Source organism: Lytechinus variegatus, chromosome 1 (genome assembly GCF_018143015.1).
Source record: "Lytechinus variegatus isolate NC3 chromosome 1, Lvar_3.0, whole genome shotgun sequence".
NCBI lineage: Eukaryota > Metazoa > Echinodermata > Echinoidea > Temnopleuroida > Toxopneustidae > Lytechinus > Lytechinus variegatus.
The window spans coordinates 37,785,916-37,912,707 of NC_054740.1; the positions used below are offsets into that span (position 1 = coordinate 37,785,916).

The window sequence follows — 126,792 nt, forward strand, 5'->3', positions numbered from 1 at the left end:
ATCCAGAGTCAAAGGTCAAAAGTTAATAAATATTTATACATCCATGCATGATTCCCCCCCCCCCAAAAAAAAAGATAGTAATTCATAATTATTATATTCACATTTTATTTGTGAATTATAGAAAGAAAGATACCTATTTGTAATGAAAACTTGGATGTTTAATAATTTCACTCTGAAATAAGGATAAATAATGGCGGCCATGGAAAATATATTTAAGGGTTAGAAGTCAATCAACTATATCAATAATATCAGGGAACTAGGTCGGTAACTTGCTAACTTCATTGTATATAGTGATTCTGATGGGAAAAAGACTGACCTGCATGGAAAATGAACATAAATTTAATAGTTGATTCCTTGACCAATGATGACGTCAAAATACAAGTTCGAGGTGAAATCGATATCAAATAGCACTTTTTAATATATATTGTAGTAATGCATTGCCAAAGGTGTAAAAAAAATCATGTATGATATAATCTAAAATGGTGAAGTTGTCTAAAGTAGCAGCATTTACATATGCATTTTATAAATCTAAATCAAGGTACTAATTTTTCTGTAGCAATAGGTCACTAACCTCAATTGCTACAATCAATACTATAAACTATAACTTAATCTGTAAATGGAAAGCATAGGCCTAACCCTAATGGCATGCATCATCTAAGAACATTTTCATATAGCCAGGGGCAATTATGAAGAATTAAAATAAGGCAATCATTAGAGCTGCAGCTTTTGTCATAGTAAATGAAGTTAAGTGTCTCAACTTCAGCAAAGAGTAATTAAACTTTTGAAAAACTTCTGACATTTTCAGGACTTTGATCTGGCCCATTCAATGAAAGCCTAATAACGTTCTGTCAAGGGATATCAGACCAGGGTCTATATTATTGCTGATATGTTGCATAGCTTGATTCTCAAGAACTGGACGTGGTGCTGTAGGAGTTTTGTTAGGTCAATGGATGTGTACTTTTCAGCTATTATCTCCTTTTGAATTTCATTATCATATCATATGCCTAATTTGTGCATGATAACACTCAGTTATTCTGGACCAAATAATGATCCTTGTACAAACTGATACCTAGTAGGGTTACCTAGCATCATGGGTGACGTACGGCAGAGAGCAGATATGAAGTTTTGTCCTGCAACATTAGCATCTCAAGAGATTCTGGCAGTTCGCAATGAGAGGTAATTAATAATAATACCGGAATTCATCTTTGTTGAAGCTGATATACATGTCATTTACTACATGTATGACAGAAGCTGCAGCTCTAATGATGACCTTCACTTCATCATCATCATCCCTCTGCTGTTTGGAAATGCTCTCAGATGATGCTAGCTGTGACATGAGAGTTAGACCTATCCTACCCATTTTCAGAAGATTCTTGTACAAATCTTAGCATTTAGGCACCAAGATCACTAACCTGCGGTTATCTCAGAGATACCATCATTATTATTTAATGTCAAAAAGGACATTGACCTATGTCTTTGCATTTTAAGGGTGAATGTGCATTGTCGATACTTCATTTCATTTTATTTGATCTTCCTGTAAGAATCTGTGTATTCTGACACCAAGAACACCAACCTGCGCCGTTTTATCTTCAAGATACCAGTATATAATATGGTATATAATGTATAAAAGGTCATTGACCTTTGGCCTTATTTTAATGGGTGAATATGCATTCTATGTCCTTAATTTTATTTTATTTGATCTTCTGATCAGAATCTGTGCATTTTGACACCATGATCACCAACCTGTGCCTTTTCAGCTCAGAGATATCATTTTACAGTATGATATATACAATGTAAAAAGGTCAGTGACCTTTTGAAAGCTTTGACCTTAAATTTTATTGGTGAATGTCCATTCTAGGTACTCACATTCATTCTATTTTACCTTCTTGTAAGAATCTGTACATTTTGACACCATGATCACCAGCCTATACCTTATCATCTCAGACATACCATTATACAGTATGGTATATCATGTAAAAAAGGTCATTGACCTTTGAAAGGCTTTGACCTTGAATTTCATCGGTGAATGTGCATGCTAGGTACTTAATTTTATTTCATTTTATATTCTGGTAAAAATTTGTGCATTTTGACACCATTATCACCAACCTGCGCCTTTCCATCTCAGAGATATCATTATACGGTATATATGAAAAGGTCATTGACCTTTGACCTTGAAAAAACCGCTTTCCCCAACCCGTATTCCTCCCAACTTTTTTTGGGTAAATGTTGACAGCCATACCTACTCAAATCAGTTGAAAAACCATTTCCAATAATTTTATTCCAGATTGGCTATTTTGAGGTCTAATTTAGGGATACTAAAAAGACTTGTTTTGTTTTTTTTTAATATGAGCTAGAAGGTCACACTTGTCACCTGTGTCTGTGATATCTTACAAAAATGAAGCCCAGAAAAAATTGCGTTCGAAAGTCATTATTTAGTGTGCGTGTGTGTGTGTATGAGTTTTGTCAGACGTGTATCAATCAGATATGATTATTTACGTCTGGGACCGACTTTTAACGTCACCATCCGAAAGACGTGACCAGGGCTCGAACCTCTGCATCAATTTGTAACTTCCCCACAGCTTGGATTACAGGCGCACGCCACAACGCCCAGTTATTTAGTGCTTCAAAAATTGAAATATAAAGTGACCGGAAACACCATCTATTTCATCCCATACACTTATGTGTACTATTTAGGTGTCTATAAGACGCCTATTTACAAAATCGGGGTTTGCCTTGTAGTTTTAGCTTTTCATTCTCAATAATGGTTGTTTTCAGGGTTTATTAGTTCTAATACATGCACTTGTACACATGTTTCATCTTGGTTTGAGAATTTTTTAAATCGGCTGCTCACAAAGTTAAACAATACCTTTAAATGAATTTCACCTAGGATTTCATGTAGATTCTTCTTTTTCTTTCACAAATCAGACCATGACGTAAAGAAATTCTGCCATAATTACGTGGTAACTGCGGACAACAACCTCTACAAACATACGATAACTTGATATATGAATAACGAGAATGAATAGCTGCCTGAAAAAGCGCTTAACACGAAAGTGTGGGGGGCATTAAAGAAATATGCCTGATGATAAGTATGGTAAGTTCACTTTTAAAACATGATTTTCAAGAAATGAATAAATGATTAAAGTAAGAATTATCCCGGTATTCTAAAATATCAGCGTATTATCGCTTTCGATAACTCGATTGAACCGATTAAAAAAGGATGCTTATAAATAATGCTTCTTTATTCTCCCGCCGTTTCATAGGCTTATTTAGGTGCAAAATAATATCATTTGAGGGCATCAGACATTTTAAAAAAAAGACACCAAGGCAAATCAGTATTTAGAGTCCCTGTCTACAGGCATCTTTTTTTTAATATGTTGAAATGCGACATTCATGATACTGTGTTTTAATGTATCCTCATTTTTTTTCCATTTCGTGTGAAAGTTATTTCGTAACCAATGTAAGGCCCTGGGCATTTTTTACCACAGCGAGAAAAGCATAAACGACGGTAACCGCATTATGGTCTAATTGTGTCGCGTTTCATCATTATTTATTAACACAGGCTTTCGATACGAATGAGCATGGAGTGTAGATGCTATGAATATGTTCATGTTTCATAGAGAGAGCGAGCGAGCTGAGATTTTTCGGGGAAAAATCATCATCAAATACAAACTAAACTAGTGCAGTTAATATTGATCATTATGATGACGATGGTATTAATGATACTATGACGATGATTATAATATATGTAATAATGATTATAGTTAATAGCTAACGAAGAGACGTAAATTGTAAAGTGACGGTGATGATGATAGTAGTTACGTTATACATGAATATACCGCAGCATTGCAAACTGTCTTTGAACGGTCAAAAGATAATAAATGTAAACTGAACAGAAAGCGTATAGCCCTACGATTTACATAAATGGGGAAAAACATCACAAACTACCACCGACATACGTAATCATCACCAAATCGTGAAAATAAAGAAAATAATGAAAATGACCGAGTTCTAGTTTAGATAACGTATGAAAAGCGAAGTGTTTTTTTAATTCAATATTCAAGCTTATTTCTAGGCATTAATTGCTTTTAACAATTACACTTAACTAAGACTCGTAATGCCTAAGAGTCAGCGACCTAATGAGGATTTTTTTTTTTAGAAGTATTTTGCCCATGTTGGTGCATCATCTGCTGCATCCGGCTACCCTGATGATTAAAATATTGTTGGAAATGTTCCTGAACTATAAATGATAATTTCGAGACGGTTGCGACCCCCGCGGCTCCCCGAGTGCATCTCGCATCAGGCGACCTTATTTTCTTTCAGAACGAGGGGATTTCTCGTTTCAGGTGTGTTACCCGCAGGAAGGTCATGATAATCATCCATAATGAAAAGATATCCCTCGCATTACTTCTCCATGCATGACACCCTCAAGCCCTGCGCTAATGAATCAAAAATTCATAAGACAAACATGGCAAATGTAACAAACTGGATCCTTTGGATCAATACTATTTCGCGACGAATCATACTAGATTCGAGAAGGTAAATACTATTTGGAAATAAATATCGAATCAGAGGTACGAGATTAGGGAATCTTTCAGAGACCTTAAGCACTGTTTTACAAGATAAAACGGTATTGATTTCCTAGTAGCTTCAATGATTGATTCTTGAGAAAAGCTATATGAATCGGTTAGCGAGGGCCCATCTGTCGCTAACTTCCTGGAGGAGGCACCCCATAATCAGTTCTCTCTTGTCGTCGTCGTCGTTGCAAAAGAGAAAAATGTGACCAGCCACCCCAAAACCAACAATAAATCTCAAGGAAACAATCATTTGGTCCACATGAGGTAAACATTAAAAGGTGACTTATCAGAAACAAGAGTTTCTTGGACACACAAGTTTTTACTGGTTGCTTGAATTGGAGTTTTACTGAGATTACACACCGTGCGCATTTATGCTTGAGTGAACCATAAACTTCATTATTTTTATTTTTAAAGCTTATCATGTATTCAGTACTGTGTCGGTAATTGTTGATCAATTTTGACATGTCATATGATTTAAAATTTTATTATGTTCTTTTCCTTAAAAACCTCATACACGTAATTCTTTTTTGTTGTCTGGTATACCAACGTTCTTGGTTAGATGGTAGGGCTGGTGGTATCGATAAAGAAATGACGCTACCAGACCTAAATCTACCTCCGTCAAATTACGTTTTGTCTACTTCTTGTCTCAATATTGAGTCAGCCATCATCTTTAAAAATGCGGAAAAATGACGAATCAAATTAAAATAAGGAAAAATACCCACTATTGTGCTCGGGGAAACAAAAGTTTCACTCGAGTATTATATAATGTTTGTATGTGTGAACGTGTACGCTCGCTCTCATAGTTCTTTTGGATGCAGGCCTTAATTTGTTTCTACACTGTTAAAAAAAAACTGATTTTACAGAAAAGGGAAAGAAGATTTTGCAAAAAGCAATAACAGAATCATTCTGTAAATTCATAAAATAGGAATTTATCAGATTAAGTATGTTTAAAAAGGGGAAAATGGTGTTTTATTAAACTGTTAAAGGAAATCTGTAAAGGTTTCATACACCAAATACCAATATCCTGTAAGATTACGCAATCTGGTGAGATTATAGGTGTTCTCGAGACTCTGCAGCAGGAACTTCTTTTATTTTAAGGATAAATTTTCTAACAGTGTAGGCCTCCCCTCCCCCTATTCTTTTCGTGCAGGAGCTCAAATTTTGATGTGCGAATGCTGATTTAAAAAAAATATCCCTGAGGAAATGCAATGCCCTTACCTTAACTTTTTGTCCAAGTCAACTGCGTCGTTTCCTTACCTGCCCAACCCCCCAGTGTAAACGATATGAGACGTAGTCTTACCATCAGTGGGGGGGGGGGAGGTGTAGCTTGCAACATGTTGAAAATATTGAAACGATAGATCTGAAGAATTATAGGCTCTGGGAAATTTGTCCTTTGACATCGCCATGCAATCTATTAGCTTGATTCATTTTCAACTGAAGTTGATGTCTTTAAGGCAGGTCTGCCATAAAAACGTCGGGAAAGAAAAGAATAAAGTACGCACTTCGAAAATAATTAGATAAGTATAACTGCGGTTACTCATGTTGGGAAATATCATGCCATGATATTTTGACGGATTTATCATATTGAAGCTAAAGAGTTTCCTTCATAAACCCTTAGATCATAAATAGTCGAAATAGGGTGGGGTGTTAAGCAAACGGGTTTTTTTAACAGTCAAGAAGGAAAAATACGTACAAAATAATACGAAATGAGACAGATTCTACTGAAAGAGGAATGACAAAAAAAATCATCAAAATATGGGTGATAGGTACGTTAACTCCATGAGACCTAATATGCAATGGATTTTATTTGGATGACACAAGATCACGTTTCAATTCAATCATACTCTGTGCGTAAAACGAAGAAAGCTTCATAATGATATGGCAAGTGTCTATTTGATATACCCTTCCACTTCTTTCGCTACTCTCTTTTCCCTTTCTTCCTCATCTTCCTGTCCATATATCAAATTTCTACTTTCAATTATTACTGTTGTTGAAATGTTGTTTAATATGGCTACAGTTTGCTCATCATATTTGCCACAATCGCACATTAAATAGGTTATGTTTATATTTTTTACCTTCTTTGATTCATATTAATATCATGACGGTGTAATCAATTCGCTACATTGAATTCCCTTTCATATTCTTTCATATATTTCATTATTGGTTTTAGTAATTTTATTCAGACCACGCTTTTTGTTGTATCAACAGGTTTTAACTTATCAATTGAATTAAAGAGAGCAAAATGTGGACATTAATATTTTTTATTATAGCAATATACCGCTTGTCAGATTGCAATGTATGTATTTCTCCCCTCTGTAGGGATCTTTCCATCAATATTTCCTTAACCCGATTGCTGAGCATACCACATAAAATTCGCATTCTGCATTGCATCCTTTTGGGGAAAGTTATTTTCATTTTTTTTAACCGATACCTCAAGTTTAAATTTTTCAGTATATAGGCAAAAATACTTGATTCAGACCATTTGATCGAAAGGTGCTCAAAAATGAAATGTCGCGGATGGTATTTCAATTGGATATAAAATAATGTAATTTTCTGGAAGTTCAAATTTACCTATAATTTATGAGGGTCTCTTTGGTCTATTAGGCCCATATTCTGAAGTCGGGTTTAAGTTAAACTCAGGTTTAAAGTTGTGGTTTAAGTATGGGAAGCCAAACGTATCAATTTTTTTATTAAGTTGTATGTTTCTTATGTTTACTGTGCTCTTTCCTGATTCATCGATGGTGAAGCCAATAATTTTTTTTATACTTCCTAGAGAATTATGAATGATTTAAGAGCCAAATGAGCTGAAGTATGATGTCTCTACTGTTAGTGATTTATGTGACAATTGGCTCGCCATACTTAAACCACAACTTTAAACCCGAGTCTAAGTTAAACCCGACTTCAGAATACGGGCCTTAGTCTCTAGTGTCCAATACAAAAATACCAACTATTCTATCTTATTAAATATACCTTGCAAAGATTAATTGAGGCATTCTGGAATATTCATATTATGCAATGAACTGCCAGCCCCCCTCTCTCTCTCTCTCTCTCTCTCTCTATATATATATATATATATATATATATATATATCCACTATTCTGGACGCTTTTGTATTGTCCTTTTAAAATGAAAATTTTCCTTATTTCTAGAATCGCCCACTTCTAGAAGACTTTTGAATAACAATGTAAACAACATAGCTAATCCTATTGTCCCGTTCCACTGCAAATGTCTCTATTGTCTAGCAGTCTCTATTGTCCAATACAAAAAAAAACACATACCAACAATTGCTCTATTTCATTAAATATGTGTACCTTGCAAAGATTAATTGAGGCATTCTGTAATATTCGCATTATGCAATGAACTTCCTTAGAGTAAAGATAACTAAATGACTGGGTATACATGTAATTTCTCTTACGATTCTTCTTATATATATAAAACAATATAAATGTTTTAGCAGTCTGACATTCATCCAGGCCAAGCTAAAAACTGTCATTGGATATAAATTATGTAGTCCTTACATCATGTACATGAAAGCACAAGATTATGGCAAATTCTTTGTGTCAACAAATCCCCAAATGCAGTCAGAAATGATAAATGGGTATCAGGATTTCAAGAAGCCCCATTACTGTCTAGACCGTCCATGTTATTGAATATTCAATGTATTCTATAAATATTTTGTTTTACTATCACAATTCGCCATGTCACATAATATGATTCCACAAAACTCGTAGATTATTTTCATTTGTTTATTCCTTCAAACTATCAACATTTGTCGTACGCATGTCCGCGATGAAATGACCAGGCACAATTTTGAGGGGGAGTGTAGATGATGTTACTTTGTGGGAGGTTAGGATAGGCTGCCAAAGAAAAGCAAAATAAAAAAAGAGAAAGACGAATAATGAGAGACAATATCGCCGCAGAGTACCGAATGAAAATACCTCTATCCCGAAACTCTTTGTAGATATGTAGATAACATATCAGAGGATAGATGATGTATTCAAATTTACATTCATGCTAAAAGGAAAACCCGAAAACTCCAACTGAATAGTTTTAGATACAATGATCATGATGATTAAGTAAAGCATGCCTATTAAAGGGGTGGTCCAGGCTGAAAGTATTTATAGCTCAATAAATAGAGTAGAATTCACTGAGCAAAATGCCCAAAATTTCATCAAAATCGGATAACAAATAGCAAAGTTATTGAATTTAAAGTTTAGTAATATTTTGTAAAAACAGTCGTCCTGAATATTCATTAGGTGGGCTGATGATGTCACATCTCCACTTGTTCTTTTGTATTTCAATATGTGAAATTGGGTTTATTAATTTTTTTTCTCCAAGAACTAGAAAAATTGGGTTGACAACTGATTTAGTGCATTAGATATTTATTGCTGCAACTTATTTCATTATAAGGGAGACATATTATTCACACAAGTATGAAATAAAGAAAAAAATATGATTTAAAGTAATAACATAAGAAAACGGAAAGTGGAGATGTGACATCGTCAGCTCGCCTAATGAATATTCATGACGACTGTTTTCACAAAATATTGCTCAACTTTAAACTTCAATAACTTTATTATTTGTTATCCGATTTTGATGAAATTTTCACCGATTTGCTCAATGAATTCTACTCTGTGTATTAAGATATAAATATTTTCAGCCTGGACCACCCCTTTAATGATACACTCTGTGTTCTTATATATGTAAGAAGTAAAAGAGATAATGAATGGAAGCCAATATCGCCTTGGTGCACTAAATGAAAATAACTGAATCTCAAGTCTTTCCAGTTATAGATAACTTGCTAGAAGATAGATACCGACATGTCATTTTACATTCATGCTAGAAGGAAAAACAAAACCCTGAAAATCTCCAATTGCATAGGTTGAGATACAATGAGAAAGTAAAGCCTGTCTATATTAATGATACACTCTTATATCAGGTAACAAAAAAGATGAGAGATAATATCTCTGCGGTAGCGCACTGAAAGGAAAATAACTGAATCTCGAAACTATTTTCAGAGTAGAATGGCCAACAGTGATATGACTGATAAATGAGGTATTACATTTTGAGCAGAATACTTGAAAAAAAATACTGGCGAGTTGTATTTTTTCATCCAGGCACAAACACAAATGGGCTATACACACCAGAGTGTTTTAGCCAGCTTACACTTTGAGATTTATTTTTGTAACAGATTCCAAAAGTTGGTTCAAATGTCGGTAAAAAAAAAGTATCCATGCAGTTATTTTAACCAACATTACTTGTTGTAGGTCCATACCTGAACCACCTTAAATGTTGGTTATACAAAAACTCATTACCACCACCACCAGTACCACAACCATGGTCATTGCAACCACCACCGCCATCACCGTAAGCTTTCAATGTCACCACAAACTCTATCCCTGTTATTTTCTCGAACTTTAGGTTTGATTATTTATATTATTATATGGAAGATAACAACTATTTATCATATTTTTTACATTCCATAGCTATAGACGATGGTTGGCTGGCTGACTTTGACACCCGCAATCCCGTGTATACGGGAGTTGATGGCACGAGGCGTCAGCAAACAAACGAATGTGGTAAGTTATTTGTCAGTAGCGTCGCCCTAAAGGATGTTCAAACAATGCATACTAGTCAAAGGTTTACGTCAACAAAAAAAGTTGAAGACGCCCATGGCGCTAGCTCAGCAACTATTCTTTTGGATATAAACAAACTGCAAATATACATAAGTTTAATCAACCTAAAATCCTACAAGACAATTTTGGTATAATCTAATCCAAATAGGAAAAAATATATGTAAACAAACATCGAGGAGAAAGACTGATCAGCATTGGACAAAAATAAAGTTTTGAATTTTGAAAAGTTGTTAAAATGTGTAATTGGGACTTCACATTCGTCACATTGATGGTGTCATTGGGATGTAGGGCAATGGCCCTTATCTCTGATTCAGATGACTTCCAAATTCTTGTATTTTTTTCTTTTCAAAACCTTTGCTCTTATTTCTTATTTGGGACACACAAAGGGCTTGGAGTGCAGTCTACATCTAAGATATGGTTCTATATATCTATTAATATGTCAAATGTTAGTCTGTGCTTGCAGATAATCGTGAACTCACATTTGCCACCTGTGTCTGTAATATGTTGTGAAAATTGAAGACCTGAAAAATTGCAACCGTAAATCACCTAAGGCTTAAAGTAAAAAAATGAAAAAACAAAACATAAAGTGACCGGAAACACCACCGCATTTCATTCCTTATACTGCACGTGATACAACTAAAACCCTCAGGAGAGATATTAAAAGATTTGCAGTCACATCTATCTTTGAAGCATCTGCATATATATGCATAACCGACGCAGGACCTTCATTTTCATTCATATAAATATATATATATATATATATATATATATATATATATATATATATATATATATATATATATATATATATATATATATATATATATATATATATATATGGTGTTCTCTTTCCATATTACGAACAACATCATTCAACATTCAATTCCATAGACTTCATGGTTGTATGTCCTTGATACAACACACATAAAAATTCGACATTTTTTTTTATTTCAGAAATATAAGGCCTTTGTAATGTGAACCTAAATCATGATTACCCTTCTCCCTTTGTTTTGTTTATCAGCTCTGCCATGGTACCCGCATGGTTGCAGATGTAAAGAGCTCACCCAGTTGGATTGTTCAAGGCTTAATCTGACACAAGTTCCCTCCAACTTACCGTCCAATGTAACCAAACTGTAAGTAATACATGATTACTTATTAACGTGTTTATTCAATTTTATACATGTGTATAGCACATTAAGCAGCAATTTCGCCAGTAGCTCTGCAACATATGTTTGTTTTTAATCTTAGTGAGGAGAGGGCGTTACGATCTGCAATGTCCTGATTATGCCCCCAGAAAAATGACATTACAATAAATAAATGAATAAATAAATAAATAAAATGAATAGATAAATAAAAAAAATAAGAATATTATAATATCAATTATTAATTAACACATTTTTGAAAATAAGTAATCATTATTCATGTGCAATAACTGAGATTAAATTCATTAATAAAACAATATCGTTGATGGAGCAATATAATCATTTCTTGAAATTATTTTTTTATCGTTGATGAACAATTCAATTGACGATTAAACGATGGCATTTAGTAGCATAAAAGGGAGGTACGTTCCCTGAATACGCCGTAAGGTTTTCGTCCCTGGTCATTTTTGGACATATGATCAACATGATCAAGCCGGTATCCATCGGGTTAGAAGAATGAGGAGAAGAAAACGAAGAAGAAGAAGGGAAGAGGAAGGGGAACGAGAAGGGAAGAGGAAGGGGAACGAGAAGGAGGGAAAGGAGGAGAAGAAGAAGAAGAAGGAAGAGGGGAGAGAAACGAGAAGGAGGAGAAGTAGGAGGAGAAGGAAGAGGGGAGAAGGGGGAGAGAAGAAGAATAAAAAGAAGAACAAAGAGAAGGAGGAGGAGTAGAAGGAAGAAGGAAGAGACGGAGAAGAAGATAAAGGAGAGGGAGGAAGAGAAGAAGTACATGTTCAATTCCCAATATCGACCTTCCCTGGAGTCCTGTCAGATTAATTTACTCTAACATTTTTAACTCGGTTGTTGACTTGAATTGCTAAAATATTCCGATCGCCGAGGATTTTCAGATAAACATCCAATTTAAATTTCAATCAGACTGTTCAAGTACAAATATAAAAAAAGGCTGATCCGATTTCGTATATCATCAATTCAGAAAGGGGAAAATATTTGAGGAATATCTATTATTATGCATAAACTGAAAATAGATTTCATTATAAATTTATTGTAAGAAAAATACTCTTTTTATTTTTCACAGATTTTTCAAGGACAACAAGATTGAAAGTATTGATACAGAGACATTTGCCAATTTATCGTCGCTTGTATATCTGTAAGTAAATGCACCTTAAGTCTGCCGTTTAGCTAATGTGATTGTTTTCCTTTTTTGATTTCATACTTGCATTTGATTGATAATTTTATTGTGTAAATCAATCCAAATTTAGATGGAAAGCGGGCCATTTCATAATTCGGCGTAGAGAAAAAAAAGCCCCTTTGTCATGTTTGTACACTGTAAAAACTGCGGTGTTAAAACTAACACCAATTGGTGTTAATAGAGGACCACACCCTGAGGTGTTAAAATTACAACCTAGAGATTAAACATAACACCAAAGAGTGTAAATGTAACAACAAAATATGTTGTAATAACACCTATAGGTGTAAAACTAACACCACCAATATAACACCGGTGTAAAATAACTGGTGTGGTCCTCTATGTACACCGGTTAACACCACAGTTTTTGCTATGTAAAATAGAAAGCGATGTGGTGAAATGAAAAGCAGTGAGAATTATTTATAATTCACTTTTTTGGCTCATAGTTTATGAAATCCTTTTATAATTCTGGGAGAAATTATGGAGTATTTGACAGTTTCCCAACTTGTGTTTGATCCGTTTCCGGATTCATTGTCTGGATTCTTACTTTTTCAGGCGCGGGACTATTGACCTATTGTGACGTATTTTTTTAATATTAGATTAGCCAAGACAGATAGCCAAGCGCGATTGGTCAATTGCGCGTCACGTGATATGATCGAAATCCGTGTATTTCCCCAGCCGGTCCACCTTCGATGAATATATTGACCAACCGGTCCGTGAATATATTTTTCTACTTGTATGGCGCCCTCTTGTGGATTAGATGTTACCAACTACACGGAAATAAAATATGTGGGACTAAAGTATCTGGACTGGACTCTAACTTAGATCTAGGGCTAGGCCTAAAACAAACTTGATTTGATTAGAAAAGGGCCATTCACTGCATTATAGTAGTAGACTAAAGCTACATCTAGATTTATACCAGTTCCATCAATCACTGTGACTATCGTAAACAACAGGCTGCATGCATAGTTAGGCCATTTTTATCTTCATCATTAAAGGCTATCTAATATAACAGATATTGACTGATGGGATGTGTAAAAAAACATTCTTTGGACCGCCTAAAGGATTAATATTTTCCCTCGTGATCATATTTTCCCTCAGCGCTGCGCGCTTCGGGAAAATATAAATCCGGCGGTCCAAAGAATGTTTATATTACACACCCCATTAGTCAATATCTGTATAGTATTAATCGAGCGTCATGATGGGCATTGTAGAAGACGATTTATGGCGCTAGTTCATGGTCTGTTACAATGTTTACAAAGTTTACACAATTGGGTTAAAAATGCACGCGTTCTTTGGGTAAAGTAATATACATGTATAGCACTATATCCTGCATAGATCTGCTTAAATTTACCAATGAAACATGATTACGTTGACCCAAAACACATTCATGTTTTCTTTTAAACCAATATTGGTCATTTTCTTACTTAACCTTTTGTTCAGTGTCCATGCGTATATATGTACATCTCGTAGTTATAAATGTGTCAATATTTAAAACTTAAAACCAGGCGGTTAAGGCTCTTTTGATGCCAAATGGAGCAGTGTCTCGAGTCTTATGCGTTATTTCATGTACACTGTATCTGCCTCAGGTTACTTGATTAATTACTTCTGATTGAATAACAACAGATACAAATCTTATACGGTTTCATGAAGAAAAAATGAAAATAATCAGCAATGTTATTTATCATTGTTGAGCCTACAATCTCATTATCCCGATCATGTTCCTTTTCATATTCTATATAATTGCAAAATGAAAAATAACGATAATTCGAAATCATGAATTGTTACTAGTTTTCCTCGCTTGCATGTAAGTTTCCAAGAAAATGTACGCTGTCCAAAACTTAACAACCCCTAAAAATTCCTTCACAACAACACTGATAATCTTTTTTGTTTCAGCAATCTGATGGGAAATGAACTTACAGAGATCAGATCAGGTTGTTTTCGAAATCTACATCGACTGTCAAAATTGTGAGTAGTGATGATGATGGCAAAGTATTAATTCACAAGATTTTCAAGTTCTTCCATTTCATTTAATCGTCTTTACACTTTATGATCATAAATAATGAGGAGAATGCAATACTACTTTTTTGTGTGTACTAATTACGATGCATGAAACTAATCCTATTTTACTTTAAATAATGATTTCATGTTACATTTCCTAATATCGGAACTTAAAGTTGGCATGATTTGTCTTTCTCGTTATGTGTTACCTTTTCATAATCCCACGTGGTCCCCCTGAAGTTTCACGACCAAGAAGAAATATTCTTATTTTCTGAATATCATATCGTATTTTTGTATTTGTATTACCGTATTTACATAATAAAGCATGCATGCAAAATGCAACCATCCTTTTTTCTTTGTTCATTCTCATCCTACATCTAAGCAATGGTCCCAGTATTTCTTGTCTACTCTATATGTAATCTTATCAACTCAATTTTGTGATTCAAACTGTTTCATATTGGCCTTGCGCAGACGTGATGGGATCCTAGTCGTGGTACAATTCTGATGTGCATGAATAAGAATTCCAAAGATATTTTTCTTATCACGACCACGGAAAAATAAGGCTCATTTGGTCGAAGAAAGGAACGGAGGAAACCCAGTCGGAGTAAGTGCCCGTAAGAACAGTGTTCCTCCGACCAAGATACTCCTGAAAACCAGTAGGATTATTTTTGCCCAGACGGAACTACCCCAACGTCTCCTCCAACTGCATGGGGATCCTTCGTCCGACCGCCCCCCCCCCTTCCAAAAAAGAGCCTTTGTCTTGGTAAGAGAAAAATATCTTTGTAATTTTAATTCATGCATAATATAATTTTACTCCAACCCGGATCCCCCGCGGTTGAACGAAACTAGTGCGAGTATTTGTATTATTATATAACTACAAAATCTGTGTTTAATAAGGTTGAAGCACTCAAAACAGAAAAAAAAAGTTTACAAATAAATGCATTTATACATGACGTGCCCTTTCCGTTGCCATTTTACTTTCAGATATTTGTCTGAGAACAAAATTTCAAATATCCACCGGGAGCTTTTCTTGGATTAAGTCATCTCCATTGGCTGTAAGTATGTGGAATCTACTTAAGGATTGCCTTATAAAGCTGTATGGTTGTACATAAACCTACCCACAGCACATATAATTGTTTTTTTAAAAAATGTAAGTTCAAACACAAGATTTCGGGGGAATTGGTTACTATTCCAAAAACAATGGCGTACAGATGGGGGAGGGGGCTTGTGACGCTTGCCAACCGCAACCCCCTCCCAAAAAAAATGCAAACGGCTTTATGAAGCGCCTAAGATTTATTCACATCTCCATCATCATTGTATGATTTTTACAATCCGTAAAAGTTATGTTACAAAGTACGTCTGTGAATAGTTAATAAAGACTCTATAGATTTAGTTCGTTGGTAATTTCAAGACGCATTTACAAAGCAAGGAATTGAATAATCGCATACATTTTTTTCTAAAATGGTGTCGTAGATTGGTAGATGTTATGAAAATTGAAATTTTCATTCCATTTTTATTTATCTGACACAGATTTCTGAACCGAAATGAATTACGCTCCGTTGAACCAGGCACGTTCCGAGGTCTTGAAAGGTTGTATTGGCTGTGAGTATATTATTACTATTGCCATTCGTCTTGTTATATATACCGCGATAATGCATGTGTATTATTTATTTTGTAGAGAGTTGATACGCGTTACACGCTGGATACATTTTGAAGATGTAAAGTAAACATAAGACTACCGCTCCCCGCTCTCCTTCTCCCCACTCTCTCCCTCTCTTTATCTATCTCTCCCTTTCTCTCTTCTTCCTCTCCCTTTTCTGCATTTTTTTTTATCTCTCTCTTCTTTGAGTTCCTCCTCTGCTTCCCAATTACTAACCATAAAAAAATATTTCATATTTTATTAATATTGTATAAACTATTGAATGTTTGCTTTAAAATGGAGATTTGAGCTCTTAATACTTTGACTTTCAGTATTTGATACCTCAGGGTTGAATATCTTCAACGGATTTTTCATAGTAACTAACAGTGTTTTTTGTAGTAGATTCGATCCAGAAATACTACAAATGTCGTCGCTTTCAAAAGAATTAGATTAGGAAAACTCATTCTTTTTTTCAGTTGCATGTTGATGTATATCCATATGGTTTATACGTCACTAACAATAAATTCTAAGATATGAAATAAATTGCATAACACACTTTACAAAATCATATAAAGTATTTTTTATTGTTTGTATACTTCATTCATACATTTTCAGCAAAGCTTTAAAAAAGAATGTATTAAATGATAAATCATTCGATCCTCACAACACCTGAGCAATCATCATTCATCGAGTATATTTTTTAAAGTTAATATTGCTGGTTAAATCCCTTTAACTTATTGCATTTATAGTGATATTTTCCTCTAACTGTCAGAGAACTGCAAAGTTTGGACTTCCATAATAATGTCGAAGCCACACTGAATAGATAGGAACCACTTTCAAAAGGGGTTAAAATTTTGAAGGAGATGATACTAAAGAACTTATGCTATATTAATTCACAGTAATTGGGAAATCTCTCTTTCGTCCAAAATATACCAAAGATATTTCAATACCATAAATTATAGTTTTTATTTCAGATTATATATGATAATGTAAATGAACACATGAATGTTTCATTATGCCGCATTGTGTTATACTCCCATTATGTTATTATACTTGACTATGTTTCACTTAGTATTTTTCAATTTATTGAAAATCCATGAAAACAGTATGTGATAAAAATTATCAGATATCCTAGCTGTATAATCATGATGATATTGTGATGTATTTAATGCTGTCATTGTATATCTTATACAACGAAACATTCATTTCAAGTGAATGAAGTTTATCAATAAATTCGGATTCTATAATTGAATACTTGCACTAATCTTTTCCTGGTAGGTGCTTCATTAAGCTGTTCGTAAGTTAAGAGCGACTATATGAACGACTGGTGATCCTTTCTTTTCGTAAATGGTATATACATTGGCGATAGTTAGCGCGCAAGAACATGAAGGATCACCAGTCGCTTTGTTAAAGTCGCTCTTAACTTACGAACAGCTTTATGAAACGGCCCCTGGACTCCCAAAGCCAGCCATAGCTAATGCAATATATATTGTGTATTTATGTAATATTAATACACAGCTGGATACCATTTTGCCTCTACGCTCATGCTTCATTTTATTTATGGCAATATAACATGAAAACGAACGTAAACCCGAAGAAATCTGTTAGATATAATGCGAATTTCGACTAGTGGAGGACTCTCGTCTGTCTGTTTATTATGTCTATTAGGCTATTGTCAGCAGTAATAATGAACAAAGTCTGACATTATTTACAGATGGTCATTTTCCCGACATAAGAGAATTATAAACGGTTGGTCTAATCTAGTATAGGCCTGGGTCTATAGACTAAGTGTTAAACAGGAACAAACAGTTTAATATCTAAGCTAGATTTAGGCCTTATATAGAACTAAAACAGGACCTAATGTGTGTGTTCGACATAATCAACAAACATTGTAAAGAACAATTACAGGGAAAGGAAGTCAGTTAGTTATTCAACTAGGCCTATACTTTGTATATAACACAAATGTCTTCCTTTCCACTACACGTGTCTAGATCTATATGAAGAATTTACTGACTAATGGAAGTAAAATGTCAGAGTATACGGTTTGTTTTGCCATATTTCGCAAACCATACCTGCATTTCTACGAGTGGGATTAATTTGCAAGAATTTGAGACAGATATTTGCGTATATATCTATCACACATGTGGATTTTTTCTACAAATAGCTCATTCTTGCCATGAGAATGTATTAAGGCTATTGTATTCAGAACATGTTAAGCTTACTTTTGAAGCCTTGGGTTCATGATCTTGGTTCTTAATTTTAAGGGAGAGCGCAGCAAACGAAAAAAAAATAATCTTGTTTTCTGCGTGCCACCAGAATTGCGAGAATCTCACAGTCGCGGCATTGCCAATTTGAGATCTAAATAATCACAATAATTTCATTTCCAAGCACCCATAGCTTTTGACTTCCTTGTTAGACAGGTTCTAACTTTTAAACTTAAGAGATTCTTTTTTATTCTTCTTAGACTTTGATACACATCAATTTAAATCCAGGGATTTGGAACCCCTTTGAAAATAATCGAAGCATCCGGGATAATGAATTACTAAAAAAAATACTGTTACCCTAACCCTACGGTCACACCAAAGAAACCGACTCCAAACCGACCGATGACATCTCATTGAGAATACCGCCACAACGTCGATCGTTCTGGGATCGGGTTAGAAGATATGACTGCGGCATTAAGAATTTTAAATCATGGTTTCATAGAGGGGTCAGCTTAGCCACTGGGGCGATCCTCTTACATGTAGAGGATTTGTTTTGTTCCATTATTCTCTTCTTCGCAATCATCTTCCAGCCAAATCTCACCGGGACTGTTGAATGATGACTTGTCGGTGCGTTTCCGCATTTTTTTTTAAAGAACGTTGTAGTTTTATACTCTGTCGTGATTACCATCCCTATATACTTCCGGATGTTTCAAACAACCTTACAAATAAAATGATTGCTTTTTACCCTGTGTTAGGTTGCTCGGTTTTATTGAGTAGTTTGGTTCAGGATGATTGTAAGGACTGTAATCAGTTGCATGTAGAAAAACGATGATATTTGTTAAACTATTTGCTTTAACATATTACAAATCCCGAAATCAAGTTCTTTTATCAGTAGATCAAAATCTAAGCATGCATACAAATATCAGATGAAAAAACAAGCATATTCATTGCATTTCCAAAGTTGGATTGCACATATATACTGTATGCAAACATAAAAGAAGTGTCTAAATATATTGATCTATCTTCGATAATCATTTGTCTGATTGACTATTCAAAACAGAGCTGGCATAACCATATTAACTGCCCCGCCTCACCCTTTTCCTTTTAGCCATCAATGTGTAGGGGCCGCGGAACGGTTTTCAAAGTAGGGGGAGGCTGACCATGCAAAAAATCACAATCCTATGGTCATTTTTACGTTCTTGTACACGGTTTTGGAAAACAGTGGGGGGCTGAAGCCCCCAGCACCCCCCCCCCCCCGCTTCCGCGGCCCCTGATGTGAATGTGTGCCCACCAATTTTTTGTATATCTTCCGCAATCTCCACGAATTTTCAAATAAGATAATAATACTGTAAAGCTTATAGTCACAAACTTAATAGCATCGAGCAGGAGCAATCGAATCAATATCAAGGTCATTTCGGTCCAGAGAAATTTTACATGAAAAAAGGGGTGTTCACTCGTCCAGCAAAAAAATGAAAAAAGTCACTTCTACATGAAGGTCATTGTGGTTATATTTCTACATTTTGCCACACCTACCAGAACTCCAGGGGGTGCTTTGTATGGAGAATAACAAACGCAGCACCCCCTGGAAAATTCTGGGGGTACTTCAGTGCTTCGGCGCTTCACCCTAAGCACCCGTGTCAATCACTTACAAATAAACAGCCAAGAAATATAAAACCAATATTTTTTGTTACAGAGACACTTAAAATGCGCTAGAGGGCTTAAGAGATTGATAAAAACAACTTTCCAAGGACAAATAAAATTTCAAAATAACGTTTCAATTTCGTTTTCTGTACGATAGGATGTTTACACAGTATATTCGACGTCGTATTGACGTTTATTCATCATGCACTCAGATTTATTTAAACAATAGAGCCAGTGTGTGTGCGTGGTAAAGAGAAAGCAAAAGAGTGAAATATCGATTTAATATCATGGGGAAATAGCAAAAAGAAAACATGAAGGACCCGTAAACGGTAAACAAGGTCAGGGGAGCCGTAAGTCGGGGAATACGCCCCTTCGTCTTCGCTCGGGTCCCGGTGGAGAGTCATCGCGGTAAAATGAGATGAGATAAGGAAGTAGGATTCAGAGAATAGGATTGCAGACATTCACATATTCAAATAAAGAAAGAAAATCCATATTAACTTTTTTCCCTTGGGAAGTTAAGAAGCACTAGAATACGTAACGCGATAGCAGACATTTACTCTCAATTTAAGGAGATTTAGGGGAAAATGCACTTTTGTGGAAAGTGATAGTGTAGAAATGATGTGGTTTATTTCGTCGTCTAGAGAAATGCTATAAAGCTTCTTTCTTAGAATAGATTGTTTTGAAAAGGTTTTTCCCTTCGGCTACTCATCCCAAAATAGTCGCGATACCTCATGGAAAAAGTCTCATTGATAGGCAGAATGTATTGTGTGAAGCCCCAAACACACCCACACACACACACCATTACTGGCAATATAAACTAGTACTTAGCCATGCGTTTATCTCTCTTCTATCCTGTTTTTGTTTCCGTTAAAAACCTGAGAAACTGTTATAAAATTTGTATTCTCTTTTACGCCAAAACATGTCAATATGCTTCGGGATGTCGGGATGTAATTAGAGGTATCGAGATTTGTTGGTTTTGTTAAATCAAAGGTTTTATTTTCCAAACCATTTCATTTTTCATAAGATAATGATTTCTGTTTCTCATTTTAATCACTATCGTTCGTATTATTTAAATCTCCCTACTTAATGCAATTTTATATTAGCCAAAGTCACAGTCGTATATAACTGCATATCTTTCAATCTTTAATTTCCTTTTCATTCAAGATTATAACATTTTCTATAGCATTCCAAAGTAAGATACAGAATGCTGTTAGAAAAAAATGGACTATCCACAGACATCAAGCTCCCTTTTCCAGTGATCGGTAACACATTGCAATTTCAGGAGATTTCCAAGTATGCATTCAGTATTAGGGTCTCTGAGTCTTTTCCCAGAAACCAAGATGATACAAGAGAACTGAGGATTTGCAGTCTTCGACGAGCTTCACCATTCGCAAACCTGGAAAAAAGCATGCAACTGGTCTAAGAGTTTCTCTTATATTCGAGCATAGAAGGGGGAATAAAAAAAGTAGTAATGAGTATAAAAATATAATTGTATATGAAACTAAAATAGCGCGTAACACAAAGTTGTTCTGATAAGCGCTGGATATTATTACACCGGCTAAAAGCATGGCTACGGTAATTACACCCTCGGGCATTCAAAGGATTCCTCCTTTCAGTTACTCATTTACTATACCAGGATTGAGAATGGGTGATCTAGAAACAGGCCTTGTGGGTGATGCGTGTGCTGAGATGAGACTCGAACCCCAGATTTCGCGGTTCATAGTCCCGAGACTTATCCAATGATCATGTGTATATTTACACCGTTCATATCTTTTAAATGATAATGTCAAGCCCAACCCCGAGCTAAATCCTTTCCCCTCCGACAAACACTTGACCCAGCACCCCTTGGGCAGCACCTGATGGGGGGGGGGGGTAAACGGGTCGTCTGGTTGTATACAAGTCATCAATTTGCAGTGATATTAAAATGTCTCTTTGGGCACTCTAAATTTCAAAACAAACATAAAAGAGAAAGGATTTTTTTATTGAAAAAATACATCAATTTTGAGAACTTAAACTACAACCAGCACACTGCAAAAAACTCCGGTGTTGATTTAACACCAGCCCGGAATCTATATATGCCCACACCAGAGAAGTATTGAAACAACACCAGTTTTGAATCAAACCGATGTTGTTTTGATACTAATTGGTGTTGTATAAATATCTAGCTGGTGTTAGACTCAAACGGAACTGGTTTTGTTTAACACTTCTCTGGTGTGGACACAAATAGATTCCAGGCTGGTGTTAAATCAACACTGGAGTTTTTGCAGTGCATACACGTGTAAAAACTAATTTCCGCTAAATTTACCTTTATCAAATGGTGTTTGCTCCCAAAAGCAGCATACCCCTATCCCTCCTCTCATGTATTTCGATGATTAATGCGAGCTGTATGGGGAAATGATCTTCTGCCGCAACTCTTTCAAACTGATTCTGTGGTTAATTATGAAAGGAGAGAAAATTATATATTTCTACGCCGACGGCGACGCTATTTTTGGCCAGTCTAAGTGGTACAGCCATCTCAACATTGTATGATACCAATATTGACTGCAGATTCTTGCTAAGAGAATAATGGATTTTATCACTAAACTAATCGTTTGTAAAGATAATATACTGTATTATAGCGCGTCACTGTTACGAGTCTTATCACTCGTAAGAGTGATGCTCTATATACAGTATATATATATAGAGAGAGAATTTTTGTAACCGCGACGCTTTCGAGAACATTGGAAACGTAATGCCAAACGCCCTTCGTAAACAATGGGCGACCAATAAGTCTTTGTTGAAAAGTGGTGAATCAAGACAGCAGTTTCGTCCTGGACTCTGGAAATACGATATATTTGCAAGTTTCCGTCAGCTCCGAAACTTAGGACGTAACTGCTGTTCCGGTTCACACATTTTCGATAAAGACCTTCCAGATGTTCTTTGTTATTTGACGGCCATCGTCCATATAAAATGCATTTACCCTGTTCTCGAATCCGTCCCCGTGGCGAAAACTTCCAATTATTTTTTTTTCGAGGTAATGATCCCCTGCCAAAACTTCTTCAAACTGATGTTTGTGTTATGAAAGAAGTGATGTCTATTTCTATGCCGACAGCGACGGTATTCTATGTTCTTGAAAGCCTTCTTTCTGCGTTGCAGTTCCAAAAAAAAACTTCCTCCTGCACGTCACCGGCATGACCAAGGAACGATGCGATGGCAGCATCTAAGAGTGAGAGAAAATAATATTGGCTCGTACTCTCAAAGAAGCGGATGTTTCACGTTTTGAGGAAGGTGGGCGACACAGGGGCGGATCCAGGATTTTCCAAGAGGGGGGACCTACTTGAGTAAAAACGGCATATTTACACACTTTGATTATATAATGGCTCTCAAGGGGGGCACGGGCCAACTGTGCCCCCCCCCCCGATCCGCCACTGGGGCGACATGTACCCCTGCCACCCCCACCCCCTTCCTCTCTCTCTCTGAATCAGCACATGGGCACCAACGTGTAAGTTACTTGCATGCAATGTGATCTCCACCTCTACTTCCCCGAGTGAGAAGTACAATTAACTCTGTCGGCAGACATGGCAGAACTGCTAGGCCTATGCCGTGTCTCGGCACTGAATAATCACATTCGTCATACTCTTGGAATCAGTTGTATAGTCACACACGATAGTCCCAATCATGGATATACAGTGCGTATCAAAAAAAAAGTTTACACTTTGAAAAAGCCATGGGAATTAACAAATATACAACATGTGGGTAATTTTTTTCACATATAATTATGGGTTTGGGTCTCATCTATCCAATGAGAGTAAAAATTTTGACAGAATGTTACACTTGAGTGAGCACTGTCCATTTTTGTAAAGCTGGCAGAAATCTGTTTGCGCAGAAATGCTTGTTTTCACGCTGTGTCAAGGGGAAAGGGCGAATTCAAACTTACCCTGCGAAGCATTTCTCATAACTTTCCCTAGCACTTTTAGCCAATTGACATAAAACGGATTCATTCAAGCATTTTGTAACAATTTTGCCGCCCAAATTTGAAATTTCAACACTTAGTAAGCACAACCTTTACCCTTTTTGTGCCAGCTGGATCTGAGGACATAAATGAATCTGAACAAAAGTTTATATCAGACATCTCCAGCATTTTTCACTAAGTTTTTATCATTTAAAGTTGGTTTACATTTGATTTTTCATTTAATACTGGTTTCTCCACACTTTTCCCAAGCTTGGCAATAATTAACAAAATGAAAATCAAGCCTAAGCCATTTCATGTAAATCACAGCTCAGTGTAAAGCAAATATCGTCACGATGGACTCGGTGTGTGGGGGAGTGGGGTGGGGCGCAATGCACTCTTCGAAGTGTTTGGGCAAGGAAACAAGTTTAAAAAGGTAAAAGATATCTTCAAATCAATTTTACTAACTAATTTCCACGTGTTCTTCATGATTAAGGTCTACTTTTATTCGCATAACTATTTCAAAGTTCTGCGCAAATCATTTTTCACCATCTTTTCAAAAGTAAGTGGTGCTCACTCAAGCGGAAATATTTTTCGACAGTTATATCGTAATTTGCTTAAATGGATCTGTACCAATGCTAAAATGTGGAAAAATCGTCAGAATATTACAAATATATAATTTTACAGGATTTTTTCTCAGTGTAAACTTTTTTTTGATACGCTCTGTATAACATCTTTATAGCACAATAAGTTGTGAGCATTATATTACATGACTATGACTAATTTGACGCACCTACATGTATCTTAAAGGAGTATGAAACCCTTGGAATACGAGATTTATTAAAAGAATATGATCAATTAAACCTTTAGAAAAAAATTGTCAAAATTTCACGGATATGAGCATTTGAATGAAGAAATCACTAATGAGATGGACATTCTCCTTTGGCAACGTTAACAAGACATATGATGTCACAGGTGTATGATTCACCCATTACTTATTTACTTACATTCTCACTTTTAGTACGTCTATCCATAGATTATGTGCTCTTTCCTTGGGAGGGCATGCAATATACGCTTCAGAGAATAGAGTTTGAACCCATCAATAAAAAGAGCAAAATATTTTTGGTGTATACTTTCAGCATTGATATGTCATGTATGTGCTATTTGGCGCATTTGGCCATATTCGTTTCGATTTGGGTCGGTTCTGGCCACCTTTGGCTCGATTTTTGCCACCATTCGGGTGGCATTTGGCTTTATTCTGGATGGCAAAAATTGATTCGGGACAATTATTGGCGATTCTGCACTGAATCGGAACCTTTTCCGGACCCATTCGTCTCTATTCGGAGAGCTCCCCGAATCAGAGACGAATGAGTTCCGAATCCACCAAAACCATCCCGATCACTGCCGTATTCGGGCAGAATCAGTCCAAATTTATTCGGGAGAAATCGGTTCTGGTGCATCCCTGGCCTTTACATAGAAGAGCGACCAAAAAACTTTGACGAGGATTCTAGTCATTTCATATCAGAATGACCAGAAAACTTTTTAAGGAATTTGGTCCAATTTCCATACATCTGCATGTCGCCAATTTTGCCTCGAATCGTAATGCGCTCAGGCCCGACAGGGGGGGGGGCTGTCTGAAACATTTTACATGTCCTTCTTTTTTCCTTTGCGACCTATTTTAAGATTTCCGTCGCCACTTCCTCTTCGTAATGCAAACGTTTTCTTAATGCTTTGTATTATCCAGGGATTTGCGAGAGAATGGAATACGAGACCTGGACGATGGGAATGCATTTCAGGATCTTCTTTCCTTGGCCTGGTTGTAAGTTCCTTTTATGATTATTGTAATCATTTGTAGCCTTGAATAAAGGATGTACAGCAAATGTATCGTTTAAAGTTCAAATCCAAGACCACTACATCATGACACCGGGACACAAATGCTTGCGGTGCATTGCAAAATTTCTTATTGATTGTTGGTCAGTGTGTTGAGCAAAACTGCGTATGCAACCGAGAATGGCCATTACAATTTAATGATTGATTGCAAATGTATGTTAAATATAATCGTACGAATACATATATATATATAAAAACATATAGATATACGAATACATATATATATATAAAAACATTGAGACAAAATATGAAACAGACATAGCAGGGGAAATTAATCTGACTTTAAAAAGAAAATTGATTTCACACATATATTACTGGGAGAATAGTAGTATTTGGCAGTTCTTAGCAGTTGTGCTAAAAATGAGGAAACATGTTCTACAGCTACCACATTACTAGAGTGTATGTATTTAAATACATGTAAAGAATAAAATGTTAGGTTAATACCAGGGACAATGCTAATTTTATGTATCATTGCACTCAATTCAACACTTTCACTGAGAAAATGTAGACAAATAAATGCTCACTTTTGGCATATAGGGCACTAAATGTATGGTTGCTGGCATCATAATGTCCTTTGCTAAGATCATACATACATTTGTTTATACATTAATTACTCAATCTTTCTCAGCATACTGGCTGAATGAAGCACAATCGTATACAAAGAGTCTGAACAGACCTTGGTTGAAAACCATTCTCACGAAAGTCTCTGATGAAATTCAGCTTTATAAATTAATTTTTTACATATTTTTTTCTTAATTACTATTGCTATGGATACATATGAACAAATTATTGGTATTGGAGAGCAATATGTAGTAGTTCATGTGATAGATCAGAACTGCCAATAACCGTTTACTTTCATATTTTCTTATAATCTGTCCTATAAATACATTTTTTTGTTTTTGTTTACTATCAACAAAGAAAACATTTACAGTGAAAATTTTGTCTACTTAAAAAAAGTGGAGTAGGGGCCTAAGTATTAACCGCTTATAGGGTACATGCACGTCTTTGGTTTCGCAAGATTAACCTGATTTTATTGACTTGGTTTCAATATTACTCTGAGTAGATATAAAAGATCTATTTATGTTGTGATGATATAAAGTTAAAAGAATATTTTCCTTTTGAGTAAAAAATAAATAAAACTGCCACAACAAAAAGAAATATTGTCAATTATTTGTACATGTTTCAATGGAAGTGATTTAAACCAATGATTAAAAAAATCATAGTGATTTAAATCGCGATTTAAATCAAGATTTAAATCAACGTAATTCATATCCGTCAACACTGGGTATTCAACCTCTTTATATTGTGGGATGCACGTAGGCCTCATGTACATGATTGGTCTACGACAAACAATGATATGTGAAGAGAAGAATCGAGTTACAGGCTGTCATATTTTTCACTAAACTAGATAGTGGCACGAGGCGAAAAAAAAATGCCATGAAAAATTATTCCCAGGGTTTTCTTTTTTCCCTGCGCCGGACTTATATGTCGTAAAGCCGATTGAAATCAGATAATACAATTCTATTCCTGTGCGAAACACTTAAATGGTATTGACAAGAAAAAATCGTCTCCGAAGTAATAATGGAAAAAGAAGTACATCGTTTCTACCGCAAACAAATATAGACATGATCGATGGATCAACACAATCTTCATTAGACGTGACAAGGATTTATTCCTCACATTTGTTTCCCCTTTTTACATTTTTTTGTAAATTTTAATCAGAAGAAGTAAAACGAAGAGTTAAACACGTGATTGTCTCCGATGAAGGCTTATGATCCTAAAATGGAAATTCTGGTAGGCTTATACAAGCTTTCAGGATTTTAGGAAATATCTAAAAGAGTGCTTGCCATTTGAAAACTTAAGTAGGCAGGGCCGATTCAATGAAGAGGTTTTTAGAAGATTAGTCTTTCGTGTCGCCGAAGACATGTGATATGTGAGATGAGGAACCTTTTGAAAACTGATTCACTTTCAAATCCTCCTTTGTCTCGCCCACCGACGGGGAATGCGAAACCTGAAGATCCGAAATGGCAACCGATCGTTGTCCGTCCGTCACAAATGCAAATTTTTTCCTTCAAGACTCTCTTTTGACGCATATTAGCAACTGCAGGGCCAGTGGCAACCAAACTTGCTAGTAGTTGCGGTGATGTCGAAGGTCACATGGTGTGGTCAAAGGTCTTTTAAGGTCGCATTATGTCGAGTACCTGGAATTTTTCTTTCTTTTTTTATTTCACATCTATTAAAATTCACCTTGCCATTCCCTCTTCCGACGCATATTAGCAACTGCGGGTTCAATAGCAGCCAAACCTGGGTAGAAGATGAACTAGGGTTCCATCAGGCTGAATAGGTCACATGGTGAGGTCAAAGGTCTTTTGAGGTCACAGTTTTTCTTACATGCAGGAGTTTTTAATTCATGCATACGTTAAATTATACATTATACCTGCACCTGCAAGACTCTTATGACACCCAACTTGATAACTGTAGGTCCAAATGCAACCAAACATGTGTGATAGATGAAGTACAGGAGGGGTAACATCGTGCAATGGTGCTGTCAGGATTGGTCAGGGGAGGTCAAAGGTCTATTGGGGTCAAATGGTAAGAGGTTACCGAAAAGACTAACACATAATTCGCAACCGTTAATCCCTTTTCATCTAAATTTGAGTCATGGATGCACACAATATGGGGAACCTTCATGTTTTAGTGCCATCGAATGTCACAAGGTAAGTTCAAAGGTCATCTTATCTCAAAACATTAAATGTACCCACCAGACTCCCTAATGATACATAATGTGACAACTGTTATCCCAAACAACACACTTGGGTGCCTTGGTGATTATGCAATAGGTGTAGATCATATTGTGGTGTTGACGGAGGTCAAATGATAAGGTTTAAGGTCATGTAAAGTCGAACATTTGAAAATAGGGGTCTAAACCGCGGCTCATACGTATCTTACATTTTTACTATTTTGTACCCCCCCCCCCCCCCCCCCACCGCGCTTAAGATCTTTATTTACAGCAAATTTGTTTACCTTAATGGATGAATCAAATAGGACTGCAAAGTATTTGTAGAATACGCGTCTCCTGCGGCGCGTCATAACAAATCGGATACAAAAAGCGACCTTAGGATAGACGTTTTCAAGCCATTGCCATTGGGAAGCGTTCATGTGGTCCATGGTTTCTTGAAAGGACTTTGGCATTTTATCGAACTCATTTTAACCCGATAGCTATATACAATAGTAACATTGCTCCTGAGCCAATCAAAAGTCGAGAAAAGTTGTCGGATATGACAACGTGTCTTACAAAACGTTTACAAAACACTCCCCACATGCCTTAGGTATATACCCAATGTATCTTGGTCGGAAATCATATCGTTCTAATGACAACTTTCTCTGATTTATTCCCATGCAGAGACTTCGAAGGGAATGACATCAGGAGAATCACCGCCGATACCTTCGCCACAAATTCATCTCTATTCGTAATGTAAGTATTCATCAGATCTGATTCGCAGTGACTCTTTCAACACTAATACTGTATTGCAATTGTACTTGCCTATCGTGTACCCTCAGCAATACACCCACAACTATTTTTATTTTGGAATGATATGCCCCGTAAAAAAATAAGGAATTACTCGATTATAGTAACCTACCGCCTCAAATATAGATGTTGTTCACAAACTTAACACAAAATAAAGGCAAATATAGTTCGTGACCGTGCATGCTGTAAAAGCATGCGAGGTACATTAATCGAAGCCATGTTCGCTGTTTCCGCATGCGGAATCTCCCTGTCGTTTTTCCTCATGGGACCATTGTCGACCAAGACGTCGAATCTGCAGTTCGTTAGCAAGAGCCATGGACAAGTGGAGGCGGGCGCTCAGGGATGGGAAATGGGTTCTTGCCCCCCCCCCCGAAAAAAAATCTACGACTAGGAAAAAGAGAAATAGAAATGGAAGGAAAGAAAAGGAAAGGTAACGACCGAAAATAACAATAATTAGATTTTCATGATAATGAAAATCTAATTTTGCTCGCAACTTTTTTTAAAATGTTCTCATATACACGATTTTTGTTTGCTCCCTCAAGACCTTGGAGCCATTGCGACATTGCAGAAACAACCTTTAAAGCTTGTGTATAGTTTTGGTAAATCCACCAAAATGCACCTATCACTATTCCAATTCATTGCTAGCTAATATGAATGGATATGCCCTATAACAGTTATGATGTGGAGGATATGAAATGAAATGTGTTTTACAGGATAAATTTTGCGATTTTACATGGAAATTTAACTTGATCGGGTCACCCGATCAAATTAAAATATCTGTGTGTTTTTGTCTTTCAATTAAATCCTATTCCAAATCATGGAATGGGCTGAAACTTTCAAGATATGTTCTTTGTCTGTAACTTTTGGATATCTAATCACTAAATTTATAAGATAAGTGCTTGAATGCCCATTTTTTAAATTTAAAACAAGCATCGCCTAGAGAGGGCGCTATATATCCAAAATTTGAATATTTGAAATTTTCTCAGAGAAGTGCAGTTGGAAAAATATCTAACGGTCTCTACGCTTCAGTAAGACTGTCATATTAGATGATATTCGATTATCAATCACATTATTGACCCTTTACCAAAGCTATACACAGGCTTTAAGAGTAGGACTATTCATAAAATTTGAAGGTCTCAGTTTCGTATAATGTCACAAAGTCCTGTTCGGCCACGTTGGGGCTGCGAGAACGGTTTGTACTAACAAGAGTTATTCGAGCATGGACGCAGACGTGACTCCTTGGCTACATCTTCGTCGCTGTCTGTCCCTACATCGTTATTATCAATACCTTGGCTCATTGGGAGAGAAAAAGATTGGTGAGTGTTTCGCTCAACTACGTACTAAGAATTCCAGAACAGAGAAATTGTGAATTTCAAAGAAGTCTTTGTCGGAAATTGGTGAATCACGACAGCGTCTTAGTCTTTGATTCAGAACAAACGACAAAGGACAAAACTGCTGTTCCGCTACACCAATTTTCGACAATGACCTTTCAGATTTTCATTGTCAATTGACAAATATTCTCAATACATTTACTCTTTTGAATCTTCCGAACGTCGAAGAGCGAAAACTGTTGATGCTGAGCGAGATTTATAGTGTTAAAGATAAATTCCAGTATTGGTAACGATCTCAAAATGACTTTATACAGAATCTAATATAATGACCACCCAAGTGTCTGTTTATATGACTAAAAAATATGTGCCAAAGGATTCTTGAAGAAATTGTGCAATTGCTGAGAAATAAGCAAAACAATCGAGGACTCGGTCACTTCCGTCGGGTCTTTATTCCAGCAATAATAATACACTGTCCCACGTGTTCCTATCTGTGTTGGTGATTTTCAGTGTGAACATTTTTCAGCGTAATTTTCAAGATTTCACAAAGTTCATTTTATGTAACTGTACCAGATCTAGATCCTCGATATACTGACAATTAAGCCTTTTTTACAGACTTTCTCATGAAATCAGTGTTTACTGCAACTACTGGAATTTCTCTTTAAAACCAGTGGCTGTGTGACCCAGACTCTTCCCAAGGGTTTATTTCCAATTGGAGTTATTCCTATTCGCCCATTTACCAACTCGTCTACTTTCATTTGGTCTACCATCAGTTCGTCCACTATCCAACGGCCCGGGTCTAATTGACATTTCGTCCACTCGCTATTTCCTCTAATAACCAGCTGTTCAAATAGCCATTCAGGCCATACACCATTTGATTTAAATGGACCAAGTGTTGATCGGGCGAGAGGAATGCAGTAAAGAAAATTGCTATTAGACCAACTGGTTATGAGACGAAATTGTCATTTACGAACTGGTGATTGTACTAAGTGTTTATTGGACCAAATCGTTATTAGAAGAAATGCTAATAGACGGAATGGCATTTGTAAATGAAGGTATGTTATGTGATGAGAGGACGACTTTACAATAAATAAATTGGCAGTTTAGTTTCTTAAGTTGCCCTATACTGTATAACATAAGACCTTTAATGTATTATGAAGCCTTCCCTTTCAAAAGATATCACCTACGTATTGAGACCAAAATAATATAATGTGTGTGGGGGGGTGTTATCTTATACAAGCAAAGTGCTAAACAAACTGATTCCACATGGAGTTTTGGACACGATTTAGGCCTATTCATAGAATAGAAACTCACGTTCCTTTTACCACTTACAGAAAATAAAATCAAATTACAAAAAGGTTCCACTCAACCCTTGGATTACTAAATCTTTTTTGAGATCAATCAACCGAAAAAACAACCTTTACTTTGAATACATAACTAATCAAAGTAACGAATCTCGCTTTAAATATACTGCATACAAAAACACACTACTTTATTACGCATTGCAAAAAGAGAATATTAGACCTCCCAACTCAATTTGTTCAAAAAACGATATGAGAAACCCATGGAAAATCATTCATGGAGCATTAAATAATGCATGAATAACAGTTTGACAAATCATGAGGTCAAGGCTCCACAAAGTTACCTACACGATTCGCATTTGGTTGTTTATTCTCCTTATCCATGGATTTACGTGAGCAAAATATTAAGAAATGAATGGGTATCAAAGTACTTTACAAGCAAAAGTATATAGCGTACCACTTCGAGTTATGACAAAGGCTTAAATCTAATGATATTCAAGTTGGCACGATCCATTTCGATCGATCGTTGGTAAAAATAGAAACAAGAATTGAAAATGGTTTAATTTGCACCGAGCTGTGCGTTAACAAAAGTACACGTAAATCAAATTATCGTTGAAGTAACATGAAATAAGTGACAAGATAACACACGGTGTCTCCGTAGCTATGTTTTCAACAAGCACTGAGCTGATGGTGAATTATTTAGTTCCGAACTCGTTAAAAAAATGATGCGTGGTATTTCAAAATGTGTTTGTTAACGTGGATATCGGCAACTATTCACACATGAAAAATAAAATGAGTCTCGGATACTAAAGATTTCGTCAAGATAAATGTAAAATAGCAAAATCAAGGATACCACCAAATTGCAGTTTCCATGAACCTCCCAGCATTTTGCATCATATTGCACGAGAAAAATTGAAATCGAACTCTGTTGAATAATGATATTTAAAAAAACATTTAAGTTTTTAGGCCTTAAAGAAAGAAAGAAAAGTTGTAATAATGCCGCAACCTGAACATCAAAACTTACTAAATTGGTAGACCTAATGGTGTGGAAGAATGTTCCCCCTAATCGCAGCTGCTGTGTAGCAAGGCCATGGAAAATAACGAAAAATTCCGAAATCTATATTCATATTCACATCTAAAAGGAAAAACGAGCCCCGCAGAGGAATAGAAATTCGACTAGTACGTCTTATGCAGTATCGCCGAAGGAGAGGTTGGTTGATATCCATATGGAATAGCTGTTAATGAATATTATGCGCAAAGTGTGGGGGAATTTCGAGGCGGAAAGTTCTCAAAGAGGCCATTTTGCCCAAGGGCATTGCCTATTGATAATGTACAGGGTCAAAGCATTGGGCGTGAGTCCACGCTGGTGTGGGCGTATACTTAACAGGGTTCAAGGTATCTTGGCGTATATAAGGGTTGGTGTTTTGATCCGCACTCGTGGGTAGCTTTTATATCGTATCACTATAATCCAGTGCATTATCTTTATTACGAATACTATATCATAGAGAAAAAAACAATCCACATTAACACCCCCATTACCGCCATGCCTAGATGTGTTTGGTGGTACGCTGTGGTAATTGCAATTACAAAAAGAAATATGGAAAGGAGTGGGAGTCTTACTTCATGTAAGCCGTAGATTAAGCCCTAAGATTTTCTGGATGAAATATTTCAATAATCATGATAATCTGGAAGAAAATAAAATGGGGAAAGGGATTTAAATTGATATACAAAGAAGAAAATGAAGGTGGGAAAATAAATATTAATAGAGTACCTATATTCAGGAAAATAGAAACAGAGATGTTAGGAACCATTTTTTATGTTATACTGCCCATTTTCATTTTCCGTAAGCAAATCATTTCAATGGGTAAAGAAATTGTTTTGGATGAATAGAATATTGTTTTACGTTTAATACGACCAGTCAGAACGACCATTGAAAATGAAAAGTCCGATCTTAATTTGAAAGATCAAAAGGAAGCCCTAAAGTGTTTTGATCCGCACTCGTGGGTAGCTTTTATATCGTATCACTATAATCCAGTGCATTATCTTTATTACGAATACTATATCATAAAGAAAACAAACAATCCACACACTCTAAATTACATGGATTTAAAATATGTCCACATGGACTGTAGTTAGGGACCAATCGAATTCCGGATTTAGTTTGAATCCTTATGATTCATTTTTAAATCTCGAAAGATTTGAATTTAAATCATTTGAGATTTAAATTTAAGTCTTTAGGATTAAAACTGAATCCAGAAATCGATTGGTCCCTAACTACAGTTCATCTGGACTTATTTTAAATCCCTGTAATTTAGAGTGCATCAACACCCCCATTACCGCAATGCCTAGATGTGTTTGGTGGTACGCTGTGGTAATTGCAATTGCAAAAGAAATATGGAAAGGAGTTGGAGTCTCACTTCATGTAAGCCGTAGATTAAGCCCTAAGATTTTCTGGATGAAATATTTCAATAATCATGATAATCTGGAAGAAAAAAATTGGGACAGGGATTTAAATTGATATACAAAGAAGAAAATGAAGGTGGGAAAATAAATATTAATAGAGTACCTATATTCAGGAAAATAGAAACAGAGATGTTAGGAACCATTTTTTATGTTATAATGCACATTTTCATTTTCCGTAAGCAAAGCATTTCAATCGTAAAGAAATTGTTTTGGATGAATAGAATATTGTTTTACGTTTAATACGACCAGTCAGAACGACCATTGAAAATGGAAAGTCCGATCTTAATTTGAAAGATCAAAATATCAACAAAGAAAAACATGATGAAGGAAGCCCTAAAGTGCCGTTAACTTGATTTTGGGGCGAAATATTTTTCAATACCTTTTCATGTCGACATAATAGCGTTATTAGGGCAACATGACGAGATATATTGCCAAGTGTTCTTCTAAAAATTCATACAATGGCACGGCCAGATATAAGTCCGCCACGCATCTCACCATGGTGGCAAACAATTCTTTAATAGTCGACTTGGCATGATTACGTACCTTGCCATGGCGAAATCGTTTGATAAGTCGACACAGCGAGACATTTTATCCCACGACGACAAACTGCTGTTTTGGAGTCGATTGGTAAGATATAGTATCTCACCATGTCGACAAAAACTTGGTCAGACGGCGTATCTTGCAATGTCGACAGGGAACTTTTTATAAGGCAACTTGGTTAGATAACGTATCTCGCCATGTCAAATTGAAACGTGGCAAGCTATAATAATTCGCCATCTTGTCAAGGTGATGGCTATTTAACATCTTCCGTATTATGCATGATAATGCATGAATCAAAATTTTAGGTTCATATTTTCATAGCGATTGTCAGACATCGGGTCGCCCAATATTAAACGAAAAATACACCCTGGTATTAGCTAAAACAGGAAATGAGAGAAACATGAAGGTGTGACAGATAAAGTAGTTTTTTTTATTTCAAATAACCAATTTTCCCCTTCCATTTCACAAATGTCTACATTTTTGTAAAAAAAATGAATTAATACGAAAATCCATTTGTCATACAAAATATAAATGTGTACAAGCTATGTTTATAGAAGAAGGGGTTAGAACCTAATAACAAAGGCTAGTGGTGGGATTTTGTGATGTTCCATCCGCACAGCTGGCTCACCTTTCATGGTAATAAAAAAAATCAAATTTTCTCATGCTTCAAGATGATATAATTTGCGTAGAAGCTTGTGAGATATAACCTGCCTGGTGATGTGTTAATCAGGGGCCGCAGAAACGGGGGTGGGGAGGGGGGCTGCGGGGGCCTCTTTCCCTACACTTCTTTCCAAAACCATGTGCATGGGCAGCCCCCTCCCCTTTCAAAACCATTTCGCGGCCCCTGTTAATACGTATAGTCAGTTTCGCTATGTAATTATGCTGGATTTTTTTGGAGAAATAGAAATTATACATTGCCGAGATATTGTCCAAAAAAACTGTTTTTGGCGGCCATTTTGAAAAAATGAACATAGTAAACCTGACTAGTAGAAAGTATAATCTGTAAACTTCTGAGAAAATACGAAACATTTTATTCACTTTATGTAATTATCGCAGTATATTATTTGTTTTACGTTCAATAAACTCAAGTTGACGTAAGAACGAACTTGCCTTTTTCTTTGTTAATTCTGTGTGATGTTATTTTTCACAAAACTTAATCCTTTTTTTTTAGTCATGAATATTATATATCCAATCCACCGGACTGTATCAATCAAAGGGAAAGAATATCCTAGGCGTTCATTTGGTTTTAGTAATTGAAAAAAAAGTTTTCATTTATCCATTTTTCCTGCTTTTACGGAAATCATAAAGTAATGATTTATTTTAGTGAAAACGTTACTTTTCATTTCCTTTACCCCCTTTTTTTCATTTGAACAGTGTGCTGAAAAATAACAGCATTTCAACGCTTGAACGGGACTCCTTTTCTTCACATCAAACCTTGATTGAAATGTGAGTTCGATTCCACGTTGCATACATGTATTTCATTTTATTCTATTTCCAAGATGATTGTTAGAATTTAAGATAAATCAAAGAGATTTTTGTAAATGAAAAATTGAGACAAGTTCATGAAGTAAAGTTTGTAGATTGTAAATGCTCGACAACGATTGGTTTTCAACCCCGCAGAGTTTGTTATCAGCTACAGATGATAACAATTTTGTTTAATGAATTTATTTTATCATTTTATTTACATCTTTTAACAGGTTTATGTATATCTATTTATTCGTTCCTTGTACACAGTAGCCCTTTCAATATCAAGTATTGTTCTACCACGGGCCCTGTAGCTAAGGGTCACGTGGGGCATACTATGCATGCATATCGTCTCTTGTTGAAGGGAGTGTCATGGTAACGATTTTATAACAGAGAGTGATGGTGTAATTTTACAAGATATAAAGGTTTTACTGCAATAAAGAAATCATTTTAGTCCCGAGAAATTTTACGGCAAAAAAAAGGGTTTCACTGCAAAATGAAGGTCATTTAATATCTTAAAACAAATTAGTCAAATTGACTAGACCAGTAGTCAGCTGGGAGCAACTGATATGGCAATCACTGATATTCACATTTCTGACATAATTATATTCTAGTCAGAAATAACTCTTTTCTAATACAATATGACTAGAAAATAGTCAAATATGACTAGAATAACAGTTGCACCCAGCTGACCCAATTAACTAGTCATTTTTGACTGATTTTTTTTAGAGTATAGGTCCTGAAAATTTTGACAAGCCCCCCCCCCCCCCTCCTCCAAAAAAAAGGGTTTCACTACAGAATGAAGGTCATTTTGGTCCCGAAAAATTTGACAAGCAAAGAAAAACAAGGGGGGAGGTCCATTTTGTCACACCTGCCAAATTCCAGGGGTGCTGTTTATAAAGAATAATACACGCAGCACCCCAGCAGGCGAATCTTGAAGTTGCTACAGCACCCCCAGCTTCCCCGATTCTCAGGGCCCTGGAGAGGGAAACGTTCCAATCCACATCACATAACGTTCCGAAACCATACACGCTGGGGAAATTGAAATCTAAGGTAGATGTTAACGTATCTAGGCTAGAACGCAGCTGAAATTATATCCTATCCCAAAGGAGAGTTTTACAAACAACATGCAATGAATATTCTCTAGATCGTAAAATTTAGGATGACATTGGTGGTGACTTTGAATTGAACTCTTTTTTTCTGCTTCTCCTCTTATTCTTACTTTTCTTTCCATTCCCTCCCCCTTGTTTTCTTATCCTTCTTTTCTCCTCCTCCTTCTTTTTATTTCTTCTTCTCCTAATTCCTTCATCTTCTTCTTCGTCCTCTTCTCCGTAACTCACACTTCCTCTAGCACAGCCGAATGATACTTGTACCATAACAATACTGTTTGCTTTATTGTCATTTCCACCCATGTAGTGACCTTTCCGACAATCAGATTCGGCACCTACCAAATGGAATCTTCGATAATCTCCATATTCTTGAAATACTGTAAGTAATGGCAGAAGGCAGTGATTGCAATCTGACTTGTTAAGCATATTGATTGCATCATTTAATGGGTCATTCTCAATTAATCAAATATTCTCTTTCAATTTTGACATTCTTTGGAATGTGTCATCTCAGAGATAAAAAGTATCATATGAAGAACCGACAAAGGCCTTTACATGGCATTATCAATTCTGTCACTGAATCCTGCAATCCCTGAAACGACAATCTGGGGCGGTTTTACAACACTATATTGTTAAACTGTTTTATAAAACGGGTTCAAGGATGTAGCCAATGGTGAGTGCGTATTCAAGTCACGTGTTCATGCTTTAATTATGCGCAACCTTCCAGTCGTGCATTTTTCGTGCAGCACTGTGCATTTTTTGTGCAACACCGTGCAATTTTTGTGCAGCATTAGTTCCAGTAGCGCGTAAAAACTGATACGCGTTCAGTAAAAGAGGCTGGCTATGGCTAGGATTTTGATGCGCTTACTTAGGCGCGCATAGTAGATACGCCTGTGATGTCATAATTGACAGTCTTGTGATCTCTTCGTCTGTGCGATCGTACACAAGTTGGAGGGATTTGAACAAGATTTCCATGAAAAAAATCATTTTGCCGACCCGTTTTATAAAACAATTAATGCACATTTTAAGATTCGTGATGTTAGTGACGATGCGAGCAACTCTCGGGCATTCACAATATTATGCAAAAGCACTCGGCGCAAGCGCCTCTTGCTTTCGCATAATTGTAAATACCCTCGAGTGTGCTGCATCGTCATAACACACTCATAAATGTGCATTAATTGTATAATATCAAAGAAATAAACAACTGGCAAATAACATTACAGGCATAATACCCTGAATTCAGGTTTCATTTATGAAAACTTTGGTCTAAAGTTGTGATTTGAATATGGATGGCCAATTGCTGCATAAATTATGTTACAGGTCCAAGCTCGTTTCATGCTCACATCATTCTTTACTGCCTTGATAGGATAAATAAAATAGTTGTATTCACTTTTTTTAAATTAGGGAAGACCACGATTAACATTGGAAAAATACAATTTTGACATGTTTGGCTTCCCGTAATCAGAGTTAGACTATGATCCGATTGAAATTGGACTGATATGGGCCAATATACTTAAGGTTTGCTACGGTCATCGTAGGATTAGTTAGTCTTTTGGCGGGCAAATACAAAGTCATAAAAATAACTACTGAAATCGTACAAATATCGTACGATATCCGTGTTTTGTACGGCACTTTTGAGTAGATCATAATCCCCTTTTGCTACCTCTTTTTCTTTTTAATATTCTCTGATTTATTTTCATTACTAGAATAATGATAGTGGCTAGCGCCCCCCCCCCCCCCCTCCTTCGTGGCGTCACCCTATTCCGAAAGTGTATTTTGGGGTTCAGAAACACAGTAAATACTTAATTATACTTTCATGGGGCGTCCTTGGCGCTTTTTTGTTTCCAGGGTACTTCCGTATGCTCCTTGATGTATTTGTATATATATATAATGTCATATGATCTTTGATTTCATCATTGTCTTCGTGTTTTTCTTTTTATCTCTTCCTTGTATGATTTTTTTATTATTATTTATGTCTTTTTTTTAAAGCAGCACTGATTTCCTGTGCTTTTATTGGTAGTGTAGATGCTTGTAAACAGAATGATTAAAGTTGTCCTTTTGGGAATACGCACACACACGTCTTTATGTAAACGAATTAGCTCTGTCAGTATAGCGAGGGCAGCGCGCATGACATTGTTTCTACAAATATATTCATTATGCTTGTGCCGTACCAAATAGTTTATCGTATTTTATTACTACTACACATTCAATGGGCGTTGGGGATATTGTTTAAAACATATGTACAATCGCTTATAAATCTGATGCAGATTTAAAAATAAACTAGAGCACAATGATTCAACCCCCCCCCCCCTTTTTGTTTACTGCTTTGTTGGAAGAAGCAGAGTAGCAATTACGCGCGAATATGCAATCAATTGTCACACTGATTTTTTTTTTTTTTTTAAATTGCTTCGCGATTAAACGTCAGTTTCTTGTTATGCTCCTATTATGTCGTTTATTTTTATTTTAATATATATTCAAAGAATTTCATAAAGGTAGAGGTATAACAAATCGTCCATGTATAATGACATACTAATTGTTCCATTTTGTTTGAATTTTGATTTAAGTTCTGTTATGGCATATAGAAATTATTAATGAATTATTTTTGTGTATATTTCATTGTTATGCATTCGCGCTAAGGTAAAGTTCACCCTGAAGAAATGTTGGTTTTCCTGAAATCAGAAAAACAGTGAAAAATATCATGGAAGGTTTAATGAAAATCTCAGCACTGCTCAGTGCAATAAAAAACGAAGTTAAACATTGCTACAGTTAAAGCTTGGTACAAGACCTCCTTCTCCGTAGGTCATGTGAAATGAATTCAGAAAAATGCTACTTCCTCAAAAAGATGCTTGTATTTGTGCGTTGGATTTATCACCAACTTCATTTTTTCACAGCCACTTCTATTTAGGATATCACCATCATATTAAAAAACGGAATGTGGAATTTATGCGGCTTGATTTTACGTCACAAATGAAAGGCTTTAACTCTTGTATTCTTTGATAGATTTTTTTTCAAACCTTCACCGGTATTTTTTCTCGACGATAGTTAGTCTGCTTTTTATTATAAAAGTAACTTGTCGCCAAGGTTAATGTCATGATCGACTTCCCAACGTCATCCATAAATTATGTGCATGTGATGTTTAAATTTTGTCTCATGCTTTGCAACTCGTCCAGTTATATCATGCAGTGTCATGTGCACGATTTGTATTCTTATTGTTGGTTTAGGAGCACCGTCCAACATTAATACTATTTTGCACGTTTGGTAGGATTATTTTCTATTTTTTTCTCATTGCAGGCGTCTTCAGAATAATCCTTTAACTTCGATCCATACTGACTTGTTCAATTACCTAAGCAGTCTCATCGATTTGTGAGTATAACTTTATCACGGATGTATGGCAGAATATATATATATATATATATATACATTATTCTGATCACGGACATGCGCTCACAAAATAATTTGTCATTAGACTAAATTTAATTGACATCTCAAGCTTAAACAGAAGAAGGTTAGGTGAATCTTAGTTTGTATGTTGACAGTATGCAATCTCCCCAAATAAATTGAAAAGTCAAACTGTAGGAATACCTTTTTATTTATAGAATGGTGAAAGTCACTAACGCCTCCGCATTTTTAATCAGTCACTTTTTTATAACCTAGGGAATAAGAGGCAAATTTCATTCTGAACATGTATTAGGTCGACAAGTAATAACAGTGTCTCAAAGCGTGATATTTCTTTATGTATTGACGTTAAAAGAAAAAATCGAAACCCCCCTTGTTTTCACCAACGCTAAATGCACGTGCCGATGTGCTTTGTCTTCTTTGAATTGACTTTATGATTTGCCTCCCTGCAGAAACCTTACTGGAATTACAATATCTAATATCAGCTTAGATATGTTTGACAGTCTGACGAGTCTTGAGAAAGTGTAAGTGCCTCCGTCACGTATTTTTTTGTATTTGTCATTAATTTTTATGTTCCACGACTTAAAGAATTATGTCGTTAAGGTTTTGGTTTCCCTGGTTTGAAATAACAATGCATTTTAGAAAATCATGGAGCGCATTTCGTTCTAATGTTTTGAAATAAGTTGTAGAAAGATAACTTAGTTGTCTTTGATTTACTGTTTCACGCTATGATGTATTATATCGTTAAGGTTTTATTTCCCCTGGTTAAAAGAAATGCATTGCAGTTATAAAGAGAGTATTTTCTTCTCATGGTTGAAATATGAACTTGCAGAAAGAAAATCATTGTCGTCGTTTATTTTGTGTTACATCCATGTAATAGATATTTATATCATTAATTTGTCATTTTACCCTTCTGAAATATAAATAATGGAATGATAAGGCGAGCGTTTCGTTCTTATGTTTTTAAATATGTAGTCCTGGAAAGAAAACTTACTTATGAAGAAAAACAGTGTTCATACGTCGCAATATACCCCGATTTCATAATTATTCATCCTTTATAGACCTATTTTTGTTTTCATTTTTCCTTACAAATTACAGAGAATTTGAAAAATTTGAGTACTGTCGCTACGCCCCTCACGTTCGAACCTGTACCCCACGATCCGATGGTATCTCGTCGTTTGAAAATCTCCTCAAGAACGTGATTCTACGAGTTTTTGTGTGGACGATAGGTATCATCACAAGCGTGGGTAATCTGGGCGTCTTGGTCAGCCGTGCTTTCATGAAGGCTGAAAATAAAGTACATACGGTGGTCGTCATAAATCTGTGCAGTAAGTCAGTTTCCGTTTTTATGTAAAATGGTCGAAACAAAGAAAAACATCAATCACGGGTATCCTTTTTTCTCAATTTACTATCAGAGTTTCTCTTTCTTACTGTTACACTTGCCATTCATTTGCTGTTACATTCAAAGTTCACTATTCCAAGGTAAAATATCAGCCCGAAATTGATTTTATAGGCTTCTCTCATGATTCGAGCTAGGTTCTTTTTTGTTGTTTAAAGATGCATGGTTGCTCCTATGTCCACGTTTATGAACTAGATCCATAAAATGTCAAAGTTATGACAATTCCTCAAATATTCCCAACATGGCCGAAGTTTCTGGACCCTAAGTGACCATTGACCTTTTGGTCATGTGACCTGAAACTCGCACATGATATTCAGCGATACATGGTTGCTCCTATTGTTACGATACTGCAACAAATAACAAGTGTTTAATTTCTTCTTTGTGTTTAATTTCCTCTTTTTTTTATTACAGGAAATAATTATACATAAATAAAACAAATAATGATCTTACATAAATCTCTTGAAGTGTCCGATATAAAATCCCGAAGTGATGATGCTATATCCAAGTAATAATCCAAATGATAAAAATCCCAGTTGACTGGCGAAAATTCACAATGATGGCGATGATGAAACTGATGTTGAAGTCCGATGAATAATAAGAGTCACTGCAACGAGTTGAAATGTCCGTGAAGACGATGTTGATGATGATTAACAGTCAATTTCAGCAATCCATGGGTTGAAGCGTGTTCATTGAACAGGTTGATGATGTTGATGATCTCGATGAGAACTGATAATTTCTCAAAATAACTGCAAACAGTTCATTGATGCATAAACTGCTCTGATCTGATCTGGTGAAGTGATCTCATATGATGTGATGTGATCTCCTGCTCTCATATGATGTGATGATCAAGTGATCTAATATGATGTGATGATGATCATCTTGAAAAATCTGCAGCTTTATACTAATTACAAGTGTTCTAGATCATTCTCAAATTTCGACTAATCTACAAGCTTCTAGAATTGTCTTCCAAAAGAACTTTCTCCTTTCAGGAGCAGTCAAAATCCAGAACACTCTTGAATGACCTCATTGAAATCAACAGTGTAAACAAAATACCTAAGCCTATTCATTTCCACTACCAATACAATTCTATTGTTTGGCTTTTCCTTATTCAACAATAAAACTCCTTGGCCTTTAAATAGGCAAGGCCTGCATAATAAAAAGACATCCTGGAATGTTCTTTACAATTCTTGGCTATCCTTAAAGGGAAATAACTAATAGATGAATGTAATTGCTTTTAAAATTCTTTTACAATTATTCTTATATGTAACACCTCCCCCACCGGAGAAAAGAAAGCTTTACCGTAGTAAAGGTTTCTTTAAGATTACTTTTTCTTTTAACTGTTCAAAGTCATCTTGATAAATCATTTACAGTTATCGTGTACAAAGATATAGTACTTAACGAACATGTTAAAATAAATGAACATCAAAGATGTTTTCTTCAAATGACATACTTGGTCAAAATCATGAATAATTTCACTTTTTATACTCTTGATAGAGCATCAGCAATTACATTATTCTTTCCCTTTATGTGTACAATTTTCAAAGGGAATGGTTGGAGCATTAGGCTCCATCTGTACAGTCTTTGATTCTTTGTTTTGAATTTCTCCAAAAACACAAGAGGATTGTGGTCTGTATAGACTGTAATCTCTCCATTGGTTAGATACACCTCAAACTGCTGAAGGGCTAGTACGAGACTCAGGGCCTCTTTTTCAATAGTTGAGTATTTCTTTTGAAACCGATTGAGTTTCTTAGAGAAGTAGCACACTGGTTTTTCGATGCCTTCTTCATCTTCTTGGAGCAATACTGCTCCTACTCCAACATCACATGCATCAATAGCTACTTTGAACGGCTTTGTGAAGTTTGGAGCTGCCAAAATAGGCTCATTCACCAAAATGGCCTTTAATTTCTCAAATGATCTTTGACATTCGTCAGACCAAACATACTTCACTTTTGCCTTCAGCAGGTTTGTCAGAGGACTAACCACAGTACTGTAATTTGGAACAAATTTCCTGTAGAAGCCACTCATACCTAAGAATCTGAGCAATTCTTTCTTCGTTGTGGGAATTGGGAAGTCTAAGATAGCTTGTATCTTGGCTTCTCTTGGTAGCACTTGCCCTTGACCAACCACATGACCAAGATATGTGACTTTTGCCTTGGCAAATTCACTCTTCATCAGATTCACTACTAGATTGGCTTTGTCCAGCCTGTTAAACAGTGCTCGCAAATGATTCAGATGATCATTCCAAGTATCACTGTATACTAGGATGTCGTCTATGTATACGACACAATTGTCAAGTCCGGCAATCACTTGATTTGTCAACCTTTGGAAGGTTGCTGGTGCATTTTTCATTCCAAAAGGCATGACTTTGCATTGAAATAAGCCTTCAGGTGTGACAAAGGCTGATATCTCTTTGGCTCGGTCAGTCAGTGGCACTTGCCAATATCCTTTAAGCAAGTCTATCTTTATGATATAGGCAGAATTTCCAACCCTATCAATACAATCTTCTAACCTAGGAATTGGATACGAGTCAGTCTTAGTTACTGCATTTACCTTTCGGTAATCAATGCAAAATCTCTGAGAGCCGTCTGGCTTTGGAACCATTACAATGGGAGAACTCCAACTACTCTGACTCGGTTCGATTATGTCATTTTCTAACATAAACTGTATTTCCTTATTCACCATTTCCAACTTGCTTGGATTGAGCCTATAAGGATTCTGTTTGATAGGTCTTACATCACCTACGTCTACATCATGTACAGTTAAAGGTGTACGACCTGGTTTGTCTTTACATACATTCTCATATTCTCTTAACAGGCCAGATATATCATTTCTTTGATCTTCAGGCAGGTGTTTTAATGCCTCATCCATGTTTCCTAACATCTCTGAGTTAGATAACTTTACACCACATGGTTCGTTCTTAGATACATCTGTATAAGACAATTCATTATCTGTCTTTTCATAGCATTCTTCATGTACATTTACATGTTTTTCTTCTTCTTTGACCTGTGTTGTACCTATTGGCTGACTAGCCTCTCGCTCAAAGTATTCTTTCAACATGTTTACATGACAAACTCTTTGAGACTTTCTTCGATCAGGGGTACTGATCACATAGTTGACATCATTCAATTTCTTTTTGACTATGTAGGGACCACTAAACCTAGCTTTCAAGGGCTCACCTTGCAAAGGCAACAACACTAACACTTTGTCTCCAGGCTTGAAACTTCGCTCTTTTGCATTTTTATCAGCATGAGCTTTCATTTTTCCCTGCGACTCTTTCAAGTGTTCCTTAGCCACATCACAAGCTTTTGAGAGCCTTTCTCTAAACTTTGACACATAGTCTAGAAGGTTTACATCATCATCCTGAACCATAAACCTCTCTTTGATAAGCTTTAGAGGACCCCTAACCTCATGACCATAGACCAATTCAAATGGACTGAAACCTGTGGACTCATTCGGGGAATCCCTGGTTGCAAACAGTAGGAATGAGATCCCTTTATCCCAGTCATCGGGATAGTCTTCACAATAAGCCCTAATCATGGTCTTCAAAGTCTGATGATAGCGTTCTAACGCTCCTTGGGACTGTGGGTGATAAGCAGAAGACTTAATCTGCTTTATTCCCAACTCCTTCATAACTTGCTGAAATATTCCTGACATGAAATTTGACCCTTGATCAGATTGAATTTCCTTCGGCAGACCGTACCTAGTGAAAAACTGCACTAACGCCTGCACCACTGTCTTCGCAGTGATACTCCTCAAAGGTATCGCCTCTGGAAACCGTGTAGACAAGTCCATAATCGTCAGGAGAAATCTGTGACCCGACCTCGTTCTGGGTAAGGGTCCGACACAATCAACAAGAACCCTAGTAAAAGGTTCATCAAATGCAGGAATGGGTATTAATGGAGCAGGCTTGATAGAAGGCTGTGCCTTACCAATAATCTGACATGTATGACATGTCTTACAGAAATGCACAACATCTTTGTGCATCTTAGGCCAATAGAAATGCCTCATAATTCTATCTTCTGTCTTCCGAATACCGACATGACCTGCCATAGGTAACTCATGAGCCATTTTCAGAATATCTGTGCGGTAACAAGGAGGAACTACAACCTGGTGAATTATACACCAATCTTCATCAGCTGGTCTCCGGGAGGTCTCCATTTCCTCATCAAAATGTCATCTTTGACATAAAAACACTCAGGAACCTTATCAGCCTCAGCCTCAGAACATGCTTTTTGTGACAAGCTTTTTAATTCTGGGTCTGCCTGTTGTGCCTGTACAAGGGAGGATTTACTAAACAAACTACCATTGTTAGCAACAAAGCCTTCAACACTATCCCCATTCAAATCCTTGAAAAAGGTTTCAGCTAACCAGACATCAGTACTCTCCTCTACATCAGCAGATTCCGCATCATCCTTTTCAGCTCTACGAGTCTGAGACCTAGTAACAACACAATCCGGGAAAATCCCTGGAAAATCTTCCTGCAACAATTCAGTTTCAGCTACCTCAACGGGCTTTTCCGAAACCACTGGAGATGCAACAACTTTATCTCCAGCCAAGTCGTTACCTAACAAGAAATCAACACCTTTCATGGGTAATTCTGGAACGACACCAACAGTCACAGGACCACTAACTAGGTCACACTTTAAGTCGACCTTATGCAAAGGGACCGACATGAAATTTGGGCCAATACCTTGAACTAAGACGTTGGCATTCTCTGAACTCTCCGGAGGAAGAGCCGAATCCCCTGGCACCATCAGGGACTGTGCAGCCCCTGTATCCCTAAGGATCACCACTGACCTACCAGCAGCACCAGTCGAACAAGGGGATACTTCACCATCATGCAAAAAACTTCTAAAAGTTTCATCAACCTGCTTGACTTTATCAGCAAATACCAGAGAAACACTCTCAACATCTTGATTGGGCTCTGATGGAACAAACTCCATCGAGGGAACACTTGTTTGCTTGACAAAACCCATGTCTTTCTTAGTTTTGGTTGGCATTCCAACCAATTTCCAACATGATTCTTTCAAATGTCCCGATTTATGACAATGAGTACAAATTTTGGAACTACGACTCTCAGACCTTTTGGTTGATTCTATGCCCCCACTAGCCTGATTCTTGTTAGCGTCTTTATCCTTACTTGCATATTTTCCCTCACTAGGTTTATTGTGGGATTCAAATGACCCTTTACCTTTCTTTTTCCAATAATTCTTGAAAGGAGGCCTATCTCCACTACCTTTATGTGTGACCTCAAATTCATCAGCTACTATGGCTGCTTTACTGACTTCAGTAACTCTATGGTCATCTAAGTGAGATTTAATGCCAAAAGGAAGACTCTTTTTGAATTCTTCTAGGAGGACAACTTCCCTAAGGTGAACAAAATCTTTGTCAACTTTCAGTGATCTGTACCACTTATCGAACATCATTTCTTGTTCCCTAGCAAATTCAACATATGTCTGGCCTGATTGTCTTTGCATGTTCCTAAATTTATGTCTGTACGCTTCTGGTACTAACTCATATGCATTGAGAATTGTTTCTTTTACTGTAGCATAGTCACATGATTGCATTTCAGAGAGCGAAGAATAGACTTTTGCAGCCTTTCCAACAAAAACACTTTGAAGGAGAAGAGTCCAGTATTCCTCGGGCCAATTCAATCTCTTGGCCACTTTTTCAAATGACACAAAATATGTATCAACTCCCTCTTCATCAAATTTTGGCACAAGGCGAATGTTCTTCGCCACATCAAAGCCTTGGGGAGATTTATCTTTAACAGAGTTAGTATTAGTATTTGCATGAGTTAACTCCATTTCTTTCAACTTTAACTGGTACTCCAATCTCATTCTCTCCTTTTCAATGTTTATTTTCTCCATTTCAAGGTTTTGTTTGATTCTCTCTTTTTCCAATTCAATGTTTGCCAGTTGGATCTGAGCATCCTCTGACATATTGATAGAAGTTTCAGGCTCCTCTGTAAGCTTCATGTGACTAGCTAACAAGTCAATTATCTCTGCCTTCTTTAAACCTGGGGCTAGAGATACACCCAAATGATCACAAACTGTTACCAAATCATCTTTCTTCAGTGACTTCAAATGATCATATGACAATTCTGTCATTGCAAGAAATTCTTCAACATCAAATGTAGCCATAGTGAATATACACAAATACAAGCACGTAATAACACAGTACAGCATATTCTAGAACTTTCCAAAATGTTTCCAATTCAAATTGGCTTTTGTTTCCTGAAAAACTGGTTTTAATTTCAAATTGGCTTATTCAAATTTGGTTTTCGTTTCCCGGACAACTGTTTTTAGTTTCAAATTGGCTTGTACAAATTGGCTTTCGATTCCCGGACAAGCCCCCAAAATTATTTGTTACGATACTGCAACAAATAACAAGTGTTTAATTTCTTCTTTGTGTTTAATTTCCTCTTTTTTTTATTACAGGAAATAATTATACATAAATAAAACAAATAATGATCTTACATAAATCTCTTGAAGTGTCCGATATAAAATCCCGAAGTGATGATGCTATATCCAAGTAATAATCCAAATGATAAAAATCCCAGTTGACTGGCGAAAATTCACAATGATGGCGATGATGAAACTGATGTTGAAGTCCGATGAATAATAAGAGTCACTGCAACGAGTTGAAATGTCCGTGAAGACGATGTTGATGATGATTAACAGTCAATTTCAGCAATCCATGGGTTGAAGCGTGTTCATTGAACAGGTTGATGATGTTGATGATCTCGATGAGAACTGATAATTTCTCAAAATAACTGCAAACAGTTCATTGATGCATAAACTGCTCTGATCTGATCTGGTGAAGTGATCTCATATGATGTGATGTGATCTCCTGCTCTCATATGATGTGATGATCAAGTGATCTAATATGATGTGATGATGATCATCTTGAAAAATCTGCAGCTTTATACTAATTACAAGTGTTCTAGATCATTCTCAAATTTCGACTAATCTACAAGCTTCTAGAATTGTCTTCCAAAAGAACTTTCTCCTTTCGGGAGCAGTCAAAATCCAGAACACTCTTGAATGACCTCATTGAAATCAACAGTGTAAACAAAATACCTAAGCCTATTCATTTCCACTACCAATACAATTCTATTGTTTGGCTTTTCCTTATTCAACAATAAAACTCCTTGGCCTTTAAATAGGCAAGGCCTGCATAATAAAAAGACATCCTGGAATGTTCTTTACAATTCTTGGCTATCCTTAAAGGGAAATAACTAATAGATGAATGTAATTGCTTTTAAAATTCTTTTACAATTATTCTTATATGTAACACTATGGCCAAGTTTCATGAACTAGATTGATAAACTTTTAAAGTTATGATGACAATTCCTCATATAACCCCAGCATGGCCAAAGTTTATTGACCTTTAAATGACCTTTGACCATAGTAATGTGACTTGAAACTCAGACAGGATCTTTAGAGATGCACTACCACCCTTATGACTAAGTTTTATAAACTAGTTTATATACTTTCTTCTAAGTTATGATGACATTTCAAAAACTTAACCTTGGTTAAGATTTCGATAATGAGTCCCGCAACATGGTCTAAGTTCATTGACCTTAAATGACCTTGACCTATCATATGACCTGAAACTCAGGCAGGGTGTTTAATAATACCTGAATACCCTTATGTCCAGGTTTCATGAACTAGGTCTATATACTTTTTAGGTTATGACATTTCAAAAACTTAACCTTGGTTAAGATATCAATGTTTCGATTCAGAAATCCAGAAATTACAAGCAAAAATAAGAAAGTAAATAAATCAATAAATGATTAGGCCTAAGTAATTGAATAAATACTTAAGGGATTAATTCAATTCAATCCTTATTTCGCAAAATAGGATAAATATACAAAGAAACATCAAATAATGTGATTAAATGATAAAATACATTGTATGGCTTTCCATGAAGGTTATAAGAAACCTGTAAGGCTGGATCGCCAAAACATAGCAAAAAGACAACAATATTGAAAAAAAAATAACTCAAAGTTATGGATTTAAAAGGCTGCGTGAAAGAAGTTCCTATCCTGCAGTATAGGTGGAGTTACATATGTCTTTCTTGTTAGGCTAAATGTAAGCGATGCGTCTGATGCTGCTGCGAGACTACATTGGGTGCTATGTAGCCACTCTCCGTAGTCTTGTCGCATCAGACGTATAGTGTAGGTTTCGCGTAGCACTGCCAGATTTGTGACAACAAAGACAAAACTCGCAGTTGCAGCCTCCACCTAGATTACAGCTTATCAAAAAAAAATTTCGATTTATTCAATGTAATGAAATACAATTATAAGAGAAGTTTAAAATGACGTTTCGTGTGGATTGAATCATCAGCAGACACGTTATTCCAAAGACTGCTTTTTTGAAGAAAATATTGAAAATTAAAATGGAAATTATGAAATAAATATAAATTTACAATGAAGTATGTGCTTGCGTGGGGCGTCAAAAATTGCATTTCTTAAATGCATTTCTCTCATTTTTATTTCTCCCAAGAATTTCATCAAACTGTTATGTGTATTTTATATCGTGCTTTCATTTGAAAAAATAGTGAAGTAATGTGGCCTCCCTCGTTTATTTATTTGTTTGTTAGTAGCAGTTAGAAGAAATGTCGCTAAGATTTGTGCATCACATAAAAGACAAATCTTGGCCTTCAAGTTTGCATTTTACTAATTTAAAAAAAAAAGAATATAGATATTTTGATCAAATTCTGCACTTTCTCCTCCTTGCAAAAATGGAAACCGTGTCTTGAAAGGAAAACAATTTACTGACTGTTCTCTTATCATTAGGCATGTAATCTCTCAGTAGCGACTCAAGATGAATCTACTAATAATTGGTGGCATTTGTGTTAACGGGAATACCTACTCCCCTTGTTACTTTCACTTTTCATTTCAGAGGAGATCTTTTGACAAGGGTTTTGGATACAGTCTTTCCATTTGCCAATGATGGGCTAATATAAGAAATAATCACGATCAATATGTCACGACTTTTCATATCTGAAATAGATGGGAAGTCAGTCAACTTCGAGTTGTTTGTACCGTCATTTCGTATGTTAAGTGGCATCGGGGACAATAATCCTCCCCACCCACACTACACATTACTGTCAAAGGCATCATGAGGAATTGATTTATGACTAAAAGCTCCTTTTAGAAGTGAGTCGATGTGCAATAATCTTAAAATATACCATCCTCACAAGAAAGAAATTACAAAATACGACGAAACGATAATTGCCAATCTATGAGACAGTATCGCTCTGAGGGCTAGGCGAAGCTTATAGAGAATTAACATGAATTGCAAGGGGATTTGGACGTTGATCAATTTGAGGAGGATAAATGTTCATGGTAACAAATGTTGACAGAAATTATTTGCAAGCGCAATAATGAAAAAAAGAAAAAATGAGAAAATAACAGGAATGTTGATAAAGGTTCATTGGAATTGTGATATTTTCCATCATCTTTAGTATTAGTATTACTTTGAGATATTATTTTCATCATCGCCATTATCATAATTGTTATGATTAATGTCATTATAAGCATATTGTTTCCACTCTCATTTAATTTCCAATAGTATCACCATCATTCATATCACAATAAATTGTAAACACGCTATTGTTGGAAATAAACCAAACAATTGTCATCATCATCATCATCATCATCATATCAGCCATGTTCAGCCCACTGCAGGGCGAAGGCCTCCTCAAGTTGGTGCCAAAGGTGCTTGTCTTGTGCCGATGCAATCCAATTTATGCCAATGAATTTTGTGAGCTCGTCACTCCATCCCAATTTTTGTACATTGTACAATGGTATCACTTCCCAAAGTTTAGGCGTTCTCCTCATATCAAAATTTGGGCAATTTTAACTTACAAAGTGGACATTATTTACCCTCAGGCCGTAGTCTGAGGGCTTTTAAAGGTCAAGTCCACCCCAAAAATGTTGACTTGAATAAATAGAGAAAAATCAAACTAGCATGACGCTGACATTTTCATCAAAATCGGATGTAAAATAAAAAAGTTACATGTTAAAGTTTCACTTATTTTTTCAGAATGATATGCACAATTCAGTGACAAAAAACTTGCCTGAACCAAATTCCACTTGTTCAGGGAGGAACTAATCGTTGTTTCATTTGATAGTGATGAGAAAAATGGAATATTTCATATTTTTTTATAAATACAAAAGAACTGGTGAGTGGATGACGTCATCGGTCTTCTCATTTGCATACCGACCAGTGTGTGCATATATTAGCTTGGTAATGAAATTTTAAAATGTCACAACTTTCCTAATTTACATCCAATTTTGATGAAAATTTCAGTCTTGTGCTTGTTGGGTTTTTCTAATTTTATTCAAATCAATTTTTGTTGGGTAGATTCGTCCTTTAAATATTAAACTATTTGTTTCAAATCTTTCTTTAAAATTTGATTAACAATGAAAAAGATAATAGAATTAGTATGGCCATCATATTTTGCACTATTCATTGTTGTTTTGTTACTATTTAACAGCTGCCGATTTGTTGATGGGTCTCTATTTGCTCATCATCGGGACCCATGACGTCACATATCGTGATAGCTACAACCAGCATGCGCTTGAATGGACTAATAGTCTTACATGCAAGGTATCTGGACTTCTGGGGATGCTTTCGAGTGAAGTTTCGGTCCTCACTCTCATGTTCATATCTCTTGAGCGGTACTTCATCATAGTCTACCCATACAGCTTTCAGAGGATAAAAGCCAGGCGAGCGGTGATCGTTTTGATCTTTATTTGGATAATCGGGACTATTCTTGCGGTGCTGCCCATAATTCCCGTGGCATACTTCGGTAACTTTTACGGAAGCAATGGTGTTTGTTTCCCTCTTCATCTTCATGAACCAAAAATGAAAGGCTGGGAATATTCAGCCTTCGTGTTCCTGGGGATAAATACGACTGCCTTCATTGTCATCGTTGTGTCATACACAGGTAGGTAAATCAATATTCATGTTGGGAAGAGGGAGAGTACTGAGGGGGGGGGGGCACACGATTATTCAATATGCATCTCTAGCAAGGATATTCATGATCTGAAAAGAAAAAAAAGGCATCGTATAGAAGGGGGACACTTGACTATCGCAGTTTTAGAATTATGTTATGCAATTAAATTTGGTGACAATTTGATTGAACGGCATTGAATCATGATCAATTATCGGCAAAATTTGTTTTTTTATTAATCATGATTCGAAAATTGGAATTTTCGGACGAAGGTTTGAACTTTTTAGATGTTCTAAGGTATGCATTATACCGAAAAATCGCAGATATTGAGTAGGCTATATAAATTATGGTATGCACTTGCGTACAGATGGGGGGAGGCTCTTTCTCCTCCACCCCCCCCCCCCCCCCAAGACCAAGGGGAAAAAAGAAAAAGGATAAGGGTGAAATATATTATTTTTCTGAATATTATGTCAAATCTATCACAAACTTGGAATTTTTAATTAAAAATCATTCAACATAACGCAAATAAAACTCGCAACTTTTCATTATTTTTACACGACATGCCATATTGAGTTCCCTCAAAACAACACTGATGGAACTTTGAATTAGGATTAATTCTTCATTATACAACTCCCAAGAATGTTATATAATCTGATTGGTCCAAATTGGATCACATATTCAGCGAATTGCACTATTGCATCCAAGACGCAATATCCTGCACTCTGACGTACGCCATACCAAAAGTATTATCCTGTACTCTGACGTCAGAGTGCAGGATAGTGCGAGGTCTGGAATTATCTAGAATAATCTAGAATTTAGATCATATATAGCATTCGGGGCAACTCGGTAACATGGGTGATGAGGGGGTTGTATAAAACAAATAATGCACGCATTCTTGTGCATAGAGGACTGAAATAATGAACTCGATCTGTGCTCGAATCGCCAAATAGATATACCGCACTCGGTCCTGCGGACCTCGGTGCGGTATATCCATTTGCTCTTCTCGCACATCGTTCGCTATTTGGCCCTGCATGCACGCGCTTGTAAACGTGCAGGAGCTCCTTGATTATTTGTATACTAAAATAAGTTTTTGTTATGCTCCTACTAGTACAGTTATTTGCTTGATGATTCCTTACTTATCTGAAGTTCGATGGTATTTACTTTTATGGTGCCACTTTGCCGTCGGGTGGCCACGACGCATGTTAGCATGTTCCGCCACACTGTGTTGAGAGAATATATATGACACCATCAAGTTCTCCATCACTTTCCTAAAAAGATTTTTTTTTCTTTAATGAAATACAGTGATTTTTTTTCCATGCCAGGTATGTTTGTCAGCATTCGGAGAACGAGAAGAGCGGCCGCACAGTGTGGTATGAAAGGAGACATGGCCTATGCGAAGCGTTTCTTCTTCATCATCCTTACTGATTCCCTGTGCTGGCTTCCAATAGCAATCCTCAAAGTCGTCTCACTGTGTGATTTTGTCATTTCAGGTGGGTGTTTCATAAAGCTGTTCGTATAAGTTAAGAGCAACTTTAGGAAAGACTGGTAAACATCTCTCAATCGCGAAGCAATCACCGATGAACATAATTATTATCATTTACCAAAAAGAAAGAATCACCAGTCGTTCTTAAAGTCGCTCTTGACTTACCAACAGCTTTGTGAAATGGCCCTCTGGTATATAGGTATTTCATTGATCATGGGGAATTTTGGCACGTAGACGTACACAGGATCGAAGAACATGGAACATGCATTGTCAAATATCCTCCATGACAAAAAAACAGAAGTCTTTGTCGAAAATTGTTAAATCAAACAGCAGTTGAGTGCTTGTATCCGGACAATCGACACTATATTTGGAAAGTTTGTCGTCAGCTCCAAAACTGAGGATGAAAATGTTGTTCCAGTACACCACTTTTCGACAAGGACATCCCAGCTGTTCTTTGTCATTTGACGGTTATTTTTAATACATTTACTGTGTTCTTCTAAATGCCTCTGAAAGTCGCGAGGAGGATTTTAAGAACTTCCTCATAGCAATATAGCAACATTTAATACCAGTGCATGTAATTCTGTAATACATCGTGGTAGGCTTAATTATTTCATTTATCGTGCAATAACAGTAGCGAGAGATAGACAACAACTAAGAGAAATAAAATGTACACTCTAAAAATGAAGTGCTAATTAAGCTCTTAAAGAGCGTGTATAGTGACTGCACTTCGGAGTGCTGATTTGTCTAGTTCTTTAAGAGCTAAATTAGCACTTCATTTTTTAGAGTGTGCATTAACATTCAGGCAAAATAGCAAATGTTATTTGGTACCTTGTCGATAAATTACTATATTTTCTACCAACTATATGAAACTGATGTGAACATCGATTGGTGTTTTGTGTTTCGAAAGTTTATTAAAACGGGACGTTTATTTTTTAACCATTTTACCAGATCATGACAGTGTATTTCCTATTTTGTAGGAGGGGAGACCGGGGTTAGTTGGAACATGGGGTAAGTTGAAACATTGTACTTTTCTTTAATGCCTGTAAAATAAATTTATGCAATACTGCCCTCAATTTATTGCAATAATGATTCAACACTGTTGTATTATTAATAGCAATAAATTGAGGGTAGTATTGCATTAATTTCTTTTACAGGCTTTTAAAGAAAATTACAATGTTTCAACTTACCCTATGTTCCAACTAACCCCGGTCTCCCCTAATAATGATAATAATAATAATCATAATAATAGTTATCGTAATGATAGCAATAAAACAAAATGAATAATAATAGTAACAGTTGTAATGATAGTAATAATACTTATAATGACAATACTGATAATACTAATACTAATGATGATGATTGTATTGACATAGCGTCTTTCGAGAGAATATACTGAGCGCTGTTAACGGGATAAAACAGGTTAAGTCTTACAGTTATACATGTGTGTTTTAAGATGCTTTTCAATAGGTTGACGGAAGAAATGTTTCTGAGAGTTTGAAGGAGTTTGTTCCAAAGACAGGGGGTAGGAGATTGAAAAAAAAAATTCATGGGCTTTGTTTAATCTTCACGTTTACTTTTTGCCCCATTATCACAATTATACAGAAACCCTCTACGGCTGGATCGTGGTTTTCGTACTGCCAATAAACAGCGCCCTCAATCCAATTCTCTACACCATTAGTACCACACCCTTCGTGATGTGGTTCTTGCGATCCATCAAGAGAGGTAAATGGTCAACATCCCGTTGCTACATGGGCCGTAAAATTGACATGTCAGAAGCCAGAGGTTCGTGCCATCTAATCCTCCAACTAGCACACTCTTTTAGAAATGGCTTCCACCACAACGTATTAGTAGTTGGTTTGCCCAAGGTTTGCCGTAGCTTCACCGCCAGCCCTTCACAAGTACTCATGAACTGCAATACAATCAGACACTAATAAAACCACACACACTTTCAAAAACACTCAAAAACTCACCCACTCTCACACACTCTTTGAAAAACTGTCACAAGCTTTCACAAACTGAAAAAAAAACTCTCACACACTCTCACAAGCTCTCCCAAACACACACTTTCACAAATTCTCACAACCCTAAAATCAAAACAAGTAAAGCGCCTCTGGCAGTCTCACCTGCATCGCGCGATTCAATAAAGCAGTAGTGCTGACTTTGAAAACTACTATAAAATATTTATTCACAAAAAACACCTTTCATATAATGATGCAATACAACGTTCATTGACAATAACTGACATTTGACCTTGATCATGCGACCCAAGCCTTTTAAGTGATACCTGATTACCCCTATATCGACATTTCATTCACTATATCTATAAACTTCGAAAGTTATTACAGCAATCTAATAATGACCTCCAAAATGGCCAAAGTTCAATGACCTTAAATGACCTTTGACATTGGTCATGTGACCCGAAACTCGCATGAGATGTTCAATGATACTTGATTACTCTTATTTACAAGATGTTGATTAAACAAATACCCCCAACATGGCCAAAGTCCATTGACCTTTGACCGTGGTCATACGACCTGAAATTCGCACAGGATGTTCAGTGGTAATTGATTACGGTTATATCCACATTTTATGAACTAGACCAATAAACTTTTAAAGTTATGATGGTAATTCAACAAAAGAAAACTTGGCAAAAGTTCATTGACTTTAAATGATCGACCTGTGACCTTGGTCATATGACCTGAAACTCGCTCAGAATGTTACGTGATACTTGATTACGGCTATGTGTAAATTTCATGAAACAGATCCATAAAGTTTCAAAGTTATGATGGTAATTCAACAAGTACCCCCAACTTGGCCAAGTTCATTGACCGTAAATGACCTTTACCTTTGTGACTTGAAACTCGGGCAGAATGTTCAGTGATACTTGAATACACTTATGCCCAAGTTTCATGAACTAGGTTCATATACTTTCAGTTATGCTGTCATTTAAATAAACTTAGCCTTTGGTTAATATTTTGATGTTGATTCCCTCAACATGGTCAAAGTCCATTCACCGTAAATGACTTTGACCTTAGTCATGTGACCTGAAAATCTGACAGGATATTTAGTACTACTTGATTAACCCTCTGGCAAAGTTTCATGAACTAGGTCCATATACTTTCAGTTATGCTGTCATTTCAAAAACTTAACCTTCGGTTAAGATTTGGTGTTGACGGCGCCTATAGTCTCACTCTGCTATGCATGTGAGACAAAAACCTTCAGTCTCATCAAATATCTCAAACCCGCACACTCTCACAAAATCTTACACACTATCATAGACTCTCACACACTCTCGCAAATTTTCACAAGCTCTCCCAAACTCTACTACACTCTAACAACCTCTCACACTCTCAAAACTCACAAACTCTCGCACATCTTTCTCACACCCTCACAAACCTTCACAAACCCTCACAAAACCCTGATAAACCCCTTCCAACTCTCACACACAAACACAATTTCACAAACTCTTGCAAGGTCTCGCAAACTCTCACAAAATCTCACGAAAACACGCCCTTACAAATTCACTACACCACTTAATTGCCGCCTGAACTTTTTGGAGATTCAATTTGAATTGGATCAGTCCCAGGCTGCCAGCCGGGAGTCGAGTCTATTTCTATTGCTGCGAGTCAGTGCAATTCGAGATGCGATTCATTTAAAGTTCAAGTAGTGTAGACTCCAGTTAGACACAGTTCCGAGTCAAATTTGAATCTTTTCACCGCAAGGCTAAATCAAAAGACAAATCCACCCCCAGAAAAAGGTTGATTTATATAAAAAGAGAAAAATATAATAAAAAAATAGAAAAATATATATCACTGGTATTCACTGTTATGATCGTTTTTCTTTCTCTTAAAATCCAAACCAACAATTTTTTTTTCTGGAATAGGTTTTGAACTTAAAGCTTTCAACAGTTTCTCAGAAACATACTGCAGGCACATACTTGGGCTTATAATCATACATACCAGAAAATAATCTGAACTTATCTAGTAGACATTCAAAATATTCACAACAGAGAGCTCGGAGAGGAGGGGAATAGTCGCCAAAACTCTAGGCAAAATTCGCTTGCATGTTTTGTTTAACTATTCTGTTATGATAAGGTGTTCGGGTCCCTCTCAACCACTCAGCCTCCAAAACCTATTTACATTTATAATACAATTGCAACGTTTCTGGTGAAAGATTTTGAAATATCGTACAATTTGCAGTTTTGAAAAAAAAGTGTTATGTAGAATTCTGTCGTAATACCTGTAAGAATTTATTTCATTCAACAACAACAAAACCCACACACAAAAGAGTTTCATACGGTTTTCTATCAAGGCAGAAAAGATTTATCGATCTTGTATCAATCTACAAGTAATATAATTATCCAACATAGAATTCCATTGGAAACTCTTATTAAAATCGTAAAGAAAATGTACGATTTGGCTACTGTTCAATCTCAAATGATCACGACATTGAATGCATTTATTTTAATCAACCACCGTCGTTAACAAACCGAGGCGAGGAAAGTAATTGTCAAAATAAAAACTACCAAATCGGATTGAGATACAATAATGCCACAATGACAGGAAATATACAAATATAATCGGATTTCTGCAATGCAAATAACCGTTGCACATAATAATCTGAATTATTACTTCCCGTGAGGTGTTTAAATTATAACTTAACTCCTCGTAATGCTATTTTTACTTTTACTGTTCCTCTTTTTTTTATCAAATCCAGCAATTTTTCCTTGTAACATATAATGTAGCCTACTTATTTATTTGATGCATAGGAATTAAGTAACACATCATTTCCCATTTCATAATAACTAAAGTGCGTGGGGTTTTTATAATCAGTCAAATTTGTTATACTATACCAGAAAGTACTGCCTTTTCCATATACCAACTTCACACAGATACTCACAACCCGTACACACACTTCCTCTCATTTGTTCCTTCTTGTTTTATTCTTTGTTCTGATTCTGTTTATGTAATTTTTTTATAATGTGCGAGTTATTCATATTTTTTTAATCTATTTCTATAAGTTATAATTTCCGACGTTATCATTAAGTTATTAAATGCTAGCTACCGAGTTACCTTCCGATTCATTTTTGTTGTTGATGTTTCTTTTTATGTAATGTTATTTTATATATGAGTTATTATTCCTATATTCTGTCTATTCTTTTATCCATTCATCTTATTTTTCTTCGAACGAAATAGTTTTCCCCCAACGATACTGCCAACCTTCAGACATCTCGTCTCCCATAAATTTGCAGTTTATTTGTTGGTGTATAGGTCATGCTAATTCATCAACACTCTTCGCTTCACCCAATGCAACTCAATTTATTCAAATTTCTCTTCTCACTCAAAAGGAGAGAGATCATAGGAATTGAATTTTCACTTGCACTCGTAATGAATAAGTAAAATTCGCCAAAAAAACAATGCAATTTCGTGAATCAAAATAAACAGACAGGAATGGCTTACAGCTGGAGGAAATGGATACGGAATAGAACGCTATAAAGTTCGGAGCGGAAATGAATTTTCATTGACTTTTTTGTGATTCAGTATCAAGTTAGGACTACTTTCCCGCTTGAATGTGAAGGTCTCTGGCTCTCACAGTATAAAACAATTGTTATCCCTACCCCTCTTTAAACAAGGGGGAGGTAAAACAGGACAAGGGAAATATTCTGAAAATTGATTATATAGTTAATAACTATATGATCGATTTTCAGAATATTATATGACGTTGGAAAGAGCCTGGACATATATGTCCAGGCTCTTTCCAACGTAAAATCATGGTGTAGTATGCCGCGGTGGCAAGAGACATGCAGCTCGTGGCGGGGAGGAAGAATGCTTTTTCATGGTCCAACAGCGTCGGATGATAATTTCAACAGCGTTTTACGTTGTGTGTGTGGGTGTGGGTTAGCTTATACGTGCGATGTTACACACTCGATTATTAATCTACAAACCGCGCACAAGTACAGACGAAAAGGAGAGGGTCAATGTACCATTCACGTTCCTCGACGGGAGTGACAATCTTATTTCTGTCAAAGGCATGTGCGTCAGATGGGGGGGGCAGGGTACAAGTGACCCCCTCCCCCCAAAAAAATGAATAAATAAACTAAATAAATAAATATGTAAGGGTGGGGACGCACTATGTCATGTCCCCTAATATTTCGAAGTCTTGTATTTCCGTTGTTTTATTTACTGAAAACGTATCTGCATGACAATTCTCTCTAAATGTGTAATAATACTAAAACTGCTTATTTCCAGGGCGGTGTTTCATCAACATTTTCATCCGACAAGGTGTCAGATTTGACAACTTTTCTTGATTTTGATTGGCTGAGAAGCAATGTAACTATGGCCTGTCGGATGAAATGGGACTTCGTCCGACAAAGCCTTTCATGAAACGCGAGCTCCCTAGGTCTGAATATTAAAAATTTCGGGTCGCGCATCGCGCTCGCAATATATGATTAGCGATATCCTCACGGTTTCCCATAAAGAGTCCTTGAAATTTCCCCTGTTCCGGTCAGAAGGCCTATCATTGATGTTTTCAGCACTTTGAATGAGCAATTATAATGTTTAATTATATACGTATTACGTTCGCGATTACAAAAGTTAGGCCTACCTAGAATGTCCGGTTTGGGCTTCTTACTACATTAAAAAGTTCAGCTCGCGCTTCGCGCTCGCATCACTTATAGTGACACCCACATCTTCTTCATGATATTCCTGCATGTTTAACAGTGCGTATCATGTTCGCTTTCGGGTCAAATATCATATATTTCATTGAGATATTATTTCTTATCTCAAAACCTTTTCAATTTTTCAAGTAGAAAATAAGCTCGCCCTACACGCTCGATCGCATTGATCGTTAAATTCATTACGTATCTATGATATAAAACAATCGAGTTTCAGGTTCGAATACATGAACTTAATTTGAGCTCATGCTTGGCGCCCACGATATTTATAGATTTTACGGAAAATTTTTGTATTTATTGTTTGTTCACATTCATTTCATGTTTCATGTAATCCTTCCTTTTCATTGCCGCCCCCTCCCCCCCCCCCCCCCCCCTCCTCCCAAACAACTACATGCAGGTCGCAGTGACAGTTCAGACGGTTTTACCTCATACACGAACTTACCAAAGCGTGCCTCCTGTTTCTCGACCGGTACCAACGGGCCGCTCGGCCTTCAGCTTGAAGGCGTGTCATCGGTCTCCACGTATCTACCGTCGGTGTCGGCGACGATGATGACAACGCCGCTGAACGTAATCGACGAGTTGGCTTCCGGCGAGCCGTCACCTCCGTTAAACAGGGTTAAGAGACTGTCCACGCCCATTGTGAGTCTGGATGACCTCATGGAGTGATGGGCATGATATGCAATCGGCAGAGGCGATGATGCCTTTAGGGAATCCAAGGAATATTCGCGCGCCAACAACAGCGTGGCGTCTTTGGCGCGCATTGAAACCGGAACCTTTTAGATGGGAACGGAATAAGACGTTAGTATCACGCCAATCGATATCGAGACTTAACGAATCATCCGTTCATTGTTTATTAAACCTCTGGTAGGTCCATGATTAATCTATCCGCCCTTTCACACTGTAAAACAATCGTAATTTGAATGTTGATTCCGGTGAAAAATAAGGCTATAGTGACGAATATTTAGCACGTGTGTAACCCCGGGGTGAAACCGAACTAGAACATGACTAGAATCACGAACGCTAATCACAGTCACGATTACGAAATCAATCATCATTAAACACTCAAGATTTACGTGTGAAATACACACAGCTATCGTTGGTTTCCCTTTGAACATAGATGCTAATTTGAACGTATCTATTTTGCGGAGTATTCAAAGAGGAATTGTTCTCAGTCAGAGGAAGTATTCTTTCATGGTTGTAATGAGAGGAAGTATTCTTTCATGGTTGTATGCACATGTCATTGTCTGCAATGCACATGTGTTTTGTATTTTCGGAGTAAGTTCTGTTGTTTGAAAGTACGTGCCTGTATGTATTCATGGTAATTATTAGATATAATTTTACTAATGAAGAGAAAATTGATATAAAATGAATAAAGTCAGACCCTCTTGCTGAGTTACACAGGGGATACCGGGAAGATATGGGACACCTTTTTTCGGGAAATGAATCCTTATAACTTCTGACATGTCTGAATAATAATAAGATATGTATCATAAAATTTAGAACTGAAGTTTATATCGTATTTGGTGAAACCCTAACATTATGTTATTTCGTGTAATTCACAATTTTTGAGAAAAAAAATTGAGGTACGGACAGGACGGAGCACCCCTGGATGATATGGGACATCGAGAAATTTTGGAATTTTATTCACACATGCAGAACTTAAGCGTGTTGTGACAATTGGGGCACATTTCTCCCCTCGGCAACAAAAAATGATTAAAAATATATAAATGGCGGCCACTATATCCATCCTGTCTGTTAACAAGCAGGTTTTTGTTTTTCTCAGAAGATTGCACACCTACATGTACGTACTATAAGTTACCAACTTGCATAATAGAGGATCTACCAGATCTAGGTTAGATGTGTACATGTACTTGATAATTTCCTTGACAAGAAAAGAAGGTATCAAAAATGGGGAAAGAGGACATTTATTTTTAACTAATTGTGATGGCTATTATAGGTCCATGCTATATGGTAACTCGCTGGTTCCTTTATGATGGTATCTCACTGAGCAGCGCATGCTTGCGCCAACTAACGATGCGAATAGACCAGTTCGTATAGTTACTTCGTGGACAATTTTGGTCAAATGACCTTTCAATTCTTTCATTATGAAAGGCAGATTTCAAAGCAAGATATTACGTAAGCTTGCCTTACATAGCATGATGAAGAAATCGAATAGACCAGGTGACTAGAAAAGCACACCAATGAACACTTTATGAAGGTATTTGTTGCATTCTTATTTTGAATGCATATCATAGCATGTTGCACAATGTAGTTGGCAAACTGTGAAATAGCAGTCGTTCGTGGACGCATTGTGTTTTTTTTTGTGGATGTAAATGTAAACCACAATTAAAAAGAATATATGAATAATCAAGACATCAATGTTGGTGCTTATCTCATTAGATTTTAAACCACCATGTCACTGTAGTACAAATGACCTTCCTCTGATCATGCGTACGATCTTTTGATCATGCGCAGAAAGGAACTACGAACTGGCTTATTTGAAATTTGGCCAAGCGGGGTTCGTACAAGGTCGAAGCAGAGTTCGTAAATGTTAAGAAATACTTCCTGCAAATTAGTTGCTGCCGTTTGCAAAGCACTGCAGTCTTAAGTCTTTGCAAACTGTCGTAAGACGCCTTGCTCTTTTTTATGAGGCAATTAGATTACCATGTGATTCCTGAAAGATATAAAAGCGACCCACCGATAAAAAGATGTGTGTCGAATGTTGGCGAACATAATTTGTCCGTTTTTCCGTTTTCAATGTTGGTGTCCCTTAATTGGTGTACGTTTTACATTTTCATGCTCCTTTTCCTTTAATTTTTTTTATATGTCAATAGTACGTTAGTCTTTGTGTTTGACCTGAAAAGGAAAATTTCTACTGAAGAAAAGTTGGTTTGACTAAAAGCATAAAAATAAAGAAGAATATCGAGTTTTAATCCGTGACGTTATATGCAAGCCGGCAGCTATCCAATTTATCATGTTATATAAATTCTATAAATTTTCATCTTTCAATGGAACATGATTAATGAAAATAATTGCTTAGAGAATCTCACGCAATAATAATAATATAACGAATTTTTACGAAAATAACATTTTGTGGATTTGTATAGGGTTCATCGGGATTTTTTTCTCCATTTACTATGTTATTCAATCAAAATAAGTTGTTAGGATAAATTTGGCCTTTTAAAAATCGAGCGTTTGTTGAGTCTTTCAGCTGTGTATTGTATTCAGTAGTGGCCAAAATGGAAGCAAAGTAATTCGCCACATTTTATTTTTAAACAGGCCTACATGTGTACGACAACGAATTCGGAGTTAGTAAAATAAGTGATGAAATTGTTAAATGTACGTGTTTGATATATATGGGTGATGATGTTATTTTATAATTTTAAAAATTACTTTATTTTTCCTACACCGTTAGAAGATTCATTAACTGCTGCAATCTAACTTTATCATAAAACCAAAGATCTGAAAATTGATTAATGTGAAAAGATTTTTTTGTGTATTAGCCTATAAGGAAAGAGTTTATAAACGATGAATGGTCTCAATGATGAAATTCTATCTTGCAAAGTTGTATCTTTCCGCGTTTTAATAATACTTCGGCTATAACGTTATTATAATGGTGATGAGGAATGAAAGTATATATTACCCTATCATGGTGTCAAATTCTAAGTACTACTAATACTAATACTACTCCTATTACTACTGCTGCTACTACTATACTACTACTGCTTCTATACGGCTGCTGCTAATGCTACTAGTACTATTCTACAACTACCATTACTGCTACTACTACTACTACTATAATACTATATTTACCACTACTTCTACTACTACTAGTACTACTACTACTTCTACTACTACTACTATACTACTACCTCTACCACTACTTCTTCTACTACTACTACTACTACTATTACTATTACTATTACTATTACTACTACTACTACTACTATACTACTACCTCTACCACTACTTCTACTACTACTACTACTACTACTACTACTACTATACTACCTCTACCACTGTATACTTCTACTCTTACTACTACTACTACTACTACTACTGCCACTATACTACTACTACTACTACTACTGCTGCTGCTGCTGCTGGTGCTGCTATACGGGTGCTGCTAGACCTTGACATTTTGTTTACAAATCGATCAAATTCATTGCTCCTACTATTAGTATTAAAGGACAGCGCTTTTAACTGATTTTTTTGTGAAAAAAGGTCGAGTCTCCTCTTTCTCTTCCGATTTCTGATCTGTTGTTTATAGTAGTAGATAGACTCATTTTATTTAAATCATTAACATTTATTTTTTCTTCTATAAGTATTAAAGGACAGCACTTTTAACTCGATTTTTGTAAAAAAATTCGAGTCTAGTCTTGCGATTTCTGATCTTTTGTTTGTAGAAGTAGACAGACCTTGACATTTTATTTACATATCAATCAAATGTATTGCTCCTATACTAATAGTTATAAAGGACAATGCTTTTTAACTCGAATTTTTGAAAAATTCGAATTTTACTACTACTACTACTACAAACTACTACTACTACTTATACTAATACTACTACTACCACCACCACCACTACTACCAGAACTACTACTACTACTATACTACTATTACTATTACTACTACTACTACTACTACTACTACTACTATACTACTATTACTATTACTACTACTACTACTACTACTACTATACTACTACTACCACTATTACCAGTACTACTAGTACTACTTCTACTACTACTACCACTACTACCAGTACTACTACTACTTCTTCATTATCATTGGGAAACTGTTCCCCCTCCCCTTTGAAAAGAGTTAACCATCCTGGATCCGCCCCTGGCCACTACTACCGAGAATTCTTGACTTCAAGTGGCAGTGATCCCTACCCCTATAGCACCAACCCTGACTTGTACTACCACCACTAAAAACCACAAACACCACCACCATTACTACTACTACTACTAAAAAATGGGGCTGGGGGTTTCAGTCCCCCCCCCCCCTCACACTTTTTCCAAAATCTTGTACAAAACGTATAGATTACCATCTAATTGTGATTTTTGGCATGGTAACCCCCCCCCCCCAAAAAAAAAAAATCAAAAAACATTCTGAGACACATGTCTAGCACTTGTTGGAAATGAGGTCTCATCTACCGGCTCAAACTTCAACCAACAAATATTCTTGCTGCCCAAATAAGCATTTTGTTTTAAATACTTTTATTTAGGGCTGTAGTTAAGTTGAATTATTAAACATATATCGACTACAAATATTATATATTCGGTGTCTATATGTATTATATTTATATCATGATTGATATTTTTTGTATAAGAAAAAATTGTATATGATAAATTATTAAAATTCATTTATTGTAACAAAATGATTCTTGTCAATGACTTCATTTCTTTATATGCTACCTCCACCTCCATTTCCTTACACACAGTCTACATATCTGTCTTTCTCTCCGTCTTTTTATTCATCCTTTATCCCCATTTCTATCTCTCTCTCATCTTTTGTCATGTTCCAGATGTTCAAATCAAAAGGTTGTGCATAACTTTATACAAAGCTTATGAAAACAGTTATTGCACATATATCGATAGCTTAACTCTTTGTTTATACCCACTGGCCCGTATTCTGAAGTCAGGTTTAAAGTTGTGGTTTAAGTATGGGAAGCCAAACGTATCAAATTTTTTATTAAGTTGTATGTTTCTTATGTTTACTGTGCTCTTTCCTGATTCATCGATGGTGAAGCCAATATTTTCCTAGACAATGATGCATGATTTAAGAGCCAAATGAGCTGAAGTATGATGTCTCTACTGTTAGTGATTTATGTGACAATTGGCTCGCCATACTTAAACCACAACTTTAAACCCGAGTCTAAGTTAAACCCGACTTCAGAATACGGGCCACTGTCTCATACTGTAATCAATAGTAAATATCCAAATACGAGATCACAAATACTATTGAGATTTAAGTGCAGCCTCTGTATTTTTCATTACTAATATAGTGTCATAGTAAATAATTATTCATACTTCATATCATTCCCGGGTACTATTCACACCTCATGGCTTCAGCAAGCTCAGACGAAACCAAAAAAAAAAAGAGGAAAAGGTGATATAAATGTATAAATCCTATGGGCCGTTTCATAAATTCTGTTTGTGCGTGATACACGCCTCTATGATGACTGGTAAACAATTTCTTATGCTGAATACTAAATGACCAATGTAGTTGAACAAGAACCCGAGAATATGTTCCAGTCTTGGGGCCCCGCTTCATAAAGCTGTTCAAAAGTTGAGAGTGACTGTAAGAACGATTGCTGATCCTTTCTTGTGGTAAATGATATTCACCATTTAATGTTCATTGACAATTATTTAGCATGTAAAAAGGGTCACCAGTCCTTCTTAAACTTAAGTCACTCTTACCTTAAAAACAGCTTTTCGAAATACATGTATGTAAATCCTGAAATGACAACAGAAACAGGTGGCAGTTGAGTGCAACAGGTCGGAATAATTGAGACAAGAATAGGTTGGAGGACAACAATTTAAATTTTATTATTTCAAACACTAAGAATAAAGTGTAACATTGTCATACATACATATAAACTATATTTATAAATAATATTCTTCATTCTTTTAGGTATAGTTTCAACTCTTACAACAGTCAAGCTCACATGACGAACCCTTTAATACAAGCTTACTCAGGAGACATGTTCACTTTGCTAAGAATTTTGTTCTGTAGACAAAAAAACAGTTGACCATGGAGGTAGAATCAGTCATCATGTCTCTTCAAAAATCTAAAGGGTAAATAAGATGTCAACTACAAAAATAGTTGACCTTTTCCTTTTTTGGGGTATGTACTTTTTAACAGCCTGCGAGCCTCTAGTTTGTCCGACCATGTCCGAAACATGGCTGTGTGCAGGGGGGGGGGCGTCTTTTACTGAAAATTTGGACAAAATTCACCATGTGTGCAGAAAATACTTCAATTTCAAATGAAAGAGCGCCCCATGACGACTTGGTCGCTTCATCCCCTGGCCCTCTCTTTCAAATTTCTTTGAAAACTTTTACGCATCTTGCTGTACAGGAACAGACAACAGCACAGGAGTGAATTATTTGGGCGATTCCATGCTAGAGATATCAGCCATTTTCACAACATTTTTCAACCTGCTGTCCAAACGAACAAAGAACTTAAATTTGCTTTGTGGTAATATCAAAGTACTACTGGGTGGACATGCAAAACAACTGACAACCAACAAAACTGTGTTGTCCATAGGTGAATTAGAGCTTAAACTGTTGCGTGTCGTACGGGACCCATACGACACAACATTTTCACCTATAATTTACCCATAATCAATTTTTTATTGTGTTGGTTATTAGTTTTTTTCACATGACTACCCAATATAGGCTTATCATTGACAAACAAAAATAATTTTTTTTGCCCAAACATTCGGCTAGGAAACTAATGCTGTCAAAATGTCCCGTACGACACGTATGGAATCGCCAATTTGTGCTTTGTAAGAAATGGGCAGCTTCTTAAAGCTAACTTGTTGCCAGCTGCAAATCTAGGTGTTAAGTTGAGTGACTTTTGAATAGATTAAAGACACTTCTGCAAGAACATCGAGTACAATTCTTTGATAATTTACACAAAACAAGGTGGGATATATTACGATTGGTTACAGTTATGTGCATAATGTATTGGCAAGTTCCTGTTGAGTTTTAACAAGTTCAAGGGATACAAACATGTATCCTTGCTTATTACCAGGACATTATTAATATGATACAACTAAATTCATTTTACTAACCGTGCCCCTCTTCTCCACAAGTTAAATGTGAATTATTTCATGTTTCATTACAAGCCAAATAAAAAGCAAATGATATAAAAATTTTCAAAAGACATTTTTATAATGGAAAATGAAAATCCCCTTCGACACCAAACAACTAGAATTGGCCAAAAAGAGTTGTCATTAAATAGCAGAAACAAAACATTTGACAATTTATGAATAAATTTTGAATCCAACACTAAAGGATAAGAAAATACAAACATAAAAGTTTGACAAAAAAAGAACAGAAATACATGGCCTTTTTCTGCAATGTACAGACCACGTCAGAAACAATAAAAAATTCGGACAATGACTGATCATGAGTCCTTAAAAAATGCATGGAACCCCCTCACAGGGGGGGGGGTTAAAATTACAGAGGGGCAACATTATTCTTGATGACATACATGTATCATTGATCAGTTTGCTGATCGGTATAGTTGATGTGAATGTAAACGTTATTTGCTGGTAAGAAATTAATATCGATATTCTCAACCTGTTCTTACTCCAAAGCCCACCCAACAATGGTTTTCATTCTCATTGTCTTGAGACCATCCTTTTGAAATGTCAAGGCAAAAACCCCAAACAAACAAATACGCTCAAATTGAAAAATGGCGTAAAGTAACGTATAAGATATCATGGAATTTAACAAGTGATTAAATAAGTTCAACAACAAAATTATCTACCCACATCAATTCCCATTTTCAATTGAATATTCAATTTCTAAACAGGATTATCATTTTTTTTTTATGCAAGTTTGATGTGATGTTAGTTTTCCTAATAGCAAGTTGAGTCCAGGAAGTCCCACTTACTTGACAAATATTTTCCTTCATCATGTTGTCATTTCATTTTTTATGACTAATCTTGAGGCCCACAAAAAAGGCTCTGCAGATTTCATATGGGACGAAGACCAACAATTGAGAAGCGATGCCCTGTATCCTACCAGACCATGCCACTGAACTTGACAAAATCAAAACACAAGACAATAACAAGAATGTGAAGACTCTGCCTGAGGTTGTAAGATATTCACTTAAAAGTGATTTTCACGAGTAACCGCCATTTTCCCATAATGCTCAAAACAGTTAATGGGTTCGTTTGTAATTTATTGGTAGATGATACAAATCAAAAAGCATGTCCAGACACAGTATGGCAGAGCTCTCTGCTTTCCGTTTAACAAAAGTGCAGACCTACTTCCAAATCAAAATTTTCAAAACTTGATAGCAAAGACGAAAAACTTGAGAAATCATAATTTGAATTAAGTTAACCAATCAGGACTTTGGTTGGGTTTTCTTTTGGGTTTTTTTTGGCAGACAGGATACAGTATTATCTTCTGCCTCAGTGACATTTTTATTTTGGCAATCTCACACCTGCTTACCAAACATAAGCAAAACTTTGCCAAGTGTTATTTATTGTCACACTATGAGGCCGTTCTCATTACGCTTTCTAAAACTAGTTTACTAGAAACCGATTCAGGAAACCACTTTGGAAGATCGCTTTGCTAGCGTTCCCACTTTTTCACACGAAAGTGGTTTTCAAAATCACTTCACATAAAGCCCTCTTATTGCTATGGAAACGCTCTCAGTGGGATGACACGTTTCGCGCGAAATTCGAAACCGCAGCATAGGCATTCTACACCTGTAGTGTGGAGTAGCGTGCTCAAAATGTGCGAAGATCGCTTCCAGAACGGTTGTGTCCTCACTTATGCTAAAACCAGTTTAACGACGCAAAGCGATCTTGAAAACTACATCGTGAGGTGGTTTTCCAAACTGGTTTTGAAGATCGCTTCCAAGACCGCTTTGACCGTTCTCACTACGCGTTAAACTAGTTTCCAGTAAACTAGTTTTAGGAACGTAGTGAGAACAGCCTCTATGTCTCTGCCACACTATGTCATTACAAGGCTGTGCAGTGCACAGTGCCCCACCAGGTAGCAAGACGTACCTGAAGTAAAAAGAACCTATTTTCGGTTTTACCTTCTTCAGAGTTCTAAATCTCAACTTCTGTTTTCTTAAGCGACCTGTACAAAATCATGTACCTGCAACTGTGTAATTCTAAATATTCAAATCATATTTCAATGACTTGAGAAATTCATAGGTTTGATTTGCTTGTAGTTCATATTATTTGATGATGCACAAATTATTTCATTAGATTTTGTTTTGCTTAATGTTTTTGCTATATTATGAGGTTTGCCCCCCCAAAAAAGTATTTTCAGTTAAATTCTGAATTTTTCCTGAATTCCATTAGTCTTCTATACATATTTTTTACTGTTTACTGTTTCAAGGAAAACTGGGGACTTCAATGTAGAATACGTCCTTACTTATCCACGACAGCATTTGGTAGCAAATATTTAATAATACTATAAAACTGGTAGCTCACCGCTACTCAAGGCCTAATACGTAGTATGATCCTTGCACCAGAAGGAATATCACTGGTTGCCAGGCGACCAAATACCTGATCCAATCGAGCAGCTGTCCGAATAGCATATGCGGGCGCTCCCATCTGTTTGATTTATACGAGTCAAGGATACAAATAAATATATGAAAGACTTTATTAAACACTAGCGCTGAATCTCCCCACATTTGCTGATAAATCCTCGTTGAAGCCTGAAACATAAAACCAATACATGACTTAATTTTCAGTGTACTGTTTGTGTAATATCCCTAAAAATAGTAAAATAATTGTTTCATAAGATCACTAATATCAAGGATAATCCGATTAGCAATTGTCTGGTGATGTCCAAAAATTGTGTGTGCCACAGAAGAAATCATGAAAATGATGAATTTGAATAAATAATGAATTTTACATAGAGTACACTTTCCATATTAGATCATGATGCTTAAAGGACAAGTCCACCCCAACAAAAAGTTGATTTGAATAAAAAGAGAAAAATCCAACAAGCATAACACTGAAAATTTCATCAAAATCGGATGTAAAATGAGAAAGTTATGACATTTTAAAGTTTCACTTAATTTCACAAAACAGTTATATGCAAATGAGTAGACTATGACATCATCCACTCACTATTTCTTTTGCATTTTATTATATGAAATTTGAAATATTCTAATTTTCTCCTCATTGTCAAGTGATACAACAATTAATTCCTCCCTGAATATGTGGAATTAGCATTGTTTAATACTATATGGTTCAGTCAAGTTGGCCCTTATTGTAAAATCTATAAACTAGCACATCAATGATGTTGAGCTCATCCGGCATCTCGCAACGAAATTTAACACAATTCTAATTTCAGCCCAGCTGACACTGTAGTGAATTATATTGGTGACATAAATTGAGGATATACATGTAGAATTGAAATTGATGAAGAAATGACATAGAAGCATTTTTTGTGATCTATGAATAAATTTGATATAAAGTAAGCATAAATAACTTTCTAGACAAAATTTCTAAACTCTGTGTAGAACCTTGGTAAACCTCATGTAGCTCTCAGATGGAACAGAAATAATCAAAATCAATTAACAAATAAATAATTAATTTTTGGAGAGTTTTGAAAATATATGAATAAATTAGCATATTTGATGAATATTTTCACAAACCAGTGATATGCACAACTAGATGAGTCAGTCAATCATGTCTATCACTCACTATTTCTTTTGTTTTTTATTGCTTGAATTATACAATATTTCATTTTTTACAGATTTGACAATAAGGACCAATGTGACTGAACCATATAGTATTAAACAATGCTAATTCAACAGCAAGGATTAAATCATTTTATCACTTGAGAATGAGAAAATTATATTATTTCATATAACAAAAAAAAAATAGTGAGTGAAGGACATCATAGTCTCCTCATTGGCATACCAGTCAGGATGTGCATATGGGCAATTCCACAGGTTGGTGAACATGAGCTTAAAAATTCAAATTCAATATTTTCTTGAATTTTTCAATAGTTTAAGTCCTTCATACATGATAGTTTCAGGAACAAGAAATAAAAAGTTTTTCATATGTACATTATACTTTGGAAAAAATGGTCAAAAGTTGTGTCTTCCATTCTGTACCAAAATACAAGAAAAATAGTGAAAAATGAAATATGCCTTATTACCATTTTGTTATTGCAACAACATACCACTTTATATATTTCTGAAGTTTAGAAGAGTCAAATTACTTAAAATACACAACAGCTTTTCAAGTAAATTTGTAGTACTCATTCAAAAATGAATATTGCAACCTACTCAGGTGATGTAACGTGAGTAACCGAAAAACTGACTTTGTTTTCTGAGAGAAAAATTCTTCAAAGTCAATTGGTGGGATTTTAAATTCTCTTCCTTCAAACAATCTTTGACACAGTGATGACTATCAAAATCATTAAAAAGTACAATTTTTTATAAAAATGATGAAGAAAAACTGTAACGTGAGTAACTTTGTAACGTGTGTAACCATCATGTAATGTGAGTAACCAGTAAAAATTATTCAGTTAGGTAACATTTTCTGTGGGATGTCAAGTTTTAAGTCTCATGGTGAGTTGTGAAGTTATTTTTGATTAATTAAAAGCAAAATGAGGGTACACCTCTTTGATGTGACTCTTTGTTCATCAAAATATCAGTGGTCATACAATCACACAAAAAGTTGAATATTAGTAGAAGTATTCACAATGCGAGAGTGCATTAGTAAGACTTGGTTTCGATTAACCAAACCAAAAGAGTGTTCGAACAACACATTGAATGCCCTTACCTGTAACCCTATCTAGGCCGGGGTATTTTGGAAGTTGATATGGCACGAGGGGGGGAGGGGTGGGGGGGCCTCCCAGGCCCCCCTTGAGATCTTGGCAATTGGAAGCACGATCACGCCGAAAATTTGCGCGCAGGTTGTCTTGGACATAATCTACAATACTTACAGTAATTTATTTAATTTATTGCAAATTGGTATTAAGCGATTATGCTAATTTATGCATAATTAGTAAGCGAAATCATACTTTTCCCTCTTTCTCCCCAATAAAGCTCCAATTGTTCCAATTTTTGGTATAAAATCTCTTTTTGATGTTCCTAGCAATGAATTTTACATACATTATTGAATTTTTAATGACATGTGTGTTGTTAACCATACATGGACAAAATGTAATGTGAGTAACCGTAACATGAGTAACCATATTATCTGCATCCCAAGTAAAATCCATGTGTTCTTTATTTTTTTAATAATATACAAAGTTTGTCTCCCTAATATACTTCTTTGAAATGGATATAATCAACTTTCATAAAAGCCTTGTATGAGGAGACTTTTCACTTATGTCGACTTTTCATTTTATGCATGTCCAAATCATGTAACGTGAGTAACCGACACATTCCAAAGATTTGCCAGGAGCATAATAAAATTTCCCAAGTTTTGTTTTTATACAAAGGATAGTTAGACTGTGTATTTTGTTGTGATTAGGAGATGTTTAGTTCCTATCAATAAGAATGGAGTTACAGCTCCAAGTATGAGTCAAGGTGTCTCCAAATGTAACGTGAGTAACCGTGGAATAGCCCATATAACTGTTTTGTGAAATTAAGCAAAACTTTAAAATGTCATAACTTTCTTATTTTACATCCGATTTTGAGGAAATTTCCAGTATTATGCTTGTTGGATTTTTCTCTTATTGGGGTAGACTTGTCCTTTAACAGGAGTTATACTGTAGGACATTTTGAACAGAACAGATATTGCTATATGTACATGTTACTATCATAATTGTTGAATATCAGCAGTAAAAAGCAGTTGGAAATGGTTTAACTCCAAGATGAATGACCTATGTTGCAATTGTTAATTTATCATACACTACACATTATGACATGCGACACAACACATGACAAAAAAGGATACGGATTTTTAAACATTCTTTTTAAGTCCACCTTCTCCTTGCAGTAAGGGCACGTCTGTTTTTTGCCAACAATACACCAGCCACGTATGCAAAATTCATGAAACCTGCATCAGAAAATTAAAAATGAGGAGAAAATCGATTTGAAATGATAAAGTAGAAATTATCTTTTCAATTTCAATTGCAAGCATAATAAAAAAAACAATTACACTTCCATAGGAAAAAAAACCCACTGAAATATACAATGAAATGGAATGTTTAACATGTTGGCTAGTACAGTGAACCTAGTCTGCAGGCACAGACCCTGATTGGAACTTTGATCAACAAGTGTGCCTCCACGCAAAGACTAGCCCATACAAAAACTTGCTGTCCCTGAGCGGGAGAGCCTTCAGTACACAAGGCATGAGTATGCTGCACATTCAGACCCTTAACTCCAGTGAAGGATTTGCCCAGCAGACTACAGTGAACCTGGGGAGCATTTCATCAACATTCTTTTTGTTTGGGGGGAAAAGTTGACAGATCTGACACCTTTGCTTAATTTTGATTTGCTGAGTAGCACTGCGACTACAGTACATGTATGGTAACTGTCAGATAAAACAGGACTTGTTGGATAAAATGTCCAACAAGTCCTTTCATTAAACGGTCAAGTTCACCCCAGAAAATTGTTGATTTGAATTGATAGAGAAAAATCTAACGGGAAATCGCTGAAAATTTCATCAAAATAGGATGTAAAATAGAAAGTTATGATATTTCCAAGTTTCACTCATTTTTCAAAAAACAGTGATATGCCCAACTCAGTGACATGCAAATGAGTCAGTCTATGATGGCCTTAACTCACTATTTCTTTTTCGACAATATGGACCAACTTGACTGAACCATATACATGTACATGTAGTATTAAACAATGCTAATTGTAGTATTAAACAATGCTAATTCCACATGTTCAGAAATTATTGTTGTTTCACTTGACTATGAGGGGAAAATTATAATATTTCAGACATGTATTTCATATAATAAAATACAAAAGAAATAATGAGTTGATGATGTCATTAGTCTCCTCATTTGCATACCGACCAGGATGTGCAGACACTGTTTTGTGAAATTATGCGAAACTTTAAAATTACATGACTTTCTTATTTTACATCCGATTTTGATGAAATTTTCAGTGTTTTGCTCCTTGGATTTTCCTCCTTATATTCAAATCGACTTTTTGTTGAGGTGGACTTGTCCTTTAAATGCTTCCCCTGGCCCCTATACAAAGTATTGAAACTGGAATATTGAGCAATATAATGGACTAACCTTGTCTGCACATACTAGTACAGTACACATCACATGAATCCTATCATGATCACCTGTATCAAACTGCAATGTGTGCATGTATGTGTATGTGTATGTATTATACTAATAATAGAAATTCACTTCCTGACAAGTATTCATGCCTAATGCCACAAACCGGTAGAGCTTGAAGTCATTCACCCCTCTTTTTCTACCATAAAAGAATGCATTTATCGCTGTCTAAAGGCCCTATCTCACCAACGGAGACGTCGCCGCGACAGTCTCCAACTTATCAGGCGCTGCAGTCGCGCAGACGTCACGGAGACAAAAATGGCTTGCGCTCTCACCAAGGAGACGTCTCGATGGAACGTTTGAAAGATCATACACCTGACTTGGAGCAGGAGGAGGGATATCAGCACGCGTTCAGTCACGTGGTTTCTGAAGTGGGTCAAACAGTGTGAAGAAGTGTCGCGGAGACGTCTCCGCAATGTATTATAATTTTTTTTGGTCTCCAGCAGGTCTTCGCGATGTCTCTGAGACGTCTCTGAGACATCGCGGAGACATCGCAGCGACGTCTCAGCAGTCGCGGATATCATTAGTCTCCGAGACGTCGCAGCAACTGATGGAGACTTCTCGGAGACTAGAAACAGTCTCCAAAAATATTAAACATGTTTAATCTTCTTGCGACTCCTCGGAGACTCTGTAATTTTCATGAGACGTCTCAGAGATGTCGCGGAGACATCTCTGCAACTAGCAAAATTTGTAGTCGCGAACTAGTTTCAAGCCCAGTGAGATACCCCCTTAAAATAACTGGAAGAATGTACAATGCACTGAAAAAGCTGAGGTAATGGAAACCAACTATTCAATTCAATTCAAAATTTATTTCAATCAATCAATCATAATAATACAATATACAAATTAGATAAAAACATGGGATTGGGAGCCCCTGGAAGTTTTCATTTAAAAAAAAAATTGTTGTTGGGGCACCACCATGATACAATTAGATAAAAATAAATATAAGACATACATAAAAAGGGAACAACAAATAACATTGAAATACAATTTTAAAAAAACAGAGAAAAAGGAAACAATGGGCTAAGGGAAATAACAAGCAATCTGGAAGTAATAATTGTACATCATAGTGACCTACAGTGTGCTATTGGCAGGAGTTTTCATACTGAGAGAAAAATTCAACTTTCAGAAGTTTTTAAAACTTACTTAGAGTTTTATTTTGTTTAATATCATTATTTAAATCATTCCACAGCTTGATTCCTCTACAATGTAGAGAATTTGGGGAAATTTTAGTTTTTGGAAGATATTGGTGAAGATCTGCCGAACTACAGTAATTGAAAGCAATCATTCATTATGCATGTACAGCTGTGATCAAAGGTTAGTGAACCCCACCAAAAAATGCACTCCTTCATACTGAGGGTTGAAATTTGACAACAACACTACGATTTTCGGCAAAAAGTAACAAACTTTAAAGGTATTGTTTAACTTTGTGTGCAGCCGATTTGAAAAATTCTCAAACCAAGATGAAATATGTGCACAAGTGCATGTATTAGAACTATAAACCCTGAAAACAATCATTATTGAGAATGAAAAAGCGAACACTACAAGGCAAACCCTGATTTTGTAAATAGGCATCTTATAGACACCTAAATATACACATAAGTGTATGGAATGAAAGTAAGATGGTGTTTCCGGTCACTTTATATTTCAATTTTAGAAGCACTTAATAATTATTTTCAACCGCAATTTTTGTGGGCTTCATTTACATATCACAGACACAGGTGACAAGTGTGACCTTCTAGCTCAGATTTTTTAAAGTCAAAACAATGTTAACCAATCACTTTAACCCTACTTTAATATCAGGGGGGTGAATATTGACCCCCTCAATGAATTTTGTCAGTACGCTGCCGCACAAAATTTTTGGACTGCGCTGCTCAGCGACTTTTACTTTCAAGTCTTGCGCATCTTTTGAGACCAAATTTGTGGTGCAAGGATTTTGCAAGTGCATGTCAGACCCAATGTTGCTCAAAAACTTGATACCATTTTCAAAGTCAATGCAAATTGTGTTTTCAATCAAGACGTCATCACGTATGATTATTTTTACTTTTGTTGGTTTAAATGAATTTAAGCTATTTATGATCGAATGAGGGTCCCCCACAAAGTTCATTGAAAAGCAATATAAAACAATGGTAAAAAAAGTACATCAGAAAGAATAAAAAACAATAAAATACATAGGAAATTGATTATGTTTTGGCATTTTCTTACATGTATTATGTATATACATGTATGTGTTAGAAATATAATAACTGATATTTTCACCAAAAAGTAGCATTCTACTAGCTATATAAAGTGAATTAAAGACAAAAAATTGACCCCCCCCCCTCCTATCCTAGTCTGAAATAGCCAGGCTAAATTAAGACTACCGGTAATGAATGTAACATTTTATCACCCGACTTCATAATTAAATATCTAAAACCTGGAAGAATTCTAACATTTTAAACATGTTAATTTTTTGGTGGTTTCACTAACTTTATACCACTTTATACCACTGTATAACATTGCATCACTGTCCTACATGAACATGTACATGTATATTCATATATTTGAATGTATTTCTTTATACCAATGAGACAAAAATACATGTGACTTTCCAAATATGGAAATTCATGCTTATAAATCATGCTTGTATTACTTAAAGGTCAAGTCCACCTCAGAAAAATGTTTCTTTGACTGTTAAAATAGATGAAAATTAAACAAGCACAACACTGAAAATGTCATCAAAATCGGATGTATAATATTAAAGGGAGTTATGAAATTTTTTAATTTTGCTTAATTTTCACAAGACAATTATATGCTCAACAAATGAGAGTTGAAGATGTCCCTCACTCACTGTTTTTTTTTTATTGTGTGAATTGTACAATATTTATTTTTTCACAGATTTGGCTATAATGACCAACTTGACTGAACCACATAATGTTAAGGCAGTGGTAATTCACATGTTCAGGGAGGAATAAATCTTTTCTTCACATGACAATGAGGAAGAAATTAAAATATTTCATATAATGAAATACAAAAGAAATAGTGAGTTGGTGACATCATCAGTCCCCTCATTTGTATACCAACAAGGATGTGCATATAAGTGTTTTAAATTAATCAAATCTTTAAAATTTCATAAATTTCTTATTTCACATGTACTTCCAATTTTTATGAAGTTTTCAGTGTTATGCTTGTTGGATTTTTCTCCTTTTATCCAAGTCAACTTTTTGTTGGGGTGAACTTTTCCTTTAATGATGCATGCATAAAATCAGAATTTGGCTGAAAATCTTCAACAACAAAAAAAAGCTCAATAACTGACAAAATTTGGGCCTGGACAATTTCGGGACAGATCATGTATGTTTTATTTTACTGGAGGCATATTCATTCCCTACTGGTACTTTTGGTAACCAAGGGCAATCTGAAAATTATCCTTGAAGATAGAGGGTACACCCCCCTCCATCTCATATCGAATCCCAGCCATGGCGTGATTTCCTTCAGCAAGAAATTCATCCACTGTGTGCTGCACTCGACCCAGGTGATGTAAATGGGTACCGGCAGGAAGTAGTTCCTCAAAAAGCTGTGTGCGCCTTAATCGGTTGCCTAGCTTAGCCGGGGTAATAATAATAGCAGTGCCTTTTTAAAGCGCCATGAGCACCAAAAGGTGGACCTGTGCGCTATATAAGTAGCCACCATTAGTATTATTATCATATTATAAAATGGAGAAGACAGGATGAAATTGTAAGTTATGCATCTCAATTTCCCTTCAGATTTTTTTCTTCTTTTTTTTAAACAAATATGGAGATAGAGCAGGTGCATGATGGCTGTTATTTTGTGAAAATTATATTTCATTCTTTCAAGATTTCATAGATTACAGTGGAATGAGATCGAAACAAATCCTCATCAAAGTGTATCAAACACCTTTCACATAACAAAATTAATCTAATGCTAAGAATGCCTTTATTTGTTATGCATCATTAGATCTAATATCTTTAAAAATTTAATGGAACATTTGAAAAGAAATGCAAGTAGTTGCAGTAAATACTGATTTCATGAGAAAGTCTGTAAAACAAGGCTTAATTGTCAGTATATCATTGAGGATCTAGACCTGGTACAGTTACATAAAACTGAACTTTGTGAAATCTTGAAATCTACGCTGAAAAATGTTCACACTGAAGATCACCAACACAGATAAGCCCACGTGGGACAGTGTATTATTATTGCTCTGAATGTCGGCCCGACGCTTGACCGGAATCCTGTGCTTATTTGCTAATTTCTCAGCAATTACACAATTTCTTCCAGAATCCTTTGGCACATATTTTTAATTTATACAAACAGGCACTTTGGTCGTTATTTCATTGGATTCTGTACAAACTCATTTTGACATCATTACCACAACTGGCATTTACCTTTAATAAATGCTGCTTGTGTCTAAATTCTAGTTTTTCAATCTATATCATGGTGTGTTTCATGGTTTTTTGAGTTAAAATACAAGCACTCATCGACATGGTTCATCTTAGTTTGAGAATTTTTTTTTTAATCAGCCACTCACAAAGTACAATGATCCCTTTAAAACAAAGAGGGATGAGACCAAATGTGAATCAGACAATTTGTTTTACAGGTGGTGATTCATTAACAGGGTAAGACCATTAGAGCTGCCACAGGACTTTATAAATGCAGGGGCAAATGAGGCCCAGAATACTGCTATTTTTTTTTATACGTGAATTTCATGGAATGAAAATATTTTTATTTCTAGAAATTGTGCAAAAACAAAATAACAATTTTTAAAAAACATCAATCACCACAGATCCTGGGGGCCCAGACGATTTTCGTTTATCAATTGCATACAGGGCGGCGGTCTAGACATTCATGTCTGGTTCCGTCTATGTTGAGACCTACATCCAGAGCTAGGGCCTAGACCTTCACCTCTGGTTTTGTCTATATCGAGACCTACATCCAGAGCTGAGGCCAAGACCTTCTACTCTGGTTCTGTCTGTGGCGAGACCTACATCCAGAGCAGGGGCCTAGGCTTTCACCACTGCTTCGATCTATGGGGAGACCTACATCAAGGACAGGTGGCTGGACCGCTACCCATGGATTTGCCAAAGGTGAGACCTACATGTACACCCAAGACAAGGGGGGAGGGCGACCTTCATCCCTGGATCTTCGTACGGTGAGAAATATAGCAAAGGCGGGGGCTTTGATCCCCACCCCTAGATCTACCAATGGTGAGACTTACATCAATGGCAGGGGACTTGTACATGTACCTTCGCCCCTGGATCTGCCTACAGCACAACCTACCTGTGACCACATGACAGCTGGTATATCCTTTCTGCTCCTTCCTCACCTTCGTCCGGTATCCTCATAGTAAGACCACATACTGCACATATATAAGGCTCCAACGCCCTGCCGGGTAAACCAGTCTTTGTATAATACTGTCAAAGGGAGATGAGAGGACAAGAATTTTAGAATCAGATTGAGAGTATTCAGGTCCCTTTGCAGCGTATAAATTACGCTTAATTTAGCACGTATCAGGCGGTGTATAACACATGTCCAATGCTGATGCACGCTTTTGTCACAGTGCTCCAAATTGACGCCTGTTACCATGGTTAGATACGCTATTTTATTCATGAGTCCACTGTTGAAGAGTGGACTCATGAATAAAATAACGTTGATAACCACGGCAACAAGCGTCAATTTGGTGCAATGTGACAAAAGCGTGGCATTTTTTTATACACGCGCCCAATACGCGCTAAATTATGCATAATTTATATAGGAAATCTGCATAAACCGTGGACTCAACCGTGGGTTTTCAAAACCATCTTTGTGAATTCGGGCCTTTGTGTTTATGTACAAGTAGGATTAGCATTTATTAATGGGAGAGTGGGATAGATTGTACAATTAATTGGTCATTTTTTGGACATGGTTGAGCAGGTGTTCTTGCTCAATAAAATAACTCTTTATGTGTTTACATAGGAATAGCAGTGTATGAGTGGGAGAGTGATTAGATAAAACATTCATTGGTCATGTTTTGGGGCTGGTTGAGTAGGTGTTCTTGGCAACTTCTTGGTCAATACAATAATCCTTTGTGTGTTTATATAGGAATGGCAGTGTACAATGTATGGAAGAGAGGGGGGAGATTACAGCATTAATTAGTCATGTTGTGGGCTTGGCTGAGTAGGTGTTCTTGCTTAACAACAACCACATCCTGTTTCCACCAGGATCTTGCCCAGTAGAGGTTCCATTATTATGCAGTGTCTGTTAATCATACAGGTAATCATTCTGTTGTTCCTGGGTCCCGTAACACAAAGATTACCGATTAATCGTATGCTTGACTTTTACAATTGGTTGTAAAGTGTAGTCAATGGAATCAATCGTAGAAAAATGTTCTATGATCAATGCTAAGCTTTGTGTTACAGGCCCCTGGCTGCTGCTAATCATCTCCTTCTCCAAACACTCACAAAAACTCCTTTTGTTTCCATACTGTACATGTATAAAGCCCAGAGATATTTGTATACCAAATAAACCGCTATGGATAAGTGTGGTAGTGATATTAAGTATGCATGGAGAGCTAATGTTTTTTTTACAACCTACATGTATAAGACATGTACATGTTGACCTAACATTTGGAATTCATTACCTTTAGGCCTACATTTATATATACGAGTTTGCAACCCTATTTTATCATTCAAGAAGAATATGAAGGATTTACTTCTCCCAGAATACTGTAAATGATGTTTATTTCCAAGTACTTTTTGTAATTGAGGTAAATGATGATTTTTTTATCATTAGATGCAAATGATGTCTACATCTGAACATGCTATAGGGGCATTATTTTAGTTTTTGCTTTAATTTGTTTTTGTTTGTTTTTTATGAATGCTTTTTTCGAACCATGTTAGAGTTCAAACGTATTACTTACCTATGATGTTACTTTATAGGGGAATCTGCGTTGCTATCATATTTGTTTTACTATGTATTGTTATCAATGGAACACAATATTATCTCAATTCATTTTTGTTATGCAAGGTGAAACATAAAACAAACTGTACATACTGCATAACCGTTGGAAAATTTTGACTTACACCAATATGTGATGCCATCGATTCTGAACAGATCTCTGCAAAGTCCCTGCCCAGCACGCCGTAGTATAAACCATAAAACAGGAAAACCATGCCACAGTCCATCGCTATCTCCGGTTTGATCATCAAGATGAGATTTAAACCCACGAATGTGAGCATTATGATTGTGTACCCTATAATTCCAAGTCCATAACTGATTTTGTATATTGAGTAAAAGTAACGGTATACTAATCTGTGAATGGGAGGAAAAAACACAGAAAAATGCATGTCAAAGAAATTTGGTTTAAAATAAACATTAAATGAAGTACTGAATTGAAATAGAATAAGAAGAGTAAAAAGAAATATACCATCATGTTCAACTCGATTAAACTCAATCATTGTACAAAATTGTTTGTCTAATGTAATAGGGTGTTTTATAGCATGGCTGTACTTCTTTTCTTTTTTCATGAAGCAATGTAGTCACACTACAATCACAAAATTTCAGACAAAAGAGTACAAATATCTTGAAATAAGAAAAAAAAATTATAATACTATTGATAAATTTGTAAATTTCAGTCCATGAGGAAAAAAAAGATCCCAGTGTTGGATGAAAATATAACATTATAATTACATGTAGATCCTACACTGTACAACAAGTTTGTTAGGACATGTACATATCAAAATTAAGTTGCATACATCATAATTTACTTTGGAAATACTTTAGTTTAAAGTCAAAGTACTACATGTATTCCATCAGAGAGGTAATTTTAAGCAGGGAAGCAAGTGGCAAATCACCAAGGGGCTGAAATTTGTTTTAAGGAAAATTATATGTGAATTTTGCATGTCACAAGCTCAAAAAGCAAGCACAAAGTACTGCTTGCCTGGGTCCCAAGAAGATATGGGGTTCTAGACGCTCTCTCCTGCAATCTGGGCATATCTGAGGGGTCTTTCCTCCTCAAATTTAATCAAATTTTGTTTTAAAAAACAATAATAAGAACAAGGCTCATAAAAATCAACAAGTGGAATGCCTCTGGCAGTCTCACCTGCATCACGCGATTCAATATAGCAGCAGTGCTTACTTTGAAAACTAATATAACTCGCACAAGATGTTCAGTGATACTATATTACTCTTATTTCCACCTTTTATGAACTAGACCAATACACTTACAGAGATATGATGGTAATTCAACAAATACCCCCAACGTGGTCAAAGTTCATTGACCTTACATGACCTTTGACCTTGATCATGGGACCTGAAACTCGCACAGGATGTTCAGTGATACTTGATTACTCTCATGTCCAAGATTCATGAGTCAGATCCATAAACTTTCGAAGTTATGATGGTAATTCAACAGATACCCCCATTATGGCCAAAGTTCATTGACCTTTGACCTTGGTCATGTGACCTAAAATGCGCACAGGATGTTCAGTGATACTTCATTACTCTCATGTCCAAGTTTCATGAGTCAGATCCATAAACTTACAAATTTATGATGGTAATTCAACCGATACCCCCAATTCGGCCAAAGTTCATTGACCCTAAATGACCTTTGACCTTGGTCATGTGACGTGAAACTCATGCAGGATGTTCAGTGATACTTGATTAACCTTATGTACAAGTTTCATGAACTAGGTCCATAAATTTTCTAAGTTATGATGACATTTCAAAAACTTAACCTTAGGTTAAGATTTTGATGTTGATTCCCCCAACATGGTCTACATTAAGTTCATTGATGCTAAATGACCTTTGACCTTGGTCATGTGACATGAAAGTAATTAGTGATTAACCTTATGGCCAAGTTTAATGAACTAGGTCCATATACTTTCTAAGTTATGCTGTCATTTAAAAAAGTTAACCTTTGGTTATGATTTGGTGTTGACGCCGCCGCCGTCAGAAAAGCGGCGCCAAAAGGGGCGCCTATAGTCTCACTCTGCTATGCAGGTGAGACAAAAATCAGATTCTAATTGAAAGCAAGCCATCAAATTTATTGTTCACACTAGCATAAAAAAATTTCACTCTTCCAACCTCCATTTTATAGGTGATGTAGTCAAATACGGTTAAAAAAAATTTGCATTGGCAGCATCAAAGTCATTACCAAAAGTACACTTGTCCTACTTGAAAATGCCGTCCCAGTCCCTCGCTAGCAGGCCTGCCAAGCTGAGAAGAGAGCGCCAGCTCAACATCCCCAGTAAACACCACACTACTCGCGCCACAAAGGAAACCGCAAGGCTTTTGAGAAACTCAAGCTAAAAAAAAAAGTTGCATACTAAAAATCACAACATATCTTTAACCCTTATTTTATTAATTGGACTATTTCAGATCAAGTTTTTAGGTTGGGAGGTTGATTTGACATCCCCTCATAATCATGGCCACTGATCGCGTGATTGCTGCAGAAATTTACACATGCATAGATCCTGATATAACTACAAGATTGTATCATAAAATTCATGATTAATCTATTTTTTTATAATTTGTGCATAGTTATTTATGCAAATAAATTCATAAATTTGTGATTTTGCCTTGAACTCACTATAACCCTATACTGTAGGCATGTAATATGGGCCATTTTGAAATTTCATAGCCTCAGATCTCCATTGCTGATTATGAAATCGCAGTGAAAAATGGCACACATGTCACTCATGGTGCAATCTCCAACGTAGGGTAGTTAATTGAACCAAAATTGTTCAAGTTTAATGAATTAATCATGCTAATTAATGCATAAAATCATAATTTGGCATTATATCCTTAGATATTGCTCCAAAAACAGCTAAATTTTGGTCTGGGCAGTGGGCACTCTTTTTAGGATTCTTATTTAATGCCTATCCAAAAAATTCTTTTGTATTTCTATGTTTTTTTAATATTTATACTTTTTTCCAATGGAAATCGTCGGCGACAATATTCAGTTATAAATAACATGAAATCAATTCCTTTCAATCATTAAAAGTAAAAAATAATGATACATTCATGAATTTGGCTACATACAGAATTTGCAAAGGATTTTTTCATGAGATGTCTTGAGCAATAAAGAAATACAATTATAAAATTTTACAAAACTTTGAAAAGCCATACCCCCCCCTTAGAAATTGGGTCTTAAAAGTTGCATTAGACTTATCACAAAATGTTGTGGCGCCATCTTTTCATGTGACAGATTTATTGTGAATTATGTCGATGAACCTCCAGTCGAAGTTTTGTTATGAAATACATGCACCGAATCAAGGTCAATAAAGAAACAAAAACAACTATAAAAGCAAGACGAGAATGCAAAGGCGGTGGTGGCTGCTTCACAGCTAATATTCATAGTCTTCCCCCATCAGACACGCTTCAGGTAACAGCAAAGAAACAGCTGCCACCTCTGCCTACGTCATAAGCTTGTCTGGAGGCATAGACCCTGATTGAAACAAATAAGTTGGTTTTCCCAAAAGACTAGCACAATCATTAAAATTTGCTGTTACAATTTCTGTGAGAGAGACTCCAGTACACAAGTCATTGTCCGTTGAGCTTTCAGACCCCTCAACTCAATTAAACAGTTTGCCCAACAGACTAGTAATAGGCTAGACTGATATATCCTCTGTTTCAAAGTCCTTTTTAAAAAACATTTTCTGATTTTTTTCCTCCTACACAGACGTATGAAGGTCATTGGGCTCGTAATGGTGGAGGTTCGATGGACGCTTAAACTACAGCGTCTATGGAGAAAAGGGTGCCCCTGCACACCCTCCTTGATACTGCATAATTCCTCCTTTTGATGGGCGAAAAGGAGCGCAATAATAAAGAGAAAATGATATTCAATATAATCACCTTACTATCTTCCAACCTTTATGAAATTTATATTTTTATTATCATTATATACCCAATTTATATGACGAAAATTCAGGATGAGGTTCTTCTTGCATCGTTCGCTGTCAGGTTTGTAACACAGCTGAGCGTACAAACGCGCCAGCAAATCACGTTCGTGTTACTATTTTCAATTAATGGTAACACAAACGTGAGTGGCTGGCGTGTTCGTACGCTCAGCGGATTGTTCTCCATAGACGGGTCGGTCGAACCTCCACCAGTACGAGCCCAATGACCGTCATCGGTCTACTGACAGAGGGGGATACCACGGAGCCAGACGAAGTCTCAGCGGATCACATCCCTGACAGAAATAGACCTATTTAGTAATAGGCTACTCTGTTCCCAGTACATACCTTGGTGTTGTCCCCGGCAGAGGTTTCCTTGTTGCTTTATAAACAATAATACTTGTAACAAATGAAAAGAGGGCCCATATGATCAGGAATCGGGTCCAATGCATAGATACGCAAAAATAAACAGGTATGACCCACATGCCAAACAGTGTTGCCATCTGAAAAATCAGAAAAGGGAGGCAAGAAAAAAAAGGCATTAGTTACATGTTAAAATTGTAAGATATTACATCATTATACAGGGGGGGGGGGAATAGGGAAGTAAGGTGGGGTCAGTATAAGATTTACTGATATAATTTTTGATCATACATGTCAATGAAATCAAGGATATTTTCTAAATGAATACTTTCCTATATTCTATGAAAAATAGTCTTTTCTGAAACTACAAATATGAAAAATAATCTTAAGTGGGTATTGAACATTGTTTCATACAGGAAACAAACAGAAAACTACTTCATAATGGTTAGTTGTGTGCATTTGAGTGTTCGAAAGTCCACACACACAGCTTCAACACAGGGAAAAGGGGTTTTCATGAACGTAATATTGCAGAAATCTGGGGGGCGTTTCATCAATATTTTCGTCCGACAAGTTGTCAGATCTGACAACTTTCCTGGATTCTGATTGGTTGAGCACTGTTACTATAGTAACTGTCGGAGAAAACAAGACTTGTCGGATAAAACGTCTGACAAGTCCTTTCATGAAACGCTCCCCTGGATATATCTTTACAACTACGTGTATTAACAATCTCACACCAGATTGATAATAGTGTGAAAAATTTATCAAATTCCATCAATTTGATGTAAATCTTATAACAACTAATTCACTATTTACGTCTCGCTGTTAATTTGAAAGTGTCCATGTTCACAACTCTTGCTATGGCAAACGGTCTGAATTCACCCATATTTTTGAGACAACGGGACCTTTGTTTTCCCACTGGAGTATCCCTAAGGGTCAGAAAGGTCGAGATTGATTGTCATCTAAATGCTAAATAGATTACCTACAGTTTGATGTATATTTTATGACTGGTATAATGGTTACATCTCATTTTTCTCCCAAACTTTGAGATCGAGCAGGCAGAACATGGCATATTTCTGTGTACGTCAGGTGACTAACGTATGATAGTTTCCGTTCCTAGATCCTTTTCATTTGAAACAATTAATACAGTCCAAACAAACTGAATTTAACAGAATTTTACAATCAATACATGAAAAAATGAATGCATGTCAAATTTACCAAAATCACACAAAAAAAATCAAACATCTAACAATGCTGAAAGTAAAATGGTCATGGATCAACTAGTTTTACATAAAATAGAAATTCAAAGTTTTTGAACTAGTATCTGGTTTCTGAAAATCAAATATGCAGAAGAATGGTGTGCCTTATGAAACTCAAAGCCAGGAATGTTACAAACAGCATTCTAAGTTTCAGAACCATCAATGAGTTTTGCATAAATTACAAGAGATACAGTTCCTTCCAAACAATATCCCTGAAAGAAGGATGCTAGAACATTCAGAATAACACCTTGGTCACATTTGATCTACGGTGGCCGTACGGCGAGTCGAAAACAGCCGTTATAACATTTTTTTGTAACAGCTACATACTCATAGTCTGAATAAAAATGGATGAAACGGCTGTTTTCGACTCGCCGCAGAGCAAATGTGACCGAGGGCGAGGTATAAGACAGACCTGGTATGATTTGAAATGTCTCTGTTTCCACTGGACGAGAAGTATCTGTGCTACAAATAGTGTTGCTATTAAGATGAGAATCATCTCTGCATGCATTGCTTCATGGCCTTTGTGCTTCTCATGCATTCTCTGATGTTGAATCCTGGAGAAGACATAGAGAGATATGAGGGGAAAGGGAGAGGAGACTGATTGAATTGTCCATGTAATGGATTTGCACAGTTTATCAAAAATTTGTGTGGCAATGCCTTGTAAGTCTCCCCATATCTCATAAAGTAAATTGCTCATATTGCTGCCAAGAGATTGAACCATAAAGAGTAGGACTTGTTCTTTCATTTTCTGCAAAACTCTCAAAATGGATAGTTTTGACCGAAATCGACTGATACGAAAGTTCGGATGAATGTCAGTGATGTCCCTTCTTTGACTCCCCCCAGTTTACTTACCGTATTCTTTCTTGTTCCGGTAACTTGGAAAGATCCAGTGTCTGAAAGAAAAAAACATTTTATATAATCAAGGATCACTACTATTCTTGCATATTCTAAAATGTGCATTTTATGATTCAAACCAACCCGATCACAAAAAGACCCCAGATTTTAATTGACTAAACCAGAATTGAATTTAATAATTCATATATCTACATCAGAAACTATCAAGTATTTTACCAGTGTATAAGTAAAACACTTGCAATATCCTTGATAGAAATTACCAGCAAATTAGTTGAGTATTTCCATAATTGTGAGACCTTTTTGTATGAGTTTCTCCAAGTTAGATCAGAGGGATGATTGCAGTGTAATAGCAAATTAGTGAGAACTTTTCATGTGAAGTTTAGTAGAATGCCTGTACGGGAGTCTTTTTACTGGCTTAGAACTTCATCTGGGTCAAGCGGTGAGAATATACCCAGAGATGAGTTTTTCAAAGAATAGAGCATTTCCACGTGATGATACAAGCAGTCATATTGGAGAACAGAACAATAAGAAACCTGTGCACCAGACTATTAAAACAATGAAAGTCTGATTAACAAGTTTCTAATGTATTGATCAGCCTCTCTGTCACCGGGTACCTGTACACTCTATTCAGTCATGGGTATCACATGTACACAATAAAACACTAACACTGGTTAAATCAGGGGAATATCTTTTTGTTCTGGGGCTACTGGGCCCTATGGGAATTACAGGGGCTCTCAAACAATTTTCCAGGACACCGTCGGATGTTTATGGGGCAGCTTGTGGTGAGCCCCTGTGCACTTTTCCCCTGGTTTTTAATTTTAAATCCAACTGTATAATACATTTTATTTACAATGTAAATGTATACAGTTGGGTGAATGTACAACTAGGAAATTCCACACAAACTGTCCAAGTGCAAAAATTATAGTACCGGTACATTATGTTTACAAAAATATTGAACCTTTCATAACAATTTGTATGAAAAAAAATATCATGCTCTTTTCAGTATTTTGCTAGTAAATAAATAGCAAACAGGCATTAGTGTGATTGGAGTGTATGATATTTCGCCTGAGGTGGAAGATGCTCTATTCAATGAGGTATAGCCGAGTTGAATAGTGTCTTGTTCTTTTACGGAATGCAAAATCATCCAGAATGTGGCACAATTGCACAAATAAAAATATTACTTATTTGAAATCAAAACACCCCTGAAGTTACAGAAAATATCAACAATACCAGTAATCATTTTTTCCCAACTTTATGAACAATGAATTATCTAAAGCAAAACGCTTACATGTAATCCCTTAAGCGCACATCATATCTGTCTACATTGCCATGGTTGCACAATATTTTGCCACTGCACCCTACAGCAGCAATGGATTTGAATGGTGACTCACCTCGTAAACAAATGAAACGATACATTTTGGACAGTTCAAGTGTAACGGTATGAATATCAGCCTCCCAATTGCTTGCTTACAAACTAAGGGCTTATATAACATATATGTACAGGTGTTTAAAGAACCAGTCAGACAAAAAAAAAGTTAATTTGAAAAATAGGAGAAAAATCCAACAAGCATAACACTGAAAATTTCATCAAAATCGAAGGTAAAATTTTAAAAGTTATGACATTTTAAATTTTCGCTTACTTTCACAAAGCAGTTATAATATGGACATCCTGGTCAGTATGCAAATTGGCAGACTGATGACGTCACCCACTCACTATTTCTTTTGTATTTTATCACATGCAATATTCTTATTTTCTCCTCCTTGTCAAGTGAAACAAAGTTTCATTTCTCCCTGAACATGTGGAATTACCATTATTTTAACAGTTAATGGTTAAGTTAAGGTGGCCCTTCTTGTCAAATCTGTAAAAATTGAAATATTGTATTATTAAAACAATAAAAAACAAAAGAAATAGTGAGGGATGGACATTGACTCTCTCATTTGCATATCACTAAGTTGTGCATTCATTTTAACTGTTTTGTGAAAAATAAGCAAAACTTAAAAATAATTTTCTTTTAGTTTGTATTTTCTTACTTTACATCTGATATCGATGAAATTTGCATTACGTTTGTTCCCGGGGGGGGGGGGGGGGGGCCACTTACACTGACAAGTGGATACCATGCGCAAACAAAAAAACAAAAAAGGATGTCTTTTTCAAGATAGGACACGTCACGTACGTAACGTAATGAGGGTGTCAAAAACACTGAAATAATGAAAAACGGTATCTATTTTCGCTAGGAAAGCTATGTGTTTAGAGTCAAATTTGCGAGGGTGTAAAAAATTAAGACTAAATTGTTTTATAAAGGATGTACTTTTTGCCCCAAGAATCAACACTACATGTTTAGGGTACGATTTTACGTGAGATCTTGGAGGTGGTGCTGTACTAACCTAATCAGGTAAAGGTAAAACCTAGGTCAATATTGTTGTACTTGTTTAGGGGGTCAATTCAGGGAATACTTGCCAAGAGTATTGTTTTATTTCCAATACTTTTTAAGGTTAGGGTTTAACATGCCAATACTTGTTAAGGGGTGCATTTTCAGAATATGGAAAATATGTGTTTACGGTGCTATTCGAGACCCCATGGTCGCGCATGGTATCTACTCGTCAATGGAAGTGGCCCTTCCCACCCATCCCCGGGTGTTTGATTCTTCTCTATTGATTCAAATCAACCATTTTCTGGGGTGGACTTGATCTTTCACTTTATAGTCTGACAAAACACAGTTACACAGCCTTTTTGTTCCAACCATCTTACCATATGAAAATTGAAATGAATGCCTTATTGAAATTCGAATTGAATGGAAAGCTCTTGGCTCAACAAGTGATCTGTCCATTGCACTCACATTAAAACCTAACTGTAACATTCATTGATCAGGTTCATTTTTATCTGTCACACGCATTGCAATGATAACCAGTGGTAGTGCAGTGCTGCTGCAAGCAGAGTTCAGTCAAACACTTAACCCAGGAGTAAGATTACTTATTCATTGAGACCCCAATCTACCCTAACCCAGGGAACTCGCTCCCGCCCGCGTCGTGGGCGGGAGCCCAGGATCTTACGTGTAAAGGCATACTCACCCGACAAGCGTGAAGTATGGTCAAAATAATTCTCCGAATAAATAGTTAAAACAGAAATCAAGCACTTACCACGATTACATGGATGATGGTGTAATGAGTGGCAGTTTTTCTGACATCTGGGCACAGACTGGAACCTCAAAAACGAAAAGTTCTCTCCTACCCCCGTTTCGATCGTTAGACCTTCATCCATATTCGTGGTAAGTGCTTGATTTCTGTTTTAACTATTTATTCGGAGAATTATTTTGACCATACTTCATGCTTGTCATGTGAGTATGCCTTTACACGTAAGATCCTGGGCTCCCGCCCGCATAGCGGGCAGGAGTTCCCTGGGTTAGGGTAGATTGGGGTCTCAATGAATAAGTAATCTTAATCATAAAATAATGTGGAAACAGAAATTATGCACTTACCACAATTAGGCCTATATCAGTAGAGGCGCACGGCCAATATTGGAGACTGTCTCCCATGAGAGAGATTATCTCCAATATCAGAGACTTTCATAAAGAATTTTGGTATCCAATTTCAGAGACAGTCTCCAGTTTTGGAGACCAATTTTCTTTGTTTACATTTGCTTAAAAAGGATTACCTTGGCGGCAAATAAAAATGTGATAAGCAGATTCCTCATGAAATATTACCCCTTATCACCGTCTACTTTAAAAATTCACCCTCTACTTTTGTTTTTACAAGGATTTTTGTTGTCATCCACACACAAAACAAATGGGTTTCTGACCTCGGTGGGACAAAAGTTTGGGTGGAAAAAATCATACTTTTGTTGGTGTTGTTTCATTTGTTCTTTTGCAAAGCAAGTCTCCAATATGGGAGATTGTCTCCCTTATTGGAGAGAGTCTCCCATATTGGCCGTGCGCCTCTACTGTATATTGGATTTGGATAAAGCCTAAAGGTCTATATCGTGACACAAAAAATCCTGACATCGAGGCACAGGCTGGAATCTAAAAAATAACACAAAATAGGCTAGGCCCGTTTCGGGTACACGTGTACACGCACGGTCAAGTCAGTGCACGTGTACTAAATTCCATCACCGTGTACACGGTAGCATCTGCATAAACAAGCTCACAGCCTCACATATCTTAGTTCTCAGACACTGCACATGTTTTAATTACTAATATGTCAACATATTTCAATTAATCCAGAGTGAGTTCACTTCCAAAATCGCCAATTTAATCCACATTCTTTCTGGAGACTCACGTTTTTGTACCACGAAATGGGTTTGCTCCGGTCTCAAAAGCTCGAAAGCGTTGCTCAATCACACTCAGAGTCAATTTGAGAATCACCAATTGCGATAGCGATCATCGCTACAACTTACGTGTTATACGCTCGCACACAAGCCTACAAACGCTCTTCAAATTGGCAACATAATAATGAAAATTAATCGATAACTTCAGTTACACTTATTCTGCAGCGATCTGTGCATGCATGTACGGTACAGTATACAAAATGCGCATCTAACGAGCGTCGGCGCTAGCTAGGGCCCTGCACTGATTTTCTTTTGCATTCTTTATTAATTTAATGCGCTGCTAAGCCGAGTAAACTTTTAATTTGCACCAATTTTTGTGGATTGATACTTCAAACTTCTCAGGTAAGCTTTAAAACCGTGACTTAGGCTATATAGACCCCTTTTTATGACATATTGATGCGGGTCAGTGTCGACATGAAAACAGAACTCGCTCTCACAGTGTTTACAACGTGTACACGTGTACACGACCGAAAAACACGCCGTGTACACGTGCATCAAAAATGGACTTTCAAAACGGGCCTAATATAGGCTAGCCTCGTTCTTTATCGGCAATGTTGACTTTTTTGTTATGAATTTTGAAAGGAGAGGCCTATTATCAAGACAGACTTTTTTCTTTTTTAGGTTCCAGTCTGTGCCTCGAAGTCGGGATTGTGTGTCACGATAGACCTTCATCCATACAAATTTCCGTTTCCATGTTTCATATGATTAGGCCTACTAAGTATCATGACTATTGAGACCCCAATTGGGCATTGTCTCCCTCGTTTTGCACGGTCGACTCCTGGGCCGGACTCCGGTCCGCTTCGCGGGCCAGAGGCAGAGCTCCCTGGGTTATCACACACTCAGGTCTCAGCTCAGTCACACGTCACCAAACTTCAGTCAAGCTCAAGCCGATCCGATCCGTACACTCAATTCGGTTCATACTCCCTACCATAAATCAATTATGCATATTAAAATGGCAAATAAGACAAAGAATCGTATTATAATGACAACTGTGAATGATTTACCGGTTTTGGAGGTGGATGAACCACCATTTTGGTGTCATTCAAGGGAACTTTTGGCTCCATGGGCGCGTCCATTTTGGATTATTTTTGGAGACACAAAAAGGAGGCCCTCTACGCTGATTTTGTATCCCTTTATTTCATTTATTTCAGCTTCGGCCCTTTTGACTCCTTTATTTCATTTCTCTTTTTTTCCCTCTGGTTTTTTTTTATTGAACGCGATATTTTTTTTACTGAACGCGATCTGTAATGCTATTTGAAAGTATACTATTTTCGACCACAAGCTATAAACCTTGAACTTGAAATTATTTTGCCCCTCTATATAGTGTCATGCAGTCCTACATGAATTAGATGCAAATTAGGCTTTAAAATTATGTTATTTGTAAGCATGTATATTTTTTTTACATTGGTGGGAAATTCACATGTTATGACCTTGATGATTTTTTTTTCTTATACATGTAGGACATGTAGTTATTCCTGTAAGTTAATTGAAATGTAGTTCCCAAACAGCTTTCTTAACATCTAAAAATAAAGGGAAGTGTAATGACTTTGACCTCGCGGTGTGATGTTAATTTGAGTATGCTGAATCGTGTTTTTTTCTAACATATCTCTATATTAGTTGGTAGTCTTTCAGTGGGTTGATACCGATATGAGATATGGATTCAATAATACCATAACTTTGATCTTGAACAAAAAGAAAAACACATTCACAGACCAGTGGCGCGTACCTAGGATGTTTCACAGGGGGTCGGGGGCAAATATAGTCTTTCGTGCCAGAAAAAAATTGACAAGCAAAAAAAAAAGGTCCTCAACAGGATATAAAGGACATTTCAAAGCAGAAAAAGAGGGTCTTCAAATTCTCGTCAGGGGGGCAGGGATAGGTCCCTTGCATGGGTTGTGACTCCCCGTAGTCACAACCCCCTGCCCCCCCCCCTCTACGTACGCTAGTGGCACAGACCCCCCCCCCCCCTCCTTCACAAAAGAAAGGACACAATACACATACATAAACACAAATAATGCATCTCAACCATGATCATGAATCATGATACACAGAAAGACACGCACACCCTTACACACATCAATCCGCACACACATACACATATCCCCACCTCTTCCCTTCCTTCACATCCACAATAAAACAATATATTTTACATAAATGAAAACTGAGTTGCTTCATTTCATATTTCAATGAACAGTCATCCACAATAAAAAAAAAATTACATAAATGAAAACCGAGTTGCTTCATTTCATTTCTCAATGAACAGTCATCCACAATAATTAAAACAATAAATTTTACATAAATGAAAACTTTTTCACTTTCAATGAAAAGTCATCCACAATAATTAAAACGATAAATTTTTCATAAATGAAAACGTTGCTTCATTTCCTTTTTCAATGAACCGTATTATTGACACGCTATACAAAACTCAGAGAAACAATCCCTGCAGAAATTATCATGCTACTAAACATAACATTGAAAAGTTGAATAGGATCTAGGATTTCGGGAGAGCATTTTTTTGTCAGATTTGACAACTTTCGTTGATTTTATTGGCAGCCTGACTGCTACTATGGTTGTCAGATAAATCAGAATTAGTGATGAAACAAAAAAAAGAAATGCTCACCTGATGTCAGGATCGATATAATGCACAAAATAAGTTGCTTATGGATTCATGATTTCATGTAAAATAAGAACAAAGATTTCCCTACAAGAACTATGTGAATATACATAATGAGGTAAATAGCAATTTGACAAATAAAGATGACACCCCCACGTCCTCAAAGTAAATTGTAATCCAATATAAAAAAAAATACATTTATAGAGAGAGATACATTTATTGATAGATTGGTAGCAGAGGAAATTGGACGGGCAAAATGGGAAATAAAAGGGGGATGAGGAGAGTGAGAGAGAGAAAGAGAGAACATGCAGGCAAAGTGAGAGTGTCATGTTCAAACAGGGACTAACTCGAGGATGAAAGGGCACATTGCTTCTTGGAATATGTAGGTGTATTACTGTTAAAAATATATGAACCCATGCATCCTATTCATAATGACAAAATTGCTTAAAATGTCAAGTTTTTAGGATTTATATCAACAAATTTCGCACTCTAATTATCAAGATGATAAAATTTTCATGAAATTAGTAACTATAAATTGTGCCCCTTTGAAAAAGAGAAAGGGAAAGAGAGAATTGTGTAATATATTATTTTCTAGATCTTACGTCTTAAGTGTCACATAATGGGATTTTGTAATAAAAATTTCGAAATTTTTGCTCCTTACTTCGCTCGTTTGCAACTTTTTATAAACCTAACGCGATACGCCATATCGAGCCCCCTCAATTTTCGACTCATTGCTCAATTGTTAACGAGTACTGACTATACGTTTTATCCCCCCCCCCCCCGGGGGGGGGGACTCGTAATCTTGCCTTCTTTTTAACAGGATGTCCATCCTTGGTAATTCGTAGAGAAAACGAATTGATTATGAAAGCTAGAAAAAAAATCGGGCATGGAATAACACGTTATAATTAAAACTGAGACCATATAGACTATTGGTAATTTGGTATGTAAATTTTAAATAGGCAATTTGATGGAAATTTGTCTTCTTTTGTCATGTAGGCCACCAGGGCACGTGGAAACGGGAAAGTGGGGCGGGTCCCCGGGTCTATGGGGCTTCAACCTCCGCAATATCGCTTCAGTAAACAGGTTTACAAAAACGTAGATCAAATAAATAATGATCGTAACAGCGAGCAATATCTGCAAGTGACCCTGATTAGTACATCTGCTGTTGATTTCACATTGATTTCCATGTTGCAATGCTAAGTCGTGACGCCCTTGGCATAAATTTTACGAATATCTCTTGCTTGCCAAATTTTTCCTGGACCAAAATCACCTGCGTAGCGACACCTCTTTTTGTTTTTTTTAAGCTGTCAAAAAATCGTTCACACAGGGTATTTTTGAAGACTGGTAGATTGTATGGTACATAATTTTTTTTTTTTGGGGGGGGGCTTGGGTTTGTGGCTGTCAAGTTGAAAAACCCAAGCAAATGGAAAAAAAACTCCTTACACCTTTATTTTTCCCTCATATACCTTCACCAACATTTTTTACCATTTCCGGAAAATTGTACCCCCTTTTTTAGTCGCGATGAACCTCCCTCTCATTATCTGTTGTCATTCATACTCAAGTACATTCGAGATTGAAATAGTTGTTTCTTTCTTGGATATTTGGTGGCTCTGAAAAGAGCCGGTTTGGTTGTTTGGTTAGAAGAAAAATACTTCTTAACCTCCGAATCCGTAGAGGGTACGTCCCTGCCTCTTCAGGGCGTAGACGACATCCATGGCGGTGACGGTCTTCCTCTTGGCATGCTCGCAGTAGGTGACGGCATCACGGATGACATTCTCAAGGAAAACCTTGAGGACACCACGGGTCTCCTCGTAGATGAGACCGCTGATACGCTTGACACCACCACGGCGGGCAAGACGACGGATTGCTGGCTTGGTGATTCCTTGGATGTTATCACGCAAGACCTTGCGATGACGCTTGGCGCCTCCCTTTCCGAGTCCCTTTCCTCCTTTACCACGTCCAGACATGTTGATTTGTTCAGATGATTTCAACTGATGCCAACTGATTTCATCGAAGAGTTCCACCGGTATTTATAGTCCCAATGCGAACGCGAGTGACCCACGCTACCAGTCCTTTGTTCTCTCATACCGGGCAACCCGTCACTCCGAAAAAAATGGCTTTTCAATTTGCCGCCAGAAGCAGACCGAGGATTTCTGGGGAAAAACTTAGAAATTTTCAATAAAATTACGCTGCATTAGCAATATTTCTACGTGAAAATGCAATGAATGTTAGCTGTTACATGCTTAATGATACATGATGTTTCGTTTTCGAAGAATTTTCTAGATATTTCGATAAAACTAACAAGCTGGGCATTTACGGAGGAGTCGTCGATCATGAATTATTCATTAGTTCTATACGATCCTTCGCTTCTGGTCATTGACGATAATTTTGCATTTTTTTGCTTTGTAACGCACTTAAAAAGTAATTTAGCAAACAAAACCTCTGTAATATAACAATTTACAATGTATGGGAGAAATTTCTGCATGCTAAATGGATGGTGTAATTATTTTTTAATAAAAACTACCAAGCTTTGTATTTTCGAAGGATCGGAATACTCATGAATTATTCATAATAAGTACGATCATTCCGTAACCATTGCCGAAGGTATTTTTATCCTTTTGTGACATATTTCAAACCATGTATATGTTATACTTCAGTGTAATTATACGTTTTCTAATGTATGCAAGCAAAATTCAATAATAAGAACCTTAGAAAACAAATATTATGATGATTTTAAGGTTCTCTTTCGCTAACAGGTGGATCGTGAATTTATGCATAATGCATGAGGAAATTGACGATTACCGAAACGGACCAATGATCATCGACCGGATTTCTATTCATTACGATCGACCAATCAGCGCCTGGTAGGTGGTGGTATATATACCAGCGCGGAACATTTGAATTCCATTAGTTGAATCATATCGACACATCAAAATGGCCCGTACCAAGCAGACCGCTCGCAAATCTACTGGAGGAAAGGCTCCACGCAAGCAGCTCGCCACCAAGGCAGCTCGCAAGTCCGCCCCAGCCACTGGCGGAGTCAAGAAGCCCCATCGTTACAGGCCCGGAACCGTCGCCCTCCGTGAGATCCGTCGCTACCAGAAGAGCACCGAGCTTCTCATCCGCAAGCTCCCCTTCCAGCGTCTGGTCCGTGAGATCGCTCAGGACTTCAAGACCGAGCTCCGCTTCCAGAGCTCCGCCGTCATGGCTCTCCAGGAGGCCAGCGAAGCTTACTTGGTCGGTCTCTTCGAGGACACCAACCTTTGCGCCATCCACGCCAAGCGTGTCACCATCATGCCAAAGGACATCCAGCTTGCCCGCCGTATCCGTGGCGAGCGTGCTTAAATATATCGTCTTTCTCTAACGATATTAAACGGCTCTTTTTAGAGCCACCAAACTCTCAAGAAAGAATCGGTTTGATTTTACTCATTCTTAATCCTGCATGAATTGTGTCGAATATGAACTTCAGGACAATTAAAACTGAATAAGAATATTCAAGACGAAGATTCTCCGTTTTAGATTTTCTGGAAAATAACAAAGACGTACGACTACGACTCTTACGAGATAAAGTCGACCGAAATTGGGTAACATTTTGTTTTATATGTAAAAGAGGTGAACCAAAACTTTCAGTCTATATATACCAACAACTTTAAGCACATAATTAAATTATTCTTAGACAGAAATATATTATAAATCGTCGTTTTGGAGGATTTCTAGCAATCCCCATGGGAGCCAACATAGTTCAGCCAAGGAGATATCTCCTTGGTTCAGCATAACGACCAAATACAGTAACTGAAGCTTTATTATCCCGATTCACAATTTATATCTAGTTGGTTTGAAAATATTTGATCTATGTGTATTTCCTTCATAGAAGAAAAGTTGGCTGATTTCACATTTTTTTGGGGGGGGGGTACACATTAAGAAATTCAATAATGAAAACGCATGAAGTAAAAGAGGCCGGGGGCTTTATCCGAGCTATCAAAATTATCCACCCTCCCTTTGATATGGGGAGAGGCTCTTTTGCCGCCTTTTGAACTGTCCACGAACGGTCGTTCCATATCAAGTATACTGAATGTATTTCTCAACAACAGATGGCGGCAAAACAGTTTCATGATTGAGCCTTCTTGCCCAGGCTCAAAAGAACGAAAAGGATATGGATGAAATGGAGAAATCAACGGAAAGATTAATTCGAGTGAATTAATATATTATAAACAGAAACTGAGGGAGAGCAGTGGCTCTTGAACAGGGTTTGCCTATTGTGTGCCTCTGAGGTACAAACGGCCAACCCTGTTCTAATTGTACCGTACTTTTGATTTGCACACTATAAATTTCTCATGATTCCATTATAATCAACATGAAAATTTTCATGTATTTTCGGGGCCTTGATAAAATTCAGTCTCTTTTTAATTCTCACGCATTTTTCGTTTTCAACTCACCTTTATTCACCAGACCCCCGCCCCCTCTATCTCTCTCTCTCTCTCTCACACACACACACCCTCTCTCTCTCACCCCCGGGCCCCCCCCCCCTCCCCTCTCTCTCTCTCCTAACTTCCTATTTTATACCTGTGCCATAAACATGTAAATCAAGTCCGAGCAAGGGGGGTGTTCATTATACTGAACTGAAATTAACAGATTTTATGGGACACCCTCACATCATGGCTATGCCTATATCGTATGCGTATACCCCTCTCACACTGGTTTTCAAATTTATACCGGTGCTGTCACGGGACGGAGACACCGCTACAAACCCGCTCAAAATGCAAGTCACATGAGGAGAAAAGTTTTCCCGGCACAGTCCCGGAATAAATTTCATACCATTCACCTAAAGATTTTTATTACCTCCGTAACAAAATATGTGTAGGCTTGTGACCCTATGAGCAGGAGTGGCCCGACTATGATCCGGAAATACTTGAGGCCGGGGAATCGAACCCACGTCCTTCAGATTGAAAGACGAGAAAATGATTCGGTCAGAGGTGTAGGATTGGGTGAGCTAATTATTTATTACTTTTTTCTTTGGGGGGGAGCACTTCCACATCAAGGGCTATGTATTTGGGGGTACATTATCATCATTATCCACTGGTGGTGAGAGTAGCGCGATTTTACTTTCCATGGCTGGTTATAGTTGTGACACAAACTATTGAATTACAGTTACGTTGATTGATATTTGAGTGAGAGAAAGCAAATTTTCAGTATATTTGGAAGACTGAATATTGTCCAAAGGCGTGTTTCTTTTCAACCCCAAACTGAAGAAATTAAGATTTAACTCATCTATTCATTATAATTACTTATCAGGAAGGCAATTTGCGATATGAATTATACCATCACATACCACAATATACAGATATTATAGCACATTGATGCAAATGAAAATATTGCTCTAAAGGACAAGTCCACCCAAAGAAAAACTTGATTTGAATAAAAAGAGGAAACTTCAACAAACATAACACTGAAAATTTCATCAAAATCGGATGTAAAATAAAGTTATGGCATTTAAAAGTTTCTCTTCATTTCACAAAACAGTTATATGCACATCTCAGTTGGTTGCAAATGAGGAACTGATGACATCACTCACTATTTATTTTGTATTTTATTATTTGAAATATTTTTATTTTCTCGTCATTGTCACGTGAAATGAAGTTTCATTCCTCCCTGAACACGTGGAATTCCATTTTAACATTTTGTGCTTCAGGCAAGGAGGTCAAATTCGTCAAATTCGTAAATTCGTAAAAAATGAAATATTGTATAATTCAAACAATAAAAAACAAAAGAAATAGTGAGTGAGCGACATCATCGACTCTCTAATTTGGATGTAACTGGCTCGTTCATATGACTATTTTGTTAAAAATAAGCGAAACTTTGAAATGCCATAACTTTCTTATTTTACATTCGATCTGATGAAAATTTCACCATTGTGCTTGTCTGATTTTTCTCTATTGATTCAAATCAACATTTTTCTGAGGTGGACTTGACCTTTAATGGAATGGGTTTGAACATTATTATATTGAAATATTATGCAACACAGTCAAAAATGTGGAGCGTCGTGGCCTAGTGGATTAGTCTCCGGACTCTGAAACAGAGGGTTGTGGGTTCGAATCCCAACCATGGCATAATTTCCTTCAGCAAGAAATTGATCCACAATGTGCTGCACTCAACCCAGGTGAGGCAAATTGGTACCTGGCAGGAATTTATTCCTTGAAACGCAGCGCGTAACAGTTGTTTCCTTACAAGAAAGAAAAAACAAAGTAAAAAAAGTTTTTAAAACTCCTCCAAAACAGACGGAGTTCAGCTATAAAAAAAGTGCTCTCTCATTTCTTTAGTCATGTTAGTGGTTATAATTATTTGACCTAACAACAAGATGAATTGCAATTATTGTATACGAAAAGAGCACCATAAGAAAAATGGAAATACAAAAATCAATCACGTAAATTGCTGCTTTGGTAGTGCAAGGGCATTACCAAGTTTTGCAACTTTTACCCTGTTCTGCAAGCTAACTTTCATCTGAGGATACTTATCTCACTATATTTCTTTTTCAAAGACTGAGGCAAATTTAAGACAACTTCAACTGTTTTAGTTTTAGTAAAGGTGACTGCCCCTTGCATTGATTTTAACAGTGACACCCTTGCACGTAACAGAGTCACCGCGCGAAGGTAGCAGCATGACCCCGCCGGGTTGGTATAAAAAAAGGTATTCTAAGCCAAACTGGGCGTTGTGGCGTGCGCCTGTAATCCAAGCTGTGGGGAAGTTACAAATTGATGCAGAGGTTCGAGCCCTGGTCACGTCTTTCGGATGGTGACGTTAAAGGTCGGTCCCAGATGTAAATAATCATATCTGATTGATACACGTCTGACAAAACTCAAATACACACACACACACCAAACCAAATAAGAAAAAATATATGTGAAATATATGGTTAGTATAATGCCCATCCTGGGAAAATGGGTATTATAGGTGAAATTTTGGATTTCGATGTTTCCTGGTACCTGGACACATGTACAATACAAAATATTAGAGTCTAATTCATATTTATATTAGAGATATGGCCGATTAAAATAGGGGTACCCCCCACTAGTCCCCCCCGCCCCCTGGCTGTATGGGTAGTCGGGCTAATTGATATTTTCATGTTAGGGAAATGTTGGTTCTTTTGTAATACCCAACATAGGCGAGGTGATCGCGTGTAGTGCAGACATAATATCATACATACACAGCTAGGCGAATACAATAACGAATTATTCTACATATTCAACCACACCCACACACTCACATTACATGCAAAGAAACCTTATGGAGACTATTTGTCTTACTATCATCATAATCATGAAACTACACAGCAAAAACTGTGGTGTTAACCGGTGTACATAGAGGACCACACCAGTTATTTTACACCGGTGTTAAATTGGTGGTGTTAGTTTTACACCTATAGTTGGTATTACAACAACTTTGGTTGTTACATTTACACTCTTTGGTGTTATGTTCAATCTCTAGGGTGTAATTTTAACACCTCAAGGTGTGGTCCTCTAGCTCTATTAACACCAATTGGTGTCAGTTTTAACACCACAGTTTTTACAGTGTATAGATTGTCATAGCTTGTAGTTTTTAACATGGAAGGATTTCACCAGATCCATTAATTGCTGACCAGGGGCAGATGGGAGGATTGTTTATCTTTTTTTGGCGGGGGGCGGGCTAGCTTATCTTTTTATGAGGGGGGTGCCCAACCCCTCAGGCGCCGCAGAATATTTTCGAAAATGAGAGGGGGCTGTCCATGCAAAATAAAATTACACTGAAATGGTAATTTAGTACATGTACTAAATTACCATTTCAGTGTAAAAAAAGTGGGAGCCAAAGCCCCTGTCCACCTCAATCGTAGATCAATCCCTGCCCATATCCCCACCCCCGCACACACACAAAAAAAAAACACCTAGCCACTTTCTCGCAAAGTAGCATCTATATATAGACAAATAATAGAAAGAAATAAAATTCAATTTTGCAAAACAAAGGGTTTTTTCAGTGGCAATAAACAATAGTGAAAAACTTATTCGGGCTACATTTCATAAAAAGTTACTATAAGAGCAACTCTTGATAAAATACCAACTTTCATTGAACGAGCGAACCAGGAAGCAGAAGATTCACTGTTTTCATGGCACACTGTAAAAACTGTGGTGTTAAAACTGACACCAATTGGTGTTAATAGAGGACCACACCCTGAGGTGTTAAAATAACACCCTAGAGATTGAACATAACACCAAAGAGTGTAAATGTATCAACCATAGGTGTTGTAATAACACCTATAGGTGTAAGACTAACACCACCAATTTAACACCGGTGTAAAATAGCTGGTGTTGTCCTCTATGTACACCGCCGGTTAACACCACAGTTTTTGCTGTGCAGCTTTCATTCCAGCAAGGGATCATAATCAACATTTTATGAAATGGGCGTTAGTTGGTTTCTTTTTAGGGATGGGGTATATTTTGACAAATTGCTGCCAAATCACCTGGGGGCGTTTCATGAAAGGACTTGTCAGACGTTTTATCCGACAAGTCCCATTTTATCCGACAGTTACCATAGGAACAGTGCCTCTCAGCCAATCAGAATCAAGGAAAGATGTCAGATCTGACAACTTCTAGTTGTTGGACAAAAATGTTGATGAAACGCTCCCCTGGATCCCTGAACTTGAGGATCAAAAAATGTTTGTGTTTTTTTTGTGTGTGACTTCGTTTAAAAAGAAAACAAGTGGAATGCCTCTGGCCGTCTCACCTGCATCACGCAGTTCAATATAGCAGCAGTGCTGACTTTGAAAACTACTCTAACTCGCACAAGATGTTCAGTGATACATGGTTACTATTATGTCCACTTTTTATGAACTAGACCAATAAACTTACAGAGATATGATGGTTATTCAACAAAAAAACCCAACATGGCCAAAGTTCATTGACCTTACATGACCTTTGACCTTGATCATGTGACCTGAAACTCGCACAGGATGTTCAGTGATACTTGATTACTCTTATGTCCAAGTTTCATGAATCAGATCCATAAACTTTCAAAGTTATGATGGTAATTCAACAGATACACCCAATTCGGCCAATGTTCATTGACCTTTGACCTTGGTCATGTGACCTGAAATGCGCACAGGATGTTCAGTGATACTTGATTACTCTAATGTCCAAGTTTCATGAATCAGATCCATAAACTTTCAAAGTTATGATGGTAATTCAACAGATACCCCCAATTTGGCCAAAGTTCATTGACCCTAAATGACCTTTGACCTTAATCACGAGACCTGAAACTTGCACAAAATGTTCAGTGATGCTTGATTACTATTATGTCCAAGTTTCATGAATCAGATCCATAAACTTTCAATGTTATGATGGGAATTCAACAGATACCCCCAATTCGGCCAAAGTTCATTGACCCTAAATGACCTTTGACCTTGGTCATGTGACATAAAACTCATGCAGGATGTTCAGTGATACTTGATTAACCTTATGTCCAAGTTTCATGAACTAGGTCCATATACTTTCTAAGTTATGACGTCATTTCAAAGACTTAACCTCAGGTTAAGATTTTGATGTTGATTCCTCCAACATGGTCTAAGTTCATTGACCCTAAATGACCTTTGACCTTGGTCATGTGACATGAAACTCTAATAGGATGTTCAGTAATACTTGATTAACCTTATGGCCAAGTTTCATGAACTAGGTCCATATACTTTTTAGGTTATGATGTCATTTCAAAAACTTAACCTCAGGTTAAGATTTGATGTTGACGCCGCCGCCATACCGCCGCCGTCGCCTTTGGAAAAGCGGCGCCTATAGTCTCACTCTGCTATGCAGGTGAGACAAAAAACTATATGCCTAAAAACTTGGTTCCACATATTAAAACGACAGGCATTATAACTACAAATAGTCACAAATGCACAGGTATCTGATCTTACTTTTTACAACCTTCTTTTCCCTGCTACACTCTGTACACATGTGTAATGGAAATGCGTTGCAAACATCTTATGCTTCAATAAAAAAACATATCAGTTTCATTCTTTTTTATACACACTCTCTTCTATGCAGCAGTACTAGCAAAAGTCAGAGATGTGCATCGCTCTCCACTGTCGAAATTGCACTGAAATAATTGATAGAAAACACGATAATCCCTTCTTAGTGTGTGCCATTAACATTACCACATACTTCTTAAAGCAGCACTTTCCACTCGACTTTCTACAATGACATCCTTGGGTCGGCAAAAGGTACAAATTAAGTTAAAGGTTTTTTAGCGAAAAACTCATAGAGTTTGTTCATTCAAAGAGAAACATGTATTAATTTTATTATTCCATTTCCTCCCATACCAGGGAGGCCGAGGTACCTTGTCCTCATCTATGAGATTTGCATGATTTTATGTCCTCTCCCCCTCCTTGAAAAGTCCAGTTGATAGCTTATCTGGGAGTATCTGAGAGAGTATGTCAGCAGAGCTCATCAAAAGGGAGATTGTTCTTCCTCTGCTTTGTTTGCTTTCTTCATGTTCCAGTCTTAAAATGCCATGTTTGATGAATGCAAATTAAACAAAGTGACAACCTGTTATGAGAATACCAACGAATGGCAAAAACATCAATCTGTTTACAGATTACAAATCAAAACTTAATATTAAGAGGCTACCCGATGATCATTATGTAAATTGTTACATTTGACTGGGCGTGCCGAAAGGCCTCACCACCGATAAACGTTGAGTTGTTACGCTGGGTAAATGGAACACATCATCAGTATGTTTAAAATGCATTTAGCCTGAAAAAAATAGATTAGCGATTAGGGTTAATACACGGTATCCACAAACGAAAATCAATATTTTCAATGGAAGCTGATGTAAACAATGTTAAAAAAACAATACTGATATAGTAGGGAAAATAGAAACCGCCGAAAAGAGCCGATATCGCTACCCTTGGTAAATATGAGTGGTCATTTTCATTATGTTTAATTATTTATCCAGCCAGAAAAAGAAAAATGTATAGGCCTGTATATAAGTAAGAAACGTAGATACAATTTAGGTAGCAAACAGTGTTTAGATGAAAGATATTTTTCTTTCTTTGAATCAGCTTCTCTGCTTGTGAGGATGAAAGAGGGGATATAAATGCATCTTTTGTCAGCAGGGCAGGCTGGAATACCGCCTATAAAAGTTTAAAAAAAGTTGAAATGGTTACCATAGGCAGATAAAGGCATTGTGAGGGTTATTATAATGTTGCATGTATAAAGTAAGGCTAAAAAAATGGAAAATCGCCCATAAGAAAATCGCCAGACATCTGTTGTCGTTGACCCCGAGGGAGCCAATAGCATCTGTATTTAAAAAGATATTATGATGTAAAGAGAAAGTTTGGTAAAGACAAATCAAACATAAAAATGGTAAAGGAGGATATGTGTCTGAATGGCTGAAATATCCCTTCTTTTTTAGAATGAAATATGAGAAGTAAAAACGGCCTATTATAATACATGATGGGTTCTGGAAGAATGGAGAAGTTGGCACACTTGAAAGGGTGACATGATGCATGAGAGGCAACTTCTTGCTTTATGATGAAAGGGTGACATGATGTAAGAGAGGCAACTTCTTGCTGTATGATGAAAGGGTGACACGATGTAAGAGAGGCAACTTCTTGATGTATGATGAAAGGGTGACATGATGTATGAGAGGCAACTTCTTGCTGTATGATGAAAGGGCGACATGATGTATGAGAGGCAACTTCTTGCTGTATGATGAAAGGGTGACACGATGTATGAGAGGCAACTTCTTGCCGTATGACATGTATGATGAAAGGGTGACATGATGTATGAGAGGCAACTTCTTCCTGTATGATGAAAGGGTGACACGATGTATGAGAGGCAACTTCTTGCCGTATGACATGTATGATGAAAGGGTGACATGATGTATGAGAGGCAACTTCTTGATGTATGATGAAAGGGCGACATGATGTAAGAGAGGCAACTTCTTGCTGTATGATGAAAGGGCGACATGATGTAAGAGAGGCAACTTCTTGCTGTATGATGAAAGGGTGACATGATGTAAGAGAGGCAACTTCTTGCTGTATGATGAAAGGGTGACATGATGTAAGAGAGGCAACTTCTTAATGCATGATGAAAGGGTGACACGATGTAAGAGAGGCAACATCTTGATGTATGATGAAAGGGTGACATGATGTATGAGAGGCAACTTCTTGCTGTATGATGAAAGGGCGACATGATGTATGAGAGGCAACTTCTTTCTGTATGATTAAAGGGTGACACGATGTATGAGAGGCAACTTCTTGCCGTATGACATGTATGATGAAAGGGTGACATGATGTATGAGAGGCAACTTCTTCCTGTATGATGAAAGGGTGACACGATGTATGAGAGGCAACTTCTTGCCGTATGACATGTATGATGAAAGGGTGACATGATGTATGAGAGGCAACTTCTTGATGTATGATGAAAGGGCGACATGATGTAAGAGAGGCAACTTCTTGCTGTATGATGAAAGGGCGACATGATGTAAGAGAGGCAACTTCTTGCTGTATGATGAAAGGGTGACATGATGTAAGAGAGGCAACTTCTTGCTGTATGATGAAAGGGTGACATGATGTAAGAGAGGCAACTTCTTAATGCATGATGAAAGGGTGACATGATGTATGAGAGGCAACATCTTGCTTTATGATGAAAGGGCGACATGATGTAAGAGAGGCAACTTCTTGCTGTATGATGAAAGGGTGACATGATGTAAGAGAGGCAACTTCTTGCTGTATGATGAAAGGGTGACATGATGTAAGAGAGGCAACTTCTTGATGTATGATGAAAGGGTGACATGATGTAAGAGAGGCAACTTCTTGATGTATGATGAAAGGGTGACATGATGTATGAGAGGCAACATCTTGCTTTATGATGAAAGGGCGACATGATGAAAGAGAGGCAACTTCTTGCTGTATGATGAAAGGGCGACACGATGTATGAGAGGCAACTTCTTGCCGTATGACATGTATGATGAAAGGGTGACATGATGTATGAAGGGCAACTTCTTGCTGTATGATGAAAGGGTGACATGATGAAAGAGAGGCAACTTCTTGCTGTATGATGAAAGGGCGACATGATGTAAGAGAGGCAACTTCTTGCTGTATGATGAAAGGGCCGTGACATGATGTAAGAGAGGCAACTTCTTGCTGTATGATGAAAGGGCGACACGATGTATGAGAGGCAACTTCTTGCCGTATGACATGTATGATGAAAGGGCGACACGATGTATGAGAGGCAACTTCTTGCCGTATGACATGTATGATGAAAGGGTGACATGATGTATGAGAGGCAACTTCTTGCTGTATGATGAAAGGGTGACATGATGTAAGAGAGGCAACTTCTTGCTGTATGATGAAAGGGTGACATGATGTAAGAGAGGCAACTTCTTGCTGTATGATGAAAGGGTGACATGATGTAAGAGAGGCAACTTCTTGCTGTATGATGAAAGGGTGACATGATGTATGAGAGGCAACTTCTTGCTGTATGATGAAAGGGCGACATGATGAAAGAGAGGCAACTTCTTGCTGTATGATGAAAGGGTGACATGATGTAAGAGAGGCAATTTCTTGCTGTATGATGAAAGGGCGACACGATGTATGAGAGGCAACTTCTTGCCGTATGACATGTATGATGAAAGGGCGACACGATGTATGAGAGGCAACTTCTTGCCGTATGACATGTATGATGAAAGGGTGACATGATGTATGAGAGGCAACTTCTTGCTGTATGATGAAAGGGTGACATGATGTATGAGAGGCAACTTCTTGCTGTATGATGAAAGGGTGACATGATGTAAGAGAGGCAACTTCTTGCTTTATGATGTAAGGGTGACATGATGTAAGAGAGGCAACTTCTTGCTGTATGATGAAAGGGCGACATGATGAAAGAGAAGCAATTTCTTGCTGTAAGATGAAAGGGTGACATGATATATGAGAGGCAACTTCTTGCTGTATGATGAAAGGGTGACATGATGAAAGAGAAGCAACTTCTTGCTGTATGCTGAAAGGGCGACATATGATGAAAGAGAGGCAACTTCTTTCTGTAAGATGAAATGTTGACATGTTGTATGAAAGGGGACTTGTTGTTTGATGAAAGTACGAAATGTTGTAAGAAAGGCGACTTGTTGTATGGCAGGCAACTCGATGAACGGACGACCATTGTATGGAAGGCGACTTGTTGCTGTGTGATGAAATGGCGACATGCTGCATGAGATGCAATTTTTTGCTGTAAGATGAAAGGGCGACATGTTGTATGAAAGGCGACCTGTTGTTGTTTGATGAAAGGCGACTTATTGTTGTATTATCCATATTCGTCTATTCAAACGAACGTCATGAACGTAGTAAGCGTCAACTCTTTGATCGCCGATTTATGGAAGACACCTCAGAGCCTCAGGGGGTTGTTGATGACTAACTGGTGGAAAAACAATGTGCAAACTTGGCGAAAGTGACGAAGTTCATGACTGAAAAAGATGACAAATCATTTGTGGCAGGAAATTTGTAAAATAAAATCCGCATTCGATAGCCCGACCCTCGAATATAGGATCTGAAATTCCCACTCAACTGCAATACAACCAAAATAAAATCTATGTTCTTTGAAATTAATGATATCCTATCCTATACCATCAAACGACAATTAATATTATCAATTTACTTATTCCCTTAATTTCTCTATCTTATACAGATTTCATGAAATATACAGGTGACTGCCTATGAGCTTTGCTGTGATATTGCAGCAATTCATGTACTATAGCACAGTTCAAAGGCAAGTGACAGTCTTCCGCGGAGCTTGGTTTCCCTAGTCGACATGTTGCAGCCGAAGCTTCTCGTCAAAACTACGTGGATACATGTGTCCACATAGTTGCTCTTCAGATCTGAATGAAGAAATTTCGACATGGTTGCAGCCGAAGCTTTAAACTTGCATGAAGATTATGTCGACATCGTTAATGCAGCCCAAGTTTCTCGAGTCGTCAAACTTGCATGAAGACATGTCGATATGGTTGCATCCGAAGCTTCTTGTCAAAACTGCACGGAGATCTTTTCTCATTCCAGACCTGTACGACAAAAACATGAAACCTTTGATAAGATACATTTTAATTGTGTTTTTAATTTTAATTATGTTTTTATTTTAATTGCATAACTCATGTATTATATAGATCTAGAGTATAAAATTAACGTTGCGGAATACTCTCAATTAATTAGTAACCTACTGTTTGTACTTTCTACTGAGACCTAGATTTTGAAAAATAATGTAATCAATGGTGCTTCTGGCTTATGATCATTTTAAATTTTAGCCTAATTTGCCCAATACCCTAAATTTGACGTTATTAACTTTTGTCTCCATCACTGCATTACGTACATGGGCTTGTTGTGTTTAAAATGTCAGACCTAAATTTCGAAATTTGAATGACAACAATGTTTATAACAATTAGGACATGGCTAATATCAGTGGTTGATGTGTACGAAGAAATAGTTAGGAGTACTAATAAGATTAAACTTACCGTAATAACGCAAACGAACGAGACGGTCGACACGTGTCCATGTTGAACATGACGATTAAAAAAGAAAAACGAATCATGATCGTACGAAAGACTCAACGAACTGACGAACGAGTGGACGGACGAATGGCACTAACGATTTTCGTTTGCTTCTTTTTTTTTGCTAGACGAGATCCTAGCATCGGGAGGGAAAACCCATAAAAATTTTACGTAAAAGCGCAACCTCGTTTTTTTTTTTTTGAACAGTCGAACTATCCAAGCCACGTTAAATGTGAGCAACATTTAGGTGACAATTACCAATGATTATTGTGTTAAAACAGCAATCATCTTGACAAGAAATATCAAATCTTAACTAGTTTTAGTACAAGCCTAAACATATTGCCTAGAAATCCGGCACTAAACTATAATCAGCTCAATAAAATTCACTACATATAGAAAAAAAAACCTATAGGTAGATTACTCGTGCAGAATTGTGTTTATGTTCGTGAGGTTGTCTGATCACGTTACCCAGGCGAAACCCGTCTGTTTGGAGGACTTTTTTAGCGGATGAACCGACGAAAAAGAAGCGTCTGGTTTAGCTAAGGTCGACAAGACAAAAAATGCAATGAATGATTTAACAGTCCTTATGGACAAATATTCACAAAACCTAATAAGAATGATGAGTCGAGTAACCATCTACATTTCTAATTGTACCGAGGTGTATAAATGTTAGAGATATACTTGCCTTCTGGCTTGTGCTCGGTAGACATTTAAGGTATTCCATACCTGAAACATAGAACACACAAAATGCATGTTAATGAAATAGCTTGGAAATAATAATTTCTCTTGATTCCCTTAATTTGATAAATAAGTCATGTACTAGATTTAGAATATAAAATAAAATGTTACTACGTTGGTGAAATAACTTTATTTTATGACATGGATTACTGGATAATGGATTCTATATACAGAAATAAATATCAGAAATAAATAAATAAATAGTTATGCACTAGGTCTAAAACAAAATTCCATGTATATGAAATAGCTTGGTTCTGATAACAGGGGTCGCGGGGGGAAGCCCCCCCCCCCTCATTTTTTTTCCAAAACCGTGTACAAAAAAGTAAAAATGAACATATGATAGCATATTTTTGCATGGTCAGCCCCCCCCCCCTTCGAAAATCGTTCCGCGGCCCCTGGATAATGATAACTATCAATTTGAATATACAAAATTATGCACTAGATCTGCTTTATGAAAAAAAAACTTGTATTTTGATTTTTTAAATATCTATTATCACTATCGTGAACATCATCACCATTAAACTCATATCAGAAAGAAAGCAGCTGTAAGCCCATGTTTTATTGATTAGAATTTTGTCTATATATTTGTAGGCCTATGTGCCTAAAAGTCACGATTCTTTAAGCAACCGTGAAACGATGTCTAGATTTAATATCATATTACACACATGAGACTTTTGTCATAACCTCAAACAGCAACATTAATAAGGAAAGATAAGACTTGTATCACTTAATCACTGATTGACGTTTATATAAAAAACTGAAAAGGGCTAACTTGATTGAACTTACCCGTTGTTAATTCAAGCGAACGAGACGATCGATGTTTTACACGTGCATATTGAGCATGATGACTAAACGCAGAAAACGGGTGATCTTTCGAAAGGTTCAACGAATGAACAAGTGGGGGACGAAGTCTTGACACTTAACTTGGTATCACAAACCAGCTCGATAGAATTCGTAATTGAATTGAGATCATGAAAGTGATATTACCATATTGTTCTATCATGTAATTGCAGAATTTTGTTCATGTTCATGATGTTTGCTCTGTCGTCAGGCTTACTAAAGCCGTGAATGATTTTATTTTTGACCCATACTCATAAAACCTTAATAGGTCTAGTAATCATCTACATTGTAACTGCGTACCAAAGTCTAATTAATAGCTGTTGCGTGTGAACTAGAATTTCCTTCTACGCTGTGTATATTTTGGGCATTCCAGTCCTGAAAAATATACAAAAAATTACATGTTAATGCTATATTGATACAATATAAAATACAATTCCATGTTAATGAAAAAGCTTGGTTAAGATAAATTTCTATCTATAACTTACAATTTGAAACATATTCCTTATTAACGAAATAGCTTGTTTATGATAACAGCTTATATAAATTTGAACATACATGAACAAGATTTAGCATTTCAAAATAAATTCCAAATCAATTGTTTAACTTCGTTCTGATAATAGTTTCTATTGTTATATGAATGTCATACATCTATATCAATTAAAACGAAATTCCATCATACAGATGTAGATCGGTTATGGTAATTAATGGTTTCTATAATTATGAATATATACATAAATAATGCACTAGATCTATAGAAGATAAAACAAAGGGCATGTTGTTTATAATGTAGCTTGGTTCCGATAATGGCTTCTATATAAATATAAATTCATAAATCGAGCACTAGACCTAAAATATGAAGAACAAAATTCATTGTGAGTCTTCTTCATTTGATAAAAATCACTATCATAATCATCATCACCATTCACTTTTTTTTTGTTATTTCTACTTCTGTTGCAGCTAGGTCTAATAACAGAGAAAAATTGAACACAATTTGTGCACTAGATCTAAAATTTCAAATAAAATTCAATGTAGCTGGGTTCTGATAATGCTTATCTTAATTTGAATACACAAATTATGCATTATACCTACAATAGAGATAACATTTCATGCTAATAGCACTGGTTCTTATCACAGTTCCTAAAATTTTGAATACATAACATAAATTATGAAAATACTTACCTGATTTTCTTATTTACGAGATAACTCATACATCTACTTGATTTGCTAGTTCAGCCCTCTGGACTGCCATACCCGAATAGAACTCCCAAGGATTTAAAAAGCGCGAGCGCGCCCTCTCCCGTTCAGGCTTACTACCCATGATCACCGCGCAATTAGCGTCCATCTTCCTCACCTTTCGCAAGCCCATACGTTGAAACATGTTGCTACGCAAGGCGGAGGGTCGGTGGGAGGGTATCAAGTAGATGTATGAGTTATCTCGTAAATAAGAAAATCAGCTATTTTCATAATTTACTTCAATAACTCCATACATCTACTTGATTTGCTAGACCAGCACGGACTCAAACCGTAGGGAGGCATGTTTTCAATTGTAAGCCTAAGAAAATTTAAAAGAAAAAACAAAAACAACGAAATTTAGGGAGAGGGGAAAAAGCCGCAGCTGCTTTAAGCGCCGAAGCAGCAAATCTCGCCTCGCTGGACGGAATGTCCTTCAAGTAGAAAGAAGTGAAGGAGTTAGTTGAGCGCCAAAAGGCGGCCCTCAAAAATGTCCTCGAGAGGAATGCCCTGTATACTCAGGAATACTAAGTATCATGGGCCCTCGGCCTAGTGTCAGGAGAACAACATCACCTGCTGACTAGAGCGTAAGAATTGAAATTTGTTGAAAATTTCAACAAGAATCGTGATCGGAAAACTGAAGCTTTTAAGGCTCAGTAAGTGATCAATCGACCAATCTGAGAAGGCGAGATATCTCAGAACCCCTACCGAAATTTAAGCGTGCCGCTTGCTAGTAACTAGCATGCGACTAGCAGGGCACTCGCTTAATAAGCGAGTGCATGCTAGCGAACAGTCCCTGCTCGCTAAAAGATCGCTTAACTATTACTCTGCACGCATATCACACGCTTATTAAGCTAACCGCATGCTAGTTACTAGCATGCCGCAAGCTTGCGCAAGCTAGTCGCACGCTTCCCGCAAGCTTGGAAATTTCTGTAGGGGAAGCCTCCGCGTGGGAGAAAGCGCCCAGAATTCGATATCTGTCTCAAATGCGTGAGGGCAGAAATCTGCAGAATTCTGATAGAGAGCTGTGGTAAAAAGTTACTAGCGGTCCGAAGGGGACTAGGAACGACGGAGAGTAGGGATTTAGGAAGAAAACCACTCGTAAGGCAGACAAGGGTCGAGAAAGCGACTGAGTGCCATCCTGTTAATAAGGAATGCCGCGGACATGTTGCCTATGTAGAATAGAGCAGTCTGGTCAAAACAGCTCAACCGGGCGTGTCAGGGATACAGCGCGGTACACATCACGACAAAAGTGTGTTAGACCGAGTGATCGAGAGAGAACTCAGGATCCCCTTTCTCCCATACTGATTGAAGCACCCATCTGAGGGTGCAGTGCCCGCGGTGGAAGAGGTGGCTTGGCTCAAGCCACCATCGCCGAGAGAGCCCGTGAGGCTAGGCTGCGATGGCTGTCCGCTGGGCGGGGGAATCCCTAGCAGCAGCAAGTGTACGCCAGAGGGAGCTGGCGAAAAAAAATCTGTCACGATATTACGTGTAAACGACCATCAAGAGATGCTCTAAACGAACAGACATCGCCAGATATGATACCTCAACCGTTACATTCCCAACGGAATCGAATGAGGTAGCAACGGCCCTGTCCTATCAAGTTAGGGACGGAAACTGGCTAAGAGTGTCGAAGTCCTCGCTTGAAGAAACAAGCGAAGGAGACTTGAGGAAGTAATCACAAAATTTCCATCAGTCTGCGGTGAGAACCAGTTGTTTATGAAAACAGTCACAAGGCCTGTTTCTCAGGTGATCGTAAGAGCGAGCACCGCCGGCGCCGGTTGCGGCAGCGTGGAACAGTCCGATATCGGTAAGATAAGGAGCTCCAAAAAACTGCGGGGGGGCGGCAAAAATGACGCCCTAAGCAGCGGGGGATGAGAATCTAAATTTCTAAAAGAAGAACTCCAGTGAAGTAAATCACTTACATGGAGAGGCTCATCCACAGTCGGCCCGAGAGAAGGCGGGTCGTAGTGATCGTGGTTAGGAAGGCATAAGCATACATCCATCCACTGTTACATCATCCTCGGTCGTGCGGTGACCCTGGCCACATGCCTTGCATGGAAGGAGGATGAAAGCAGCATGCGGGGCGACTCGAGTGTGCCGTGAAAAAATTTCTAAGAAAGAAGCCGATTCGACTAACGGGCACGGTAAAGGCATCCACCGTAGACCACTCCGCACAAGGAGGGAGCGGCGGAGACGCCCGCAAGATTGACCCACATAGAGGGCAGTCTATAAGATAGACAGTTAGAGCTCGACCGATGGTCTGGCGGTGTACAGTTTGGTGTGAACTCGCCGACCCGGTACGGTGGGTGTGCCCAGAAAGTAGGCATAGAATGCCGACAGAGAATCCTGGGGCTTTAAACAAGTTTGAACGCGCGTACATAGCCAACAATCTCATGAGATGTACGGCGGTTACTTTCCTCCGAGATGATGTTTACCCAACCGGGAAAGACTCGGGGAACAGCTGTGAATGTCAACAGGAGGGATATCTAGCATATGAAAAGCTGATTCCTTCCACGTATTCGGTGCGGGTGCTGCCGGCGGTGTCCGGGGGGACGACCGGTGATGGCAGCTCGGGCAGGGTTCGTACGAGCCGCCCGAATACGAGACAAATAGGTTAACATAACCATAATGCACCGGGTGGTGAAGGCATAGCGATTATTAAGCACAGGAGAACTTTTAATCGCCGTGACATTCAGATCCGATATACATACTCATAAGCTCGGAGAGCTATGAGATAGTGAGACATACCGCTGAGCGGTGATGGTGCTCATATCAGAGTCGCCCTCTCTTCAGCGGCGATCGCTGGAGAACGGGTGTCTGTACTAGCCCTGACTCTGGCGTTGCAAGGGTAGGAGCTAAGTAAGACAGGGCACCCTTACTTTCGAATAGAAAGTGAGGTTCAGGCCAGAAAAGCGACGGTCCCGTCGCCTGGGCGGACGGTCCGCGGACGTGATAGGTTGTCCTCTCAAAGCAGCCAAACATTCTCATGAGAGAAGTGCGGCATGCGGTATGTAAGAGATTCATACCTCCAATCTACGGGCCCGCTTAGGGGGAAGAATGGAGAGAGTTACCGCTGAAGGAGTCGTCGCCGTATGTGAGCTTGACGTAGAGGGCGAATTCGGGAGTACCTGCATAATAATCGCCCCCCCCCCCCCTGCCTCTGCCTTCTCGCTAGCCTCGAGAGGCTTGAAAATTTCGAGACGGCGGCGCCGGAGCCTGGCGCTTCCGGGCAGCAGCAGAGCGGGGGTGGGTTTACACCCACGGAGCTGGCGGCTTCCTCGTCGTAGGAGCCGCCTCGTCTAGAGCGACCCCGTCACTCTCCGAGACCCCCAATTCGGCCGATTGAGCTCGGAGCGCCTGAAGAGGCGGGGCGAGAAAATATGGACTCCCTTGCTTCATCAATACCCCCGCTCGGAGGGTAGATGTGAGGTAGATACTTGTCAAGCAGCGCCTGAGCGCTTACTGAAAAGTCGACCGCGGGATAGGGGTTGTCCTCGTAAAGGGAGTCTCGCTCTATGGACTGAACCGGGGGGTTGTCCAGTAAGCGCCGGGGTGGCCCCGCGTGTCGGCTGGGACACGTGCTCTGAGATCGACGAAAATGCTGGAAAGCACACGCGATCTTGGGGCACCCGGTTAGTCGGTGCACTGGCTGGCGGTTTAACAGAATCGCTCGAGGATTTCCCGGGTGTCTGGTGGTTATTGCCCACTTGTCTCGCTTGATGCTCAGGGGCATCAGCGGGGTGAGTAGACGTCGAGGGTGGGGTGAACCCGCACTACTCGAAAGCAGAATGTAGCAGCATGAATAGCTGTAACATCTGACCACCGACACAAGGGTCTGAAGGAGGGACGCCCATGGCAACAGGGCTGGCCGACCTCACCTTCGACCTCTTCTTCTTCGCGGCCTCCGCCGGTGTGGCCGGGGCAGAAGGCACAAGAGGCACGGGTGATTTCTTACGATTTGCCGCCCCTGGCAGGGCGGCCGTCAACAACGAAACTTCACCCGAATCTGACGGGGTCAGATTGTGGTCACAGTCTGATGTGTGACGCCTCTCGCGGTAGCAGAATGTAGCAGCATGAATAGCTGTAACATCTGACCACCGACACAAGGGTCTGAAGGAGGAACGCCCATGGCAGCAGGGCTGGCCAACCTCTCCTTCGACCTCTTCTTCTTCTTCTCTTTCTGCGGGCTCCGCCGGCGTGGCCGGGGCAGAAGAAGGCATGAGAGGCACGGGTGATTTCTTACGATTTGCCGCCCCTGGCAGGGCGGCCGCCGACAATGAAACTTCACCCGAATCTGACGGGGTCAGATTGTGGTCACAGCCCGATGTGTGACGCCTCTCGCGGTAGCAGAATATAGCAGCATAACATGTATGACTGTAACATCTGGCCACCGATAAGAGGGTCTGAAGGAGGAATGCCCATGGCAACAGGGCTGGCCGACCTCTCCTTCGACCTCTTCTTCTTCTTCTTATTTTGCGGGCTCCGCCGGCGTGGCCGGAGCAGAAGAAGGCACAAGAGGCACGGGTGATCTCTTATGATTTGCCGCCCCTGGCAGGGCGGCCGCCAACAACGAAACTTCACCCGAATCTGACGGGGTCAGATTGTGGTCACGATCAGATTGTGGTTACAGTCTGTGTGACGCCTCTCGCGGTCAGGGGCTGGGCGATCTCTCCCGATGCTGTCAACGGAGGACGACTTATACGGCAGAGATCCTGACCTGTGCCGGGGGAGAGAACCGCACTCTCCCTCCGGACTTCTGGTGACCCGGTAGCCGGTGGGTCGCATAGCCCTATGGGTGCTGCGGCGGCAGGACCTAGTTTAGGCTTGGAAGCCTTGGCTACCACTTTTTCCTTTGTCCGAGACCGTGGCACCACAGTCTCGGCCTTCCTTCTCTTAGCATCCGACCGCAAATTCGGAATGCTGATCGACGCACCCTCATACTCACCGCCGCTGGGCGCTCACCGCGGCGTCCCTCCTGCTCGCCTGGAGGCGGCCGACTTCTGTAACTTGCAATCGGGGCGGTCCCCGTGGAGGGCACCAGGTCCTCTGGGGCTGTGTTAGTCCCATTCAAAGATACCTCTCTCTACCCTGAAAAAGGAAAAACAAGAATTTTTCTTTTTCTTTTTTTTTTTTACAAAGATCTCGCTTAGATTAAAAGTGGAGACCGGAGTGGTCTTTCCCTCCTCCTAAAAGGAGTTTGTTTGAGCAAACAGAACAAAACAAGAGGGGAGGGGTAGGGAGGAAGAAGAACCTAAGAATAGTTTAGGTATCTGCCTGTAAGAAAAAGGAGGTCGGAGACTTTGAAAAAAGAAACTCCTACAAGGTTCCCCTACTATATTCTCTTTTTTTTTTTTTGTGCCCGAAGGAAAAATTCGAAACAAAAATTCAAAAATGAATGCAAGTTCAGAAGAGAACGAAGTTTCCACCTGCGAAGAAACACAAAAACAAGCATTCAGAGCAGGAAGAAAAGGGATTGAGAGACAAATAATTCCAGATAAGAGAAATTTTACGATAATTTCCAAGAGGAAAAAAAAGTAACCTCCTGTGGAAAGGTAAAGAAATTCAGAACAGGAGGAAGGAGGAACGTCTCTAGTAACGATTCCAAGAGGAAGAACGACACAGTAAATCCTCAAAGGGAATCGTAGAGCCCGCCTGTCGAAATAAAAAAATATATAAGACTAGGAGGGAAGAGGGAATTGAACGAAGAAAACAATTCCGGGACAGGTCAAAAAAATTTCTAACAGGAAGGAGACCCCACCTGTAAAGAACAAAAAATTTTTTTTTTTTTTTTTTTAGGGGGATTGAATAACCAAACAATCATCAGGTATAATTGCGTAAGCCGAATTAAACAATCCCCGAAGCGTCTGTGAATAAAATATTAATCAAGAATTTTATTCAGAACAGAAAGGAAAAGGAACTGAGCTTTAAGATCCGCCTGTGAATAAAATATCAATCAAGAAATTTATTCAGAACAAAAGGAAAAAGGAATTGAGCTTTAAGATCCGCCTGTGAATAAAATATCAATTAAGAAATTTATTCAGAACAGAAAGGAAAGAGAATTGAAGAATTAATCAATCAATAATCAATCGAAAATCTTAATAAATCAATTCCAGAAAGCAAGGAAGGAACAGAGTTGAAGATCCCAACCTGCAAAAAGAAATAACAATAACACCCTCGACAACAAAGTGTAGAGGCTGTCTAGAATTTAATTCAAAAACGGCACCAAAAGCCACCACGCTTTGAACGTGAAGAACAATAACCATGACAGGTGGTGAAGGCTTGCTGCCACGTAGGCAGGCCAAGCCCGGTGCCTCGCGAACGCGCTAGCGATGCGGCGCGACGAGAACTCAAACGTTAGAAAAACAATTTAAGTGTCTCCAAAAACACGTCTAAAAAGTCACGCCAAGTGTAAATTCTGAACACAATCTTACACACAAATGGAAAGATTGAAATTAAAAGGGAGAATGCACCACAGATAAGCGAAAATAATATACCAAAGCTCAAAAAGATTTGAGCTCTTAGGAGACTTATCTGAGCACGTCTTGACAGGTGGCTTGCCGAAAGCAAAAGAGGAAGATGGACGCTAATTGCGCGGTGATCATGGGTAGTAAGCCTGAACGGGAGAGGGCGCGCTCGCGCTTTTTAAATCCTTGGGAGTTCTATTCGGGTATGGCAGTCCAGAGGGCTGAACTAGCAAATCAAGTAGATGTATGGAGTTATTGAAGTAAATTAAGCTATAAGTATAGATCAACAATGTAAAAGAAATTTATTGTCTTTTTTCAGTTGACAATGATTATTATCACTCTCATTTAATTTAGTCATCATTTCATCACCACAAACCCGTTTTGTTATGTACCAGCTGGTCTTGACAGAATGAAAGTTAGGCTTAAGAATATATATCTGCGAGGGAGTCATGATTGCAATAGTGATTTTTCCTCCTTTTAAACACTATATTATACGTCGTTGACCCTTTACTAATGTCTAGATCTTACGTATCGCCGCAACGCCCGTAATCCAAGCTACGTGGGGAAGTTGAAGGTGACGTTGAAGGTCGGTTCCAGACGTAAATAATCATATCTGATTGATACACGTCTGACAAAACTCAAATACACACCCACCCTGCGTGTGACTGTTATTAAAACTTCAAACTGCTGATCAATAAAATAAAACTACAATCTGACCATATAGATCTACGTCACAGTTCACCTTTTTTTATTCGAGTACTGACTCTTTGCCTCTTCATAATTATGCATGGTTATAAACATGATATATATGCCTAATATTTCATGAGCCATCCGGTCTCACTCGCATCCGAACTAATTCTCAAGGGGCTTAATAAATCTGTTATCATAGGACTATGTAATTAACCACACAATGATCATAAGAGTCGCAATGACAATAGACGAATATAATCGACATACAAAAAATGAAATATACAGACCTTGACTCAGGCTTGACATAATCAGTGTAAAAAAAACCTCATCGTTTAAACATGCAAAACTAATATTGTAGCTGGTATAGCAATGTGAAATATACAACATTAAAACTAATAGAATAAATAAAATATATCTCACCTTGTAAAATACACGAAACGAATATTTCAACGAGACGTGAAACGAAATCGATTAACGCCCGAATGATCGAATGACGTTAATGATTTTACGCGAATTCCATCAGCCAGTATCTTGGCGTGGGAAATTGTTTTCATTCAGGGGCGGTGCCTGGGTATTATCGTAGGGGGCAAGATAATTAACCAAATGGTGACGTCATCATTTCTCTCAATTGAATGATAAGGGTATCCCACAGTTTGATGACCTCATATTATCTCTGAATTATTTTCCTTCTTTATCATTTTCTCGCTTCTTTTTCCTCATTACTTAAAAAATCATAGGAATTGAAGCCCATGCCCCCTCCATTGGCACCGCCCCTGTTAGAAACATACAAAATCGTAACGAACAATTCAACGACAAATGTCGGGGTAAAAGCCTTACTACCTTTTTGTTTAAAAAAAAAGTTGTAAAGCTTTCGGGATACGTTCAATAAAAATTATGATAATCAATTTGATTACCCGTAGGTGACAACGCAGCAATCTTCTTGATATGCAACGATAAACTTTATAGAAAAAGGCAAAAGAATACCTTTCTGTCAGGCGCTAGCTTATTCTACGCCTACAAGGGGGGCCGGGGGATGGTAAACTAACTTACGCTACAAATCCTGACACTAAAACATAGACTTAACCAATTTCCATAAAGTTCAAAGTTTCATTAAGATCATTAAGTGATATTGCTGTATTGTTCTATGGGTAAAAGGACTTACTCATACAGCAAAATTTGTTCAGTCTCATCATGTTCCTCCATGATCTGATCTATCTTTGATGGTATTGTCATGCATCCATGTTGCACCATCACAAATTCTAGCATCAAAACTTATTTTCATCCAATACCAAGTGAGAAAATATTCATCCATCATTGAATGTAGTCCACTAAGTTCAAAGCGTGTCTCGATCTGTCCGGTGATATTCAAAAAGGTATGTTCAAACCGATTACCGAGGGCAGAACGACCTCCAAAGACCCATCAACAAACCCCGCCGAGAGGTTCGGATAGCCTCCGCGAAGCTCTGCCGTTTGAGTGGACGGGTATCTAATCCGCAAACAGAAAATTTAAAGTTTCTGCCCAAGGAAAACTTTGTTCAAACTGCTCCTTGTAACTCAAGTTCTTCCAGTCAATATTCCAAACTATGAAAATCCTCCAACTGCCGTAAAAAATGTTTTCTAAAGTATGAATTCCCGTTTGACGAGCGTCGGTTCCGGTTGGACTGCGCTGCATGCCTCTTCTCGGAGAAAATGATTCGAGCGCTGAGTCACGTGATGGCAATATGACGCATGAATTTATGTCCAATATTCAGTTGGCGCCAATTACTGATATGCACCCGTGCAGCTACCGAGGCCTGCATCTGATATAAAAGAAATAATAGAAATATTTTAAAAGCCTTCATTTAAGCAATACTTTGTGAAAACGATTGGATTACATGCCATTATATGCAATATTTATTGTAACATGTTTTACATCATGGTCCTGACAACACACACAAAATATATACAATGCATAAAAATTATTTCTAAAAAGTAGTAAACTACAATGGCTCACAATATAAAAAGATTTATAAGTGGTCTGACCTAGAAGAAGAACAGGATAAAAGAAAGAAGAAAGATGAGAGAGGAAGGTAAGAGAAAGAGGGGGGGGTGGGAGAAGGAAATAAAAGAAGGTCGGTCAATTAGAAAACAATACATATCATTTCATTAAACGACAGCTTTGAAATATTGGCATTTATACATACGTTTAAAAACTTCAAGAGAATTTGCATTTTGAATATCAGATGGGAGGCTATTCCAAACCAAGCCACCAGCATATTTAAAACAACTCTTAAAACATTCGAGAGTAGGCTTAGGTAAAACGACGTTCAACGTATTGGCAAGTCTAGTATTAACAGAATGTCTTTCAAAAACCATTTCCACTTCATTGCACATTCGGACTGGGGCCTTTCCATGGATACAGTTATACATTATACAAGCTAAAAAGTAATCACGTCTGATATCAAGCGTTTGCCATTTAAGAGAATTAATTATATCAAGGCCATTTACATTATAATAAAAACTGCCTGTTACTATGCGTGCAGCCCTTTTCTGTAATCGTAAAAGTGTATTTCTATGATATAAAGAACAGTTCCCCATACGGAACAAGAATAATCAAAGGTTGGTTGTATGGTGCATTTATATATTTTATTCAAAACATCCTTGCTTAAAAATTTATTAATTTTCATTAGTGTGAATATCTTGTAACTTAAAGATTTAATTGAATATTTTATATGAGCATCCAAGCATAGTTTACAATCAGGTGGGACGCATGTAATGAGGTATGGGGGTGGAGGATGATGACATCTGATTTGGTTGACGATCCATCTTCTGGGCAGGCGGTCGAGTTGGGGGGTTCCTCATCTAATCTCTTGAAACGATGGGATTCGTCTGATCATTCCTTGGAGTATCTAGGAGGGCTTCCACCGCATGTTGTAACTTTTTTAAGTCAATAGACATCTGATCAAGCCGTTGATTAATACATTTACATTTCATGCAAATGCGTTCTTGCTCATTGCAATTGAGTCCACATAGCTGACATTCTTTCACCATGATATTCGACGCATTGAGGGTAGATTCATCGCGGGTAGAATTATGCAAATTAGATGAGATTGGTGACGTTGTAGATTCTTCGGGAAGTTCCGTAACACCTCGGGTAACAACAAAATGGCGACATATTTCAGGGTTGACATGGGGTAAATTTTGTAAGTTCCCCTAAACTGAAATCAAATGGATCTAGGCCCTCAGGTATGGTCTTGTGAGCCCTTTTGATCAAATCAATCGCGTGAGCAATACACTTAATGTTAAGACCACTCGGCAATTTATACTTGAAAGAAGCTGTACCTGGTTTTCCTTTGAATTTATTTGTCCTAACTGTACCAGCATGACCAGCCATGATTGGGACTATGGCAAGAAAAGGCAGTCGGATAGGAGTCCAGATCCAGAGATATAAACACACCAAGAAATGGAGATAGTAGCTGAGAATATTCCCAAGATTTATTCCAAAATGGTATTGCAGGAAGTAACAAGACATATAGTGGAGCCAAACTTGATTGATGATGCCATATCCCCATTTTCCAAATTCTTATTTCATTTGATAAATAATAAATAATTATTTGCTTTTTTCAGACTTGTGTAATCATGTTTCCCGTGGAGCAAAATAAGTTTCAACACTGATGGCTTAACACATTTAATATGTTGTCCATGAATCCTGATATTTATTTATTTATTGAAGGAAAATATCAACATAATTAAACAGCTATAACTTCATATAATAAAAAAAAAATTAGCGGAGGAGATGACATCATCAGCATTGTGATGTCGACGTGCAGAAAAGTGTTTCTAAGAAACAATGCAAACATTTCAAATGTCATATGGTTTTTATTCCTTTAGACAAGACCAGTATCGGGAGAATTTGAATTCAAGGAGCATTTTGGGGTAAAAGTTGGGAACCGGTCTATTTCACCTAATTTGAATGTGCTGAATCTGATAAGACCGGTTCCCAAGCCAATTTTTAATGTCTTGACCACCTAATTTGCATAAACAAAATGGCTGCCAAATTGACCATTTAAAATCTTATTTCTACAATATTCTTTTATAATACTCGCTTTCATCGACATGGATACTGCAAAATCCTGCATACATAACATGTACCATTCGGGAAAATTTGTTATTTCTGTTTTCGGCTAATTAATTATGCAAATTTATGCATATTTTGCAATATTATGCTATAATTTGATAATTACACCTAAAAAGTTTATCATTTTGGGTACAAATAGCATTTGTATAATTATGATAATTGTTTGGCCCTTGAATATTTAGGTCAATTTTTCTATGTATTTTATCGTTCTTTGATTTTTCTTTATGTTCCTGTATTTTCTGCCATTTGCTTTAGATTTGTTCGATATGAGATCTTTAAAAAAACAATATCAATGGCAGACAAATATTAAGCTTCAATGATTGAATCATTTGATTAACTTCTTTTGCCACAAATGTTATTGTACTCAGGAACAAATACACACACATGCTCCCACAACCACACCTGT

At 37.3% G+C, this 126,792-nt stretch overlaps 4 protein-coding genes across 4 annotated transcripts; 2 read left to right on the plus strand and 2 right to left on the minus strand.

The window, feature by feature from the left end:
- Positions 1 to 15,605: 15,605 nt before the first annotated feature.
- LOC121413303 (relaxin receptor 1-like) lies at positions 15,606 to 62,727 on the plus strand. Its single transcript, XM_041606084.1, has 13 exons — positions 15,606 to 15,615; positions 16,091 to 16,162; positions 25,717 to 25,791; positions 29,266 to 29,337; positions 36,398 to 36,469; positions 37,904 to 37,975; positions 40,885 to 40,956; positions 41,442 to 41,513; positions 42,088 to 42,317; positions 52,898 to 53,350; positions 54,679 to 54,846; positions 56,442 to 56,621; positions 61,910 to 62,727. Exons 8-13 carry the CDS (start codon positions 41,482 to 41,484, stop codon positions 62,176 to 62,178), a joined length of 1,332 nt encoding a protein of 443 aa, XP_041462018.1. The 5' UTR covers positions 15,606 to 15,615; positions 16,091 to 16,162; positions 25,717 to 25,791; positions 29,266 to 29,337; positions 36,398 to 36,469; positions 37,904 to 37,975; positions 40,885 to 40,956; positions 41,442 to 41,481; the 3' UTR covers positions 62,179 to 62,727.
- A 5,314-nt stretch (positions 62,728 to 68,041) lies between these two features.
- LOC121413313 (RING finger protein 121-like) lies at positions 68,042 to 95,230 on the minus strand. The gene is made up of 8 exons (XM_041606095.1): positions 95,143 to 95,230; positions 89,815 to 89,855; positions 89,375 to 89,516; positions 87,695 to 87,849; positions 83,534 to 83,762; positions 81,753 to 81,886; positions 75,137 to 75,238; positions 68,042 to 71,824 (listed from the first exon to the last, which is right to left on the minus strand). Exons 1-8 carry the CDS (start codon positions 95,212 to 95,214, stop codon positions 71,704 to 71,706), a joined length of 996 nt encoding a protein of 331 aa, XP_041462029.1. The 5' UTR covers positions 95,215 to 95,230; the 3' UTR covers positions 68,042 to 71,703.
- Positions 95,231 to 98,314: 3,084 nt separating this feature from the next.
- Positions 98,315 to 98,745, minus strand: LOC121413330 (histone H4). Its single transcript, XM_041606118.1, has one exon. The coding sequence runs from the start codon at positions 98,717 to 98,719 to the stop codon at positions 98,408 to 98,410; it is 312 nt and encodes a 103-aa protein (XP_041462052.1). The 5' UTR covers positions 98,720 to 98,745; the 3' UTR covers positions 98,315 to 98,407.
- Positions 98,746 to 99,665: 920 nt separating this feature from the next.
- Positions 99,666 to 100,747, plus strand: LOC121413318 (histone H3, embryonic). Its single transcript, XM_041606106.1, has one exon. It carries the CDS (start codon positions 99,687 to 99,689, stop codon positions 100,095 to 100,097), a length of 411 nt encoding a protein of 136 aa, XP_041462040.1. The 5' UTR covers positions 99,666 to 99,686; the 3' UTR covers positions 100,098 to 100,747.
- Positions 100,748 to 126,792: the final 26,045 nt, after the last annotated feature.

Bases quoted from the DNA above. Each gene is read 5' to 3' on its own strand.
- LOC121413303 (XM_041606084.1), top strand. From the start codon at position 41,482: ATGTTTGACAGTCTGACGAGTCTTGAGAAAGT. The intron at 41,514-42,087 runs GTAAGTGCCTCC...TACAAATTACAG, and splicing joins CTGACGAGTCTTGAGAAAGT to AGAATTTGAAAAATTTGAGT. The intron at 42,318-52,897 runs GTAAGTCAGTTT...ACTATTTAACAG, and splicing joins GGTCGTCATAAATCTGTGCA to CTGCCGATTTGTTGATGGGT.
- LOC121413330 (XM_041606118.1), bottom strand. From the start codon at position 98,719: ATGTCTGGACGTGGTAAAGGAGGAAAGGGACTCGGAAAGGGAGGCGCC.
- LOC121413313 (XM_041606095.1), bottom strand. From the start codon at position 95,214: ATGGACGCGCCCATGGAGCCAAAAGTTCCCTTGAATGACACCAAAATG. The intron at 87,850-89,374 runs GTCTGTCTTATA...CTGATTTTTCAG, and splicing joins GACATTTCAAATCATACCAG to ATGGCAACACTGTTTGGCAT. The intron at 71,825-75,136 runs GTATCCTTTTTT...TAAATCAAACAG, and splicing joins AAAAGAATGTTTAAAAATCC to ATGGGAGCGCCCGCATATGC.
- LOC121413318 (XM_041606106.1), top strand. From the start codon at position 99,687: ATGGCCCGTACCAAGCAGACCGCTCGCAAATCTACTGGAGGAAAGGCT.